The 141,023-nt window shown below is 43.2% G+C and overlaps 12 protein-coding genes across 18 annotated transcripts; 11 read left to right on the forward strand and 1 right to left on the reverse strand.

The window, feature by feature from the left end:
• The first annotated feature begins 14,849 nt into the window (after positions 1-14,849).
• On the forward strand, positions 14,850-21,901 carry LOC142945272 (extracellular serine/threonine protein kinase FAM20C-like). Its single transcript, XM_076086692.1, has 10 exons — positions 14,850-15,388; positions 15,682-15,860; positions 18,338-18,416; positions 18,618-18,710; positions 18,994-19,109; positions 19,679-19,859; positions 20,746-20,855; positions 21,118-21,199; positions 21,353-21,412; positions 21,652-21,901. The coding sequence occupies exons 1-10, from the start codon at positions 14,850-14,852 to the stop codon at positions 21,899-21,901; spliced, it is 1,689 nt and encodes a 562-aa protein (XP_075942807.1).
• Positions 21,902-22,388: 487 nt separating this feature from the next.
• On the forward strand, positions 22,389-33,706 carry LOC142943545 (autoimmune regulator-like). Of its 3 annotated transcripts, none has more exons than XM_076085113.1 (16): positions 22,389-22,912; positions 24,449-24,623; positions 25,927-26,154; positions 26,328-26,447; positions 26,561-26,694; positions 26,822-26,863; positions 26,981-27,020; positions 27,211-27,306; positions 27,447-27,569; positions 27,654-27,793; positions 29,552-29,620; positions 29,847-29,974; positions 31,591-31,711; positions 31,926-32,000; positions 32,764-32,907; positions 33,037-33,706. In XM_076085113.1, exons 1-16 carry the CDS (start codon positions 22,769-22,771, stop codon positions 33,121-33,123), a joined length of 1,866 nt encoding a protein of 621 aa, XP_075941228.1. In that variant the 5' UTR covers positions 22,389-22,768; the 3' UTR covers positions 33,124-33,706. The 3 variants fall into 3 exon arrangements, with proteins under 3 accessions (XP_075941228.1, XP_075941235.1, XP_075941244.1); XM_076085120.1 differs by having other exon boundaries at positions 31,594-31,711; XM_076085129.1 differs by having other exon boundaries at positions 25,957-26,154.
• A 540-nt stretch (positions 33,707-34,246) lies between these two features.
• LOC142943584 (autoimmune regulator-like) lies at positions 34,247-44,242 on the forward strand. 2 transcript variants are annotated; one of them, XM_076085185.1, is made up of 16 exons: positions 34,247-34,773; positions 36,063-36,237; positions 37,774-37,971; positions 38,146-38,265; positions 38,379-38,512; positions 38,640-38,681; positions 38,799-38,838; positions 39,029-39,124; positions 39,263-39,385; positions 39,470-39,609; positions 40,413-40,481; positions 40,591-40,718; positions 41,299-41,416; positions 41,631-41,705; positions 42,327-42,470; positions 43,512-44,242. In XM_076085185.1, the coding sequence occupies exons 1-16, from the start codon at positions 34,630-34,632 to the stop codon at positions 43,596-43,598; spliced, it is 1,833 nt and encodes a 610-aa protein (XP_075941300.1). In that variant the 5' UTR covers positions 34,247-34,629; the 3' UTR covers positions 43,599-44,242. The 2 variants fall into 2 exon arrangements, with proteins under 2 accessions (XP_075941300.1, XP_075941294.1); XM_076085179.1 differs by having other exon boundaries at positions 34,248-34,773; positions 37,744-37,971.
• A 664-nt stretch (positions 44,243-44,906) lies between these two features.
• LOC142943635 (uncharacterized) lies at positions 44,907-48,345 on the forward strand. Its single transcript, XM_076085252.1, has 4 exons — positions 44,907-44,975; positions 45,120-45,188; positions 46,266-46,559; positions 47,211-48,345. Exons 3-4 carry the CDS (start codon positions 46,425-46,427, stop codon positions 48,069-48,071), a joined length of 996 nt encoding a protein of 331 aa, XP_075941367.1. The 5' UTR covers positions 44,907-44,975; positions 45,120-45,188; positions 46,266-46,424; the 3' UTR covers positions 48,072-48,345.
• A 729-nt stretch (positions 48,346-49,074) lies between these two features.
• Positions 49,075-59,762, forward strand: LOC142945273 (GTPase IMAP family member 8-like). Its single transcript, XM_076086693.1, has 5 exons — positions 49,075-49,237; positions 51,012-52,003; positions 52,256-52,385; positions 56,339-56,401; positions 58,176-59,762. The coding sequence occupies exons 1-5, from the start codon at positions 49,174-49,176 to the stop codon at positions 59,168-59,170; spliced, it is 2,244 nt and encodes a 747-aa protein (XP_075942808.1). The 5' UTR covers positions 49,075-49,173; the 3' UTR covers positions 59,171-59,762.
• Positions 52,856-55,249, forward strand: LOC142943594 (uncharacterized). The gene is made up of 2 exons (XM_076085195.1): positions 52,856-53,461; positions 54,113-55,249. The coding sequence occupies exons 1-2, from the start codon at positions 53,132-53,134 to the stop codon at positions 54,971-54,973; spliced, it is 1,191 nt and encodes a 396-aa protein (XP_075941310.1). The 5' UTR covers positions 52,856-53,131; the 3' UTR covers positions 54,974-55,249.
• Positions 59,763-60,012: 250 nt separating the features above from the next.
• On the forward strand, positions 60,013-62,202 carry LOC142943611 (uncharacterized). Its single transcript, XM_076085213.1, has 2 exons — positions 60,013-60,625; positions 61,277-62,202. The coding sequence occupies exons 1-2, from the start codon at positions 60,296-60,298 to the stop codon at positions 62,135-62,137; spliced, it is 1,191 nt and encodes a 396-aa protein (XP_075941328.1). The 5' UTR covers positions 60,013-60,295; the 3' UTR covers positions 62,138-62,202.
• Positions 62,203-63,340: 1,138 nt separating this feature from the next.
• Positions 63,341-66,889, forward strand: LOC142943621 (GTPase IMAP family member 7-like). Its single transcript, XM_076085225.1, has 2 exons — positions 63,341-63,527; positions 65,303-66,889. The coding sequence occupies exons 1-2, from the start codon at positions 63,464-63,466 to the stop codon at positions 66,295-66,297; spliced, it is 1,059 nt and encodes a 352-aa protein (XP_075941340.1). The 5' UTR covers positions 63,341-63,463; the 3' UTR covers positions 66,298-66,889.
• A 235-nt stretch (positions 66,890-67,124) lies between these two features.
• LOC142943601 (uncharacterized) lies at positions 67,125-69,539 on the forward strand. Its single transcript, XM_076085208.1, has 2 exons — positions 67,125-67,750; positions 68,402-69,539. The coding sequence occupies exons 1-2, from the start codon at positions 67,421-67,423 to the stop codon at positions 69,260-69,262; spliced, it is 1,191 nt and encodes a 396-aa protein (XP_075941323.1). The 5' UTR covers positions 67,125-67,420; the 3' UTR covers positions 69,263-69,539.
• A 1,140-nt stretch (positions 69,540-70,679) lies between these two features.
• Positions 70,680-73,448, forward strand: LOC142943637 (GTPase IMAP family member 7-like). The gene is made up of 2 exons (XM_076085268.1): positions 70,680-70,699; positions 72,047-73,448. The coding sequence occupies exon 2, from the start codon at positions 72,061-72,063 to the stop codon at positions 73,039-73,041; it is 981 nt and encodes a 326-aa protein (XP_075941383.1). The 5' UTR covers positions 70,680-70,699; positions 72,047-72,060; the 3' UTR covers positions 73,042-73,448.
• Positions 73,449-74,186: 738 nt separating this feature from the next.
• ccdc97 (coiled-coil domain containing 97) lies at positions 74,187-77,096 on the reverse strand. The gene is made up of 7 exons (XM_076085240.1): positions 76,685-77,096; positions 76,411-76,587; positions 76,136-76,295; positions 75,882-75,970; positions 75,577-75,763; positions 75,354-75,477; positions 74,187-74,825 (listed from the first exon to the last, which is right to left on the reverse strand). Exons 1-7 carry the CDS (start codon positions 76,835-76,837, stop codon positions 74,675-74,677), a joined length of 1,041 nt encoding a protein of 346 aa, XP_075941355.1. The 5' UTR covers positions 76,838-77,096; the 3' UTR covers positions 74,187-74,674.
• Positions 77,097-78,214: 1,118 nt separating this feature from the next.
• On the forward strand, positions 78,215-110,656 carry LOC142943562 (myocardin-related transcription factor A-like). Of its 4 annotated transcripts, XM_076085143.1 has the most exons (21): positions 78,215-78,409; positions 78,861-78,943; positions 80,334-80,510; positions 91,592-91,657; positions 97,184-97,239; positions 97,712-97,787; positions 97,902-98,063; positions 100,263-100,429; positions 100,695-100,811; positions 101,349-101,417; positions 101,506-101,690; positions 101,825-102,011; positions 102,388-102,643; positions 102,784-102,938; positions 103,775-104,818; positions 105,081-105,272; positions 105,489-105,587; positions 106,756-106,905; positions 107,042-107,116; positions 107,412-107,460; positions 107,740-110,656. In XM_076085143.1, exons 3-21 carry the CDS (start codon positions 80,372-80,374, stop codon positions 108,297-108,299), a joined length of 3,804 nt encoding a protein of 1,267 aa, XP_075941258.1. In that variant the 5' UTR covers positions 78,215-78,409; positions 78,861-78,943; positions 80,334-80,371; the 3' UTR covers positions 108,300-110,656. The 4 variants fall into 4 exon arrangements, with proteins under 4 accessions (XP_075941258.1, XP_075941275.1, XP_075941282.1 ...); XM_076085160.1 differs by lacking the exon at positions 78,861-78,943 and having other exon boundaries at positions 100,752-100,811; XM_076085167.1 differs by lacking the exons at positions 78,215-78,409; positions 78,861-78,943 and having other exon boundaries at positions 80,174-80,510.
• Positions 110,657-141,023: the final 30,367 nt, after the last annotated feature.

The raw sequence follows: 141,023 nt of genomic DNA on the forward strand, positions 1-141,023 counted from the left end.
AAATCCCTCCATGAGTGCAGCAGGGTCTGGGTGGAGTTAATTAAGAGCCGCGACAGCTTTAGAGTAGGGAGTCAAGGTAAGGCGATGAAAAGTGGTGGGAATATTAAGTAGTAGATGGCACCAAGGGATGGATGATGAAAGAGAAGGGAAAGGGAAAGGGGGGGGGGGCACTTTTAAGGATTGATGCACATTGTTTTCACCTCTGCATGATGTATTCATATACCTGTGATGTCTTGCCACTGCACAGTGCCTCCTGCATCCATGGCTGGTAGGTGGCTGTCTTTGTCTATTAAGGCCCAAGGGTCTCTAAATAAGTTAGTGAACAAATCTAAAACAAGTCTTATTCCCGAAGGAATTCACCACCGCTAGCAGAATACTACTCTTTGTTGGGGAGGGGGATATTTTATATATATTTCTGAAAAGCCTTTGCCCCATTTTATGTCATATGTCGGTGCTTCAGCTTGCACTCTTTAAGTTATTTTAAAAAAAAATACACAACATTGAAATTGACATTACGCACTCACAGTCATTTTAACAATCCTGGATGCTGACTGCTTCTCCTTTGCCATTTTATACGTGCAGCCACTCAATAATGTGGTTTGATGAATTAACAACCTGCAACCTCCAACTCTTCCAACCTTCCGACATTCCATGCATGAGTTGTACTGTATGTTTGTTATATGCCTCGGTGCATCCATGTTTCTGAAAAATCCATCTCTGGTCTCTTTGATGGTTATTGTTCACTGTTGTGTGATATAAACGTGATATAACGTGATGTTAAATACAGATTTGTCCATTTCACAATTTCTATAAAGAACTGGCTCTCCCTATAGCGTAAAAAAAATATCCTTAGTGGAAAGTGCCTGTCCGGGTGTTCGAACCCATGTAAACAAATCATCTAATTTAACGTCCTGATGGAGAATTCACACTGCGAGGTGTTTTGAGCTAATTAAGCATCAGTGTTTCTGTGAACTTCCTGGTGGATTTTTAAGATTGAAGAGGTTTGATAAAACATTTAAAAACACAGGACTTCTTTTTGCAGTTCCGTCAAACTGATGCTAAATCAGGTCAAAATCATCTTGCTGTGCCTAATAGTGTCTTTGATGATGCCTCTCAGTCTGCTGTGTTGTTGATATTATTATGCCTGGTGTCTGTTCAGCTTGTTTCAGAGCTTCTTCTTTTTTTTTTGGCTTTTTGATAGTGGTGTGGCATTACTCTCTTTACAGTCTATTGGCAATGTTTTTCTTACATGACATCAGTTTTTTTCCACTGTATGCATTGGTATTTGTCTATTTTCATGTTGTAGTTTGTATAAATACTGTATGTCCACGTCTTGTATGGTGTTGTATTGTTCTGCATATTTGCTGTGTACAAACCTCAAATCTTTATTAAAGTCCTACTTTTCAGATCAAAAGAATGTCATTATTTTCACATGTATCTTATATCATGTCCGCTTCAGAAAAGAAGTGCAGTTGATTAAGTCTATAAGTGATTCTGTTAGCTCTCTTATTCAAGGACACACGCACACACTTGTGATTCAAGGGCAGCAGCTACAAAACTTGCTGTGAGAGCCTCCGACACCACCAGGCTCCACAAGAAAAATACTTGACAGAAAAAAAAACATACATTTCTTGTTCATTCTCTTCCCAGGCGAATTAAAGGCGAGAGTTTTAAAGAGGAAAGCCCAGAGCCATCTCCCTTGGGTGCAGCAGGTACAGATGTGAGTTAAGAGTAAATTTAGGATTTGGGATACCCAGTGACTCATCTGTTGTGTCTGAGAACTACACATCTAGATGTGTAAAAATGTGTTATATTTCAGTAGCCATGCGTTTTATAAAGGCATAATGGGTTCAAGACCTCACATTCAGTGAAAGTCTAAAATGGACAGCACACTACAACGAGAAAACATGAAGCACACGGTAGGCTACAGAGACAATATTCTGCATATAAACAGTGACAGTATGTGTATTTATTGTTTATGCAGTCATTCATTCAAGACATAGCCTAATAGAAACTGTCAGACAAAAACTATTTCAACAAATAGTTTGGCATTTTTTGAAAATACTCTTTTTCACTTTCTTGCTGAGAGCTTCAGTGAAAAGCCGGTTAGCTTAGCTTAGCCGGTTAGCTTAGCTTAGCACCTCAAGCGCATGTTCGGGCTGAGAGTCACCAGTTAAAACGGTCACTCATTAAACCGAAACACCTCTATGGCTGATATGTAAGCTATTAAATGTGGTGACTACCACTGAACAGATATAGAAAATGCTTGTCTGTGTAGCGCCCATTTTTGAAAACTGAATAAAGACAGTCTATGCCGTAGTAGCATCGAGTGACTTATATGCTCTTAATCTCTCGTTGATGTAACGTTACACGCTAGGTTTCTCCAGCAATACATGTATATATTGGGCCACTAAATACTGGGCCACTTGCTGATATATTCTACCCACTAGCACAAGGATCTGGAAAGTCAGTTTGTTTTGGTTGCGTTAGCAATCTTTAAGTGGGTAATGCCCTTGCACAGCTTGACAGGCTATTGCTCTCTGCTGTGCTTACGTTGCCAAACTTCAGGTGCCCAATTATGTACGTCATCATTGTTGACAAACAGCCTATATCCTCTCCGCGCATACTTATTTTAATCTTCGAACACAGCCAGGCTAGCTGTTTCCCTCTATTTCCAGTCTTTATGCTAAGCTAAGCTAACTGGCTGCTTTAGCCAAAGCCTTATATCTAAAGGAAAATATATGAGAATAGTATCAGACTTCTAACCTAAGTCATGGCAAGAAAGTGATTAGGGGTATTCCCCAACATGTTGGACTATCCCTTTAAAAAATGTTTGTCTTACATACCACCAAAACATATAAGCTTAGAAAACCTGCAGGTCTATTTTACTGAATCCTACAGGTACCTTATAGTATCCCTTCATGCCAGTAGTGCTCAATCTCCATGTCTCCGTTTTGTATATATTAAAAAAGACATTTTCAGTTCTCCCTCTGCAATTATTCTCCCCACCTCTCTATCATCCTTCATTCTCACCTCCCCCTCTCCGCCTCCCAGTGGACCCGGCGTCCTCTTTTGCTCTTTGTCGCCTGCTCTTTACTCAGTCCCTGCATTCCTCATGTCCCATTTTTTCTGCCAAAATCTCCTGCACCAGTCTACTGACAAAAACAAAAGAGAGACACAGTCGTATCCTCTTGACTTTTCAAGGTTGCTGTCACAAATTTGAACAGATATTTTGGGAAATTGGAGAGAGCAAGCATACAAGAGATTTGTAAAAACGCATGCAAAATGTATGAGTAGAGAGCAAATACATTTATATATACCTCTCCACCTCAAGACATAAATCATGCAAGACGTTTTTGATTTTCTCTTGGGCCTGTGGCTACAAACACAATATGATTTGACAAAACCATTACGTGGCTAATAGTGAAACGCAACGAACACGATGCCAGCAGCTAACAGATGCCAGGCTACTACAGCAATATCTGCAATCCCAAATTAGAATGAGTCAATCTGTTCAACCGTTCCAGTGGATAAGACGCAACTGAGCGTTGCTTGTTCATGCACTCCTCACTTTTGCTAACGGACTTACAACTTAAGTCCATCACCGGCTCTGCTGCTCGTGCACGAGAGTCACACTCAGCCCACTGGTGTCACACAATTTAGATCTTAACCTTGTCAAAATCCCCTTAATCTCGTTACCGGGTTGGTGAAGCCTGCTGTGTGTGAGAAACTGATGTGAGCGGAATTTTAACCCCTTGAATGCTGACATTACAAGTTTTACTGTCATGTTTTTATTGGGTGAAATATGAAACTGTCTCGTTTACATCTACATACATGTTGTGATGGATCTACCTGTTGAGGCTGAAGAGGTTAAAACTTGTTCCAATACAAAAGGCATTCAAGTTGCATGGCAGTAGAGCATCTTGTTGACATACCTGAACAGTGTTCACATTATGCAATATGCAACAGGCTTACATACGTTTTTGTTGTTTTTGCTTCATGTCTCCCACCTGCTATGGTGCTGTGGCTCTAACAGAATTGCCTGCCACCACTGGCTTGTAACTTCTCAAGGCAGCCTGTCGGGTGTTAATGCATTTCTCTGCGCTCTCGACGCTTCTCTGAGGCATCAAGCGGCACGGAGACGTGGGAGGAGACACAAATTCAATGTGTGATTCGTACGCATGAATTCAAATCTCTTCTCAGATTATTCTTTTCAGTTTTAGCGCCTCAAACAAAGATATAGGAATTGGCATCTTTGTATTTCTCACTGAACAGCCTGCAGCTCCGTTGGAGGACGCTCTGATCCCGGCTGTAGCAGGGGTTAAACCTCTCTGACCACCAGGCTGACCACCTTCAACACTTATCACGCACAGCCATGGGAGGATATTCCCTGCTGGATTATCAATCCCGATATAATCCATATTGTTCCATCTAGGAATGGACAGATTGTAATCCCATGTAATCCATGAATCGGGTGGACCATCAAACGGAGAGTTTGCCTCATACTAAATGATCTCTGGCAGTCCATTAGTCCACAGTTTATTATGTCGCTGAAAGGGCTGTCCTTGCTGTCCTTGATTGTTAAAGTGTGTGTTCAAGCTTCCTTGACGGTGGATTAGAGACCAGATGGGTTGGCTCTTCTCTGGGTATGGGGGATTTTATCACTCAAAGCTGTGTAAATGAAACTCACTGGGTTTTAAATGCTCAATAAGATATATGCTGCTTATTCATTGGAAATCAAATACTGGTATATTGAATCTTTTAAAAATGTACTCTTCCTGTGTACATGTACGGGATTCAATTCATACCGCAACGGCTTGAGTTACTGTACAATTTCTACAACACACAGTGATGTCACCGGGTACTGGAGGACACCTACGTAGCAGCAAAGTGAGGAGTGAAACCACTGGAGCTCAGCAGAAACAAGGCTTTCAGGGGGTGTTAACTTACTCCTTAAAGTTGTGGTCCTCAAGATTCTAGCCATTGTTGATTTGGTGACACCCGTGGTTACTGCTGGTTAACAACAAGTGTAAAAATCAATACTGAATCACATGCATCATCCCATCTCTTTTTCCACAAAGTTCATTTGAATCCTGCACAGGAATGGCGGACTCCGCCAGAGGTAAATACAAAATGTAAATACTTTGAATGTTCATTGTTAAAAATCTGACGGCTTGTAACTTTAATATTTGGTTTATTGGTTTTCACACCAAGCGGAGTCTCTTTGGCACTTTGCGGTCAATCCTTCTAAAAAATCCTTAAATCCACCCACTCATTACTTTCCCTTTTGAACCAGAGCAGGTAATCCACCTACTCAGCCTCCACATGGCGGTGTACCAGAATCGTTACACTTCATACACCCACACACACACCCACACACACACACACACACAGACACACACGGTCCAAAATCCCCACTGAGGCTCCATCTGGACAGGAACACGCTTTGCTCATCCTCCGTCTTTGTCTCCCACTTTGCATCTCATATCCCTCCCTTCCACCCTCGCTGATCCTCCCTGGTTTCATACAATATTCTTTCAATTGAAGGTAGGTGGCCTTGTGTAACTCCCTGGACAAGGCAAAGCTGTAATAAACAATAGCGTCAATGGTTTAGCTTCCTCTGAGGCCGCTTGTGTTAAAAATGTATACACTCATGGTACAGGAGAACTTTACCCCAAAGGGCATATTTGGTGATAAATAAACCAGAGGTTCTGGTTATTTGGTGTGATGTGGCTTTGTTTCACGGGATGATGCTGTATATTGGTAAAAAATAATATTCCAGCAGTCTTGACTCACCTGTGGCTGTGTAAGCCATGTTTCTCAATCAGTGTTTTGTTGGATTTTGGAAATAAAGCTTCAGTTCACACGTTTTCCCACGGTCCATGAGTGAACAGTCATGTTTTGGGTGACAATACTGCTGCATGAATAAATATTGTGAATGCATTTTCATTTCGTTAATAATCTTATTTTGTCATTAGAACTGAATTAGGTAGTGCATGCATCACCTGGAACCATTCCTGTTTTATATAACTAGTGTAGTGTAGGTTATAGTATGAACGTTCAAAGTGGTCTTTGTTATTATGACGACGTGGGACACATTAGGTTGCAAAAAGACTGAACAACTAACATATAATGTCATTATATTTATTCATCTATAATTTATTAAAGTTTATATTAAACAACAGCTATTCCCTCTACACTCATTTACACACTGACACATATGCAGTCTTTCTGATACAAATGTTGCATAGTGGCAACCTCATTCTGCATACTGTCAACCTGCTTCATCAAAACATTAGTTAGAATGTGTTTGATATGTTTAATAAGCAGACAACATCTGGATCCCTTATTTCCACACTAATCTCATCCTGACGTCTCCCTCCAAATCTCCCTCCTTCACTTTCTCTCGGTGTCTAATTACATCTCTGAAGCATTATCAACCTTTTCGTCTCTCACTTCTTCCAATTCCTCTGTGCTGGGTTGAAGAGATGCATGGTAATTATTGAAGCACAGTTCAGTTCAGAGAGGGCTTTGGCTATGTGTGTGTGTGTGTGTGTGTGTGTGTGTGTGCGTGTGTGTGTGTGTGGGTGTGCGCGTGCATGTGTAAGGCTGTGCAAACGCAGCATGCTTGGTTCTTGGTCATGGCTGTCCCTTTGTGTCTTCATTCATCTATGAATCGTAACAATCATAACAATCGTTGACACGCACACAAAGAATAAGGAGGAACAAAAAGGGAAGTTGAAACTATTAACAGCAAATCAAATCTGTTTGTTAGCCTGTCTTTATAAGTGCAGTGTCATTAGAACATAAAAATGAGCATGTATGCAGTAGACTGCCATCAAGCTGTTAGCTGTGTATGCAAACATCAGTGTACACGAGCAGCTAACGAGTTGTGCACTCTGTCACCCTCCAATCTTCCTGCTGCATTTCAACGTGCAGCATGTGTTCGTCTGGATAGACTTCAAAAAGGCACTCGTCTTTGTGTTTTGTCCTCCAAATATTTCCTGAGCGAGCACACACTCGTGTCCTCGGAGGGCTTTTCATGCAATCTGCTGGAAATCAATTTTCTGCTGGGGAGAAAGATACTCACACACACACACACACACACACCTACACACACCTACACACAATTTACAGTCTTGGATTTTTGCTGACAACCTTATCTTGAGAAAATCAAGGTCTCTCTCTCTCTCTCTCTCTCTCCATGTATCCCCTCAGCTCTCTCTCCTCTCCAGTATTTAAAAACGGCAGTCAGGAAAATAAACCAACACCCCACGTCTTCAGTCTGACTGCATGAGTAATGGATCCTCCAAATTCCCCACGCAATCACTGAATAAAACTCATCAATTAAGAACCACGAGCGTGTATCAGCAGCACGACGGTGGCGCAGCTCTCTGAGTCACTCCTGCTAATGTGTGTTTCTTTCTGTCTCTCTCCCTCCACACGTTGTAAAGTTGAAAAAGCTGTCATCACATTTCTGCGACGGTATTCAAGGTGAGGTGTAGTAAACAATCCCGGCTGACTGTTGTGTGAAGTAGAAAAGAGTCATTACCAGCGTGGGATGCTGTGTCCCAGTGTCACTATCCTCTGTGTCGTGCTGCTGTAAGCCATCCACCTCAAAGTCATACGTGCTGCTTCATCACGAGCCACCTGATGCTGATGTTTGTAAGCTGTGATGACCTCTGACCTCTCTGTGGAATTAATCTCAACACAACCCACAGCGCTCTGCTGGGAAACAAGCCCCCCAGGACCAGACTGTGTATCCGTCTTGACATTAAGTGACATTTGAGACAGAATGCAATAGAAGGAAACAGATGCAGCACTTGGAGCAGCTGTAATGGCACTAATCTAATACGGCAGGTTCAGTCAAGCATGGCACAGTTAGCATGTGAGCTGGTTAGCTGAGGCACACGGGCAGACTGACGCCATGACAAGCACCTGTAAAGATAAAACAGCACAGATCTAAGCGAAAGGTGCATTCACATTTAGTTTGTGATTGGGCATTATGAAGAGGATGAATTTAAAATCAGGCAAGAGCAATAAAACTGTCAGACAGTAATAGCAACAAAATACCAGGAATAAAATGATTAACAAGACAACAGCAGGAATACAAGAATATAGAGGGTATAAAACATTTCATGAAATTAAAGCACGGTATTTCAATAACACAGATAGATAGATACAATAGACTTTATTCATCCCGGAAGGGGAAATTTGTTCACTTCAGCAGCAAAAAATAAGCAATCAAAGTGACAGAGTAAAAAAAATATTATGTATAAAAAATGCACAATATATACAATAAAATAACAGATATAACAATAATATATGGGACAATACAATAAAAACTGTTTCAATATAACTTTTCAGAAGCAGTTTAATACGTCACAGCACTGCCGGCTGCCAACTAAATGTTTTCTACTGTGATTTAAGCTTTATTTGAAGAATGATCTGTTGTTTAAGTTCAGATGCATTAACAACAGAAAGTGTGTGTTACAAACTGGGGTGAAAGAGTTTGAGAGGTGCTAACAGACAGGTTATCATTCCCACAAGCCCCCCTTAATCAAAGTACCCCTTTAACCAAACATAGAACGTGTTGACTCACAAACAGTTGGGCTGTGATGAGGCTATATTATGACTCAGCTAATATACCAATCCTGAAAACTGGTCTAGGGTAATAGGGTCATTGTTTGCATTTTTACCATCAATGACCATTTAACTTGTGCACAGTGGAACTATCCAGCAGTAGTGTTGTGTAGGATGAAGGAGTGTAGGATGGGGGGCCTGTGTGATAGTCCTCTCTCAGCGGGCCTCTCCCTCCAGCAGCCTGGTGGGCGGAGTCAGGTCGTCAGGTAGATTCAGCTCACCTGGTCTGGCTGCAAGACTATGAAAGCTGCTGGTCAGTCTTTCCTTCTCTCCCCGCTGGCTTGGTTTTATCATGTTTCGTAAAACATGTTTTTTTTAAAAGTTTTTTTACTGTTGTGTAACTTTCATTCAGACTGACGGGGTCGAAAGTAAAAATGTCAACATACGTTAAAAGTCAAATAACACCAAATAATAACACCTGGTATTGATAGAACACACGCGTGTTGTGGTTGTGGCTGCTTATCAGCCACAACCATCCCACGTTGCTGTATCACACACTTACACACGCGCACAAGACGTATCTTGTCAAAATTGTAGGTAAATGAACAGTCTGAATGTAATTTGTGTGCTGTGTCTTAGTCCAAAGTCATGCTGGGGTTGTACTCTTTCATTCTTCTTCTTTCTATCTGCCCTTCTTTCCTAAATGCCCCACGCATGCACATATACAACACAGGTCCACAGCCGATGAATGATTGTCCCATGTGTGGAGACGCTTGATTAGATTATCCCACAAGCTGTCACCTTTTGAAATGTGTGACCGGAGAGAGAGAGATGTACACGAGGTTCTGAAAGATGGATGGAGTGAAGAAACGTATAGACCACGGGAAAGATTAAAATGACTCTACTAGGAATACAAGAGGGCTGGCTTGCAGAGGCAGATGTATATGATTTACTACTTGTATACGTGTTTTGTGAGTTATGCAGTGTGTGTGTTCACAGAGGAGTAACTATGTCACCCTAATATAAACTGTGTGTATCTTACACATTGTTTCTCTAACTGTAGTTTGTATTCCATGCAAGTTCTCTCCTCACAGTCTCCACATCTCTCTCTCCTCACCACCATTTGCAATTGTTCCTGTTTGCCGTTATTTGTTCCTCTCACCTGTTACGTTCCATCACTTCTGTCTAACCCTCTTTTCTTTCTCTTTCGTCTCCCACTTATTTCAATCCCAGACGCCCTCACTTCTCTCCTCCCTCTCTCTCTCCCGAGATGAAATATTCATGCCCATCTATACTGCGATAGCAGCAGCAGCAGCAGTAGGAGCCACAGGAGTCAATGCTTTCAAAGACTTCAGGCCTTTCAGAGAAAGAGAGAGAGAGAGAGGTTGTGGGGGAGGACTAGAGGAAGTGGGAGGAAAACGAGTGAGGAGGTGGAGGCGGAAGAGAGCAGGTGAGAGAAAGGAATGGAGAGATGAGCTGTGATGGAGTGAGAATGGAAGAGGAGGAGGAAGAGGGAGATGAGTGAAAGACCACTGAGCCCCTCCATCACATCAAACACCAGGCAACACGTGATGAAACGCTCCTTGTGCATTTCTCTCTTTCCCACACACACACACACCTACACATTTACACACAGACACACACACACACACACACACACACACACACACACCTGCAGACACCTACTGTAGGTTAAACACAAAGAGAAAGAAAACCACCGAGATACGGCGCCTCCAGCCCTTCAAACATCAGCCGACACATGATTAAACACGTCGCTCTCTTTGTATTCCACACTTGCACGCGCCAAAAAAGAACTAACACCCTTGGGTGCTCATAAGGCTGTTTAAGCAATTTTTACATCCAGGCACAAACGCGCACAAACGACATGTTCAGGATAGAACTCACACACACACACACACACACACACACACACACACACACACACTCGCTCTCTAAACAAGCGTAATGCATGCAGACACGCGCACATTAGAGCCTCCGAGGCTTTCGTCGGTCGACCCGCCACATGATCCGATAGGCCCTCTGCGGCTCGTTCGCCCTCTAATGTGGCAGATGTGATCTTAAATTCACTCTGCCTTTTATCCTGAGTTTGCACATCAGGGTCGCCGTCCGCCTGCTAGCTGGATGAAGCACCCGCACGCTCCAATTAGGCGCCAAAATTCTGGGTTGTTTCCAAGCAACCTACATTAAGCTGCAACTGCTGTGAGGGAAACAAGGCTTCAAAGCTTTTGAAGGATGTTTTTCGCTGTTTGAATGCAAGTGTCTGAGTATGTTTGATGTGTGTGTGTGTGTGTGTGTGTGTGTGTGTGTGTGTGTGTGTGTGTGTGATCAGAGCACTGAGATAGCAGATTAACTGGATGTACAGTAGGATTGTGCCTTCATTGATCCTTCCTGTTGTTGAGCAGCTGACCCCAAAGTGACGTCAGATCTCCCTCTGGAGGAAGAAACCGGTAAAGAGACGGCGACCATTACATAACGCTACAGTTCATCATACTGTATATCTCCCACTGATGCACTATGTGAGCTCTCATTATGCCAGTGCCCTATATGTAACCCTATGTCATCCTCTCAGGCATCAGTTGTCAGTATTACAGACCAACTGTTGATGCCTGTCACTTAGCTGAGGCCTCTTAAATGCTCTGCGCTGGCACTGCTCATCCTCCTCATAGTCAAAAGGTGACTGTGACATATTCCCTCCATTACCTTTTTATTTTGGGTCAATCCTCTCACAGCCCTGCTACTCACTAATTCTAATAAATTGCTGATGTCATGCATTTAGATTTATCCAAATTTGCTGTATTTTATTACCTCACTTGTGACATTCAACAGTTGTTTACGTGTAATGAAACTCTTTCTGAGGCTGCATACAATACCACAGCATATTGCCCCAGTTGTGAAAAACATCAGCCTGCTCTACTGGGACCTGCTGCAGCATACATAATGCATTCTCTCTTGAAGCGAAGCTAGCTAATTAACAGGAACATATAGTTGGTTAATTAGCAGTATGCCAAACAACCCTCAGAGGACAGACAGCACTGAATGTCAGAGAGAAGGATTTAAAGTCATAGCAGGAGGTATAACGGAGGATTTATGATAAAAGAGGCGAGGGAGAAAAGAAGAGGGGACAGGTTGTCTCAAAGAGATGAATATTTGATTTAATCTGTGCTCCTTTAGAATATAAATTCATTACTCTGCATGTTTCTCTGTGTGAACGTTAATGCGATCCAGCTCACTGCTTTTGAAATCAGCTACATTTTCATTGAGTAGAGTCGTTGAGACTATTAAAGGAATCCATTGTGCTCAATGAAAAAGAGTCTTAATGAATTTACAAAATGAACACAAACCACAGAGAGAGTCCTTTTCAAAAGTCAATACCAGAGGTAGAAATCATTTACCTGAGATCAGAGAAGGAGGCTACACAACACGAGACTCAAGGAGAACATGGGGACAAGAAAGGAATCGTTTGACATTTTGGGAAATACTTATTTGCTCTCTTACTGGGATTTACATCAGAAGATTGACACCACACTCATGTCTGTACTGTAAACATGAAGCTGCTATGAGCAACAAGTTGGCTTAGCTTAGCATAAAAACGAATAAAAACCAGAGGGAAACCACTAGCCTCTCATGGTATTTAGGCCTCTGTGCTAACCTTGTGCTCAAGTACATTTGCCCTTACAAGGAATTTGGCTTGATGATTGGTGCATAACAATAAACAATAGTTTAAGACATATTTTAAAAATAAAAATATGAAAATTTACAATAGAATCAACTCTGTCAATGAAGTTAACATGTTAAAATGAGTCAGTTATGAAAGTGTAATGTGTATATTTGAAGTGAGGAGTTGTGCAGGGATGTAAGAGAGTCAGTGGGGGTCCCGCACTAAATTAGCTCCTTTATTTGTGACATAATTGTAGCAGTTTGTAACCAAGTGAAACCAGATACAAGCCGTGTTTAGCTCCATGAAATTTGTTGAATCAATTGTTTTAGTGTTTGATTATATTTTGATGTGACTGCCTGCGGTGGTGAATTTGCAGCCAATCTACAAAAGTGCTGTTAGGTGAATTGTGTTTGCTTTGGACAGAGCCTGGCTTGCTGTCTTTATTCTAAGCTAAGCTAACCAGTTGCTAACAGTATAGCTTCATGTCAAACATCGTCTAACTCTTGGCTTGCTAAGAATATTTCCCAAAATGTCAAACTGTTGCTTTAAAAATAGGACGTTAAAGGTGAAATTTAAAGTTATTTGTTAGCATTTTTTTTTCCAGGGCTTTTTACCCCATTGACCCTACAGCTGTGCTGATATTACTCTTATGAGTCAGTGATACTGTGTCAGCCCTTTGCACACTGCTGTGTAGCACCAACATGATCACCCACCCTGCATTGATCCAGGCAGACTGTTTGGCACTGTATTGTGATTCCCTTCCTCTTAACTGTGGGTCACGTCGACACAGGTCACTGCAACCGCAACACGCCAGTCCTCCTACTGCTGTTTGGATTGCAGTGGCCGCACAATAAAGCTCTTCCTGGGAAAGAACAGGACAAAAAAAGGGGGTAGAAATGTCACCGAACTCTGAATATCTACCTCATTAACAGAGGCGAGAGGAGCAGAATAGAGAGGGGGAGAAGAAGAAAAGGCATTGAATGAGAGAGATGTAAGTAATTCCTCCAGCCTGATGGTCCACACGGACCAGTGAGTTGTTCAATAATGTATTGATTTTCTTAATGATCTTTTCTTTCTTTAGAGGATTTGATGAGGATTTTTTTTTCTTCTTTCTTTGCTTAATCTGTGCAGTGTGATGTGTGAATGTGTCTGTCTGACCATGTAAATAAATCAGTGGAGAGTTAAATCCTCTAAATGTTTGCTCCTGAGTGCGTGTGTGTGTGTGTGTGTGTGTGTGTTTGGTACAGGGTGGGGAGAGTTTAGCAGAGAATAACAGCCCACTAACACATAATATGATGTATGTGTAAAGTAAAGATGATAAAGTGAAGGGCAACTATACGAACAGCTGCTGTTATAGATTCATTACGGGGATCCATTCTTGTGGAGTTACCCCTAGAAATAGTCTACCTCCAGTTTACTGAGGAATAAAGGATGCAGAATTGAACTTGACACTTGTGTTCCTAAACGTCCCATGACGTCTCCATTAGCCTATGTTTAAACTGAGGGGGCATAGCAGGTGTTTAAGTGCTGCTGAATTTCTTTAAAAGTGGGATGTAATTGTGGCAGCGTGGGAGCTGCGTTTGAAGTTTTTGCCATGCTAGCAGCAAAGATCAGTGTCAGTCTGTTGGTTGGTCGGTCGGTCTAACGACCACTTTGGTCCACACTGAAATAACTCAACAACTGTAGGATTGACGGGAATATATCTCACCGACATTCATGGTCCCCAGAGGATGAATGTGACTGACTTTAACTTTTCATCTGATGCCAGCGTGATGTGCACATCGAGATGTATTCGATGGTTTGTCATGACATGTGGTAACTTGCTGGCATTAAGAGTGCCCTCTTGAATGAATGTAAAAAAGTTTGGTGATCCCTTAACTTTCATGTAGCGTCATTATGAAGTCATTTGTTTATGACCGAATACCTGAAAACTTGCGACATTCCCAACAGCCTCAGCTGTTATTTGTATTAAATAAATGTTAGCATGCTAAGGCCCTGTTCAGGCAATGAGCATTTTGCAGGTGGAAAACACGAGGCACCTGATCAAACAGAGCGTTTTTTTTGCAGCTTGCTGCGTCTTTTACAAAAAAATGTTTCTTGGCAACTGATAACAGGTGTTAGCTCAACAGAAACCAGGAACTTTTCAACACTCATGTAAAACGTGAGGCACTCAGCAAAACAAAAAGCTGCTATAACCTGCTCTGTCTGATCAGGGCCTCACTGAGTGTGCTAACATTATACATGCTAAATATGTTAGCACGTTAGCATGCTGAAGCAGTAAACTCAAGTTCAGTGTCACAGTGCTGCTAGCATGGCTCTGTTCCGCTTACCAAATGTGTCTGAAACCTCTTTTTAAAGGTGGCAAATCATCAATTGGAATTTACTTTTAAACTGCTGCCTTTGGGAGCAATTTTGTTACTTCAAAGTGGTATTTTTATTATTATTCTGTCCACTCCTGTATGTCTGTGTGAGTGGAATGCAATGACCAGAAAATGTTTCATCATGATCACGATTGAAGGGTTGGCAGGGCTTCATGGTCTGTTTGGATTTTAAATGTCTCTCTGTTGTTGCCTCTCTTTTCTCCAGCATGATAAAACAGAACCTGGGTCGATCCACTCGCTCCATCTATCTGGGTCTGGCGTGCCTGTCCCTTGCTCTCCACCTCCTTCTGGCATTTTTTTGTCTCTCTGTCCTCCAGACAGCCTGTGTCCTTCCCACCTCCTCCTCTTCCTCCATTCCAACTAGAACAGATACTCAGCACAGTCAGTCCATCTCCCACTCCTCCTCCTCTTCTTCAGCTGCCTCCTCCTCCTCACAAAAACTGCCAACGATCCCCCAGAGTGAAGAGCATCACAAACTGAATGCCAACACCTTCCACCATAAAAAGAACCACTCATTCAGTGATCCCACTGAGAGGGAAAAGGAAATGATTGGAGCTGGAAAAAGTCAAAAGGTCAAGGGTCGCCCTAAACTGGAGGAGCTGTTCAAGCACCCGCTGTACAACCTGCCGCGTCCGGAGCTGCAAGACGATGATTGGCTGCTGAGGGTGAAGACAAATGAACATGCGAGGGATAGAGGAAGTGAGGAAGAGGAGAGGGAAGACGCCATCGATGATGACAGTCAGTGGTAAGGGAAACTAGATCTATGTCCTCTAGATTATTAACATTACTTCTGAATGTACTTCACACGGATGAGGAGGATGAGGTACAATAAAATATTGTGGTCCTATAGTTTCATGAAAAAAATAACTGGGGATATTCATTTTGACATCTCTTATTTCACCCGTGCAGCTTATTTCATATCTCAAAGTCAACCTGAAACAAACTCTCTGGACTTCAGCTCGACTGAGCCTTTCATTGACCAGTTCTTTATTTATTTAAGTCTTTAGTTATTTATCACCACCTCTTCCTCTCCTGAAGGCAGAGTGACAGCGAGGAGGAAGGCTACGACAAAGCCTCTTGGACGAGGGATGTGGAGACCCACCCTCCCTGGCTACGGTTCCACCTGGGCATCTCTCGCCGGGAGCTGTACGACAGGAAGGATCCCAATCTGGCCCAGCTGACTCACTATTTGGCAACGCAACGTGTCCTCGGTGCTGGTGAGCAAATGGGAGGCGGCGGGAGATAACAGGTTAGGGGACAGAGAGAAGGAAAGACAGAGCCTGGGGAAGCCACCAGAAACAAAGGAGACACGTTAGAGGAGGGAGCATTAGAGGAGGGTGCGTTAGAGGAGGGAGCGTTAGAGGAGGGTGCGTTAGAGGAGGGTGCGTTAGAGGAGGGAGCGTTAGAGGAGGGTGCGTTAGAGGAGGGAGCATTAGAGGAGGGAGCGTTAGAGGAGGGAGCGTTAGAGGAGGGAGCGTTAGAGGAGGGAGCATTAGAGGAGGGAGCGTTAGAGGAGGGAGCATTAGAGGAGGGAGCGTTAGAGGAGGGAGCGTTAGAGGAGGGAGCGTTAGAGGAGGAAGCGTTAGAGGAGGGTGCACAGGGAAGAAGGTTAAGGATCACCAGGGATTTCAATACTCTCTTCCTAGAAATAGTCCCTGAAGTATCAGCCATACACAATTTCTTCTCACTGGCACACAACATACTGAAGACATGATTCTAGCCACAACCTGTAAAACCCACTCACATGAAAGCATTTGATTTAGGCGTTAACATATTAAAGATCTGGATCTGTATTCCGCACCATATTTAGGGGATGAAGGTGTTTACTGAGAGACCAGATATTAGTTAGAAGTGATGTCTAGTTTGCTAGATTTGAATATGCATGCCAGTTAAATTTCACAAACTGTTGCTTTTTTAAATTTTTACGTCTCATGTTTATCATAGTTTTACGTGTTATGTTGTCTAGTCAGGTTCAAGGCTGCACAGATAAAACACAGCACTTCACTCTGAAGCTCAACATTACTCAATACATCAACCTTTGACTTAGAAACTAATCTTCAAACCGGGAATTGTCCTTCAAGTGCTACGGTTTCATTTCAGTGCCATCATTCACATTCCTCTTGACAAAATTACAAAGTCACAAGAACGCTGCTTTCTCCTTTTGACTCGAATCCCTTCATGCAAACAATCTACTGTGTGAGAGCCCGAGGCAGCACAGTATTCACCAAAGTTCTCCGGCAAGCTGTGCCAAAGTTCATATTTAGAACAGTGGAGATTACATTTTTAGAAACACTCATTCAAAACAAAGTTACACAATGTGAGATGACAGATCTTTAGGTGCTCACATTGGTGCTTTTTTTCCAAAATACTTTTCCGGCACATTTACACAGAATGAACGACTGAACCCAGGAGGGTTCAGCGTGCTGTTTGATGACCCACAAATCCTTTTGAAGAAGGTGGAAAGGCAAACATAGAGGAGGCATGTATTGTGTGTGCGTGTGTGTGTGTGTGTGTGTGTCCCTCTAAAACGTCACAGAAGAAAAAGCTTGCAACGGTAAATATTTGTTGAGGCCGAGTTTGTGCTGTCGGTGTGGTGGATTGCAGTATGTTATACTGGACTAAACCAGGATTTTTATATAACTTAAAACATCAACATACATACTACAAAGTGAGGGCTAAGAAAAAAAGTGATTCATAAAAAACAGATCATCTATTTTTTGTATATATATAATCCTCCCACAAATTTACATTATCTCAACACTCACACACACGCAAACACACTGACCCGAGTACCACACACACACACAAACAAACAAACGCAGGCACAGGACTTTCCTTGCATCAACGCACACTCATTTTGTGTGTACTCCTCTCAGACACCCTGTCCCCGTCTTCAGCACGCCGCACAATAAATAATGCATTGAGATCTGTGCCACACGCTGCAGATTAAACACTAATCTCAGCTATAGGCTGATTTGTTTGGACTGCATCATCTCTAATGTTTAACTCTCGCCACAGTGTACATACCTTCTAAACATTGTAGTTCAGATGAATTCCCTTTCATCAGACTTATAAACAGGTATTGTGATTCAATAGGAGAGGATTTCAGTTCTATCTCAGGATTTCTATCTTTTGAATAATTTACTGGACTTGCTCCTACAAGCAAAGCGTGCCAACAACCAACGCAGTCTCTTCTTCGCAATGTCTGGGGCCGTAACATTCATTTCACCGCCCGGTTGTGTGATTTCATGCCCTTTTTTGGGGGGATGAAAGACCTCGGTGTCCAATTTAATTTTGAAATTTCCATTTAGTTGCCAAAAAAAGAGTTGAAATCATTTGAAAACTAGTTGATGATCCACTGACGTCCTCGTTTATGTGTTGGTAAACATTCACCAAAGAGACCATCCAGATGACAATTCATAGTTTTTTACATCAATGATGCATTATGGGGGCATACAACTGATTCGATCAATTTCGCTGAAAATTGTATCCAGGTCTTACTGCAGTGTTGTACCTCATGGAGGGACTGGTGGCAGTTGTTGGTTTAAGGCCACCATGTGGAGAAACAGGTGTACTGCACTGCATTGAGCGTGCAGTGCAGTCCTCATATGACCCAATGTGCAACAATCTATCATCTAATATTCCAGTGTGTGATGGTTCCACTATTAATATTCCCTTCATGCATATCTTTCAGTTCAGAAGACAGGAGGCACCCAGCTCAAACTGCTCATATCGTTCCCAAACTACGGACAAGTTCTGCTGAAACCCATGAGGTAAGAGGCCGCGGTCCTGATGCTGGCTGACTGAAAAACATGAACGACTGACAGTGTGTTTGTGTTGCTCCGGGTTCAGTTATGCTGCCTGCAGAATCACAACTCGAGGTCACATGAAACAACACAGCAGAGCATCACCCCACTGTTACACGTCACGTCCGCATACGGCCTCGTGAAATCCTGCTTCTTTTTGTCTCACAGACAATCCAGAGACGCAGAGACGGACGTAAACCTCTTCTACTTCTCCGACTTTGAAAGACACAACGCAGAGATCGCTGCCTTTCACCTCGACAGGTACAGAGCCTATATAACCACTCGACCCATCACTGGAATTACATCTTCATGAAGCTGCTTTCAGCTTGTAGCATTGAACAGCATAACAGGGCTTTACTGAAGGATGAAGTGATCAGATTTTGGAGGTTAAAGGTCATATCTCAAGAATTGATATGCTAAGTATGACACTTGAACACTAATAGCATAAATATGATGAAGTGAAGACATTTTGGAAGAAACTTGACTGGTTGGCGGAGGCAAACAACGTAAGGCACAAATTCTAGCTTGTGCGTTTCTTTTTCAGATTGTTGGGCTTCAACAGGATCCCTCCAGTAGTTGGCCGACTCATCAATGTCACCTCAGACGTCAGAGAGATTACCACTGACAAAAGGATGTCTCGGACCTTCTTCACTTCCCCTGGTATGTGTGAGCATTTTTTTTATTATTATGTATTTAGCTTTTAACCAGGTCCCATTGAGATCAAAGATCTCTTTTACAACGGAGACTTATTGGCCAAAAGAGCAGCAGTTTGAACAATCAACACAAGGACACGCAGGTTTGAGAACGTTAAAATTGATCAGATGACACATTTTGCACCCAGACATCCTGGACTCACAGATTTCACCACAGCTTTACACTCGTTCAGGGTTACTATAGGTCAGTCTGAAGGTTGCTCCATGATGGTGCAGAACATCTAAAAGCTTTCTTTACCAATTCAGTTCTGAGTTTGGAAACAAAACGTCCTGCGAATGAAGGTTGTAATTTCCTAAAAATTCAAATTTGAAAGAGAATACATATAGGTAGGAATTTTACCAAGAATAACTTTGTTAAGAAGAACATACCAGTGCCATACAGCAGGCTAATTCACTTTTGAGTATAAAACACAGCGGTGAGTGAGAGATCAACAGGTTGTGATGCATCGCAGAGGCCCCATGATACAAGATATCCAGCATGTGAAGACCACTAAACTCCGGCTCTCGTCCCTCCAGCGGGGAACGTGTGTTTCTACGGCCAGTGTGAGTACTACTGCTCATCGGAGCACCCGGTGTGCGGTCGTCCGCATGAGCTGGAGGTCTCCCTGGCTGCCATGCTGCCTGACCTCGCCCTAGCTCCCCGCAGGTCCTGGAGGTCACCGTGGAGACGCTCCTACAGCCGCATCAAGCTAGCACAGTGGGTCCACTAACATTTGATACTTTTATCTAAAGTTATCAGGTCATCACTGTGTCATAATGTTCACAGGACGTGTATTATAAAAGATTGATTTGAACAGAAAAAAAGCTCTTTGTCCACCTGCATTTATACATTTGGTCGTGGGCAGAATATTGGAAACACCTCCGTCTTAATATCTTGTTATGAATGTTATAAATTGTAATGTTTCTACTTTGTTGCTGTTGGATTTGACAGTTGAGATGATGTTGAATCGTGAGTCTTCACTGCCCCCCGGTGCTCCAAAGGAAGAAGTGCATTAAACATTAAAATTGTGGTTTACACACCGTCAGCGTAATTAATATAGATGTCAGCAATATTACTCATTATGCACATAATTATTACAAACAGTAAGAGGCCAGCAGTTTGTTACACACTCCTGTGCAGTGGAATGCTGTTGGAGGCCCATCTGCACATTATAATAACAATGTGAACTCGTTTGTTCTTGGAGCTCATGTGACACTATGGTTTTGAGGCCCTCGACCACAACAAAGTAATAGTGATATAAAAACTTCACTGTGCCAAATTTACATTATGGGTCAAACAAATGTTGTCGGCGGTTGCAGCATCTGTCCGAGGTGCTCACACTGATTTGATTTAATTGACTTGTCAACTGTCATAGTGTTATTGTGTTCATCCTAACTAAGATTAACTTGAGTCCGGTCTCACAAAGGTTAAATAAACTCCATAAAGTGGAAGTTTGGATAGTTAGCATGGGCGGCATTAGCCACCATGGCTAAGCAGATTTTAAAAAGGCAAAAAGTCCTGTTAAATGGTAAAAAGTTTAAACTAAAAATGTGTTTCCCATCAGTATCCATTGTCTTCTTCTAACCTGCCCTGCTGTTCTCAGGTGGGAGAAGGACCCGGCCTACTGTGACGCAGTGAAACAGAGGCCTCCTTACAACCACGGCACCAGACTGGTGGATTTCATAGACATGGCTGTGCTGGACTTCCTCATGGGTCAGTCTCTCCGTTTTCAACTTGACCCGGTAGTCGGTCGGTTTGCAACATACACGGGCTCACAGGCACTAACCGCTTTGTCCTCCTTTAACAGAGGGGTAAATGTGGGGTGAAAAAAAGGGAAAATAAATTAGTCAACAAGAATATTATCGCCCAGGTAATTGGACTCAGGCTGTTGTCATGAATTTTCATATGACATTATTAACTCTACAAAAATGTAGCCAAAAAAGCCTAAATTAAGGTAAATGTCTTTCATTCAAAGGCAACATGGACAGACATCACTATGAGACGTTTGAGAAATTTGGCAACGAGACTTTTCTGCTGCACCTGGATAACGGACGGGCGTGAGTATGAACATCCGCTACTGACTCACCTCAGCTCAGGCTGTTGATGATGTTATAGTGGAAACAACATGCGTATAATATAACGCATATCTGACAGCCAAATAATTTATATATTAATACCTTTTTTTTAAATGAAATAAATATGTTTTCCAGGTTTGGGCGTCACTCTCGGGATGAGCCGTCTATTCTTGTTCCTTTGCAACAGTGTTGCAGGTAAAACTAAACAAAAACATGTCTCATCACACTTGATGGGGGAAATAAATTGTAAGACACTTGAGTAGGCCTCATTCAAGAGCTGATAAAGTTGGAAAGTGTAGTACAGACATGATTTGACTGAGTACATATAGACACATAGACAAATTAAAAGGACCCAGAGAGGAGGAACACTCAATGCTCTGGCCACTGCGGTTGTCTATATTTATGTTGGTCTTGCTCTCCACCCACATTTGTAGGATCCGTCGCTCCACCTTACTCCGCTTGCGCCTCTTGTCCCTCCCTGGCTTCCGTCTGAGTGATGTCATGCGGGAGTCGCTGCTCCAGGATCCTCTGGCAGCCGTCGCCCCGCTCCTCTCCGAACCTCACCTCTCTGCTTTGGACCGACGCCTCGCATTCGTCCTGCAGGTGGTGGAGGCCTGTCAGCAACAACAACACGCAGATGTCATTTACAACGACTTGGAAGGATACGAGCCACAGCCTGGCTGAGGGGGGGGGGGGGGTTGACAAATAAACAATAAATGAGTGTCTTATACTGAAGTCTATTTCACTTATCAGATCATTTCATTTTGCAGGTTTTTGCAAAGATATCGCAAGCAGTATTTCACAAGAGGGATGCGACAACACAGAGAAAAGTTTTACACAATAAACATGTTTTTTTTTCTCTTGTCCCCTATCATCTGGGGGCCCTCAGAATGTAGTAGGGGCCCTACCACAGGATGAAAGTGAGTGAGATTAAAGGTTAACAACTGGATGACTTAGTGTGACTCCCTCCTGTTCTGATGAGCACCATATTCATTTGTTTGTTTGTAAATAAAAAAAGACCAAAACATATGAATAAAAGAGGATCAGGGAGGATTCAGTTAATAGTCTCTGCAGTGGAGGACGCCCCCTGCTGCCACTGGCCGGAACTGCGACTTGCCAACAAAATAAAAAATACTTTCACTTTCTAAACGTCACCGACGGAGGGGCGGAACAGGCCAGTCGGCCGAGGGCCGGATACCATTTGACGAAAGGAGGAACTGAGAAACCTAGGAAAGAGGCTCCGAATCGGACATGGAAGGACTTCCTATTATGTAAATCTGCTACTTCTTTGTGATTTCTGGCACAGAACGGGGAAGTTGTTGGTGCTCATTTTCAGTTCCGTTGTGTCCAAATCCTGTGGAGCAGGACATTTTACGCAAAGGGACTCGCTGCATGCTGAAACAGCGCAGGGAGCCTGTCCTAAGCACTTTATTTAGTGCCACCGTTTGGGGGAAACATCTACAAAACATCTGGAGCGGCTGTGGTCTCTCTGTGCCTGGTGTTTTGTTTTTCTTTTTTTGCAGAGGAGTGGGGTGGCTGCGCTGACCACCGATGGAACCGATGGACTGGCTGAAGAACGAGGAACTCCTGCGGTTTTTCCACTGTAAAAAAACCGAAATGTCCTGCATGGAGAACCCGCACACGTTTCTCAGCCAGCTCCGGGATCACGACCTGGTCCCAGAGGACCGATACAAGGTGAGGCGCTGAAGTGGAAACGTCATTACGCATTAGTTGTGACCCTCCCCGAGCACTCTCAACGGGTCCTGTTTGGATGAAACGCGCGCCAGCGTGAGGGGGGAAGGAACTGCACACACAGAAGAAAGAATAGAATATAATCGTACTTTATTCATCCCCAAGGGGAAATTTGGCTGTGGTAGCAGCAAACAGGGTTACACAATAGAATAAAAATATTAAGTGTGTAAAATGCACAATATATACAATGTAATAAAATAAAATAAAATAAAATAACCGAGCAGGACCTATTAGATTTAAGAAGATAAAGTAATAAAAATGCACAGTATATACACTAAGTAGAATCGTATTAAATTAACTAAGTAGGAAAAATAAAAAAACAGTAGTGCACAAGATCACCAGCAGCAGCAACAACAACAGTGTAGCAGTGTTATAGTCTTGTGTTTGATTTGGCCAGAGGTAATTTATTGTAGAGTCTAATAGCAGAGGGCAGGAATGTTTTCCTGTATCGGTCCTTGTGACAGCTGAGCTGAATCAGTCTGTTGGAGAAGGTGCTCCGCTGCGACATACGGGGATTTAATAACACTGTAGGGGGGAGACTGGGAGTGAAAAGTTACACTGGAGGCTTTTTATTTAGACCGACCCCCCCCAGCGACACACCACTGCCCACACAACTCACGCCACACTTTACAAACAAGACTATTGAGCAATATTTAACTTGAACTTAAAAACAGAGATACTAGAGCTGTTGGCTTACACATATGTTGTTACAGTCTGTAAATCATTTCAGGTCTTTCCCTGGCCCACACTGTTCCAAACATATATGACATTGATTTTCTTATATTCATATTACTACAGTGACAAAATAATCCATTTTATAACCATGTTTAAGTACTTCAATATAAATATTGATTGTCCAGTTCAGGGAAAAGGTTGCTACAGTGATTAAATTAATCTTGGATATTTATTTTGGGTAAACTAATTGATATATTAGTGGTTAAAAAGATCTTTAGGGTAATCGATAAGTGCGTGGTTAGATAGACTAATGGAAACAAATTGTTAGCTTATTTGATAGAACAATAATCATTAGGTGCAGCCCTAGTCTCTCGTCTGTGATAACCAAATGAGGAGACTAACAATAGGAAAATACACGTCTGGCCTCCCAAGGCTCAAATGCAAATGGAGTCTGAAGTGAATGATACACTCCACATCTCAGTGTTACCTTAAGTTGTCACGCCCTGTTCACACCATAATACAATGGAAGATACGTTTCTTTTCATTTATTTTGAACAGACCGTAGTGCAAATGTGAAAGACAGCAAAACCCCTGTTGCTGAGGACCGAGGTAGCATTTGCTACTTTGATTGTTACACTATTTTCTTTATAAAAGATTAGAAACATTTCTAACATCTCCCCTTCAGTATGAGCAGTGCTAACCAAGGTAAGGAGGGATTCATAAAAAAAGCTATTTAAGTGTATACGTTAGGGGACTGTCGAACTATTAAACCCTTATTTTCTCCATGCTTTTGTGTGTTCGCAGACGGTGAGTCGTATGAAGAGTAAAGACAACATAAAGAAAGGTCTCTATGGTATTCTGGACTGGTTGGAGAGAGAACGATCACAGAGCGTCAGAGAGTTCTGGAGCTGCGTCTTCAAGGAGACCATCCTGAACCAGTATCCCGCCCTGCGACTGCTGCGCAACAGCCTCATGGACGGTCAGTCTTTTTATGGTCACAGGGGCGTTAATCATTGGGATTCTGCTCACTACGTTTATGTTCCTTTTGCTTGTGAGTAATGTTTTTATTTGTACATGGTCCCTGATACAGAAAAATAAGGGTGCTCCGATTGATCGACCACCGATCGTCATCGGACGATATTTGCTCTAAATGGCAAATTGGTGGTCTCTTTAAGAACCGATCGAAAGAGCCAATCAGATGACAATTTCTCTATGTGCCGCTAAAATGGCTTCACCAGAGTTGTGTCTCTAAGGCCCCTTTTACACTGTTCAAGGTGCCGTCATTCCACCTCGCTACTCTGTATTAAAAGGGGTTTCTAAGTGACTCTAGATTGGAATATGTTTGCGCTCCTGCACACAAAAATAGTTGGTTAAGAATTGGATGATGGTTATAATAGTTAGCTAAAAGTAGATAAATGGTTGAAATATTTGGATTCGCTCCACTCAAAGTAGGCCTAGTATGAAGGCAAACCTGAGAGGATTGACCTAAACATTGACAACATTGGCTGAGGGGGCACAATGACGAAAAGGTTAAAGGTTGGGAAGCACTGGATTAGATAATAAGGCTGTGTTCAAAATTGCATACTAACGTAATACCTACTCAATCAGTATACTGCACTACTAAATGAATGATTAAGTATCCATTACCAGCAGACTGGTCACACTGAAGTAAACTCAAGCAATACGTTTTCTCTGCATCACATGACTATATCTTGATCTCTCATCTAGTGCTGGGCGGTATGACCAAAAATGTGTATCACGGTATTCTGTAAGATTCTGGCGGTTTCATGGTATATCACGGTCATTTTTTTCCCCGCGTTAACGCATTAATTAATTAACGCCGAAAATTAACACAAGAACCGGCCGGCCAGCGAGCGGTGGACAGCTGTTTGTGTGGCGTGTCTTCCGTCACTTCCTGTTTCCTTCACTTCCTGTTTCCTTCACCTACATTCCCCTGGGTCCTAAGTCCCTCCGTCTACAGCTTCTTATCACCCTCTATGTACCAACGTACATTTATAACAAATACCACACATATTACACGGTAATCAGCGTTGCATATGTGTCTGACCAAAATACCCAAAAAAAGCATCCGAGGACTGTAATCGTATACACTCTTCGTATTCCAACACATGTTTTCAGCTGAGGTGATGGAGTAAATTGCTAGTGTTGTCACCAGAGGCAATAACAGCGGCTCGACAAACTTTACAACATATCGTCTTTTGATCTACGTCGGATTTTTTAAAATACTTGATGTGTACTATATCCACGGGCATCAATTTCAGGGTCTTTCCATTTTGACAAACAACTACCAGAGCGGGCGGAAACGGAAGAGTCAGACGAAGGGAAAAGGAAGGAGCTTTCAGAAGGTGAGGAGGGAGAGGAGAAGCAAGAGAACTCAGTGAAAAAGAAGAGAAAGCTGAGAAGTAGGAGCGTGTGCGTCGATGAGGAGGAGCCGGCCGGTCCATCAGCTCAGTTGACTCCCAGGAAAAGGTCCAAGAAAATATGCTTCTGTAAGTCACCCCCCACTTATTTCTTACTTTTGTAAACATGACCGTGTGTTGAAAGTTTCACTGCTGAAAAAGTGCACCATTACTCTGTAAATTATGATTCTCTTCATGTCTCGGTGAAAAGAAGTGTCTCACTTGGAACAAAGAAGTCAAAGTATTTTTTCCCTGTGTTGCAGCCTCTCCCCTGAAGAAGGGAGGGGAGAACAACATTTGGAGCTGGCCCATGTATAAGTTCCAGCTGCCCGTGACCTGTGGAGACCAGGAGGGAACACTGAACAGAGGCAGACTGGCTAAAGGTATGAAAGACTCAATGACTGAAGTATCTGATTATGAAAAATAATCACTATAATCATTGTCTTGAGGATAAATGGTTTACAGAAACACTTGCCCCATCCTCTGAACGTTTCAGGGGAGAAGTGCATTGTGGTCGGAAAACAGTGGTTCACTCCCAATAAATTTGAGAAGTTAGCGGGGAGGAAGAGTATCAAGAACTGGAAGTTGAGCATTCGATGTATGGACACCACCCTGGGACAACTTATAAAGGTTTGTTGAAAAGTGAATTTGGAATATACACATCGACAAAGACTTGCATTTCTTCAACATGCGCCATGTTACCTGCTTTTGTTGTGAAAATCGTTTTATTTTCTGTTTTCTTTTTGCTTCACTGCAGGACGGTCACTTGACAGCAGCAAAGTACAAAGGAGGTAAAAAGGTAAGAACAGAAACTGGTGAAAATACATAAATAGATACATTCCGACTTTGTAGTGCATCTTGTTGCTGTTAGTGATCCTGATCTGAGCCATGTCCTTTTTCTTCTTCTTCCTGCTAGGCCAAGAAATCACTGTTCCCATCTGGTCATTCAACCACAGGTTTGTTGCATTTGTGCAAAACTGTGATTTTAGAAAACTATTACAAGATCCATCTCTCTAAAGTAATTAGCTTTAATCTAAGTCGGCATCTATGAAATTTAGAGTTTCAACATGATACATTTGAGAAAAAACAGGCAGAGTGAGCGTCTTCACTGCTGATGAAAAAGCAACAACCTCCTCCTTGTTTTAGTGTCTGACGAAGACGAAGGTGAAGAGGAGGACCCTGACCTGGACGAGGAAGACGAGGTTTCGTCAAGCAGCAAAGAAAGTTCCGCAGCTGTCACAGGTGCTCGTCTCTACAAAGTGATGTTCAGGGTTTAAACACATGTTTGCTTTTAATAGAAATGACCTTCGATGTGCATCCTATCCCAGCGTCACCATAGCAATGGTGATGGTAATCATACTTCCCTTTTGTGTCCATAACAGACGAGGAAGAAGAGGAATGGACTGAGCAGCAGCCAAAAACCAGCTATGACAGTGGCAGGAAGGTGTTCAGAGTCACATGTGGAGCTGTTCCGGGGACCTTACACAAGAAGCGATTCGCGTCAGGTCGCTATACCTCACTGCGCACGAAAAGCTAAATATGTGTCATGAAATGTGTACTAACCAGCTTACACTTGCTTTGACCACCAGGGTCTCGTGGGAAGAGTATTCGTACTGAGACGAGCTGGATGACCCCGGTGGAGTTCCTAGAGGTGGCACCACGTCAGACGAATGCCTCTTGGAGGAAAGACATCAAGTATGAAGGGGAACCGCTCAGTGTCCTCATAGAGGTAGACGCCATACGTTAAACTGTGCATGTTTCTGTGATGCAATCAGACTGAGTGAAAGTTGTAATCCTTAAGATTCAAAGTCCTGGTTGATATTTTGACAGCCGTGGGTCCCGTGGTAACAGCCAGTTCAGTTTAATACTACAGAAAACAATTTTTGACTTTGAAACAAAACTCGCAAAAGAAGCCTGCTCTAACAACAAAGCTTTTTGGAGCTACATCAACAGCAGGAGAGCCACCAGGGTCAATATTGCAGACCTCCGCAATACGGACGGACAATTCATTAGCCACGAAATGGGCAAGGCTGAAATCCTGAATCAGCAGTATGCAAATACATTCACATTCGAAGATGTGACCGCCATTCCTCAACCTGACCCGAAACTACTACACTCCGAGCTTAATCTTTCCATCACACAGGAATTGGTTCTGAAGAAGCTGCGCTCACTTCGAACTGACAAATCGGCAGGCCCAGACCAGATCCATCCCTGGGTCCTGAATGAGCTGGCAGATACCATAGCTCTCCCACTAAGCATTATATTTAGCACTAGCCTATCAAGAGGCAAGGTACCACAACAATGGAAACCAGCCACAGTGACACCAATCTACAAGAAGGGCGACAAATCCAACCCAGCCAACTATAGACCCGTCTCGCTGACATCGGTGGTATGCAAGGTCCTATAGCGTATTATGTCAGAGGCAATAGTCGAACACCTGAAAAACAACAACCTCCAATGCGACCAGCAACATGGATTTACGTCGGGGAAATCAACAGTGACTAATCTCCTAGAGGCACTTGACATGTGGACGGAGGCACTAAGCCACATTTTACCAGTAGATGTCATATTCCTGGACTATGCAAAGGCCTTCAACACAGTCCCGCACGAACGCCTCCTTGCACAGCTTTCCTCCTTCTGCATCCGAGATAATATTCTGCTATGGATCAGGAACTTTCTGACAAAGACAAGACAGCAAGTACCAGTTAACGGGAAGCTCTCAAACTGGACTGAAGTAACTAGCGGAGTCCCACAGGGTTCCGTCCTGGGCCCGCTACTGTTCACCCTCTTTGTCAGTGACATTCCCAGTCTCCTCAGCAACGTCATATCCATGTTCGCCGACGATACAAAAAGCAGAAGAGCAACTGGTGAATCTGTTTAAGGTGCAGCCAAACAGACTTGTGTTGTATTGATAAAGATCATGAATCCAGTGCAGGGATGGCGGACTCCGCCACTAACAATTAAAAAACAACCACATAGAGAGATGATTACAGAATGTAATTGCATCAAATGTCTACTGTAGAAAAAAGGCAGAGCATAAATAATATCACAAACTTTTAACTTTAATGTGACTTTTGTCATTCAGTCAGCTGCACACACTTTCAAGTTCACATGTTCACCAAATGTACTTTACTGTAAGCAAACTTCACCTCCAAAAGCTTTCCATGTGCAGAAAGAATGTCAGTCCTAGAAGTAAAGAGATGAAGTTGAAAGACAGAATAAAAATATCTCATAACAATAGACTGCAGAAGGAAATCTACCCCATCTTGGACTTAAATCAGCACAGGTCATAAAAAGTGACGTCATTTAATTTACAGAGCGGAGAAATGCTAGCGTCTGATTTAGAAACATGGCATTAACGATGCAGTTACATGTCAGACATGGCACCGTAGCCAGGGAGCTAAAGATTGAGCCACAGGATCTGTCAAGCCGAAAAGAGCTAAACTATGAAACAAAGAGGAAGACACTGTTGATTGGTTTATTTCAGGCAAACATCTTGGGGATCCACTCTCTGCTGTGTAATTGCAGACTGTGCAAACCAGAAGACGAAGACTTGGTAAGTTTGTTGATCAGTCAGTTTCAGACGAGCAGCGCTTCCTCATTTTACACATGTTCTGCATTAAACAATGCGACGCCCATAGCTGATGTTTCGGTGACGTTAAATAGTCCTGCGTCTCTCGCAAGGAGCTACAGCTACAAGTCTCTTCTCATAAACAAGAAACCTTTTTCTCTCAGATGTCTCTGATATATAATTGTGTAATCGGAAGTTGCTGTCTTGGCAGGAGAATGAGAAAAACGATGACGAGTGCTGCATCTGTAAAGAGGAAGAAGGGTTGGTGATGTGTGATCACTGCCCTCGCTCCTTCCACCAGAAATGTCACCTGCCTCATGTAGAAGACGCCATTTTATGGTGAGCTTTGATCAAACTAGGAGACAACGGAAACATAAAAAGTTAAAAACATATATATTTGCCTTCCTCTTCTCATTTGAAATGAAAGTAGCAGTGGTTGAATCAGGAAGAAGCATCTTTCAGTGTAGTTTAAATTTACTATCTTATTAAATGACAAACCAAGAACCTGTTACCTGTTCAGTGTACACAACTGCTCTGTAAAGACAGGTACTGATGCGATATCTCATTAGAAAGCTACGGTTCTTGTAATTCGATTTCTGGAAACCATTTCAAGATACAATCACAACAGCAGGTACAGTTAACGTCTCTGTCAAACAACCACTCCAAAAATAGCCGATAAAATATCGCCGTCACTCACCGATTAGGATTCATAACGTTTCCCTCATGCATGAAAGTCCAGCAAAAACGGTCTTGCTAGAGTGCTAAGGGTCCACACGATCCAATCCAGTAAAAGATTTAGTCCAAAACAAATTATTACGTCCATAAACACCCACGGGGGGCTGTTGCATCATTTCAAATTAGCCAGTAGATATTGATAATTTTCTATGTATTTTTAGTCATATCTCCCGTTAACATGTAAACATTGCCGGTCTCTGTGTCTCAAAATGGAGGCTGCATTCTGCCGGTTAGATTGACACCTCATTTGACCCAATGGGAGCTTCTAAAGTCCGGTCACATTCTGGAACAGCCAACGAGAGTCCACTTGGAAAGACAATGCCCGCCTCTCTTCTTTGGGTAATGCTCGAGCCAATTGCAACAGATCTTGTTCAAACTCATGCTTCGTTATAGCCAATGAAATTACGAAGAGAACGCTATGCAGATTCACGCAATGCATGTAGGGAAAGCCTTTTGGAACTCAAATCGAGTACTGTCAGTGAGGTACTTATGACTGATCTTGAACACCAAAGTGTAGTTAGTGAGAATTTTCAAGAATCTGTGAAAGTTGACAATGGTTAAATATGTTATAGTTAACCAAACATCGACATAAATAAACTATAGTTTGAATTTCGGACACGTAGTTTATCGTAGTCTATGCATTTTGACGTGGTTACTACGAGCCTTCAAATGCGCTTTTACGCGGACGTACTCTTAGTAAACCATGTGTAAAATATTCATTTTATGTCGTATTGTTATCAAATTTGAACTTGTACTAGGTACTATGACTTCATGCTATGGTACCATTGTGTTTTCCAGCTAATAAGTCCCAGCCATAGTTAACTGCAGGCATCTGTTGGCCAAAAAAAATCCAGGCGGAAATAAAAACCTTCTGTTTCAGTGTGTTGTAAACTCTATAGCTCAATGCCAGTAGCACTTACAGTGATTCTTCAGAGTGTTACCTTTCAATAGAGACTAAAACCATACATGTACTCCCAATGGTTCAATAAGGGCTGTCAGTTTACTTTGGGTACGCCTTGGATAGGTGTTTTAGGCAAATCTTACAGGAGTGATAAGTAATAAATTCCCACTTAAATACACATGTTACATGTTACGTCCTGTGTCAGTGGGATTAATTTAGTTATGGTGAAACAAAAATAAAGAGGGGTCAATATTCTGTTCAAGGTTGATAATTGTCAGATCTTAAATATGATTATTTAATTTGTGTGTGTGTGTGTGAGCAGGGACAATGGCCTGTGGATGTGTACATTCTGCATATTCAGAACAAGTCGAGGGTATTTGTACTCTGAGGAGCTGGAAAGAGAAGCAACCATGTTGTGCCAAATATCCAAACGCATACTGGTGAGTAAACTGTGTGACTCTGTCTTTATAGCAAAATGAAAAACAATGAACAAAGTAAAACATGTTTGTTCGTCTTTGTCCAGCTTTGTTGTCCCTGTTTTTATATATACCGGAGTCAGATTCTGTGTATGCGTAAACACTGACTCCCACGAAAGCTGAACCTGTCCATCTGTCACACCGCCGTCACTCATCCCTCTTTCCCTTACATCAACAGCAATGCCAGTATCTCCTTCTGTGTCTGTGCAGTGCTGATGAGGAACAAACATTTGCTGCGAACCCATGCCTCTATGTAAGTCTTTCTCTCTGCCGTTCCCATGCACTGGTTAGCTGCCTTGCTATTCGTGACAAATAGTGTCAATTAATTAGATGTGTAGCTGTCAAAGTGCACTTAACTATTAACAGGTTAGCAGAGGGCACACTGCCGGCTTTAGCTCCGTCTCCTCTAGAGATTTGAGATCTCGCCTATTTTTCCGCTTGAGGTTTACACTAAAAATGAAAAGTGAAAATTATCTTTTGACAGTATATATTGTTATCATATCAGCAACATTACTACAGTTTTGATTTATATAGCTGTAGGACATGTCACAGACATGCCACCCTTATTTACTTCCTGTTTCAAAATAAAAGCGTTCTAGCATCTTTCTGTGGACAGAATCCCTTCATTTGCTAACACAAGGCTTTTATTCTGAAACATTTGCAGGGCAGTATTCTGTAAAATGCGGTGACTTGCAAGGCTCTATGAATAGAGTACCAGCTTCTAAATGTGGATTGTTATAATTATTTACAAATGAGCAAACACTTTGGACTCCTTTTCTGTCTACAATAGATATAAATGATATGTATGATGAAGTGAAATAAAACACTCCATTATGAAAGGCAAACTCTATGCAAGAACAACGCACGCATGCTTCTCACACAGGCAGCGTAGTAGCCCGGGCGTCGCCCTGTATCTTCAGGTCTTTACTTATGCTAATCTGGAACTGATGTAAACAAATGACAAAGGTGTTGCACAGCGTTGAGTACCTCATTCATTTGCTGCTTGGCATCCTCAGTTGAATGGCTACTCCGGTGTGATCAAGACTCCGATGTGGCTGGGTCATATAGCAGACAAACTCCAGAAGAATCTCTACCAGACCATTGGAGAGTTTGTGACCGACGTCCAGCTCATTTTCTCCAACTGTGCTTCATACAACCGGGTAAGAGACAAGTGTCAGTAAAAGCCCTTTAGATGACATGCAGGGTCAGGAGTGTTCATCAGTTCAAAAGTTAAGATGAATCTTTCTGGACATTTTAAAGTGACAACTGTCTGTTATGTTCTCTTGCAGGACAATGCTGAATTCCTCGCCAGGGGCAACAGACTGAAGGAGTTATTTGACAGAGAATTTAAGAGCGTGCTCAACATCAGTGAATAGGCTGGTGACAGATCAGCAGTGTTCTGTTGTCAAACTCAGAAGCGGCTGGGAAAAGGTTAAGAATGTGCAAATATGCCAGTGGTACCTATCTTTTTAAACATAACCCTCCTATGTGGTTGAAATATCCCGAAAGAAATGATTTCTAATCAAGAGAATGTAAGGGACTTTTACTTGAATTATGACAACACATTTCAATCTATAATTCTACTACAATGCATTAAAAAAATAGATTCTTCCCACTATTTATTTTCATTACTCATAAAATAACCAAATGTTTGACATTTCAACACCTTCCATACGATCATGCAGCCCAGAGTGCTTTACAGAGCAAGATTAAAACAGCACAGATAACAAGTATTTCCCCTGTGTTGTTCTCAACATTCTTTTTATTGACATGTTTTTTAAATGTATTTTTTATTATGGTGTTACACCACGTGTGAGGAGGGTTTCAAACTGAATGTATTGTAAAAGTCAGTATTTGACTTTTAAAGTCCAATTAATTTGCACTTTCTCTTTCTGTCTCGATCTCTGATCTGTGGATTTCTGTTTTTGAAATAAAATAGTAGCTTGTGTACATCTTCAATGCCATGTCTTGTTTCCATAAACCTGCCTCTTAAAGGTGAAATGTATTTTTCAGAACATAACTACAACCATGAAGATGAAACCTAAAACAATAAATGAGTGTCTCATACTGAAGTCTATTTCACTTATCAGATCATTTCATTTTGCAAAGATATCGCAAGCAGTATTTCACAAGAGGGATGCGACAACACAGGAAAATCTCTTGTCCCCTATCATCTGGGGGCCCTCAGAATGTAGTAGGGGCCCTACTGATAAAGAATGCACAGGATGAAAGTGAGTAAGATTAAAGCATACAAATTGGATGTGTGTGGAAACTTAGTGTGACTCCCTCCTGTTCTGATGAGCACCATATTCATTTGTTTGTAAATAAAAAAAGACCAAAACACTTGAATAAAAGAGGATCAGGGAGGATTCAGTTAATATTGTCTCTGCAGTGGAGGACGCCCCCTGCTGCCACTGACCGGAACTGCGACTTTCCAACAAAATAAAATAATACTTTCACTTTCTAAACGTCACCGACCGATGGGCGGAACAGGCCAGTCGGCCGAGGGCCGGATACCATTTGACGAAAGGAGGAACCGAGAAAAAAACATCAGCGTAAATCTAGGAGAGAGGCTCCATATCGGACATGGAAGGACCTCCGCCTATTTTTTAAATCTGCTACTTGTTTGTGATTTCTGGCACAGAACGGGGAAGTTGTTGGTGCTCCTTTTCAGTTCCGCTGTGTCCAAATCCTGTGGAGCAGGACATTTTACGCAAAGGGACTCGCTGCATGGTGAAACAGCGCAGGGAGCCTGTCCTAAGCACTTTATTTAGTGCCACCGTTTTGGGGAAACATCTACGAAACATCTGGAGCGGCTGTGGTCTCCCTGGGCCTGGTGTTTTGTTGTTTGCAGAGGAGTGGGGTGGCTGCGCTGACCACCGATGGAACCGATGGACTGGCTGAAGAACGAGGAACTCCTGCGGTTTTTCCACTGTAAAAAAACCGAAATGTCCTGCATGGAGAACCCGCACACGTTTCTCAGCCAGCTCCGGGATCACGACCTGGTCCCAGAGGACCGATACAAGGTGAGGCGCTGAAGTGGAAACGTCATTACGCATTAGTTGTGACCCTCCCCGAGCACTCTCAACGGGTCCTGTTTGGATGAAACGCGCTCCAGCGTGAGGCGGGAAGGAACTGCACACACAGCGACATACGGGGATTTAATAACACTGTGGGGAGACTGGGAGTGAAAAGTTACACTGGAGGCTTTTTATTTATTTAGACCGACCCCCCCCCCAGCGACACACCACCGCCCACACAACTCACGCCACACTTTACAAACAAGACTATTGAACAATATTTATAAATATTGTTAAGCTGTTGTTTTACACATAAATCAGACTCTACTCTGTAACCCTCCCATCACCCACACTTCCTGTTAGAAGTTCCTGTCATTTCAGATTTTCTGTTTCCTTTACTGTCCGTGTTTGTGTGAGAAAGTGGCTCAAAGTAACGTTATATATTGTTGTTACAGTCTGTAAATCATTTCAGGTCTTTCTCTTGCCCCACACTGTTCCAAAAATACATGACATTTTCTTACAATCATATTACTACAGTGACAAAATATATCCATTGGAAACATTTCTAACATTGGTTTGTTACACCCCCCCCCCCCCTCCCCTTCAGTATGAGCAGTGCTAACCAATGTAAGGAGTGATTCATAAAAAAAGCTATTTAAGTGTATACGTTAGGCCAGGGGTCTTCAACGTTTTTCAGGCCAAGGACCCCCAAACTGATAGAGAGATGGAGCAGGGACCCCCGACTATTGTATAAAATTGTGTTTTTTATTAAACTGGGCCTAGTACCATGTATACCTCCTTATTGTGCATTCAAGCTATTCAAATAATACACAGGTTCATATATTCATGTTTTTATTTTAAACATGTGCAAGGTACAGTGAGTAGGGAGGCTGTGCCACTGCCATTTAGAAACATACCTTGTCAACTGATACCAACGCTAATATCAACATTGTCTGTCAATTGCATGATAATCATGTATACAAGCTATTCAAATTGAAGTTTTCAATTTAAACATAAATGTGGAAACCAAAATGAGTGATGGCCTATTAGTGCCACTGCCATGCATAAACATACCTGTTATCTTTCATACAATACTGAACTATTAAAATAATGGACAGATTCATGTTTAGAGGAAAAAAAGAAAAAGTTTTTATTTTTTTTTAAATTGTCTAATCAACCAAAAATGTCGCGGGCCCCCTGCAGTACCTCCGCGGACCACCTGTTGAAGACCTCTGCGTTAGGCGACTGTCGAACTGTTAAACCCTTATTTTCTCCATGCTTTTGTGTGTTCGTAGACGGTGAGTCGTATGAAGAGTAAAGACAACATAAAGAAAGGTCTCTATGATATTCTGGACTGGTTGGAGAGAGAACGATCACAGAGCGTCAGAGAGTTCTGGAGCTGCGTCTTCAAGGAGACCATCCTGAACCAGTATCCCGCCCTGCGACTGCTGCGCAACAGCCTCATGGACGGTCAGTCTTTTTATGGTCACTGGGGCGTTAATCATTGGGATTCTGCTCACTACGTTTATGTTCCTTTTGCTTTTGAGTAATGTTTTTATTTGTACATGGTCCCTGATACAGAAAAATAAGGGTGCTCCGATTGATCGACCACCGATTGTTATCGGATGATATTTGCTCTAAATGGCAAATTGGTGGTCTCTTTAAGAACCGATCGAAAGAGCCAATCAGATGACAATTTCTCTATGTGCCGCTAAAATGGCTTCACCAGAGTTGTGTCTCTAAGGCCCCTTTTACACTGTTCAAGGTGCCGTCATTCCACCTCGCTGCTCTGTATTAAAAGGGGCTTCTGAGTGACTCTAGATTGGAATATGTTGCACATGTTGCCTACCAATAAATAAACAGTTGTGAATTTGTGATACTCTCTCATCTCTTTCTTTTGATATTTCATAAACAGTGTTGTTAAGAATAGTTAAATAAATAAACCAGTAAGTACTGCAACACAATCAATAGAAGAATTCAAATAGACCCTCATTTAATCGTTATTAGCCGATCGGCTGCATAAATCCTGATCGGAGCCCCCTTAAAAGACAATATGCAGAAGTCATGAATTAGGGAGAGATAACAGGGGTAAAAGTTATCAATTGCTTTTCAATAATTATTATTATTATCTCCGACAGAAGATGTGTGAGTGCCTGCATGAGTGAGTGTGCATCCCTGCGTCTGTCCGCGGCTAATCTCGCATACTGCTACAACAAACGTCATTATATTTTGGGTCGCCAGTTATGGCTGCATGCTCAAGGACTTCTCGTGATTGAAGTGACTCACACTTTCTCAAAACACCCTTGCATTGCTTGTTTAATACTGCAATTGATCGCCTGCTGACTCTTCACTCACTACTCTGAACCGTCCCCCGGCCGGCAGGGACCGCGAGTGATGACACAGATGACTCAGAGCCTTTTGATTGGGCATCAACTTTACGTTAATGTGGGTATTGTCAAAAGACGAGACTTGAAGCCTAAATAAAGGCTTCAAGTCGCAGTTAAGACAGTGAGCCGGAGCTCAGACGTGCTCCTGCACAGAGCCGGTTCAGGCATTTGCATGGATTAAAAATAGTTAGTTAAGAATTGGATGACGGTTATAATAGTTAGCTAAAAGTGGATAAATGGTTGAAATATTTGGATTCACCCCACTCAAAGCAGGCCTATAATGAAAGCAAACCTGACAGGATTGACCTAAACATTGACAACATTGGCTGAGGGGGCACTGGATTAGATAATATGGCTGTGTTCAAAATCGCATACTAACGTAATACCTACTCAATCAGTATACTGCACACTGCACTACTAAATGAATGATTAAGTATCCATTACCAGCAGACTGTTCACACTGAAGTAAACTCAAGCAATACGTTTTCTCTGCATCACGTGACTATCTTGATCTCTCATCATATCTTCCACTGGAATTTGTCCACGATGTGTACTTGATGTGTACTATATCCACCGGCATCAATTTCAGGGTCTTTCCATTTTGACAAACAACTACCAGAGCGGGCGGAAACGGAAGAGTCAGACGAAGGGAAAAGGAAGGAGCTTTCAGAAGGTGAGGAGGGAGAGGAGAAGCAAGAGAACTCAGTGAAAAAGAAGAGAAAGCTGAGAAGTAGGAGCGTGTGCGTCGATGAGGAGGAGCCGGCCGGTCCATCAGCTCAGTTGACTCCCAGGAAAAGGTCCAAGAAAATATGCTTCTGTAAGTCTCCCCCCACTTATTTCTTACTTTTGTAAACATGACCGTGTGTTGAAAGTTTCACTGCTGAAAAAGTGCACCATTACTCTGTAAATTATGATTCTCTTCATGTCTCGGTGAAAAGAAGTTTCTCACTTGGAACAAAGAAGTCAAAGTATTTTTTTCCCTGTTTTGCAGCCTCTCCCCTGAAGAAGGGAGGGGAGAACAACATTTGGAGCTGGCCCATGTATAAGTTCCAGCTGCCCGTGACCTGTGGAGACCAGGAGGGAACACTGAACAGAGGCAGACTGGCTAAAGGTATGAAAGACTCAATGACTGAAGTATCTGATTATGAAAAATAATCACTATAATCATTGTCTTGAGGATAAATGGTTTACAGAAACACTTGCCCCATCCTCTGAACGTTTCAGGGGAGAAGTGCATTGTGGTCGGAAAACAGTGGTTCACTCCCAATGAATTTGAGAGGTTAGCGGGGAGGAAGAGTTACAAGAACTGGAAGTTGAGCATTCGATGTATGGACACCACCCTGGGACAACTTATAAAGGTTTGTTGAAAAGTGAATTTGGAATATACACATCGACAAAGACTTGCATTTCTTCAACATGCGCCATGTTACCTGCTTTTGTTGTGAAAATCGTTTTATTTTCTGTTTTCTTTTTGCTTCACTGCAGGACGGTCACTTGACAGCAGCAAAGTACAAAGGAGGTAAAAAGGTAAGAACAGAAACTGGTGAAAATACATAAATAGATACATTCCGACTTTGTAGTGCATCTTGTTGCTGTTAGTGATCCTGATCTGAGCCATGTCCTTTTTCTTCTTCTTCCTGCTAGGCCAAGAAATCACTGTTCCCATCTGGTCATTCAACCACAGGTTTGTTGCATTTGTGCAAAACTGTGATTTTAGAAAACTATTACAAGATCCATCTCTCTAACGTAATTAGCTTTAATCTAAGTCGGCATCTATGAAATTTAGAGTTTCAACATGATACATTTGAGAAAAAACAGGCAGAGTGAGCGTCTTCACTGCTGATGAAAAAGCAACAACCTCCTCCTTGTTTTAGTGTCTGACGAAGACGAAGGTGAAGAGGAGGACCCTGACCTGGACGAGGAAGACGAGGTTTCGTCAAGCAGCAAAGAAAGTTCCGCAGCTGTCACAGGTGCTCGTCTCTACAAAGTGATGTTCAGGGTTTAAACACGTTTGCTTTTAATAGAAATGACCTTCGATGTGCATCCTATCCCAGCGTCACCATAGCAATGGTGATGGTAATCGTACTTCCCTTGTGTGTCCATAACAGACGAGGAAGAAGAGGAACGGACTGAGCAGCAGCCAAAAACCAGCCATGACAGTGGCAGGAAGGTGTTCAGCGTCACATGTGGAGCTGAAGCGGGGACTTTACACGAAAAACGATTTGTGTCAGGTCGCTATACCTCACTGCGCACGAAAAGCTAAACATGTGTAATGAAATGTGTACTAACCAGCTTACACTTGCTTTGACCACCAGGGACTCGTGGGAAGAGTATTCGTACTGAGACGAGCTGGATGACCCCGGTGGAGTTCCTAGAGGTGGCACCACGTCAGACGAATGCCTCTTGGAGGAAAGACATCAAGTATGAAGGGGAACCGCTCAGTGTCCTCATAGAGGTAGACGCCATACGTTAAACTGTGCATGTTTCTGTGATGCAATCAGACAGAGTGAAAGTTGTAATCCTTAAGATTTCAGTCCTGGTTGATATTTTGACAGCCGTGGGTCCCGTTTAATACTACAGCAAACACCCTTTGAGCAGCTGCTGTGTCAGAAATACAACAGAAGAGCAACTGGTGAATCTGTTTAAGGTGCAGCCAAACAGACTTGTGTTGTATTGATAAAGATCATGAATCCAGTGCAGGGATGGCGGACTCCGCCACTAACAATTAAAAAACAACCACATAGAGAGATGATTACAGAATGTAATTGCATCAAATGTTTATTGTAGAAAAAAGGCAGAGCATAAATAATATCACAAACCTTTAACTTTAATGTGACTTTTGTCATTCAGTCAGCTGCACACACTTTCAAGATGAAGTTCACATGTTCACCAAATGTACTTTACTGTAAGCCAACGTCACCTCCAAAAGCTTTCCATGTGCAGAAAGAATGTCAGTCCTAGAAGTAAAGAGATGAAGTTGAAAGACAGAATAAAAATATCTCATAACAATAGACTGCAGAAGGAAATCTACCCCATCTTGGACTTAAATCAGAACAGGTCATAAAAAGTGAGGTCATTTAATTTACAGAGTGGAGAAATGCTAGCGTCTGATTTAGAAACATGGCATTAACGGTGCAGTTACATGTCAGACATGGCACCGTAGCCAGGGAGCTAAAGATTGAGCCACAGGATCTGTCAAGCCGAAAAGAGCTAAACTATGAAACAAAGAGGAAGACACTGTTGATTGGTCTATTTCAGGCAAACATCTTGGTGATCCACCTCCTGATGTGTGATTGCAGACTGTGCAAACCAGAAGGCGAAGAGCTGGTAAGTTTGTTGATCAGTCAGTTTCAGACGAGCAGCGTTAACAAGAAACCTCTTTCTCTCAGATGTCTCTGATATGTAATTGTGTAATCGGAAGTTGCTGTCTTGGCAGGAGAATGAGAAAAACGATGACGAGTGCTGCGTCTGTAAAGAGGAAGAAGAGTTGGTGATGTGTGATGACTGCCCTCGCTCCTTCCACCAGAAATGTCACCTGCCTCATGTAGAAGACGTCATTTTAGGGTGAGCTTTGATTAAACTAGGAGACAACGGAAACATTAAAACAAATATCTGTCGCTGTTTTTTTTTTTCATGTGAGAGGTGTTGTTTTTAGTGACGAGACCACAGAAGATTATTAACTGACTCTGCAATTCCGCTTATTTTGGGTCATTGTCATCAACCTCGTTATCAGCTGTTTTCAGTGAAAACTTCTGAACTAGCCGGTGAATATAGTGTAGCATTTTGTCGCTCTGCCCCCAAGTGACCAAACAAATTCAGTTTGTCCAGGTTCTAATTTATTGTAGCTGTGTGATTTTTCTTTTTTTTATTTGCCTTCCTCTTCTCATTTGAAATGAAAGTAGCAGCGGTTGAATCAGGAAGAAGCATCTTTCAGTGTAGTTTAAATTGACTATCTTATTAAATGACAAACCAAGTTAATTAATTCCCACTTAAATACGCATGTTACATGTTACGTCCTGTGTCAGTGGGATTAATTTGGTTACGGTGAAACAAAAATAAAGAGGGGTCAATATTCTGTTCAAGGTTGATAATTGTCAGATCTTAAATATGATTATTTAATTTGTGTGTGTGTGTGTGTGAGCAGGGACAATGGCCTGTGGATGTGTACATTCTGCATATTCAGAACAAGTCGAGGGTATTTGTACTCTGAGGAGCTGGAAAGAGAAGCAACCATGTTGTGCCAAATATCCCAACGCATACTGGTGAGTAAACTGTGTGACTCTGTCTTTATAGCAAAATGAAAAACAATAAACAAAGTAAAACATGTTTGTTCGTCTTTGTCCAGCTTTGTTGTCCCTGTTTTTATATATACCGGAGTCAGATTCTGTGTATGCGTAAACACTGACTCCCACGAAAGCTGAACCTGTCCATCTGTCACACCACCGTCACTCATCCCTCTTTCCCTTACATCAACAGCAATGCCAGTATCTCCTTCTGTGTCTGTGCAGTGCTGATGAGGAACAAACATTTGCTGCGAACCCATGCCTCTATGTAAGTCTTTCTCTCTGCCGTTCCCATGCACTGGTTAGCTGCCTTGCTATTCGTGACAAATAGTGTCAATTAATTAGATGTGTAGCTGTCAAAGTGCACTTAACTATTAACAGGTTAGCAGAGGGCACACTGCCGGCTTTAGCTCCGTCTCCTCTAGAGATTTGAGATCTCGCCTATTTTTCCGCTTGAGGTTCACAGTAAAAATGCACAGTGAAAATTATCTTTTGACAGTATATATTGTTATCATATCAGCAACATTACTACAGTTTTGATTTATATACCTGAAGGACATGTCACAGACATGCCACCCTTATTTTTAACTTCTTGTTTCAAAATAAAAGCCCTCTAGCGTCTTTCTGTGGCCATAATCCCGTCATTCGCTAACACAAGGCTTTTATTCTGAAACATTTGCAGGGCAGTGTTCTGGAAAATGCAGTGACTTGCTCTATGAATAGAGTACCAGCTTCTAAATGTGGATTGTTATAATTATTTACAAATGAGCACACACTTTGTAATCCTTCTTCCATCTTTACTTTTGCAAATCTGGAACTGATGTAAACAAATGACAAAGGTGTTGCACAGCGTTGAGTACCTCATTCATTTGCTGCTTGGCATCCTCAGTTGAATGGCTACTCCGGCGTGATCAAGACTCCGATGTGGCTGGGTCATATAGCAGACAAACTCCAGAAGAATCTCTACCAGACCATTGGAGAGTTTGTGACCGACGTCCAGCTCATTTTCTCCAACTGTGCTTCATACAACCGGGTAAGAGACAAGTGTCAGTAAAAGCCCTTTAGATCAGTGGTCCCCAACCACCGGGCCGCGGACCGGTACCGGGCCGTGGATCATTTGGTACCGGGCCGCACAGAAAGAATAAATATTATATTATTTCCGTTTTATTGATTATCAGAGTCTGAAAGAAGTTTTATTTTGAAAAATGACCGGATTCTCTTGCAATTTCATCCGCCTGTGCCTCTTGACACATGTCAAGACGCTTGTCTCGGTCACGTGATACGTTACCTCAAAAGTTAAGCCCACAAACTAGCGAAAATGAGTACATAACTGTTGGAGAGCTTCTTTGCAAAGGGTGAAAGGCCACTAAGGAGACAAAAAAATAGCCTTTAACTTCCAAGAAAAAGAAAGCTTCATTTAACAGACAATATCAGGAGTCTGATTAAACATCAGGAGTAATTCTGACGCGCCAAGCCCGCTCTGTATATGTGGCGACAAAGAAGATCAGCTGCTGGAGATTGTAAATGACAGTGGCCTTAAAAGTATGTTTGAGACAACAACTCTGCTGGTGTTTTGGATTAAAATCAAGGCTGAATATCCTGAGATCGCCACTAAAGCACTGAAAACCCTGCTTCCATTTCCAACATCCTCTTTGTGAAGCGGGATGTTCTGCAGTGACAGCAATCAAAACTAAATTACGGTGTCGACTGGACATAAGGAACACACTTCGAGTGTCATTGTCTCCCGTTACCCCCAGATGGGACAGTCTCGTTGCAGAGAAACAAGCTCAGGGCTCCCACTGATTCAGCGTTATTGTGAGTTGTATTTATTTATGCATTTTATATTTGTTTTCATGCCGATCCTATAATTTTATTTCGTCGTGTTTTTCCGCCACACCTTGAAGGCCAGTCCGTGAAAATATTGTCTTACATGAAACCGGTCCGTGGTGCAAAAAAGGTTGGGGATCTCTGCTTTAGATGACATGCAGGGTCAGGAGTGTTCATCAGTTCAAAAGTTAAGATGAATCTTTCTGGACATTTTAAAGTGACAACTGTCTGTTATGTTCTCTTGCAGGACAATGCTGAATTACTCGCCAGGGGCAACAGACTGAAGGAGTTATTTGACAGAGAATTTAAGAGCGTGTTCAACATCAGTGAATAGGCTGGTGACAGATCAGCAGTGTTCTGTTGTCAAACTCAGAAGCGGCTGGGAAAAGGTTAAGAATGTGTAAATATGCCTGTGGTACCTATCTTTTTAAACATAACCCTCCTATGTGGTTGAAATATCCCGAAAGAAATGATTTCTAATCAAGAGAATGTAAGGGACTTTTACTTGAATTATGACAACATGTTTCAATCTATAATTCCACTAAAATGCATAAAAAAAATAGATTCTTCCCACTATTTATTGTCATTACTCATAAAATAACCAAATGTTTAACATTTCAACACCTTCCATACGATCATGCAGCCCAGAGTGCTTTACAGAGCAAGATTAAAACAGCACAGATAACAAGTATTTTCCCTGTGTGTTGTTCTCAACATTCTTTTTAATGACATGTTTCTTTAATTTATTTTTTATTATGGTGTTACACCACGTGTGAGGAGGGTTTCAAACTGAATGTATTGTAAAAGTCAGTATTTGACTTTGCGTTTGTCTGAAGCATTTTTCATCTTGCAACATTGTCGCTGCACAGTACTTAAAGTGCAATTAATTTGCACTTTCTCTTTCTGTCTCGATCTCTGATATGTGGCTTGTGGATTTCTGTTTTTAAAATAAAAATAGTAGCTTGTGTACATCTTCAATGACATGTCTTGTTTCCATAAACCTGCCTCTTAAAGGTGAAATGTGAAGATGAAACCTAAACTTTAAATTCGTATTAGAAATACACATCTGCTGTTAAACTGACAGAGTGGCTCCTCTTTTATAAGTCATGACATGATGGAGGTTAAATCCTGATGATAATCTAATTCTAAAGCTTTTACTGTTTACTGCATTCGCCATAGTATGGTATCTGCGGCCAGCTGACGTCACTGGCACAGTTGCCAGCAGCAAATCTGTGCGGAGAGCTGCGCAGCCGCCCTGCGCATCCGTCGGCCGAGGTGGACAGCGCAGCCATTTCTCTTCCCCTCGTGAAAAACACACGGGGGATGTGGCGTCTGTCCGTCACGCACCTAACTAACCCGGCGCGCGCGTGGGGTAGTCATGACGTTAGCAGCGCACACCGGGGCTGAACACCATCACCGACCGAGACCCGCGAGCTGCAAACTTTCTCCCGATTCAACGCCTGCGCAGACAAAACGGCCTCTCTGCTGCTGTCTGTTCCCGTGTCGGCCATGGAGGGGAACCTGCAAGGAGGCTGCAGCGACGTCGCGACAATGCATGTGAAGACCGAAGCGGTCGACGAGAAGACATCTGCGCTGGTTGTGGGCAGCCGAGAGTCGCCTGCGCCCTGCGGAGATACCGCATGCAGAGGAGGAGGAGTGGATCCGACTGCAGAGCAGCTGGCTGGCACCACTACTACTCCCGTGTTGCTGTGTGAGTGCACACATCAGCTGGTTTATTATTAAATTATTTTATTTTGGGGGTTCATTTCTATCTAATATTGAGATCAGCATGCGCCATCTTTTTAAAACATCTTTTAACACGATGTGTACCACTTATATGTGTCCCCACTATCAGATCCTGTGAGTACAGACCGCTTCTTCACCACAACAGAGGATGGAAAAACGTACCTGAAGATCGCTCCAGGTGAGTGGATCTCACTGTTGTGATTGTTGCCACAATACAGAGTCTATAGATTCTGAATTTCTCACACATTGCCTTTGTTGTGTTAACAAACCTATAGATGCTGATAGAAAACCTTTTTTCAGTTTGGCTAAAACTTGTGGAAATAAAATTCAGTGGCAGTGAGTTTTTTATTTTTTAATTAGTTCTCAAGCTCTTAAATGATGGTTTTCAGATTCCAAAAACTTTCATAAATTGGAGCTTTCTGAAAGCGTATACACATTTTTCCATTGTATTTCATGTTAAAGCCTCTTGAAACTGGGTTTAAAATCTTTTTTAAAAATTCCACAACAATAAATATCCATGACCAAATAAACAACAGCAAAGTTTAAAATCAGCTTAAGCTGTTTTTTATTCACATGTTTTAATGCTCAAGGAACAACTCCCAACAACTGTCCTCTGTCTGCAAATGTTGCCTATCCTGATTGGAGCACAGGAGTATGTGACATCATCTTTTCCCGCCCACATCAGACCAGCGAGAAGAACAAAGGAAAAACAGAAAATCAGTTTCGAAACAATTGAAAACGGTTCTAACTTTGGCAGACATTAATGAATTAATAGAGCTAATAGAAAGATGCTGGTTGAGAAAATGTGTTCATGGGCCCTTTAAATATATTTCAGTAGACCGGGTTCATGCACATTTTTACCAATATTTTTCCAAGACTTTTCCAGGCCATTGAGACAAATGCGTTCTCTGAAACGTCTGTGTATACGTGGGAAATAAAAGGTCGGAGTCTTGACGTTACCCGACGCAGACAACAACATAACGTCAAATGACGTGACTGATCTTCCCAAACATTCCAGTCTAGTTTAACCAATATGCTGTAGATCTTAAAGAACCACATATCCTCTCTTATACAGGAAGTGTGAAGCTAATTTCCATGACTTTTCCAAAACCCTCTGGGTCTCCAGGCCTGGAATTTCTACTTTCAAAATCCATGACTTTTCCAGATTTTTCCTGACTGTACGAACCCTGACTATATCTCCTTCAAAACCGTTGACATATGAGGAATAATAAGTCGCCTGTGTCGTGTCCTCCAGCTTCAGCGATGCCACCCGCCCCCTCAGAGAAGACGCTCCCCTTCCGGCTCCGATTTCTCCTCCAAAGCCGTGTTGTGTCTGATCGAGGCCGTCGGGCGCCGCTGGGGCCTGTACGAGACTCGGGAGCGCTCGCAGCTCTTCCAGAGCGTCCAGGAGGAGATGGCCTCCAAGGGCCACTTGCTTCCTGTTGAGAAGATCCGCCGCAAGTGGAACAACCTCATCGTCACATACAAGAGGGTTAAAGACCGCAGCCGGGAGACGGGACACGCTAAAACGTCCTGGGAGTTCTTCGATGTGAGTGTTTCCTTCCAGAACTGTTTTGTTTTTTTCCACACAGGGAAAACCACCAGACACCTCTTATAGTTTCTGACCCAGCGACAAAGTTCCAACCCCCAAACCAAGTTCACCCACGTTGTTCGCTGTGTTGTTTTTGGCGGAGTTTGGGAGTTTTTATGAGTTAGCCAGGTATACTTCACCTGAAAGACAAAAGTATTTGACCGTTTGCTAAACCACCGTCCTACAACGGACGACTGTGGCTAAGTGGAGAGCGGGGCCGTCCTTCAATCAGAGGATTGACGGTTCGATCCCCGCCTTCGCTAGTCGCATGTCGATGTGTCCTTGAGCAAGGCAATTAACCACAGAATTGCTCCTGTAGCTGTGCCTACGGTGTATATAGATATCTATAGGATAGGATAGAATCTGAATTGTAAGTCGCTTTGGATAAAAGCGTCTGCTAAATGACTAATGTAATGTACAACGGCAGCAGCTGTGCAATCCTAGCTTAGTAGGCCTGTCCTGCCCGTCTTTAAAAAGTCGGATAGTGGAAACAGTGGAGCTCCAGGTGCGATGCTAATGCTGAGAGATCATCTGATCTGGCTGCTGCAAATAACTTTGGTTGTTTGTTTCCTCTCTCCATCTCTTTGTGTCGGTCTCCTCTCACTCTAGCTGATGGACGCAACACTCTGCGACACCGTTGGCACTCAGATCGTCCACAACAAGAGACACAAAGTTTCCGCGCTGCCCGCTCCTCTGGCAAAGATCGCCGCAAAACCGCAGTTCCCGCAGCCCACCACCATCATCCGCCCTAATGGGGACTTTGCTTCGACTGGTGGGGCGGAGTCAGCGGGTCACGGGGCCACCGGCAGTCAAGTCATCAGCAGCGCTCCTGTCATTAGCTCAATGACCACGGCGACCGTCAGCCCGACGAATGCTCCAGAGCTCAAGCCCCTGATCGTCCTCAACAGCGACGTTGTTGCAACCAGTATTCACTCAGCCACCATTGTGCCATCTCCATCTTTCATCTCCTCACCTTGCTTCACAGGGACAGGTTCTACTCCCCCTTCGCTTGGCCCGAAGAGCAACGCCGACCTCAACGCGTCGCGCTACGCAGGCCGCAAAGCTCCGTCGTTCTCGCCAGGCGCCGTACCCTTTCGCCTCGGCAGGGCGCCGCTGAGCAACAGTCACAATATCCTCGGCCTCTCCTCCTCCCCCTCTTTCCCGCCTACTTCCTCCTCTCTCACCTCCTCCACTTCCACCTCGTTGTCTGCGACATCCCTGTCGGGGAGCGAAGGACAGAACCGGAAAGGGGACGCCACGTCGTCCCAGGAGGTCCTGAAGCGGCAGGAGGAGCAGGCCTACCTGGATCGGGTGGCTCGCCGCAGGGTGGAGGCCAGAGAGAAGAGGCGCGAGAGGAGGGAGGTGCGGATGGCCGAGTCCCTCGGCAGGATAGCCACGGCCCTGGAGCTGCTCTCCTCCAAGCAGGACACAGTCATTGCCCTCCTGCAGAGACTGGCTGAGCGGAAGTGACGGAGGGGCAAAGCAGGATCTTATTAAAACTTCCTAATCCTCCGAACATGTAGTGACCCCCCCCCCCCCCCCCCTGAGTTCCATAATGCTACTGAAAAGGGTTCCACTCTCCTGATTATAGTGTAAATGAAACTTTATAAAAATCACACAAGCTGCTCTCTTTTCTACATTAAGCATAAAGTGAAATGGGGTGCTTTTGTAACATGCTTTATATTTTAGCGCATTACAGTTTTCTTCACTAACATCAAATAAAAACAACCTTCTTGAACCTTCAGTTGATTTCAGAAGTTTTGTCGTGCAGTGATAATGATAAATATAGGTTCACATTGTCTTAATTTAGAGTCAATACCGGGGCATCCTGATGGACATTGAAACTGTTTTTGGTCTCTGCAATAATTCCTCCTCTCCATACGGGCCAACAAGACGTGTCTCCCTAATGCTATTCCCATGTGTGATAACTGATTGGGGGCAAAAATGCATTAGAAGCTAGTATGAAGCTTTAGCAGTTTGTTTTTGAAAAATCAAGTGAATATCCTACCAAGTTATAGTCTTTAGTATAAAATCTCCCTCCCATTTAGGCTTCGGCTGAACTCTATAATGCATGATTGTGCAAACCGAGTACTGTGGATCTTGATTCCCATCTCTTCACTAGAAGGTGTGGCCAGTACAGGCAGGAGGAACAGTTACAACCAATGAACACGTAGCCATGTTGTTTATAGATAGACTTGAAAGACTGCGACTCTATCCTTAAGGCAGAAGGTCCTGTCTACCCGATACTCAACCTGCTGTGTATCTCTCGAAGGCTTTTCATGGACCTCTAGTCTCTAGTGGACATTTTGCCCACTAGATGGCACAGTTTATCGACCAACCGATTTTTGTTTTGTTGGAAGTTTTCCTACTTCAAGTTTTACTGTCGTACTTTGCTTTTGTAGGTAATTTAACAGTTTCCTGCCCTCATTACATTTCCTCATACTTTTACTTTCTTTCTCCTCGGCAGCGGCTGGAGAAAATTGGACCGACCTGAACTAAAGAAACCAACAACAGGCCCTCTTCTCAGACACAGTTTACCATAAAGCGCTGTGAAAGCTGACATTATACAGACATGTCGGTTGGCATTACGAGTGAGAGCAACCCTAACATGCCTGATGCAGAGCAGAAGGAGGAACGTAAGTATAGAAATTAAATATTAGTTGTCAAATCTTTTAGTTATTCTTTCTGTTTGCCCATAAAGAGAAGTGCCAAATGATTTGAAATGAACTGAACTCCATTTAAAAAGGATTTTACTTCAGTTCCGTGGGACAAGCCTTCACTCTGTTTCTCATCACAGGAGTTTTTAGTCACATGTCTGACTTTCCTAACAGCTCTCTGCATGTTGAGCAGCTGCAGGCAGGTCTGGATTAGACCGAGAGGTTAGCTGAGGTCTTTATTTCTGTCTTTCCAAGACTGAAGCAACTCCGAAGGCAAACTGAGTAAAAGACACGTCCTGTCACGTCTTGTCCTTAATTTCTTATCTCAATTACACTTCACAGCAAAAAAAGTCTTGTCATCTTATTTGCTCTTTGCTGGTATTATTTACTCTTGTGCTTTTATTTGTGTATGAAATAGCCAAGTAAATAATTGATACCATGAACACATGTCACTATGTGTGAACCCTTCTTTTCAAGTCACAGAGTGTTTTGCATTAATTGCATTTTAATCCCCTAGATTTGTATGAAGGACATAGGAACCGACATTCGAACACTTGACATGTTTATGTGTCATTTATGAAACATTTTATTTTATTTATGCAGTGGCGGGCTGTGTATTTTATAGGTGGGCCTTCATGTGAACTTTATTTGAACAGGATATCCCATTGAGATTTTGAATCTCTTTTAGAAGAGGGTCCTGGTCTATTTCCCCACATGAAAACATAGATAACAGACTTCAAACAAAAAGTTAAAAACAAGAAACTTTTTTATTTATTTTTTTAACAAATGTAAAGTTTGTTTCTGGTTGCATGTGCTGCAGTTTTGTGAAACAATTTTACATGGACACAATAAACCGTTGTACTTGCATAATGCAGCCTGTTGTAATGCGCACCAGTCATAGCAGCTATAAATGCTCGATGAAGGAAAAACCCATGAGTCACTTGGCCTTGGCCTTGGCATGGACTAGTCAAACAGATATACAGGACAGCTTTTAAAGATGAGTGAACTTCCACTGTTTCAATGGCTGGGTCAACCCTGCTGAGTTGCCTTTAGAGTTGATAAAGATAATAATTTCAGATATTTGTTATTTTTATTCTAAAATAAAGTTAAAATAAGTACATTTTTTTGTTAAGTAATTGTAATTTTATGGAAATTATCTGTGGGTGTAGGACCTTCGCATTCCATCTTTGTAGCCTGTCACACCACATTTTAGCATCCTTTAACACAAAAAGCAGTCGTTTTAATAACACGTAATGCTGACTGCTCTCCTAAATCTTCATGGTTTGATTTCTCAAACTTCACCACAAAAACAATTGCCAATATATCTTTGCCTTATCTTCATAAAACTCAGTCCAGCACTGCATGCATGGGACGTGCAAGTTAAAAACACCTCTGACACCGGCTGGACGGGTATTATTGAAAGGTTTTTTAATGAGGGCAATATGTGTGGGGATACAGTGATTTGACACTTAAAAATGAAAGTCGTTCAGGGCTGTAAAGTTGCTACTTCTGGCGCCCATGATTCACATAAAGATTGTTTGTAATATTTATATGACTATCACCCGATATATAGAGTTTTCAGATGTTGTCAAACACCCCACTACCTCTCAGTGTTAGCCTCAAAGATCCTGCGTTGGTCAGGCTAAAATATTCACCATAATACATGGACATCCAAGCAAATGTGAGAAATGAGAACGACCGCATTTAACTGTGCGTTGTGTAGTAAAATGTCTTCTGTCTGTTGAATTCACAGCGCCCCTGAGAATCATGCTTCTTGGGAAGAGCGGGGTCGGCAAGAGCTCAAGTGGCAACACCATCCTCGGGCGAGAGGCGTTTGTATCGGACATGAAGCTGCAGAGGGTCACTAAGTACTGTGAGAAGGAGAGCGGGACGGTCAACGACGTGTCTGTCGCTACGACCGGGGGAGCTCGAGATGTGCCCGTCTCTGTGATTGACACACCGGGCCTTTTTGAGACGTACCGCAACAAGGAGGTGGTAATGCGAGATATTCTGAAGTGCGTCAAACTCCAGGAACCAGGACCTCACGTCTTTGTGCTAGCACTCCCTGTAGGAAGGATGACGCAGGAAGATCAGGATACCAACAAACTGATCGAAGCAATGTTTGGCCCCAGAGTGTGGGACTACACCATCGTGCTGTTCACGCATGGGGATCGCTTGGGTGGGAAAACGATAAACGACGTCATCACAGAGAGCGATGACGACCTCCGCAACTTCATACGCAAGTGCAGCGGCTGCTTCCACGTCTTCAACAACAAGACCCCGGAGGACCAGAACCAGGTGACGAGCTTCGTGGCAAAGATCCAGGCCCTGGTGGCCCTGAATGGAGGGGGCCATTACCAATCGGCCCTGTATCCCAATCCGGAGAGGAAGATTAGGGAAAAACAGGAGAGCCTTCTGGCGGAGAGAAGCACTGAGATCAGTCGTAAGGAGGGACGGCTGCTGGAGCATTTCAAGGGGGAAGAGCTGGAGATGAAGAAGAAGGAGCTGTGGAGGAAAGAGGAGGAAAAATCAAGAGAGGACGCAGAGAATTACATCCGCATGTCCTCCTACATTCTGATATTCCTCCTCTTCCTGGGAGGAATAGGAGTGGTCGCTGTGGCTCTTCAGGTGCCAAGTGTGACCCTTCTGGTGGGAATTGTGATTGTCATTTTGATTTTCTTCAAGAAATCTATTTGTCGCCCGTCCATTTCAGGGAAAATACCATGGCTTTCTAAGAAAATGCAATAGGCGTAGGAATGGATTTGATTACAAATTCTAGAAACAGAAAAAAAACATGTTTTTGATTTTATGGATTTCTCCCTCTCCTGTGATTCAGACTCAATCTACTGTCTGTCATGTAACACAACTGTACAACTTGCTAGTAAAAATGTTATCATCAATAAGTCTAAGTTAAAAATGCAATGATTTCTTTCTGCAATTATTCGGTGTGTTTTGTCAAAGTGACTGTAAATGTGACGTGGTGCCCTCTGGTGGCAGCTTCATCAGAATGTCTTGCTGGCTGAGCTCCACAGTCAGCTGAACCTCATCGTGGTGATCCAGTATTGTAGTGGGAGTGTGCTCCACTTTGCTTGGTTTCTTTTTCCCTCTGTTGAGGGACAGCACAGAGGTAAGACGCTGCCTTGTGATCAACTGTCAATAGTTCTGGTGATACGATTGAAGTCTTCCAGTCATCAACGTGTATGTATAATAGCTACTGTATGACAATTTAGCTCAGCTCGGGGGTGTGAACGTCATAATACTGCCCACGTGAAATGAGACCGGGAATAGGTCGAATTAATTTGTGGAGGGATGCTGCTTGTTCAATAAATTTTAATCTCAAGATGTGTGTCCGCATGTGCTCTTTGTTAATAATTTCACTGACTACAGTCAAGTAAGGCTTTAACAGTATTAACGTTTTAATTCTAGTGACTCTGTTCTGTAACCTCGGTCTTATTTGTCAGCAGACAGTTGATGTGAGACCTTTATCTGCTAGTCGCCAGATATCAAACCTGAAATCTTGACTAAAACCGGAGATATTGGATCAACCAGCGATCCCGCTGGTTGATCCAATATCCAGTATACGTGGGAAATAAAAGGTCGGAGTCTTGACGTTACCCGACGCAGACAACAACATAACGTCAAATGACGTGACTGATCTTCCCAAACATTCCAGTCTAGTTTAACCAATATGCTGTAGATCTTAAAGAACCACATATCCTCTCTTATACAGGAAGTGTGAAGCTAATTTCCATGACTTTTCCAAAACCCTCTGGGTCTCCAGGCCTGGAATTTCTACTTTCAAAATCCATGACTTTTCCAGATTTTTCCTGACTGTACGAACCCTGACTATATCTCCTTCAAAACCGTTGACATATGAGGAATAATAAGTCGCCTGTGTCGTGTCCTCCAGCTTCAGCGATGCCACCCGCCCCCTCAGAGAAGACGCTCCCCTCCGGCTCCGATTTCTCCTCCAAAGCCGTGTTGTGTCTGATCGAGGCCGTCGGGCGCCGCTGGGGCCTGTACGAGACTCGGGAGCGCTCGCAGCTCTTCCAGAGCGTCCAGGAGGAGATGGCCTCCAAGGGCCACTTGCTTCCTGTTGAGAAGATCCGCCGCAAGTGGAACAACCTCATCGTCACATACAAGAGGGTTAAAGGCCGCAGCCGGGAGACGGGACACGCTAAAACGTCCTGGGAGTTCTTCGATGTGAGTGTTTCCTTCCAGAACTGTTTTGTTTTTTTCCACACAGGGAAAACCACCAGACACCTCTTATAGTTTCTGACCCAGCGACAAAGTTCCAACCCCCAAACCAAGTTCACCCACATTGTTCGCTGTGTTGTTTTTGGCGGAGTTCGGGAGTTTTTATGAGTTAGCCAGGTATACTTCACCTGAAAGACAAAAGTATTTGACCGTTTGCTAAACCACCGTCCTACAACGGACGACTGTGGCTAAGTGGAGAGCGGGGCCGTCCTTCAATCAGAGGATTGACGGTTCGATCCCCGCCTTCGCTAGTCGCATGTCGATGTGTCCTTGAGCAAGGCAATTAACCACAGAATTGCTCCTGTAGCTGTGCCTACGGTGTATATAGATATCTATAGGATAGGATAGAATCTGAATTGTAAGTCGCTTTGGATAAAAGCGTCTGCTAAATGACTAATGTAATGTACAACGGCAGCAGCTGTGCAATCCTAGCTTAGTAGGCCTGTCCTGCCCGTCTTTAAAAAGTCGGATAGTGGAAACAGTGGAGCTCCAGGTGCGATGCTAATGCTGAGAGATCATCTGATCTGGCTGCTGCAAATAACTTTGGTTGTTTGTTTCCTCTCTCCATCTCTTTGTGTCGGTCTCCTCTCACTCTAGCTGATGGACGCAACACTCTGCGACACCGTTGGCACTCAGATCGTCCACAACAAGAGACACAAAGTTTCCGCGCTGCCCGCTCCTCTGGCAAAGATCGCCGCAAAACCGCAGTTCCCGCAGCCCACCACCATCATCCGCCCTAATGGGGACTTTGCTTCGACTGGTGGGGCGGAGTCAGCGGGTCACGGGGCCACCGGCAGTCAAGTCATCAGCAGCGCTCCTGTCATTAGCTCAATGACCACGGCGACCGTCAGCCCGACGAATGCTCCAGAGCTCAAGCCCCTGATCGTCCTCAACAGCGACGTTGTTGCAACCAGTATTCACTCAGCCACCATTGTGCCATCTCCATCTTTCATCTCCTCACCTTGCTTCACAGGGACAGGTTCTACTCCCCCTTCGCTTGGCCCGAAGAGCAACGCCGACCTCAACGCGTCGCGCTACGCAGGCCGCAAAGCTCCGTCGTTCTCGCCAGGCGCCTTACCCTTTCGCCTCGGCAGGGCGCCGCTGAGCAACAGTCACAATATCCTCGGCCTCTCCTCCTCCCCCTCTTTCCCGCCTACTTCCTCCTCTCTCACCTCCTCCACTTCCACCTCGTTGTCTGCGACATCCCTGTCGGGGAGCGAAGGACAGAACCGGAAAGGGGACGCCACGTCGTCCCAGGAGGTCCTGAAGCGGCAGGAGGAGCAGGCCTACCTGGATCTGGTGGCTCGCCGCAGGGTGGAGGCCAGAGAGAAGAGGCGCGAGAGGAGGGAGGTGCGGATGGCCGAGTCCCTCGGCAGGATAGCCACGGCCCTGGAGCTGCTCTCCTCCAAGCAGGACACAGTCATTGCCCTCCTGCAGAGACTGGCTGAGCGGAAGTGACGGAGGGGCAAAGCAGGATCTTATTAAAACTTCCTAATCCTCCGAACATGTAGTGACCCCCCCCCCCCCCCCCCTCTGAGTTCCATAATGCTACTGAAAAGGGTTCCACTCTCCTGATTATAGTGTAAATGAAACTTTATAAAAATCACACAAGCTGCTCTCTTTTCTACATTAAGCATAAAGTGAAATGGGGTGCTTTTGTAACATGCTTTATATTTTAGCGCATTACAGTTTTCTTCACTAACATCAAATAAAAACAACCTTCTTGAACCTTCAGTTGATTTCAGAAGTTTTGTCGTGCAGTGATAATGATAAATATAGGTTCACATTGTCTTAATTTAGAGTCAATACCGGGGCATCCTGATGGACATTGAAACTGTTTTTGGTCTCTGCAATAATTCCTCCTCTCCATACGGGCCAACAAGACGTGTCTCCCTAATGCTATTCCCATGTGTGATAACTGATTGGGGGCAAAAATGCATTAGAAGCTAGTATGAAGCTTTAGCAGTTTGTTTTTGAAAAATCAAGTGAATATCCTACCAAGTTATAGTCTTTAGTATAAAATCTCCCTCCCATTTAGGCTTCGGCTGAACTCTATAATGCATGATTGTGCAAACCGAGTACTGTGGATCTTGATTCCCATCTCTTCACTAGAAGGTGTGGCCAGTACAGGCAGGAGGAACAGTTACAACCAATGAACACGTAGCCATGTTGTTTATAGATAGACTTGAGAGACTGCGACTCTATCCTTAAGGCAGAAGGTCCTGTCTACCCGATACTCAACCTGCTGTGGATCTCTCGAAGGCTTTTCATGGACCTCTAGTCTCTAGTGGACATTTTGCCCACTAGATGGCACAGTTTATCGACCAACCGATTTTTGTTTTGTTGGAAGTTTTCCTACAAAGTACAACTTATGAATTGAAATTGTTTTCCTGTCGTTGACCACGTGACCCTCAGCGTTCACCAACAAATTCAAGTTTATTCCATAGTCAACTGTATACACACACACACACACACACACAGCATGTGACTTTTATTTGGTTTCCATCAATAAACCAATAAAAAAGAAAGGTTTAATCATGTTAATGTACCATGAAAGCACTGTAGATGCAAGTTTTACTGTCGTACTTTGCTTTTGTAGGTCATTTAACAGTTTCCAGTTTTACAGGTTTTACAGAACCTCTAAAACTTTAGAGAGTTTAGTGTCCTGCCCTCATTACATTTCCTCATACTTTTACTTTCTTTCTCCTCGGGAGTGGCTGGAGAAAACTGGACCGACCTGAACTAAAGAAACCAACAACAGGCCCTCTTCTCAGACACTGTTTACCATAAAGCGCTGTGAAAGCTGACATTATACAAACATAATGTCGGTTGGCAGTACGAGTGAGAGCAGCCCTAACCTGCCTGATGCAGAGCAGAAGGAGGAACGTAAGTATAGAAATGAAATATTAGTTCTCAAATCTTTTAGTTATTCTTTCTGTTTGCCCATAAAGAGAAGTGCCAAATGATTTGAAATGAACTGAACTCCATTTAAAAAGGATTTTACTTCAGTTCCACGGGACAAGCCATCACTTTGTTTCTCATCACAGGAGTTTTTAGTCACATGTCTGACTTTCCTAACAGCTCTCTGCATGTTGAGCAGCTGCAGGCAGGTCTGGATTAGACCGAGAGGTTAGCTGAGGTCTTTATTTCTGTCTTTCCAAGACTGAAGCAACTCCGAAGGCAAACTGAGTAAAAGACACGTCCTGTCACGTCTTGTCCTTAATTTCTTATCTCAATTACACTTCACAGCAAAAAAAGTCTTGTCATCTTATTTGCTCTTTGCTGGTATTATTTACTCTTGTGCTTTTATTTGTGTATGAAATAGCCAAGTAAATAATTGATACCATGAACACATGTCACTATGTGTGAACCCTTCTTTTCAAGTCACAGAGTGTTTTGCATTAATTGCATTTTAATCCCCTAGATTTGTATGAAGGACATAGGAACCGACATTCGAACACTTGACATGTTTATGTGTCATTTATGAAACATTTTATTTTATTTATGCAGTGGCGGGCTGTGTATTTTATAGGTGGGCCTTCATGTGAACTTTATTTGAACAGGATATCCCATTGAGATTTTGAATCTCTTTTAGAAGAGGGTCCTGGTCTATTTCCCCACATGAAAACATAGATAACAGACTTCAAACAAAAAGTTAAAAACAAGAAACTTTTTTATTTATTTTTTTAACAAATGTAAAGTTTGTTTCTGGTTGCATGTGCTGCAGTTTTGTGAAACAATTTTACATGGACACAATAAACCGTTGTACTTGCATAATGCAGCCTGTTGTAATGCGCACCAGTCATAGCAGCTATAAATGCTCGATGAAGGAAAAACCCATGAGTCACTTGGCCTTGGCCTTGGCATGGACTGGTCAAACAGATATACAGGACAGCTTTTAAAGATGAGTGAACTTCCACTGTTTCAATGGCTGGGTCAACCCTGCTGAGTTGCCTTTAGAGTTGATAAAGATAATAATTTCAGATATTTGTTATTTTTATTCTAAAATAAAGTTAAAATAAGTACATTTTTTTGTTAAGTAATTGTAATTTTATGGAAATTATCTGTGGGTGTAGGACCTTCGCATTCCATCTTTGTAGCCTGTCACACCACATTTTAGCATCCTTTAACAAAAAAAGCAGTCGTTTTAATAACACGTAATGCTGACTGCTCTCCTAAATCTTCATGGTTTGATTTCTCAAACTTCACCACAAAAACAATTGCCAATATATCTTTGCCTTATCTTCATAAAACTCAGTCCAGCACTGCATGCATGGGACGTGCAAGTTAAAAACACCTCTGACACCGGCTGGACGGGTATTATTGAAAGGTTTTTTAATGAGGGCAATATGTGTGGGGATACAGTGATTTGACACTTAAAAATGAAAGTCGTTCAGGGCTGTAAAGTTGCTACTTCTGGCGCCCATGATTCACATAAAGATTGTTTGTAATATTTATATGACTATCACCCGATATATAGAGTTTTCAGATTTTGTCAAACACCCCACTACCTCTCAGTGTTAGCCTCAAAGATCCTGCGTTGGTCAGGCTAAAATATTCACCATAATACATGGACATCCAAGCAAATGTGAGAAATGAGAACGACCGCATTTAACTGTGCGTTGTGTAGTAAAATGTCTTCTGTCTGTTGAATTCACAGCGCCCCTGAGAATCATGCTTCTTGGGAAGAGCGGGGTCGGCAAGAGCTCAAGTGGCAACACCATCCTCGGGCGAGAGGCGTTTGTATCGGACATGAGGCTGAAGAGGGTCACTAAGTACTGTGAGAAGGAGAGCGGGACGGTCAACGACGTGTCTGTCGCTACGACCGGGGGAGCTCGAGATGTGCCCGTCTCTGTGATTGACACACCGGGCCTTTTTGAGACGTACCGCAACAAGGAGGTGGTAATGCGAGATATTCTGAAGTGCGTCAAACTCCAGGAACCAGGACCTCACGTCTTTGTGCTAGCACTCCCTGTAGGAAGGATGACGCAGGAAGATCAGGATACCAACAAACTGATCGAAGCAATGTTTGGCCCCAGAGTGTGGGACTACACCATCGTGCTGTTCACGCATGGGGATCGCTTGGGTGGGAAAACGATAAACGACGTCATCACAGAGAGCGATGACGACCTCCGCAACTTCATACGCAAGTGCAGCGGCTGCTTCCACGTCTTCAACAACAAGACCCCGGAGGACCAGAACCAGGTGACGAGCTTCGTGGCAAAGATCCAGGCCCTGGTGGCCCTGAATGGAGGGGGCCATTACCAATCGGCCCTGTATCCCAAACTGGAGAGGAAGATTAGGGAAAAACAGGAGAGCCTTCTGGCGGAGAGAAGCACTGAGATCAGTCGTAAGGAGGGACGGCTGCTGGAGCATTTCAAGGGGGAAGAGCTGGAGATGAAGAAGAAGGAGCTGTGGAGGAAAGAGGAGGAAAAATCAAGAGAGGACGCAGAGAATTACATCCGCATGTCCTCCTACATTCTGATATTCCTCCTCTTCCTGGGAGGAATAGGAGTGGTCGCTGTGGCTCTTCAGGTGCCAAGTGTGACCCTTCTGGTGGGAATTGTGATTGTCATTTTGATTTTCTTCAAGAAATCTATTTGTCGCCCGTCCATTTCAGGGAAAATACCATGGCTTTCTAAGAAAATGCAATAGGCGTAGGAATGGATTTGATTACAAATTCTAGAAACAGAAAAAAAACATGTTTTTGATTTTATGGATTTCTCCCTCTCCTGTGATTCAGACTCAATCTACTGTCTGTCATGTAACACAACTGTACAACTTGCTAGTAAAAATGTTATCATCAATAAGTCTAAGTTAAAAATGCAATGATTTCTTTCTGCAATTATTCGGTGTGTTTTGTCAAAGTGACTGTAAATGTGACGTGGTGCCCTCTGGTGGCAGCTTCATCAGAATGTCTTGCTGGCTGAGCTCCACAGTCAGCTGAACCTCATCGTGGTGATCCAGTATTGTAGTGGGAGTGTGCTCCACTTTGCTTGGTTTCTTTTTCCCTCTGTTGAGGGACAGCACAGAGGTAAGACGCTGCCTTGTGATCAACTGTCAATAGTTCTGGTGATACGATTGAAGTCTTCCAGTCATCAACGTGTATGTATAATAGCTACTGTATGACAATTTAGCTCAGCTCGGGGGTGTGAACGTCATAATACTGCCCACGTGAAATGAGACCGGGAATAGGTCGAATTAATTTGTGGAGGGATGCTGCTTGTTCAATAAATTTTAATCTCAAGATGTGTGTCCGCATGTGCTCTTTGTTAATAATTTCACTGACTACAGTCAAGTAAGGCTTTAACAGTATTAACGTTTTAATTCTAGTGACTCTGTTCTGTAACCTCGGTCTTATTTGTCAGCAGACAGTTGATGTGAGACCTTTATCTGCTAGTCGCCAGATATCAAACCTGAAATCTTGACTAAAACCGGAGATATTGGATCAACCAGCGATCCCGCTGGTTGATCCAATATCCAGTATACGTGGGAAATAAAAGGTCGGAGTCTTGACGTTACCCGACGCAGACAACAACATAACGTCAAATGACGTGACTGATCTTCCCAAACATTCCAGTCTAGTTTAACCAATATGCTGTAGATCTTAAAGAACCACATATCCTCTCTTATACAGGAAGTGTGAAGCTAATTTCCATGACTTTTCCAAAACCCTCTGGGTCTCCAGGCCTGGAATTTCTACTTTCAAAATCCATGACTTTTCCAGATTTTTCCTGACTGTACGAACCCTGACTATATCTCCTTCAAAACCGTTGACATATGAGGAATAATAAGTCGCCTGTGTCGTGTCCTCCAGCTTCAGCGATGCCACCCGCCCCCTCAGAGAAGACGCTCCCCTCCGGCTCCGATTTCTCCTCCAAAGCCGTGTTGTGTCTGATCGAGGCCGTCGGGCGCCGCTGGGGCCTGTACGAGACTCGGGAGCGCTCGCAGCTCTTCCAGAGCGTCCAGGAGGAGATGGCCTCCAAGGGCCACTTGCTTCCTGTTGAGAAGATCCGCCGCAAGTGGAACAACCTCATCGTCACATACAAGAGGGTTAAAGGCCGCAGCCGGGAGACGGGACACGCTAAAACGTCCTGGGAGTTCTTCGATGTGAGTGTTTCCTTCCAGAACTGTTTTGTTTTTTTCCACACAGGGAAAACCACCAGACACCTCTTATAGTTTCTGACCCAGCGACAAAGTTCCAACCCCCAAACCAAGTTCACCCACATTGTTCGCTGTGTTGTTTTTGGCGGAGTTCGGGAGTTTTTATGAGTTAGCCAGGTATACTTCACCTGAAAGACAAAAGTATTTGACCGTTTGCTAAACCACCGTCCTACAACGGACGACTGTGGCTAAGTGGAGAGCGGGGCCGTCCTTCAATCAGAGGATTGACGGTTCGATCCCCGCCTTCGCTAGTCGCATGTCGATGTGTCCTTGAGCAAGGCAATTAACCACAGAATTGCTCCTGTAGCTGTGCCTACGGTGTATATAGATATCTATAGGATAGGATAGAATCTGAATTGTAAGTCGCTTTGGATAAAAGCGTCTGCTAAATGACTAATGTAATGTACAACGGCAGCAGCTGTGCAATCCTAGCTTAGTAGGCCTGTCCTGCCCGTCTTTAAAAAGTCGGATAGTGGAAACAGTGGAGCTCCAGGTGCGATGCTAATGCTGAGAGATCATCTGATCTGGCTGCTGCAAATAACTTTGGTTGTTTGTTTCCTCTCTCCATCTCTTTGTGTCGGTCTCCTCTCACTCTAGCTGATGGACGCAACACTCTGCGACACCGTTGGCACTCAGATCGTCCACAACAAGAGACACAAAGTTTCCGCGCTGCCCGCTCCTCTGGCAAAGATCGCCGCAAAACCGCAGTTCCCGCAGCCCACCACCATCATCCGCCCTAATGGGGACTTTGCTTCGACTGGTGGGGCGGAGTCAGCGGGTCACGGGGCCACCGGCAGTCAAGTCATCAGCAGCGCTCCTGTCATTAGCTCAATGACCACGGCGACCGTCAGCCCGACGAATGCTCCAGAGCTCAAGCCCCTGATCGTCCTCAACAGCGACGTTGTTGCAACCAGTATTCACTCAGCCACCATTGTGCCATCTCCATCTTTCATCTCCTCACCTTGCTTCACAGGGACAGGTTCTACTCCCCCTTCGCTTGGCCCGAAGAGCAACGCCGACCTCAACGCGTCGCGCTACGCAGGCCGCAAAGCTCCGTCGTTCTCGCCAGGCGCCGTACCCTTTCGCCTCGGCAGGGCGCCGCTGAGCAACAGTCACAATATCCTCGGCCTCTCCTCCTCCCCCTCTTTCCCGCCTACTTCCTCCTCTCTCACCTCCTCCACTTCCACCTCGTTGTCTGCGACATCCCTGTCGGGGAGCGAAGGACAGAACCGGAAAGGGGACGCCACGTCGTCCCAGGAGGTCCTGAAGCGGCAGGAGGAGCAGGCCTACCTGGATCGGGTGGCTCGCCGCAGGGTGGAGGCCAGAGAGAAGAGGCGCGAGAGGAGGGAGGTGCGGATGGCCGAGTCCCTCGGCAGGATAGCCACGGCCCTGGAGCTGCTCTCCTCCAAGCAGGACACAGTCATTGCCCTCCTGCAGAGACTGGCTGAGCGGAAGTGACGGAGGGGCAAAGCAGGATCTTATTAAAACTTCCTAATCCTCCGAACATGTAGTGACCCCCCCCCCCCCCCCCCCCCCCCTCTGAGTTCCATAATGCTACTGAAAAGGGTTCCACTCTCCTGATTATAGTGTAAATGAAACTTTAGAAAAATCACACAAGCTGCTCTCTTTTCTACATTAAGCATAAAGTGAAATGGGGTGCTTTTGTAACATGCTTTATATTTTAGCGCATTACAGTTTTCTTCACTAACATCAAATAAAAACAACCTTCTTGAACCTTCAGTTGATTTCAGAAGTTTTGTCGTGCAGTGATAATGATAAATATAGGTTCACATTGTCTTAATTTAGAGTCAATACCGGGGCATCCTGATGGACATTGAAACAGTTTTTGGTCTCTGCAATAATTCCTCCTCTCCATACGGGCCAACAAGACGTGTCTCCCTAATGCTATTCCCATGTGTGATAACTGATTGGGGGCAAAAATGCATTAGAAGCTAGTATGAAGCTTTAGCAGTTTGTTTTTGAAAAATCAAGTGAATATCCTACCAAGTTATAGTCTTTAGTATAAAATCTCCCTCCCATTTAGGCTTCGGCTGAACTCTATAATGCATGATTGTGCAAACCGAGTACTGTGGATCTTGATTCCCATCTCTTCACTAGAAGGTGTGGCCAGTACAGGCAGGAGGAACAGTTACAACCAATGAACACGTAGCCATGTTGTTTATAGATAGACTTGAAAGACTGCGACTCTATCCTTAAGGCAGAAGGTCCTGTCTACCCGATACTCAACCTGCTGTGGATCTCTCGAAGGCTTTTCATGGACCTCTAGTCTCTAGTGGACATTTTGCCCACTAGATGGCACAGTTTATCGACCAACCTATTTTTGTTTTGTTGGAAGTTTTCCTACAAAGTACAACTTATATCACTATGAATTGAAATTGTTTTCCTGTCGTTGACCACGTGACCCTCAGCGTTCACCAACAAATTCAAGTTTATTCCATAGTCAACTGTATACACACACACACACACACACACAGCATGTGACTTTTATTTGGTTTCCATCAATAAACCAATAAAAAAGAAAGGTTTAATCATGTTAATGTACCATGAAAGCACTGTAGATGCAAGTTTTACTGTCGTACTTTGCTTTTGTAGGTAATTTAACAGTTTCCTGCCCTCATTACATTTCCTCATACTTTTACTTTCATTTCTCCTCGGCAGCGGCTGGAGAAAATTGGACCGACCTGAACTAAAGAAACCAACAACAGGCCCTCTTCTCAGACACAGTTTACCATAAAGCGCTGTGAAAGCTGACATTATACAGACATGTCGGTTGGCATTACGAGTGAGAGCAACCCTAACATGCCTGATGCAGAGCAGAAGGAGGAACGTAAGTATAGAAATTAAATATTAGTTGTCAAATCTTTTAGTTATTCTTTCTGTTTGCCCATAAAGAGAAGTGCCAAATGATTTGAAATGAACTGAACTCCATTTAAAAAGGATTTTACTTCAGTTCCGTGGGACAAGCCTTCACTCTGTTTCTCATCACAGGAGTTTTTAGTCACATGTCTGACTTTCCTAACAGCTCTCTGCATGTTGAGCAGCTGCAGGCAGGTCTGGATTAGACCGAGAGGTTAGCTGAGGTCTTTATTTCTGTCTTTCCAAGACTGAAGCAACTCCGAAGGCAAACTGAGTAAAAGACACGTCCTGTCACGTCTTGTCCTTAATTTCTTATCTCAATTACACTTCACAGCAAAAAAAAGTCTTGTCATCTTATTTGCTCTTTGCTGGTATTATTTACTCTTGTGCTTTTATTTGTGTATGAAATAGCCAAGTAAATAATTGATACCATGAACACATGTCACTATGTGTGAACCCTTCTTTTCAAGTCACAGAGTGTTTTGCATTAATTGCATTTTAATCCCCTAGATTTGTATGAAGGACATAGGAACCGACATTCGAACACTTGACATGTTTATGTGTCATTTATGAAACATTTTATTTTATTTATGCAGTGGCGGGCTGTGTATTTTATAGGTGGGCCTTCATGTGAACTTTATTTGAACAGGATATCCCATTGAGATTTTGAATCTCTTTTAGAAGAGGGTCCTGGTCTATTTCCCCACATGAAAACATAGATAACAGACTTCAAACAAAAAGTTAAAAACAAGAAACTTTTTTATTTATTTTTTTAACAAATGTAAAGTTTGTTTCTGGTTGCATGTGCTGCAGTTTTGTGAAACAATTTTACATGGACACAATAAACCGTTGTACTTGCATAATGCAGCCTGTTGTAATGCGCACCAGTCATAGCAGCTATAAATGCTCGATGAAGGAAAAACCCATGAGTCACTTGGCCTTGGCCTTGGCATGGACTAGTCAAACAGATATACAGGACAGCTTTTAAAGATGAGTGAACTTCCACTGTTTCAATGGCTGGGTCAACCCTGCTGAGTTGCCTTTAGAGTTGATAAAGATAATAATTTCAGATATTTGTTATTTTTATTCTAAAATAAAGTTAAAATAAGTACATTTTTTTGTTAAGTAATTGTAATTTTATGGAAATTATCTGTGGGTGTAGGACCTTCGCATTCCATCTTTGTAGCCTGTCACACCACATTTTAGCATCCTTTAACAAAAAAAGCAGTCGTTTTAATAACACGTAATGCTGACTGCTCTCCTAAATCTTCATGGTTTGATTTCTCAAACTTCACCACAAAAACAATTGCCAATATATCTTTGCCTTATCTTCATAAAACTCAGTCCAGCACTGCATGCATGGGACGTGCAAGTTAAAAACACCTCTGACACCGGCTGGACGGGTATTATTGAAAGGTTTTTTAATGAGGGCAATATGTGTGGGGATACAGTGATTTGACACTTAAAAATGAAAGTCGTTCAGGGCTGTAAAGTTGCTACTTCTGGCGCCCATGATTCACATAAAGATTGTTTGTAATATTTATATGACTATCGCCCGATATATAGAGTTTTCAGATTTTGTCAAACACCCCACTACCTCTCAGTGTTAGCCTCAAAGATCCTGCGTTGGTCAGGCTAAAATATTCACCATAATACATGGACATCCAAGCAAATGTGAGAAATGAGAACGACCGCATTTAACTGTGCGTTGTGTAGTAAAATGTCTTCTGTCTGTTGAATTCACAGCGCCCCTGAGAATCATGCTTCTTGGGAAGAGCGGGGTCGGCAAGAGCTCAAGTGGCAACACCATCCTCGGGCGAGAGGCGTTTGTATCGGACATGAGGCTGAAGAGGGTCACTCAGTACTGTGAGAAGGAGAGCGGGACGGTCAACGACGTGTCTGTCGCTACGACCGGGGGAGCTCGAGATGTGCCCGTCTCTGTGATTGACACACCGGGCCTTTTTGAGACGTACCGCAACAAGGAGGTGGTAATACGAGATATTCTGAAGTGCGTCAAACTCCAGGAACCAGGACCTCACGTCTTTGTGCTAGCACTCCCTGTAGGAAGGATGACGCAGGAAGATCAGGATACCAACAAACTGATCGAAGCAATGTTTGGCCCCAGAGTGTGGGACTACACCATCGTGCTGTTCACGCATGGGGATCGCTTGGGTGGGAAAACGATAAACGACGTCATCACAGAGAGCGATGACAACCTCCGCAACTTCATACGCAAGTGCAGCGGCGGCTTCCACGTCTTCAACAACAAGACCCCGGAGGACCAGAACCAGGTGACGAGCTTCGTGGCAAAGATCCAGGCCCTGGTGGCCCTGAATGGAGGGGGCCATTACCAATCGGCCCTGTATCCCAAACTGGAGAGGAAGATTAGGGAAAAACAGGAGAGCCTTCTGGCGGAGAGAAGCACTGAGATCAGTCGTAAGGAGGGACGGCTGCTGGAGCATTTCAAGGGGGAAGAGCTGGAGATGAAGAAGAAGGAGCTGTGGAGGAAAGAGGAGGAAAAATCAAGAGAGGACGCAGAGAATTACATCCGCATGTCCTCCTACATTCTGATATTCCTCCTCTTCCTGGGAGGAATAGGAGTGGTCGCTGTGGCTCTTCAGGTGCCAAGTGTGACCCTTCTGGTGGGAATTGTGATTGTCATTTTGATTTTCTTCAAGAAATCTATTTGTCGCCCGTCCATTTCAGGGAAAATACCATGGCTTTCTAAGAAAATGCAATAGGCGTAGGAATGGATTTGATTACAAATTCTAGAAACAGAAAAAAAACATGTTTTTGATTTTATGGATTTCTCCCTCTCCTGTGATTCAGACTCAATCTACTGTCTGTCATGTAACACAACTGTACAACTTGCTAGTAAAAATGTTATCATCAATAAGTCTAAGTTAAAAATGCAATGATTTCTTTCTGCAATTATTCGGTGTGTTTTGTCAAAGTGACTGTAAATGTGACGTGGTGCCCTCTGGTGGCAGCTTCATCAGAATGTCTTGCTGGCTGAGCTCCACAGTCAGCTGAACCTCATCGTGGTGATCCAGTATTGTAGTGGGAGTGTGCTCCACTTTGCTTGGTTTCTTTTTCCCTCTGTTGAGGGACAGCACAGAGGTAAGACGCTGCCTTGTGATCAACTGTCAATAGTTCTGGTGATACGATTGAAGTCTTCCAGTCATCAACGTGTATGTATAATAGCTACTGTATGACAATTTAGCTCAGCTCGGGGGTGTGAACGTCATAATACTGCCCACGTGAAATGAGACCGGGAATAGGTCGAATTAATTTGTGGAGGGATGCTGCTTGTTCAATAAATTTTAATCTCAAGATGTGTGTCCGCATGTGCTCTTTGTTAATAATTTCACTGACTACAGTCAAGTAAGGCTTTAACAGTATTAACATTTTAATTCTAGTGACTGTTCTGTAACCTCGGTCTTATTTGTCAGCAGACAGTTGATGTGAGACCTTTATCTGCTAGTCGCCAGATATCAAACCTGAAATCTTGACTAAAACCGGAGATATTGGATCAACCAGCGATCCCGCTGGTTGATCCAATATCCAGTATACGTGGGAAATAAAAGGTCGGAGTCTTGACGTTACCCGACGCAGACAACAACATAACGTCAAATGACGTGACTGATCTTCCCAAACATTCCAGTCTAGTTTAACCAATATGCTGTAGATCTTAAAGAACCACATATCCTCTCTTATACAGGAAGTGTGAAGCTAATTTCCATGACTTTTCCAAAACCCTCTGGGTCTCCAGGCCTGGAATTTCTACTTTCAAAATCCATGACTTTTCCAGATTTTTCCTGACTGTACGAACCCTGACTATATCTCCTTCAAAACCGTTGACATATGAGGAATAATAAGTCGCCTGTGTCGTGTCCTCCAGCTTCAGCGATGCCACCCGCCCCCTCAGAGAAGACGCTCCCCTCCGGCTCCGATTTCTCCTCCAAAGCCGTGTTGTGTCTGATCGAGGCCGTCGGGCGCCGCTGGGGCCTGTACGAGACTCGGGAGCGCTCGCAGCTCTTCCAGAGCGTCCAGGAGGAGATGGCCTCCAAGGGCCACTTGCTTCCTGTTGAGAAGATCCGCCGCAAGTGGAACAACCTCATCGTCACATACAAGAGGGTTAAAGGCCGCAGCCGGGAGACGGGACACGCTAAAACGTCCTGGGAGTTCTTCGATGTGAGTGTTTCCTTCCAGAACTGTTTTGTTTTTTTCCACACAGGGAAAACCACCAGACACCTCTTATAGTTTCTGACCCAGCGACAAAGTTCCAACCCCCAAACCAAGTTCACCCACATTGTTCGCTGTGTTGTTTTTGGCGGAGTTCGGGAGTTTTTATGAGTTAGCCAGGTATACTTCACCTGAAAGACAAAAGTATTTGACCGTTTGCTAAACCACCGTCCTACAACGGACGACTGTGGCTAAGTGGAGAGCGGGGCCGTCCTTCAATCAGAGGATTGACGGTTCGATCCCCGCCTTCGCTAGTCGCATGTCGATGTGTCCTTGAGCAAGGCAATTAACCACAGAATTGCTCCTGTAGCTGTGCCTACGGTGTATATAGATATCTATAGGATAGGATAGAATCTGAATTGTAAGTCGCTTTGGATAAAAGCGTCTGCTAAATGACTAATGTAATGTACAACGGCAGCAGCTGTGCAATCCTAGCTTAGTAGGCCTGTCCTGCCCGTCTTTAAAAAGTCGGATAGTGGAAACAGTGGAGCTCCAGGTGCGATGCTAATGCTGAGAGATCATCTGATCTGGCTGCTGCAAATAACTTTGGTTGTTTGTTTCCTCTCTCCATCTCTTTGTGTCGGTCTCCTCTCACTCTAGCTGATGGACGCAACACTCTGCGACACCGTTGGCACTCAGATCGTCCACAACAAGAGACACAAAGTTTCCGCGCTGCCCGCTCCTCTGGCAAAGATCGCCGCAAAACCGCAGTTCCCGCAGCCCACCACCATCATCCGCCCTAATGGGGACTTTGCTTCGACTGGTGGGGCGGAGTCAGCGGGTCACGGGGCCACCGGCAGTCAAGTCATCAGCAGCGCTCCTGTCATTAGCTCAATGACCACGGCGACCGTCAGCCCGACGAATGCTCCAGAGCTCAAGCCCCTGATCGTCCTCAACAGCGACGTTGTTGCAACCAGTATTCACTCAGCCACCATTGTGCCATCTCCATCTTTCATCTCCTCACCTTGCTTCACAGGGACAGGTTCTACTCCCCCTTCGCTTGGCCCGAAGAGCAACGCCGACCTCAACGCGTCGCGCTACGCAGGCCGCAAAGCTCCGTCGTTCTCGCCAGGCGCCTTACCCTTTCGCCTCGGCAGGGCGCCGCTGAGCAACAGTCACAATATCCTCGGCCTCTCCTCCTCCCCCTCTTTCCCGCCTACTTCCTCCTCTCTCACCTCCTCCACTTCCACCTCGTTGTCTGCGACATCCCTGTCGGGGAGCGAAGGACAGAACCGGAAAGGGGACGCCACGTCGTCCCAGGAGGTCCTGAAGCGGCAGGAGGAGCAGGCCTACCTGGATCGGGTGGCTCGCCGCAGGGTGGAGGCCAGAGAGAAGAGGCGCGAGAGGAGGGAGGTGCGGATGGCCGAGTCCCTCGGCAGGATAGCCACGGCCCTGGAGCTGCTCTCCTCCAAGCAGGACACAGTCATTGCCCTCCTGCAGAGACTGGCTGAGCGGAAGTGACGGAGGGGCAAAGCAGGATCTTATTAAAACTTCCTAATCCTCCGAACATGTAGTGACCCCCCCCCCCCCCCCCCCTCTGAGTTCCATAATGCTACTGAAAAGGGTTCCACTCTCCTGATTATAGTGTAAATGAAACTTTATAAAAATCACACAAGCTGCTCTCTTTTCTACATTAAGCATAAAGTGAAATGGGGTGCTTTTGTAACATGCTTTATATTTTAGCGCATTACAGTTTTCTTCACTAACATCAAATAAAAACAACCTTCTTGAACCTTCAGTTGATTTCAGAAGTTTTGTCGTGCAGTGATAATGATAAATATAGGTTCACATTGTCTTAATTTAGAGTCAATACCGGGGCATCCTGATGGACATTGAAACTGTTTTTGGTCTCTGCAATAATTCCTCCTCTCCATACGGGCCAACAAGACGTGTCTCCCTAATGCTATTCCCATGTGTGATAACTGATTGGGGGCAAAAATGCATTAGAAGCTAGTATGAAGCTTTAGCAGTTTGTTTTTGAAAAATCAAGTGAATATCCTACCAAGTTATAGTCTTTAGTATAAAATCTCCCTCCCATTTAGGCTTCGGCTGAACTCTATAATGCATGATTGTGCAAACCGAGTACTGTGGATCTTGATTCCCATCTCTTCACTAGAAGGTGTGGCCAGTACAGGCAGGAGGAACAGTTACAACCAATGAACACGTAGCCATGTTGTTTATAGATAGACTTGAGAGACTGCGACTCTATCCTTAAGGCAGAAGGTCCTGTCTACCCGATACTCAACCTGCTGTGTATCTCTCGAAGGCTTTTCATGGACCTCTAGTCTCTAGTGGACATTTTGCCCACTAGATGGCACAGTTTATCGACCAACCGATTTTTGTTTTGTTGGAAGTTTTCCTACAAAGTACAACTTATATCACTATGAATTGAAATTGTTTTCCTGTCGTTGACCACGTGACCCTCAGCGTTCACCAACAAATTCAAGTTTATTCCATAGTCAACTGTATACACACACACACACACACACACAGCATGTGACTTTTATTTGGTTTCCATCAATAAACCAATAAAAAAGAAAGGTTTAATCATGTTAATGTACCATGAAAGCACTGTAGATGCAAGTTTTACTGTCGTACTTTGCTTTTGTAGGTCATTTAACAGTTTCCAGTTTTACAGGTTTTACAGAACCTCTAAAACTTTAGAGAGTTTAGTGTCCTGCCCTCATTACATTTCCTCATACTTTTACTTTCTTTCTCCTCGGGAGTGGCTGGAGAAAACTGGACCGACCTGAACTAAAGAAACCAACAACAGGCCCTCTTCTCAGACACTGTTTACCATAAAGCGCTGTGAAAGCTGACATTATACAAACATAATGTCGGTTGGCAGTACGAGTGAGAGCAACCCTAACCTGCCTGATGCAGAGCAGAAGGAGGAACGTAAGTATAGAAATGAAATATTAGTTCTCAAATCTTTTAGTTATTCTTTCTGTTTGCCCATAAAGAGAAGTGCCAAATGATTTGAAATGAACTGAACTCCATTTAAAAAGGATTTTACTTCAGTTCCACGGGACAAGCCATCACTTTGTTTCTCATCACAGGAGTTTTTAGTCACATGTCTGACTTTCCTAACAGCTTTCTGCATGTTAAGCAGGTCTGGATTAGACCGAGAGGTTAGCTGAGCTTTTTATTTTTGTCTTTCCAAGACTGAAGCAACTCCGAAGGCAAACTGAGTAAAAGACACTTGCTGTCACGTCTTGTCCTTGATTTCTTATCTCAATTACACTTAACAGCAAAAAAGTCTTGTCATCTTATTTGCTCTTTGCTGGTATTATTAGGGCCCGAGCACCGACGTAGTCGGAGCGGAGGACCTATTGTTCTAATGTGTATTATTATTATTATTATCGCGTGTCTTTTTATTATCGTGTGTCTTTCGTCGCAAAAAGGAGGTGCTTGGGATACTGGAAAACTTTTGAAATTTGGCACGCAAACTAGAATTTGCGAAAATTGCAGTCTGATTGGAGTGTCCAGCTGCGAAGTATGAAATATTGTCTCGATAGCGTCCCCTATTGAGTAGCCCCCAACATTGGGTTTCACCTAGCTGTAAGAAATTTGGTAGGTATGTGGATCGTGATGGGACGTACAAAAAATCCTCTTGGAATTTTACTACAGCATGCATATCTGTGTTCACTGCATTCCATCTTTGTAGCCGGTCACACCACATTCTAGCATCCTTTAAAACAAAAAGCAGTCGTTTTAATAACACGTAATGCTGACTAATCTGACTGCTCTCCTAAATCTTCATGGTTTGATTTCTCAAACTTCACCACAAAACAATTGCCAATATATCTTTGCATTATCTTCATAGTACTCAGTCCAGCACTGCATGCATGGGACGTGCAAGTTAAAAACACCTCTGACACCCTCTGGTCCAGACATGCACCGGCTGGACGGGTATTATTGAAAGGTTTTTTAATGAGGGCAATATGTGTGGGGATACAGTGATTTGAGACTTAAAAATGAAAGTCGTTCAGGGCTGTAAAGTTGCTACTTCTGGCGCCCATGATTCACATAAAGATTATTTGTAATATTTATATGACTATCGCCCGATATATAGAGTTTTCAAACACCCCACTACCGCTCAGTGTTAACCTCAAAGATCCTGCGTTGGTCAGGCTAAAATGTTCACCATAATACATGGACATCCAAGCAAATGTGAGAAATGAGAACGACCGCATTTAACTGTGCGTTGTGTAGTAAAATGTCTTCTGTCTGTTGAATTCACAGCGCCCCTGAGAATCATGCTTCTTGGGAAGAGCGGGGTCGGCAAGAGCTCAAGTGGCAACACCATCCTCGGGCGAGAGGCGTTTGTATCGGACATGAGGCTGAAGAGGGTCACTCAGTACTGTGAGAAGGAGAGCGGGACGGTCAACGACGTGTCTGTCGCTACGACCGGGGGAGCTCGAGATGTGCCCGTCTCTGTGATTGACACACCGGGCCTTTTTGAGACGTACCGCAACAAGGAGGTGGTAATACGAGATATTCTGAAGTGCGTCAAACTCCAGGAACCAGGACCTCACGTCTTTGTGCTAGCACTCCCTGTAGGAAGGATGACGCAGGAAGATCAGGATACCAACAAACTGATCGAAGCAATGTTTGGCCCCAGAGTGTGGGACTACACCATCGTGCTGTTCACGCATGGGGATCGCTTGGGTGGGAAAACGATAAACGACGTCATCACAGAGAGCGATGACAACCTCCGCAACTTCATACGCAAGTGCAGCGGCGGCTTCCACGTCTTCAACAACAAGACCCCGGAGGACCAGAACCAGGTGACGAGCTTCGTGGCAAAGATCCAGGCCCTGGTGGCCCTGAATGGAGGGGGCCATTACCAATCGGCCCTGTATCCCAAACCGGAGAGGAAGATTAGGGAAAAACAGGAGAGCCTTCTGGCGGAGAGAAGCACTGAGATCAGTCGTAAGGAGGGACGGCTGCTGGAGCATTTCAAGGGGGAAGAGCTGGAGATGAAGAAGAAGGAGCTGTGGAGGAAAGAGGAGGAAAAATCAAGAGAGGACGCAGAGAATTACATCCGCATGTCCTCCTACATTCTGACATTCCTCCTCTTCCTGGGAGGAATAGGAGTGGTCGCTGTGGCTCTTCAGGTGCCAAGTGTGACCCTTCTGGTGGGAATTGTGATTGTCATTTTGATTTTCTTCAAGAAATCTATTTGTCGCCCGTCTATTTCAGGGAAAATACCATGGCTTTCTAAGAAAATGCAATAGGCGTAGGAATGGATTTGATTACAAATTCTAGAAACAGAAAAAAAACATGTTTTTGATTTTATGGATTTCTCCCTCTCCTGTGATTCAGACTCAATCTACTGTCATGTAACAACACTATAAAACGTGCTAGTAAAAATGTTATCAATAAGTCTAAGTTAAAAATGCAATGATTTCTTTCAGCAATTATTCAGTGTGTTTTGTCAAAGTGACTGTAAATGTGACGTGGTGCCCTCTGGTGGCAGCTTCATCAGAATGTCTTGCTGGCTGAGCTCCACAGTCAGCTGAACCTCATCGTGGTGATCCAGTATTGTAGTGGGAGTGTGCTCCACTTTGCTTGGTTTCTTTTTCCCTCTGTTGAGGGACAGCACAGAGGTAAGACGCTGCCTTGTGATCAACTGTCAATAGTTCTGGTGATAAGATTGAAGTCTTCCAGTCATCAACGTGTATGTATAATAGCTACTGTATGACAATTTAGCTCAGCTCGGGGGTGTGAACGTCATAATACTGCCCACGTGAAATGAGACCGGGAATAGGTCGAATTAATTTGTGGAGGGATGCTGCTTGTTCAATAAATTTTAATCTCAAGATGTGTGTCCGCATGTGCTCTTTGTTAATAATTTCACTGACTACAGTCAAGAAAGGCTTTAACAGTATTAACGTTTTAATTCTAGTGACTCTGTTCTGTAACCTCGGTCTTATTTGTCAGCAGACAGTTGATGTGAGACCTTTATCTGCTACCTCGTCGCCAGATATCAAACCTGAAATCTTGACTTAAACCGGAGATATTGGATCAACCAGCGATCCCACTGACAACCTCAACACTGCATTAATTGGTCATAATTATTATTGTCGGGCAGCTGCAAGGCAATGGTCGGCCATGCAGTCATGTCAGATCAGCTGTGCAGTTCTCCCAAAATCTGGCTAGACGAGGCTTTTTTAAAAACGTTTTTTAAAAGTGAAAGCAAAAATGAGTCCCTCTCAGGGTTCGGGGCCACTTGATGAATATGGACCCAGATGTAAACTTGAACTCTTAAATTCTCAAAACATGGCCTCGGTCATTGTGACAGAAGATGGTAGTACCGTGTACCAGCCATAGAATGAATGTAAATATGTAACCACATGATCAAAGAAGTACAAACCAGAAGTGTAGTTTGTGAAATAGCATTTTATTATCTATGAAGCTGAAAAGTCAGCCAGAAAACTTGACTTATCGGAGACATGACTACATTTGTGACTTCAAATGTGCTAGTCTCAGCTTTTGGAGACGCAGATCTCACACATTGACCTAAAAACTAAATATAAAAGAAGTACATTTATTTTTTTATGACAATGTATGTCAGCCAACACTTGATCTCTTGTAAGGTAATTGGGTCCTTGTTCCTTGTTCTAATGTTGCTTTTCATTTGATTTGTGCAAGACGTAAACAAGGTGAATAGTAAACCGTCAGTCATAGGGTAACTAAAGGGCTCTATATTTACATTTGCAAAAGACTCCGAAACAATATTTATAACCAGCTGTGTTTGCATTGGTTCAATGTGTAAAATGAAAAAACAAATAGAATACATATCCTTAATTTGTACATTTGTATTTACAGATCAATCAAAGCAGTGAGTTGTTACTTCTACTACAGACGCTATTCCGTCATATTTTCTCCTTCATCATCATCATTTTCCATCTCCTCTTCTTCCTCCTCCTCCTCTTCGTCATCTTCATCAAAGTATTTATCCTCCGCATCTCTGCTGACTATGTCCAAGTTGTCGTAGTCTGGGTTCTCGTCCACCTCACTGTAATGGACACACGAACACTTACGATGCACTCTTTCAAAGCAACACAAAGCGTATGGTGACATCCAGTCACTTTTTCTGTTGATCACTTTAACATTACTTCACTATTAGTTAGCAACTATGTTGCCCCTTTATTACTTTACTTGCAGGCTTCAGTGATCAGGACACCAGCATTTGCAATGTGTTTACATTTGAGAATTGGCATTAATAATAGAAAAATACTCACTGTTTAAGTACACATTTGATCTCAATGTTATAAACACCTAAATAGCTACAAATCTCAAGTTTTTCTGTGCCAACGTTATCTCTAGAAGGCATTCAGAGTTGTATTCAAAAGCTCTTGAAACGTCACTCAGCAGTTATTTACATAGATTATCAAATATCTCTCTGTTTCATTAGAATAAATCCTATTTTTTTCCCCTATTCAGTAGATATTTATATCTGTGATGACACACTGTTCCATGTCTGTGTAACACAAATGCAGCCTTTACATCGTATGAATGCCCATTAAGTGGTGGTGTGGCTGACCTGTAGTTGAAATCCTTGTCTTTGCCGTCTAGGAAGCGCTGGTGCATCTGACTGATGAACTCCTCCCTGAACAGGGCCTTCTCCTCTGGGGTGGGCTGCCATTGCTTCTGCTGGACAGTATAGCCTGCAGTAGAAATACAAAGAGAGAGAGAGACGCATGCTGACTGACAGAACCGCAAGAGCACAGAAACTACCTTTATTGTACAACTTCAGCCTCTCTCACCATCGTCCTCATCGTCCTCCTCCCGTGCTCCGTCCTCTCTCTCCTGCTCCTCCTGCAGGCGATTCTGGATGAGACGCTCCTGGTAGGAGCTGAGGAGGAGGTGTGCGAGCCCTCCTGTGCCTCCCGCTGGCGCCCCTGGTCCCCCCGGTGCATCGTCCTGCATGGCCTCCTGGGAGCGCTCCAGCACCTAAAACATATACGTCATTCAGAAGTTACTTTAAAACAAACAAACACAAACTGCCTAAACTGAACTGCATATTATGAAATGGAGCTATGACAGCTCTGGCACGGCATCAGGCTCTCACCTCCTCATCAGTCAGGTACTGGCCGATATATTGTTCATACAACAGCGGCTCCCTTATCCTCATCTGCTCCTCACTGAAATACTCACCCTCTAGAAAGAGAGGCAGGGCAGAGGAAGAGAGGGATGAGGCACAGTTGATAGGGAAAATGAGTCACCGGTCTTATTGAGTCTGGACAATTCTTGTACTAAAGAAGTCTTAACTGGCATGAATCAATATATTCTTTGTTTGTTTGTTGACAAAAATAAAGCCCGTACCCCTCTGCAGGGCCCTGAGGGCGGCGTAGCGCTGGTTTCGAACCCTCGTCCTGTTGGTGAGCGCCGCAGCCCGTCTCTCTATCACATCGCTGTAGTGAAGAACACGCGGATCTGAGAGGACGTGGGCAAACGCTGACAGGTTCTGGGGCTTGAGGCAGACCTAGATATAGAGGAGGTGGGTCAAAGTACTTTGATCAGCTGCTGCCCGGATCACACACACACACCAGTGTGTGGGTAAATAAACACATACACACATTGAGCTGTGTTACACGTACATGGTACCTCTCCAGGAACACCAGCGGTCTGCTCCTGTACTGATGCAGCAGCTCCTCTCTGCGCTCCTTCAGGGTCAGTTCAGCATCTCCTTTCTGCTGGCTCTTCACTCGGCTTCCACTCATGGCTATGGCGTCCACCATGGCATTCACGCAGATCGTCTCAGCCTGGCTCACGTACTGTGTGACAAGCAGACACACAATCAGCAAATGTTTTGCATTGTACACACAGCAGAGACAGCGGTTAAGTTGTGGCCGCTGATGATGGTGGTCTCACCTGTGTTTCTTGTCGCGGCTGCTGGGCCTCCGTGGGGCGTTTAAAGTCACATATCTGGGACAGTGTCACGGGTTCTTCCGGTGAATCACTCTCGTCTTCACTCTCACACGAACTCGGCTGTGTTTTAACTGGAGGATCGATTTCACCCCACATGATGAACGGTTAAGCTAGCGGTGAATTAGCTAATGTTTATGTCCGTTGTCAGAGTATCTTGATTTTAACTTTACTGTAACATTAACGTTAATGAATGTGTTGTCAGAACAACCGAAAATGGATGTCTCTCGATGTAGCGTGAACATTCCCACGTGAGAAAAAAAAATAGTGAATTACAGGTTTATTACACACGTTCGTTTCACTTGTTTAGCATTAGCTTTGTTTTGCCGCCATGTTGGTCCGTCTTAAATATTGGCCTCCAGTTCTGCGACCGAAAGAATGGTTCCCCCCTGGTCGCCGACGCGTCTGTGTTGTTGATTTTGTCGCACTCTCGCGGTTGCTTTTTGACCATAGCAAGAAGTGGAAGAATATTTATAATAGTTTCTTGAATATTGATTCCAAATATGTGAGATGTCATGACTCCAAATAAGGTTCAGATATTTTATGACTTCTTCTAACATTTCTCAACTGCATAAATTAATTACCACGCAGGATATCTGGAGCCAGGTAGTAATCCAACACACCAAGTGTGGGCAGAGTGGGAGAAATGGGGGTTTGGTTTGGGGCCCTCACAGCTCATTTTTTGACCATAAACACACATTTGATAAAATATCAAGATGATGCTCAGGGGGATTTCTCCCTCTCTCTTTAATTTGTTGAACCTTTCACCACCTGGCTCCTGGCTGCTGTATTGAAAAACACCAATATATTTTCATCTTTAGGCTATTTCATTTTTCTATCTACGATTTGTATTATATTTCTGCTTTATGTCTTGTGACGTCTGCTTTGGAAAGGTGCTATATAAATAAACTTAATTTACACTAATAGCCTACGAAGTCAAGTAATGTCAAAACTGTACATAATGGCAAATGTATTTATTTTATTTTATTTATATGTCTTTAATCCCATGGGCTCCCTAGTGTATCAGTGCTGACGCATGTTAGCAACCAAACAATGCTATATATTTGTATTTTAAGTAACAGACTCAACGTCGTAAGGGTGCATCCTCTTTTATCAGGACAGGTGAGTGTTACGTAAACCTTTCCATGTCGATCCAAGAGGAGGTGCCACTCCCACCGAAATACAAATGACTAACCCTTTATATCCGTGTGACCGCTTCACTTTCATCACGAGATGAGTGCTACGGACAGACAACCATGGACTGTATAGAATAAGCAGACGACTGACATATGAGACTGTCTGTCTGGTCGGTCGGTCGGTCTCGCGTCCACGGGGAATTTTGTCGCGGCGCGTGGGCTCTGCGCCCCCCGGAGGAAGTCTCTCGTGATGCTGCGTGACAACACCGGAGGTTAAGCGGTGTTTCTTTCAAAACAATTGTGAGCATTATCTCAAAGTTGCACTTCCTGTTATGGTAGACAATAAGAGTTGTATTTTGAAAGTTTTTTAACAGGAAATTATATTTTGTCCCACCCTGGTTGACTTCACAAAGTGTATCGCACAAACTTGTCAGCCTCCCCGGACTAGCCCAAAACTCCGCTAGTCTTTTGTTTTGTAATCCGTTTGAAGCAGGCAGTAACATGGGAACCATGCAGGAACAAAGATAGTGCCATGGTACGTATTCACAACACAAGTGACTGCACTGCGTGCGTAATGCAGCGCTGTTGCATGCTCGCTTTGCGTGTGGACCGCAGACTGTCAAGTCCTTGTTGACAGCTGCTGCTGCTGCTGGGCCTCGTTTTTACGTTAGTTATTGAACAACAAACTGTGGAAGACTGTCTTTATTATATTATCATTGACAGTTTAAATCAACAAAAAAAAAATGAAACTCGGTGTGTTCACTACTCTTTGTTAAAATGGTTAATCCCAAACTCTGGCTGTAGATCTGAGTAAAGCTATTCACTCAATGTCTTTCTTGCTTTACATTCTTCTGACGTCCGGTCTTTTAAAAACATACACAAGAATAAGACAAAAAATACTCTTTAAACTCAAGTATGCAACTACTACAAAATCAAATGTTACAGGGAGAACTTTTATTTGGAAATGTTTTTTATTGACTTTACAGTGTGAAGAGCGTGCACTCGATGCATTGTTTACATTCCAACACAAACACGCCGGGATATTCTGGAGCTACATTAAGCCAGTGAAGTGAGTCACAGTGCTGCTTTTGGTGGGACGAAAATAACAGCTGCACCGGTTTAATGATGCTGCCTCTTAAAGTGTTTTTTTTTTGTTTTTGTTTTTGGACAATTAGCTACATTTTGAAGCAACGTTGTAGGAAGACGATATTTCCTCGAGGTAATGAGCTGAGACGAGCTCTCTCTCAGGTCAAATCCAAAATTGGTAAAAAAAAGAAACTGTAACATGATCATGACTCTTTGCAGCCATTGTATTTATGAGCGTTGCTCTAATTTAGGTGCAAAATCTTCTTCTTTTCTTTTATTTGGGTGTCAGAGTTGTGTGTGATGACTCATTCTCTGTTCAAGTTCAAGTCGTCATTTTAACCGACAGAATCCAGGTTTGTCAGCTAAAAGTTGGAAGAGTTCCCTTTTTGAGAATGAGAAACTGAGAAAGAAATAATCTGCGTTTCTTTCCATAAATGAGTTATTGCCAAGGCGGAGTATTATCCAGCTCATAAATAATGGCATGTTGAAGTTTTTCGCGAGATATAGTGATGACAAAGTGTTCGGCTTTAGCTCAGTTTATCATCGTTTTTGGCAGCTTTCAGGAGCCAAACCCTGTTGTGTGTGTGTGTGTGTGTGTGTGTGTGTGTGTGTGTGTGTGTGTGTGTGTGTTTACAACCAACTGAACAAATGTTAGGGAGTACTTTATTTGACAAAACGCATGTGATCCTTTTTCCTGTCCCTAGATAAATAGAGATGACAAAAGATGTGATTGAACTCTTATACAAGCTGCGTAACATTACTACATCAACACACTTTGTATGGCACTAATAAAAGAGTCCTTCTCTTTTATTCACTCTTAATATCTATGCAGTGACCAACTCACACGCTGTTAGTAAATCATAGAGGGATATAGACATTAATCAGATACTGAGAAATATTATATAGAATATTGATTATCTTGGAAAGATAATTATATTTATAACTATCTTAACTTTGTTCAGTAAATTGGAGCTGTACACAGTGTTGTCCAACACACACTGTTTCCTATTTATAAGAGGAGAAGTGTGTATCTGGTCATCAGGGTTTACCTTTCCTCCCCGAGGTGCCAGAGGCCGATTATGTAATGTCAACGCTGGGTGTCCGTTACCTTCTGTTAAGTCTTCACTGTTAAGTACAGGCTCGTATATCTGAGAGAGAGAGAGAGAGAGAGAGAGAGAGAGAGAGAGAGAGAGAGAGAGAGAGAGAGAGAGAGAGAGAGAGAGAGAGAGAGAGAGAGAGAGAGAGAGAGAGAGAGAGAGAGAGAGAGAGAGAGAGAGAGAGAGAGAGAGAGAGAGAGAGAGAGAGAGAGAGAGAGAGAGAGAGAAAATATTCTGCATTAAGAGAGAGGCTTCATGCGTTTCTTCACTTCCTAGGTCAGTCTGCGAGCCTCACTCTGAATCCCCCGGTAACCATGGAGACCTATTTTGGGGAGCGACCAGACGCAGGTGTCTTCATCCTCAGCACTCAGAGTGAAGCCGTGGCCAATGAGCTGCAAGAGTTGTCCCTGCAGCCCGCCCCCAACCTGCTGCCAGTCAGACAGAGGAAGGATGGTAGGTGGCTTTTTTTGTTTGTTTTTTTTACACTCCAAATGAAACTGCTTCTAACTTCTTCAAAGCGCATTGTGAAATTACTAAGACTATTTTCTAATGAACTGTTTGAAGATGCAAAAGAAGTAAATGCTCCCAGAGGGGGGAAGAGGGTATTTTTCCAGCATCTGTAGAGCTGCTGCTAGCTGCTGCTAGAGTTTACATTTCAGACATACTGGGTCGCCCTTCCCATTACCTCATTATAAACAGCTAGTGCCGTCTTCCAAGTGCACCCAGTCTCAGGGGCGAGCTTGCTCACACACACACACACTCTCAAACTCGAGGAAAGGGACGTACACACGCTGTATTTCAGCGAAGTGCACTTGACTAAAGAGCAAAGTTGACCTTAAACTTGACCCAAACACTCAGACGTGTGTGTATACATGAAATGCATCACTTATTCTTAAAAGAACGCCCCCCCCCCCCCCCAACGGATGATACTCTGTTCTAGCTGTGTAGGCTGCAGACAACATTGTTGAAACTGGGTTCAGATGTAAGGACCCATGCCCATTTACACCTGGCATTAAAGGGACCCTGTGCAGTTTTCTGCCACTAGTAACACTATGCAGAAATGCCTTTTAAACATTAATATTGCAGACCATCATGTGTGAATTGAGCAGCCCTGTGTACGGATAGAGATTGCATGTTAATGATGTAAATAGGGTCCGATTGAACCCGCAGCCTCTCTCTTCCTGGGATCTCAGCCACACCCCCCAGAGGCAGTGTCCAGCCCAAATGACTTGCAACAGACCTGCTCTATAGTATATTTAATCTGCACAATAAAGACGGAGCCAGTGACAGCTGACAAGTAGAGTCGTTTAAAAACTCAATCCCTGCTAATCAGCACATCTAATGGGGGATATTTTCTTGTTACTCACTGACTGGCCTTACAAGGGCACAACAGCCAGACACTGTTTGTTAGTGTTGAAGCATATTGCAGTAAAGGGGTGTAATATGTACGGTATTCTCACACTTGTCTGGCACGATAGCTGTAACTCATATAGACATTTGTTCACAGTTGAATTGTCTCTAGCTGGAGGCAGTGAGCTGGTGTCTTGTTGTGGGTGCTTGGATTTGATGATGCAGTTATTGCAAAAGAATATTGGTATTTTATGTGCATTTAATATTGTGGCAATGTGTTCCGTTACTTGAAGATCTGAAGCGTGTATTTGTATAGAAATATCTTTCTGTTAGCGTAACATCACGGAGAACTACTTTTATTCTGTCATGACTCATGTGTAGTCTGGTTTGACTCATTTAACCCCATGTTAGGTGACTGTAAAAGAGGTATTTATAGCACTGTTTTCCACTGCTTTTTTCCATTCAGTGGAAGATCTTATGCATTAGCGTTTGACCAATTAAAGTAAACTCTGGAGCAGAAATAAATATTTAATTTACGCAGAGAGATCTGGAGAAACACAATAATAAGACAAAGGACACGGTGCCTTAAGTGTAAACCCTTTTTCCACTGAATGGATGAAGAAAGAAATCTTATCTTCCTCCCGCTCTCTTTTTCTTTTCCTCAGAAGGACACAGCGCGGGGATGTTTTGTTTTTGTCTGTCAGGAGTGCAATATGAATGTGTCTGCTACAGTAAGTAAACAGCTGACACAGTAATCTGATACATGTGGGCAAAGGACTGTACCAGTTAGACGGGCAAGCCCAGTGGAGCCCTCTATGTTAAAGTACGTGCATGTCTCCACCTTCTGGCCAATACAAGTACTGCAACCAGCGCTGCTCTCTGTGAGACAAACTCACGTGAACCCACGGTTCATGAACTGAACACCACCTGGACCCAAATTCTGTTGTAGTCTCCTTCAAATCCTGTGAATCAGCCCTGAATAACCCGTGTGTGTGTGTGTGCGTGTGTGTGTGTGTGTGTGTGTAAGGTGTGTGCAACCCTAGCCCCACTGTGCACAGATGACGAGGTTCTGGATTTAGCGATGAGGCCAGCTGGTCCTGCTATTTAGACCAGTTGGAGAGAGTACAGAGGTTAAGAGCAAAGAGAGATGTAATATCAGAGGAGGGTTGGTTGAAGTGAGAAACGGTAGTGGGGTATAGTGGGGGCAGGAGTACTCAGGAGGAAGAAAATAGAATATGAGGAAGAGTTCCTACGTGAGTTTGAGAAGCCTCTGTGTGCATGTAGCAACTTAAAGGAGCAGTGTGTAGCATTTAGGGGGATTTATTTGCAGAAATGGAATATAATATTCATAACTATGCTCCCATTAGTGTATAAAGACCTGAAACTAAGAATGGTTTATATCAACATAGGGAGGAGGTCTTCTTCACAGAGTCATGTTTCTACAGCAGCCCAGAGAGGACACACACACACACACACACACACACACACACACACACACACCCACACACACACACCAGGCTGTAGAGCCTTTCCCGGTTTTATGTCACCTGAAGGGCACCGTAGTTCTCGTCACGCTTTGGAAAGAGGTTTCATTTCGATGCAACCTCACCACTACATGCCACTGAATCCTGTTGAAGAAAAAGTACTAGTTTTGGACCCAACATGCAATTTTATGAAGAAATGATGCTTCACTCATATAGAAATTTAATGCATATTTAGAGCTGCTAAACACAGTAATTCAATTCCAATTTATTTAGTACAGCCCAAAATCACGAATAACAAATTTGCCTCAGAGGGCTTTACAATCTGTACGGCATACGACATCCTCAGTTCAAGGACCCTCACATCGGAGCAGGACAAACAGCAGAGGAGGGATCCCTCTACACAGGATGGACAGAAGTGCAAATGATGTCGTTGGTATGAACAACATAACACAGTTACAACACAGTCAATGCAGTACGGAGCCTTATTTTTAATTTAGCCTGCAAGAAAAGTGAGACGTGAGATCTTCTGACTTCCGTTTGACTGACACGTGGATCGATAGTTAATAACTACATTTCCATTTTGAGGTTTGAAAACAGAGAGACTCATTTAACGTGGATAGTGGGGAATAGAGTGGGTTGGAAAATGGGTATCAAGGAGTCAGCGGCTAAGTAACAACTATATATAGATGCTGTATATAACCTTAACATAGTGAATGAATAGTATGGCGATATACAAGATTACAAATAACTTTCTTAGAAGGACGGAGAATAGCGTCTTTATGTGGCGAGCGACAATGTGATTATGGGCGAGAGCATTGCGGTGACGTGCGAAACAACACCAGGGGGAGGAGGAGTTAATTTGACACTTGTTTACAGCTTTGTCTTGTTTTAGGAAGGGCACAGGTGATGAAACCGAAGATGAGGCTGATATGTAGCAATAAATACCTGTGGTGAATATGAAATTAACGTTTACAGCCGTAGTTAAGTTATAAAAGATTTAAATACACCAGGGCTGATTTGAATGCTTTATCCCTTTTCATAAAGTTATAGGTAACCGTTTGTGATCCATGATGCAGCTTTTCAGGACCCAAGTTTCTCTGAAAACCTTAAAAAAAAAAAATCCTTAATGAATCTTCAAAACTGCTTCTCAACAAGAACCAAATATGAGATCCATGGGCTTAATATAACGAACACACAGTATTCAGCTACCATTACGCGTTCGCTTAATGTCTTGAAGCTGGTGCAACTATTCCTCCGTGTTCTCGGAGCCTTTCTTTCATTTCCTGTATTACAGAGCGGGGGGGCGTCGGGGCTCTCTCTGAAGTATTGAGTCAGGTTTTTAATGAACACACTCACTGACACATTCGCTTACAGCAGCTACTTTTGGCAATGACCGTTGACCTCTAGTCTCATCATTTCCTCTCCGTGACATAACAGGGAATCCTTTTAATAGATCCATGGACTACCTCTGACGGACACTTAGTCCGAATCTCTGTGGGTCAAAGAGGTCAAGCAGAAAATACTTCTGAATATAAACTTTATTTTTTTCACAGGGTCTGGTTTGCACGGGGTTTTTGAGTACGTACATCTGTACTATTCTTGTGAACACGATGTCTCAGGCTTTTTTTTTAGCAACCAAAAGTGACATGAGAGGGTGGAGCTAAGCACAACCAAACGCTGAATAAGACATTCTTAGGCAACTTAAATGGTTGGAATTAACTCTCATGAAGTGAAACCACAGTGTAAAAGGGTTAAAGTTCTAAGATGAAAACACAGACTCCTCCCTGACCGACGTCCTAACGCATCCCCTTTATGCTCTATTTGACTCTAAATGGACCATATTTGACTAAATAAACATCATGCTGTTTGGAAGAAGACTTAAAACTAGCGATTGAGACCATAAACTCATTGTTTACAATGTTTACTGAGGTAATACATCAAGTGAGATGTAGTCATTTTCCCATAGACTTCTATATAATCTGACTTCTTTTTGCAACCAGAGGAGTCGCCCCCTGCTGGCCAGTAGAAAGAATTCAAGTTTCAGACACTTCTGCATCGGTTGCCGCCTGTTTAGCAGTTGTAGAGAAATTTAATTACTTCCACAGATATTAGCAAAATACCTCCTTCCCCTCCACATGGCCTCAGCATATCTACCTCTCCAAACCACTACTTTGAGACTAATATCCCCCCCCACTGACGGAGCAGGATCGAGCTCTGTGTGTGGGAGAGAGAGAGAGAGAGAGAGAGAGAGACTGAGATTTACAGTCCACTTGGAGCCCTGAGCATTTTGTTGGCTTTTATGATATGAGTACACTCTTTATAGGGACTGAGTCAGATACAAAAAATCTCTAAAATACTCTTAATGTTACATAAATTATACAGATATCGTCAGAGTTGAACACATTGTCTCACACACACACACATGTAGATCCACTCATTCTGAGTGCAAACACACAGCTACACTCATGCACACGGGATAATCCCTGCCCGTGTTTTGGTCGGGGGGCCTTATCTGAAGTAATGGCGGCTCAGAGCCCTGACTCGTTTTCTCCTCTCTTGTCACACTGAGGCGTTATTTGCCGGGGGACACCACATCTTGCGTCTAAACAACCCTCTGATACAAAAATACAACCGCAGACGCATCATCCTGCGTATTTAACGCGTACGGTGCACCCATAGACACAGACGGTCCCTCATGCCTGCAATCACTTCTTTGTTTGTGTGAGGCACTGCCGCCTCTACCTAATTTGTTTCATCAACATAATATGAACATGACAGGCGGCGTCGCTTCATCGTAACGCTAACCGACAGATGAGAAGGGAGCGCTTTGTTTTTTTCGTCACCTTGAACGAAGCCCCCCCCCCCCCCCCCCCCTTTCACCTTTTTTACATCATGTCACATTATCTGATGTCACCTGGGACAGAGCCTTAATAATGGTGATGAATGAAACTGTCAATGGACGGGAACAGGTGTTTTATACTGACAAGCAGGCAGGGAGAGGAGAAGCTGGAAGAGCGAGATAAATGTGTGTGTCAAATTCAAGCTGCTGCTGTGCTGCCGACTTAGCCTGTTGACCCTTATGTTCTTTTACATTTGCGTCACAATGCTAAGAGCATTACTGTTCTGTAAGAGTGGGGGATTTAAAGCGGTTATACTTCCACCATCTGTAATGCTCCTTGTTTTTGGTTCTTCTACGTTTAGACGACCGGTTGTGTGTCTCTGCTGATTTCAGACGACCTGGCAATCTTTGGTGCTGTACTCGACATGTTCCTGAGTTTGAGTTTGAGTCCTTCAAACATGGTTAGCAGGAAACAGGAGAGCACAAAAGTCAGGCAGGCGGGCAGAAAGACAAACGAACGAGTAGGAAGCAGACGGAAAAGATGCAGAGTGGAAGCAGGTGTTGCGGTGTTTGTTTGTGTGTGTGTGTGTGTGTGTGTGTGTATGTGTAATGATTTTAGGCCTGAACGCACGACGCCAGAGAGGTTCTCACACAGGTGCATCTCATCGACACCACACTGAGCTCAGATCAGAAGTGCTAAGTGAGAGGAATTTGGCGAGGAGGAAAGGGGGTTTGTGTGTGTGTGTGTGTGTGTGTGTGTGTGTGTGTGTGTGTGTGTGTGTGTGTGTGTGTGTGTGTGTGTGTGTGTGTGTGTGTGTGTGTGTGTGTGTGTGTGTGTGTGTGTGTGTGTGTGTGTGTGTGTGTGTGTGTGTGTGTGTGTGTGTGTTCGCGTGCGACCTGTGCCTGTCTGTGTCCGTCAGCGGCTGAATGACTGAGTACAGCAGCAGCTGGGACAGGCTGCTTGATCACGGATTCAACGACATTTGACACACGCGTCTTACTCAGTCCTGTAGCTGCAGCAAACACAGCAGAAGCTCTTCTAAAGCCGTGCAGTAGCTCTCATACAGTATCTTTTTATATATATATATATGCTTTTTTTTTATTTCAACACCACAATACATTCAAGGAGGACTTTGTTGTAGAGGACACTAATCTAATCCAATCAAGGAGCTTTTTCAAAACACTTTTGATGAGCAGGAGAAATCCCTTCTGATGGTCTGTGATTTCAGAAGCTTTGCACAACCCTTCTTCTCATAATACGTTACTTTGCTTTCAACAAAATTCCGTCACAGCAACATTACAATCGTCAAGAGGATTACGTTTTTGCGGATGTAAAGACTTGTGACAGCAGCCTAAATCCGAACACCTGGATTCAGCTGTAGCCCACTTCCTGCTTTTTGTTTTCTTTGCGCCCGAGTGTCATTCTGAGTAATCTTCCAGTTTGAGCGCCATGCTGGAACACCTGCCTGGCGTCCGCGTCGACCCTGCCCCAATCAGCAGGGACATGGAGGAGAGAGCCCTGCGGTTTGAGTTAGAGCGCCAGGCCTGTCAGACTCTCAGACAAGGTGGGATACCTGTTGTGTGTGTGTGTGTGTGTGTGTGTGTGTGTCGTGCTTTATGAAGGCAAACTTCCCACACATGCGATGGTTTAAAAAAATGTACGTAGCTTGATGGGTGAATGCTTTCACTTCAGCTGCAGTTCAGTAATTGGCCAAAAGGTCCACTCGGGCGATATATTTGCAGGTTACTGTCGATATAAAAAAAACAGCACATTACAGAAGTGCAGAGGCCTTTCCTCCGAGTGTCATCCAGGTTTATTTTCTGGATCTCAGGTGTTAAGTGGATCAAGTACTCTACAAGTGGCTGGGTTACAGTTGGGACTCAGCCAGCCTGGGCACAGCACACTTTGCCTTGAGCACATGAACTCGGCAACCTGTTGACTGTAGCGGCATGGGCCTCGCACCAAAGGAGCTGCACCGAGAGCAGGATGGACCGATTTAGGAACGGACAAACTCCTGCGACCTAAAAGACACTTTTAGAGATGTCTAAAAGTGTAATGACATGGATTGAGCCAACCCCTAAAAATAAGATTCAAGGGTGTTGTTTTTTTTAAACTGACATTATTGTGAAACAGGAGCATGTTGAACAGGATTCTGATTATGTATTGCACAGTGTGATTTCCCGGGGACTCTGGCAAGGCACATTTTTAAACACAGACACATGGGCGTCATTACAATTAGTGGGAATAATGAGATCAATTTACAGCTCTTTAATAAGCTGAGACTTATTATTTATATATTATTATAGTGTCCACGCTCCTCTGAAATGTCTCTCCTCCTGTGTGTGAGTGTTGGCAATTTACAGTACAGTTCTTTTAATTCAGCTGGCCGTCCGGAGAGATTGGGTTCCAAGCAGTTACAACATGGACACAAATAGAAAACTGAGCGAGAGGGAGAGAGAGAGAGAGAGAGGAGGACCACCGGTTAGAGATGAAAACATGTACGAAGAACAGGAAGTGCCGTTCTGAATTATGAAGACAAATTGACAGAAACACAATAATTCTAGTACAGAAACAGGCAGATAAAGAAGTACATTTAACTTGTGTAGCACTCAGTAATGATTTTAATAACAGACAACAAATCTACAAATGTCAGAAGAAGTTTAACAAACTCCAGTAGAAATGTGCTTGAAATCCATTTGAAGCAGTGTTTTGAAAGATGACGCTGATAGTTGTAGTAGTAGACAGTTGTCTTACTAAATACATTTGATTTTTAGTTTCGGGAAAAGCGGCTGCAGGTTGGCCAGAGATCATTTGGAGAAACTCCGTTTCAACTTGCTTTGAAATCTCACAAATGACAAACGTTGGCATTCAAGCATTAATTGTAATTTTGAATTCAGAGTTCACGTTCTTTTTCATACGGTGTTTACGTTGTTTACGTTGCTCCCTGTACAAGGCCCTCGTGTGTGATTATTGGAATTGATCTTGTCTGCATTAGGCTGTTGTTGAGCGAGGGTGCACTCACCGTTATGCGGTGGCATTTGAGCAATGAGCGCACTTTCCCAGAACAGAGTCTGTATCAGCACATCGCATCACTTGCCTGTCACCTCCTGGCACAAATCATCTGCCTCGAAAACAAGTGTTTTTTGTGTTTATGTGCGTGTGTGTGCGTGCGTGGGCGGGCTCGTTTCATAATTGTGTGTATATATTCACACTACGCAGACGGTAAGCTGAGGTATTAAGATGTGTGTTTATTTCTGCATGTTTAATACGCCGCCCTGTGTATGCTTGCACACGTTTTGCACGCTTGTAATGTGTGTGTGTGTGTGTGTGTGTGTGTAAGTGTTTGTCTCGTTAGTCGGGCCTTGCTTGCCTGCAGGAACCAGTTCATTTTTTTCCCGCTGCCAAGGTGAGAAACTGCACCATCCTGCGTCAGCCTCGTGCTCGTCAAAGAAATCAAAGGAAGATGAGTGTTTTTATTCTCCATCTCACGCTACTGTAGAGCACACAGGGGGGACTGTCTGCAGATTCTACCTGCAATAAGCAACAGTGACAGAACCTACTTTCCATATTACCAAACAGAGCTTTTTCTAACTGTGTGGAAAAACATAGAATGTAGAATTTGGAGCGTACAGCTACGTGGACTTGAGATAACTGAAAAAGGGGAACAAGAGCGGCAGATGCATGAGAAAGATTAGCGCGCTCGTCTGAAGTTGTTTGAGCATGTGCAAGTTAAGGGGAATTAATGACGGAGCAGACCAACACAGAAGAAGAAAGTCATGTTTTGATGTATGGGGGTTAATGTCTCTTTGTGTAGAGATGGAAAGAGGTTCAAGACAAAGACTTTTGGATGCAGTTCACAGCATAAAGGCACAACAATACAGCCGTTCCTCCACATTCATGTTATGATCGGTTTAATGTAACTGACCGATCAGTTATCCTTCATCGCGCGTAGTGTCGAACCCACAGAATTATCGCTCAACTTCACTGTTTAGTTTCACTCAAACCACTTCCTATATTGTTTTTGGCTGCAGAGTGGAGCTGTTATCTACCCAAAAAAAAGCCCCATTTGCTGCTGAAAAAGCCATTGTACGAACACCGAACACAGTGCAGCATTTAGCAGCTTCAGAGCCAGACTTTTCCACAACAGAGACCAAAACAGAGCTAAAAGGGGAGTCAATGTTGGACTTCCATCAGCAGCTGGCCAGAAACACGACTCCAAATCAAAACTAACGTTGCTCCCAAGTGGCCAAAAAGGAATTTAGAACAGCAGATGATATCATATGGAAGCACTGGTGTTATGTATGTGTTTTATATGTTGCTTTATAAAAGTGTTGTTCATATGTCCTCTGAGTTGTATGATTACAGCAGTTTGGTGAGTTATTTGCTAAATGTACCGAAGGCACTTTTCTGGCCCGCGATCCTCCTTTTTTTTTAGATGCATATCATGTACAAATCATATGCAATAATTAGTTTGCTGGTTTTATGAACTTAACCTGACTGCTGATCAAGTGGCCCCATGCGGGGTCACAGCCCGTGTTGCAGGAACGCTGTGCTGAGGAAAGTTGAGCTACAGCTTGAATGTCATTGAGGTGATTGGCGTCAGCACACGAGTGTCAGCAGTAAATTTTGACTTTATGGATTTGTCCTTTCACAAATCAGCTCTGATCAGAGGGAATGACGCAGCGATGAGGGTTTAGTGTACGTTCCCGACAAAAGAGGAGAGAATTTCACACGTAACTGTGCATGTTGAGGGAATGAGGATCTGGTATGCAATTATATTATATTGACAGAATTCAGTTTGTATTCAAAGTACTATCTTATTACTGGTAGTTGCCTCAACATGTGACCCACGTTGCAACACCTCAGCCACAGCTCTGCACTGCAAAGGTGTGAGCTAATACTGTCACTGCAGATGGTCAGGGTGTGGGCTAAAAGAGGCTTCTGCTTTTTTTTTTTTTTATTTAATGCTGAATTCATGACCCAGATATGCAGCAGCTTCCGATCTGCAGAAGATCATTTCCTGACGATTTTATATTTTCATTTGGGAAGTTCGCTCCTCAAACTTTTTGCTGACTTTTAATTTATTTTCGCCTGAGAGCATGCAAGGTTGGCTCAGAACGTGGTGAGTCAGAGCGAGTTTGATAGCTCCTCTGAGCGCGTGAACGCGGAGCCGTGACCCCAAAATGCAAATGCCAGTTAGCTCGAGGAGTTTTAATGATAGTTCCGTGTCGGTATCTGAGCCTCCGGGGCACCTGAATGGAAAGACTGAATCACACATGTATGGGAAATAATTGAAAATAAAAAAACATCTGGATGAATGAATTCACAGTCAACATGTGCATGTAGATCTCTTTCCTCGTATCGATCTTGGTCACACAGTCTTCTGTGGTGATGAGATGTGACACATGCAGCAGTGTGTGTGTGTGTGTGTGTGTGCGCTGCTATGTAACCAAATGCGTGAAACAGGAAACTGTTGGTGCGTCTGCGCCGTGGTTTCTTGGTGTGTTCATGTTTTTGTGTTTTCTTTTCCCCCGTAGTGTGTCACATAGCCTTTGATTGTCTTCTCACACACGACCACAGATAACTAATTCTGCTTATCAGCAGCTAACAGGGTAATAAGAACCTCTGTAGACAGCCTTAGATGTCACAATTATTACTTGTATTCAGATACAGAAAACCTTTCTTTAATGTTTTTTGTACTTGCACCTAGGTTGTGAGTAATATTGCTACCTTTGTGGCTTTCTGTGGCTGGGAACTGAGATAGAAATGATGTTCGGTATGTTCGGTTTGATCACGCTCTCTCGTTCTGCAGTGACTGACTTGTGCGTCTTCTGCTTCCTGTCTCTATGTTGGTGTTCAGTTCTCCAGCTGAAGCTACAGCAGAGAAGGTCCAGGGAGGAGTTGGTCAACCAGGGGATCATGGCACGTAAGTAAATGAAAGCAAAGTGTTTTAGGAAACAATGTTGGTCCATTCGAAAAGTCATTGTTTCCATTTTTGACTATTGTGTGTTCACAATGTCGGCCTTTTAGGATTATTTAACACTTCTAATGTGACCGTCACTTTTTTTTTTTTCTAATTAGTAATCTATTGATTGGTCATGTAAAATGTTCTCAGTCAGTGTGATAATGAAGTAACAATTATTTTCATTGCTGATCATTCTGGCGATTATTAATTCAATGAACCATTCTGTCGATAAAATGTCACTAATTAGTAAAAAATAAATGTCTGCAATTTCCCACCGTTCAAATAGCTTCTTTCATTCAACCTACAGTCCAATCCCCGAGGCTATCCAACGTATAATAAAAAAACAAACCATCAAATCCTCACGTTTAAGAATCCTGAGCAACATTTTTGCCCGAAAAACTAATTAGGCATTATTGCATATGTTGCAGATACATTTTCTGTTGATAAACTAATTGATTAGAATGATACAGAATTGAACTTAAACAAGTAGTATATAGAACATATGTGGCAACAAGATGGAAAAAAAGTATAATGCAATACAATTCTCCAAAATGACAATAAGTCCCATCACTATAAAGAGTTTCAACAAAACTGAAAATGTACTCCTACTTTAGGTAGCATGTACTGCTGGGCTGTCGTATTAAACTGCATTCGTATTACCTGGGTGTACCGATGAAAACTATCAACTGAGTGTCTGTCCGTTTCATGAAGTTTATTTTGTTTCATGCGGAGTCTTTTTCATTCACTCTCTGCCTGAGAGAAGCTGCCGTGTTGCTTTAGCGTTAGCCTCATTACTTGCCACACAGCAGTTCTCTGAAGTCATTTCGATTGCGGTCAGGACGGTGCCATCGTCTCCCAGCAGACTGCAGTTTCAGTCTTCAAAGAAAGGCGAATCAAGTTCACACTTCAAGCGTCATCAAGAGCATCCGTTTACCGCTCTCTGTCTGATTGAGAGATTTCCCCGTACGCCATCAAACTCCAAATGCTTGGATGCTTTCGACTGTTGGTGCTTATTATTATATATTATATGCATATTATATGCTTATGCTAATAGAAAAAATGCCTCCGCAGTGTTAAGAATACTGTCATTATCATCAAATGCCACAAGAAGAACATCCCATTCCGATGTTGTTAATAATTATTAGGAACATACATTTCGGTACTAGAGAATAACCTAAGTGGCCTGCCTATTATAATCCCATTTAGTCTCAAGCACACTGGCGCAGCTTATTTTCGAAAATATACAGAAATATTCATCTTCCGACTGTGACAGTTCATTTCATTGTAGTCTCACACGTTTTCACAAAGGAAGTGTGTGTAGCGCTCGGCTAGTATTTCTTATTTTTGTGCATCCACCTTTCTGCTGCAGGAATATATATTCTGTTCTGCTTCACAGACACACACACACACACACTACTTCCCTTTTACTAGATAAAGCTGATAATACAATACGTAGTTCTTATCTTTGTGGACAGACAGCATTAATAATGAGCAGGGCTCCGACCTCATCTGGTGGAGAGCTACTTTAAAATGAAAAGATTGCCAGCAGACATTCGCCATTGTTAAGAATGAGGGGACAAACGGGGCTGTTGAGTGTCTTAATTGTCTGTGAGTAGTGAGCATAAACTGTACATGCAGTCGGGTGAGAGAGAGAGAGACAGTCTAGCTGTGATCAGGCCAAGTGTGACCAGAGGAGACGGCTCTTGTCTGTCTTCACTTGTGTTTCTTTGTAGAAACCGACCGGGACGCAGATCAAAATGTTTTGTTCACATGGTCTCATCCAATTAGCCTCTCTACGCTCCTTAACCAATGGCTTGCTGCTTGATTAGGTGCTTGTTTTGTCTCCTTCAGTGTTCAGGGGGAATTACAGTACGTCTCAACAAGCCCTGCTGTTAGCATTTGTAATGTGAACGCAGCGGAGATTCTTATGTGGGGGACGGGAGGGCGATGTTGTTGTGTTGTCACTGACCACAGATTAGCCGTGGTGTGTGGTAGGGTGTGTTCATTTGACTCAGTGCTATAATAGGCCCACAGTGTGAAACCCTGCCTCGCATGTTATTTATACACTTCTCAGATGTGAAAAAATGTTTCTCAGCTAAACCTTCATGCGCCGGTGAAGCCCTTTTCCAAATATCTGTTAGCAAGAGCAATACAAAGAGCAGAATACTGGATTTACACTTACTGGTGGAGCTAGAGAAAAGTTCTCTTGTCTGAGATGAGACTCTGTGGTCGATATATGTACTGACAGCAACACACTTGACATGTTTGTTGAAGACAGCAGTGAGATTTAGGCTATTAAAGCTATTTCAAGAAGTATAAAATATGACGCACACTGTTTAAGTAATATACAGAGGGGAGCTACTTGAGCAACAAGCCAGTCGGTTAACGCATAAGAAAAAAACAAAGCCCTGGTTGGCAGCGGACTGACCATCAAAACACAGCCACCGCCAGAGGAAGCTACTCCATGTGCTCAAAGTTTAAAGACCGGGAACGCTGGTTAGCTTTAGCAGGGTGGCAAGAAGCCACGACGCAGCCACTCATGCTCATGATGGGGTCTTTTCTCTCTGACCTCACCCCACCACTCTCTATTTCCTCCTCTTCTTTTGCCCTTCGGTCTGTTGCTCCATTTTTCTTCCAGCTGCCTCTCTTCATTCATCCCTTATCCCCCCCGTTTTCCCTACATTCGGCTTTTCTGATGCTCCCGTCTTCTTCCTATCCATTTCGACCGCTTTCATCCCTCCAAGGTCTAATTTTGTGCTCATCCATCCGTCGTTCCCTCCATCCCACCCCTCGTTTTTCCCGTGTAGCGGACTGACAGGCAGGCTCAATCCCCCTGGTGGATGGGTGAGAGGTCTAAGAGGGTCGATGTCCCCAGGGGTGTGCAAGAGTGAGTGTGTACCAGCAGCAGTTTGACAATGCTCAGCGACGTGATCTCAGGCTTGAGCAGGTACCAGCAGTCTCGCCCAGGGTCGCTAATTTAGTCACACGGCTCGTGTGTGTGTGTGTGTGTGTGTGTGTGTGTGTGTGTGTGTGTGTGTGTGTGTGTGTGTGTGTGTGTGTGTGTGTGTGTGTGTGTGTGTGTGTGTGTGTGTGTGTGTGTGTGTGTGTGTGTGTGTGTGTGTGTGTGTGTGTGTGCCTGCGTACAGTGCAGTCAGAAAGTATGAGGACAGCAACACATTGGAGTTGAAATTAACTGACTTGGCCAGTCACAATTGCACCACTGTTTGTTTGGCCATTAAAAACGTATTTGTTGACTTGTCTGCATGTTTGAGATACAAACAAGACAACACTTTTGTCTATAGAGTTGTGGAACTGTGATACAAAAGGCCACGAATCACACACTGCCCACCCAATATGGATGTGGACGCCCCCATTAACCTCTCAGTCTTTGGTTAGTTTCAATTCCAGCGTGCCGACGGAGAGCCAAATCGGCAAAACACATTTCACCGTACACAGCAGCGTGTTGGTCCTTCATTGTGTTTGCGTTGCACTCTGAGAAAGTTAGCTTGCTTTAGTTGTTTATCTGCATGCATAAAACACGATAAGCAAAAAAGGTTGGACGTACATGTTATAACTTGGTGATATACATCACCTTCAAGAAGGGTGTCAAAGTACACCACCTTTAACCATTTTAGCTACATCCATTGTATAGCAAGCTTCACAAGTGCTATTTGGTACATTATGCTGCTTAAGAGTGATTAGGCCTGTCAGAGGCTTGGATGGCATTCAAAGCAAGAACAGCGAGGCGACTAAAGACATTTCTTACATTCATGAGACGTCTAAGAGCATCGATGGTATACTGATGATTTAAGGGTTGATCAATGATTTTTTTTTTTTTTTCCTACGTCGACATTTGCCGATTTTAACAAATTTACTCTCAGAATTAAGACGTTCTCAAGATAATCTATAGAATTTGTGGAGCGGCATGGTCACCTGCTGAGCCCCGCTAGTTTGCCATTTCTTTTACACGGACATGACATCCCACATCTCTCTTTTCCATATGCCTGCTCAGCAAAAAACGGTGTGGTCCATCAGATTAGTTCACCTTTTTTCTTTGAAAGCTTCTTTCTCAACTATGTTAAACCGTCTCCTTTGCGAGATATCTTGCATCAGCTGCTGTACTGGACCCATCTCGTGCTGCCTTGCTTTGTATTCGGAGCCTTTAGCAAAAGTTGTCAATATCCGGGGCTAGAGAGAGCTGCCTTTTTAGTGCTGGGCAACGATTAAAATATTTAATCGTGATTAATCGCATGGATTTTTTTGCGATTAATCGCATTGTTATGGCAAAGTTCAATAATGAATTCAAAAGTAGTGTATTGCGCACTTTTATTACTGCTATATGAACAAAAGGGCAATAACATTTGGTTCACGAGATGCAGGTAGCATGTTTTATACTTAATGTGAATATAATTCATACTTTGTTGGCATCTTATTCTGAAAACCGGATGTTCGTCTGAAGAAACCGGATGTTGTCTCACGTTAATCTTTCCGCTAACTTTCAAAGTCCTTCGCTCGCTCCCGATCTGTGCCGTTTAAATGTGTTTACTGTGAATTTCAGCATATAGGTGCACTAACATTACTGACTATAGGATGTTTGCTGGCTTTTATCCCACTGTTCTTGTAATCCTCTTGTTGTTATGTATATGTATGTCTCTTGTCTTTCAATTACAAAAAAAAAAAAAAAAATTATAATAAATTTAAAAAAATGCGTTAACACGCGATAAAATAATTGTCGGCCTTAATTAATGAATGCGTTAACGCGTTAACTTGCCCAGCACTAATATATATATATATATATATATTCTTACATGCAATATAACATGATTTAATATATTTGAGGTTTAGATTCTTGTTTTAGAAGCGACATCATAAAGCCTGTACTGATATGCTACATTTAACTCAGCATTGTGGTGTCATCACAACCCTTTAGGCTGTTAGGTGTCTGGCACCACTAATCCCTGGGTTTTTGCATAATCATAGGCCTGCAGCAAGTCTTGCTTGAGTCATTTGGGAATGCTGAACAGATTCCATAAATTTCACCGCTGTAAAGAGACTCGCTGGACTGGAACCCTCGGAGTCCGTCCCATTACACCTCTCCCTCTACCTGCTAGTGGAACCACTGCCCAGGCTATTGTGCATTTTCTTCTGTCATAGAATGTAAATGTGTGAGTCTGTACAGCGAGAACAAGCATTTACTACGCTGGCATGGCACTCAAAATGAGAGAAAGGGAAAGCTTTGGCAATGTAAGAGCAATATCCCTCACCATCAGTTTAACCTGTTCAAACTGAACTGGAGCTGAACTGTAGAAGCAAAGAGACATTCAAAGCCATTTGGCTCTCCATTCCCCTCAATGGCATGAATGTACACACTGCCATGTTAATGTCCTCTCTCTCTCTCTCTCTCTCTCTCTCTCTCTCTCTCTCTCTTTCTCTCTTTCTCTCTCTTTCGCCCCGCTTTTGCTCTGATCTCACTCTTTATTCTTCAAGCCCTGAAAAGTTCAGCTTCCTTCCACGAACAGAGACGGAGCTTGGAACGAGCTCGGGTGAGTATCTCATCCTCGAATCTATCGGTAGACTCAAAACGTGCCTGTTTCAAGCAGACATTCAATCTCTAGGCTTTGTACCATCTGACATCATAACAGCATCGCTTGAATAATAATGTAAATACAGAAGGGCTGGAAATGACAAGTATGCGCTGAGATAAAGACCATCTGCACAGACAAATATGCTTTTTATATTGTAAAGTGCGATGTGCATTGAAAGTTAGTAAGATAAATAGAAACAAATATTGGTGTCAATGATGGGTTGCTTGAGAACAGTTGGTAACTACTGCTCTAAATGGTGTATCATGTACAGTTGGTGATGATTGCAAAAGAGGAAATCTGGGTTTGACCTTGAGAAGTAATGGACAGATGAAATGTTGGTGAGAGAATGAGTTATGGGGAAAATTATAAGCAGGTGGTATAAATCCAAATGTGAGTGATTGTCTCAATGTTTTCCTCCGTCTTTCTCCAGACTGAGGACTATCTCAAGAGGAAGATCAGGGCTCGACCGGAGCGATCCGAGCTGATCAGGATGCACATCCTGGAGGGTGAGTGCCGCACACGGCCTCCTGTCTGTCTGACAGGCAAATAACTCAGAAGGCTCCCAAAACACACTGGCAAAAAACAAAATGTACATCGTTTTGTTTCTGCCGCGCTTCCAGAGACGTTAGCGGAGCCGTCGCTTCAGGCCAGGCAGCTGCAGCTGAAGAGAGCTCGCATTGCCGATGATTTGAACGATAAGATCTCCCACCGGCCGGGGCCCATGGAGCTGATCCACAAAAACATCCTGCCTGTTCACTGCAGCATTAAGCAGGCCATCATAGGTAAGCCAGGCCAGGTGTCCGATGGATTATATTTGTCATTTAGTAAAGCTGTACTGTAGTAGTGGAGGCTGGTTTCAGGCTGGGGGTGTAACTAGTCAACATTTCCAGACATGTTGGTTTAATACAACTTTATGAGCCTTTAATGTAATTGTGGCTTTACATTTCTCAGCCTGTTTTGTTGTTTTTCTGCTCCCTAGAGGCCACGAAATACTGAAAACACCTTTAAACACAATATGCCCCGCGTATATGTGGAGGAGGGAGGTGTAATATCAATGTGAAAGTGTAATATATCACAACACACCCACAGTTTAATTCTCCTGACAGGATGCCCCTCCTGGCCCCCCTCCTCCAGCTATCATGAACATACTGATTCTCCCTCGCCACGCACACACACACACACACACAGATACCTGGCAATACACACTTGAAACAAATGCACGTTCCCATCTAATATGTAGACAACAACGAGGTTACACACACTCCCCCACCTGACTAATCATGCTTCAAACAGCCACAGATGTTAAACTAGGATAGAGTAAATGATGTATGCCCTGACATCTCTGCTTGACAGACAGGAACACCCTTCCCTCTCTGCTGTCAGTCTTAGATGGCCGCATTACCTGTTAATAAAAACTCATTGTCTTTTATTAGGAAAATGACACACTAATTGAAGAGTTAGGACTCTAAATGAATGAATGGGATTTTAATCAGTCGCAATTTGGGCATATGACAGATGTAATGACCCCAATTTCACCCCTTTTCCGTTATAACAGCAACAATAAAAGAAGCTGTTAAACTGTTATCGTACATCTCCGGTCCAGTGCTGTCAGACATTAGATGATGAGATCAGAGTCGGTGGGTCCAGCTGCTTGATTGATGTGTGGAGGAAAGAACTCTGAGATTTAATAACGTTCAGCGTCGGTGGATTATCCATCGCTGTCACAGCCGCACAGTAAACACAATTGCATTGCCGGCAATTATTGTGGGAGAACTGGGAACACAAGAGTTACACACGGTTGACATGCAAAGATGCAAACATACGAGGTGCGACGCAGACACACACACACCCACACACACACACACACACACACAGGCAGGCGGCAGTAAGGAACTCATCACATTATTGGATCAAAGGGTGTTGAATCAGCCCCATGTTGTCTTTTCATCATCGCCCGCTGATGTTAGATTAATGACCAGCGATGTATTTTACATCGCTATCTGCTTCACCCCATAGCAGCTCCTGTAATTAAATAACACACATCCACCAGCAAAAAGGAAAGTCTCTGTCTTAGAGCTTAGCAGCTACATTTTCCTCCTTAAATCCCCGTAAAGCCTCAATAGTCGGCATAATAATGAAATGATTATGTGATATCCCCGAGGGGAATATTAGCAGGACCACGACTTGGATTCATTCCTGTGCTGGAGGACGTTTCAACCTGATGCTCACTCTGGCTAATACAGAGACATTTTGTCCTTTTGGTTTTCACGTTTTTGCACAGTTAGTTTAAAAAAATAATAATTTATGATTGATTTATAAATATGTTTTATATAATTTGGCTACTTTCATTTTTGTAAAGAGAATATCATTAGTAGGAGCCCTCACACAAACCGTTAATGCATTCAGAGCATGAATTGCGTAACTGATCCTCCAGAATTCTCAGCATACCGTCATTCACTCAAGAGAGACGCCATCTGTCACATGAAAACCAGTAGGACTGAGGTGGCCGTGCTTACTTGGCTGCACTGGAAGTGAACTTGGATGAATGGAAACTATTACTGGGCTAAAGGACAGAAGAAGCACTTTTTTTTGTTCAGTGAAGATATCACCTAAAACTGTCTTTTATGGGCACGATGTGCAGACAGAGAGGACAATCATTTAGGTTTCTCTGCAGCAGCCATCACATAAATGCACTAGTTGACAGTTCTGGAGCAGACATCTGAGAAGAAACTTGTGTGTGTTTCTTTGTCGAATTTTACAGGCCTTGGCTTGCACATGCCGTGATGTGTTTGCTGATACTTGTAGAGGACATGCCGGTGATAATTATGACTTAAATGATGCTAACAGGGTGTTAGTTCAGTGGCACAGTGCAGTTTGGATTGTAAGGATGAAACCACTGGCTCAACACCTGTAAATACTAGTAGCATTTATGACTTCATCTGCCTTGATAGCAACACTTTCCTCCCTTCTCTGCCTCTCAGAGACGCGGTTTCCAAAGGCTTCAGGTGAAAACTTGTCATGTGACGACGACAGCAATTACAGTCTGTCTCCAGAAGAGCCGGTGAGCCTGGAGTCTCCTCTGGGTCTGCTGCCTCTGCCCTCTCCACCAGAGACGCTGGCTGGCAGCAGCGTCCCATCTCCCACACAGGTAGGATCACTCCCGACTCTGTGTGACTTACATGTTGTGTGTCATGGATGCAAGATTGTAATATCCAGTATAATAGCAAACTCTTGTGTAGCATGAAGCTTCCCTATGTCATGTCATGGGAATTTTGATATTTCTCAAATAGGCTATATATCGTGGCGATATTTAGGCCTGGCTGATGTATTGGTCTAGCTCTCGGTGAGGCCATGGTGCAGCCATCGGGGATTCGTTTTGCTCATTTTAAGTACATTTCCATCTTATCAATTAGGTCTCTCCTACTGCTCTTGCTTTCCCACCAAACTCTGGATCCTCCCCCGCATTCAAGTTGACCAATGGGACGGCGGCATCATCCGCCCAGAGGACAGCAGCGACTTCACAGATCAAGGTAAGTGACATCTGTCCACAAGGCCAATCAAACAATCAATATTAATATACTAATATAGAAGCCATGTAAACTATGCTTGATGCTCTGATATTAAGCTGCTCTAATCAATATTTTTAGCTTAACAATGGATCAAATGACTTTGTGTAATAAGTCAGCGGCCACTTGTAGTGATGTACAGTGCATTAAGGATGATCGCCCGTCTCTGTAGTTCCCATCAGCTCTACGGACCGTTGTAGCGTCTTTCAGCTCATTGTTTGGGTTTTACGGTCAACCTGTTTCCGGCAGCAGCAAACAACAATAAAACCTCTTAAATCTCACTTTATGCTACCTACGCAACACCAAACGCAAGACAGACAAAGTTAGTGACCAGCTGGTGGACATATTGTAGCATTTCGCAGCTAAAGAGTCAGATATTTCCCTCGGGAGTTTAGTAGAGACCAAAACAGAGCTTCGAGGAAAGTGCCTACCAGACATTACATTGATTGATGTTGTATAAAAGTTTACAGTAGACACTTGCATCCCTTCTCTTTTTTTCAGTCCCAGCCTAAACCAAACTTTGACCGCTCTGCACAAAGACACAAGAAACCTAAGGACAACAAGCCAAAGGTAGATTTAAGCCCAAGAGGAAACAAATGAGTCATAGGAGCAGCAATAAATGGGTTATTTGCTATACTGTTAATGTGTTGCCTTCCAGATTAAAAAGTTAAAGTACCATCAGTACATCCCTCCTGACCAGAAGGGAGATAAAGAGCCTCCTCCCCATCTGGACTCATCTTATGCCAAAATCCTCCAGCAGCAGCAGCTCTTCTTGCAGCTCCAGATCCTCAGTCAGCAGCAGCAGCACTATAACTACCATGCCATCCTGCCTGCACCACCCAAGTATGTTTTTTATGTGTGTGTGTGTGTGTGTGTGTGTGTGTGTGGATGCTCAAGCTTGTAGTGTGCAGTAACACCTGGGGTGGGTGGCGGCTGGTATCTTGTGTAAAGACCCTCTCTGACTTTCTCTCCAACAGACCTCACACAGATCAGCAGCCATCTTCCTCTTCCTCCTCCATTTCCACGACTACTTCCTCCCCTCCTCGACCTGTCGCTGCCCCTTCAAAAGCTCCCTCTCACCAGGGCGGACACATCCGTCAGAATTCTGCTGCTTTGCGTGGGACAAGGCCCGTCTCTTTACCTCCGAACCTGGATGAAATGAAGGTTAGCTGCACAGCAACATACCGATCCAAGAGAAAACAGCTTGGTTAGTTTATGATCCATATCTTACGTGTCATTCTCCCGGTACAGTGAGAGCAACAGCTCTCTCTGCTGTCTATAAGCTACGAGTCAATGGAGCAACGGGTGTTGACATATGTCAAAGATTCTCTGTTGACAAAATGTTGTCCCAGATAGGTGGCCAGCCAACTCAGAGCTGCCAAAGAATGGTGCAGTGATGGATTAGTCTGTCTTTTTGTTTTTCTTTCTTCTTTTCCCTTAAATCCATTTAAATTTTCCTCGGCTCTTTATCCCCATCTCTTTGCTTTTCTTCGCTCTCGTCCGTCAGTCTTAATTTCTCTGTTAATCTGTCTTATGTCAGGTCGCGGAACTGAAGTCCGAGTTGAAGCTGCGCAGCTTGCCAGTCTCCGGAACAAAAAACGACCTCATCGAGAGGCTGAGGACCTACCAGGAGCTGAATGGAGGCAGTGACACTACCTCCTCTCCAACAGCAGGGGGTACCACAGGGCCAGGGGCCGAGGGAGCAGGAAAATGCTCCAAAACTGCTGCGGCAACCCCCAACAACACATCACAACGCCAGCAACAGTTTCAGTGCCATCAGACATCCTCTCTGACCGGTTAGTCAAACAGAAAATATATCTGTACTTCTTCAATCACCTCTCTTCATAAAATTCTGTATTCAAGTGTTAAAAGATCAGGAAGACGTAAGAAAACCGTGTCGATAATTGATTATCTTTGTATCTTACCCTCTGTATAGCTGATGCAGGTAGCTCTGCAGCCACTCCTCAGCAGCTCATGACCTGTGGAGGCACCGCGTCCCCCCCGACCGCCTCACTCACACACTCCGACTGCTCGCCGGGCGCCATGAGCCCAGAAGATAGCAGCTTTAACAGCGACCCCTTGGAGGAAATGGTCAGAATGTTTTTGTTGTTGTAACACATTGACATAACCTCAGTGAGGGTCGTGACGGCGTTATCAGCTATAACAGCCGTATGAACTCATGGCAGAGCGGTGGCCATATGCCAGCCTCGAGACTCGTGTGCCCTAAAAGCATGTGCGGCCGTCCCGGCGAAGTAAACAAAGCACAGAAAAGCTCAAATAACAACACACGAAGGGAGAGTGACTTAATTCGCTGTTCGCTTTTATAATAAAGCTCTGAATTTCAACTTTTGCACCTTTTACGATATATAACTACTAAATTACGAGACACCGTTAATTTGTAATGAAATGTATCTTTAAGTATATTTGAGATAATGATGGACTTTTTTATCATTTACTTTGAGTATACTTAAATAGTTTTACCTAATATCTGTTGGACAACTATTAATATACATTTATTGTACTGCAGATACTTGTTTAATATACTTTTTTAACAATCCTATCTGAAATAGTGATTTAACATTTGGTCAAATTTTAAGACTGCCTATATTAAGTACGAGGGTGTATTTAAATATGAATAATTATAACTTAATGGTGTCTCAAAATAGCACAGTCAAGATTTGTAAAACTTTTTAGTTTACAAAAAACCTGCAAGACGAATGACATTCCCGTCAGCCACAGCTGTACTTTGTTTAGTGCTAATTGGCTAATCTAATAAAAGGCTAACATGCCAAACTAAGATGGTGAATATGGTAAACATTATACCATAAAAACATTAGCATTAAGCTCAGGCAAGCTTAGGCTGTACACTCTTGGTTTTCATCCCATGGTATGTTTACCTGTTTTCATTTTTCTCTCTTTCTGTCTAGATGAGTTCACATATCACCCAGGTGAGCCTTCCGCCATGTTCAGCTGCTCAGCTTGCAACCAGCATTAAAGAGCAGCTGAAGTGTTCCGGGCTAGCTCCATCTCGGTTCTCTTTGAAGCAGGCCTCTCTGCAGAAACACTGCCTGGTCCCATCGACGGCCCTCGCCACGACAGCCACTGCTCCAGTGGTGAGTGTGGACAAGGACAGGATGCTGCAGGAGAAAGACAAGCAGATCGAGGAGTTGACCAGGATGCTGAGGCAGAAACAGAGGCTGGTGGAGGTGCTGAGGATGCAGCTGGAGCACGGGAACCGAGGAGGACCGGAGCCGCTGGTTCTCGTAAGAGTTAAACAAGAACCTCCTGATGGACCCAGTGTCCCTCTCTCTTTTGGCCATCCACCATTCTCCCCTCCTCCACCACCATCCGTTTGTGAGATGGATGTTATCAAGGTTACTGTCAAACAGGAAGCGATCGAGGCAGAGGAAGTTGCGTGCGGGACAACGATGCAATTACGAAAAATTCATGGAATACCGTGGTCTTTGGCTCGGACTCAGGAGGGACACGAGCAGGTTCAGCTCCAAATCAAACCGGAGCAGATGAGCACACAGACAAAACAACAACAACACGTATCTCTGCAGCAAACCGCTCTGCAGCTGGCCCAGCAACAGGCCATACAGAAACTTTTGCTGCAGCAACAACGCAGCTTTCAGAACGAGCAGACGGTCATTCAGAACCGCAGTCAGACGCCGGAAAGCCTGCAAAAACTTTCTCAGCAGAGAAAGAAGAAGTCTCACAAACAGCATCTCAAACAACTACAGCTGCAGCAGCAACTGTTGCAGTCACAGCAGCAGCACCAGCAGCAGTCAAAGCAACATCACCAGCAGATGCAGCTAAAGCAACAGATTCTGCTGAAGCAGCAGAAGTCATTTTTACAGCAGCAGCAGACTAAACAACTGCAACAAATCCAGATACAGACAAAGATCCAGCTGAAGCAACAACAGGTGCTGATACAGCAGAAACAACAGGCGCAACAGCAGCCGCCACAGGTCAGGAGTGGGTTTCATAATATCATTTACGCCACATTGACTCTGAGAAAGTTCTGCCATTTAGGATGCTCCTGACGGTCTCTTGATCTGGTCAGATTTTAGAATATTATAGAATTGAACAAGCGCAGCTGGACAGCATTGAATTTGTTGAATCACAAGATCAAGATAAGCCGAATTGTTGGCACGCCGATAAGAAATATAAAGCAAAAGTGTACACAAACGCCGATGCTCTCTCTAAAAGTTCTCCTGGGTTTTTGTGCAGGTGTCTCAAGCGTCCTTCAACCAGCAGTCAGTCCCTTCTTTCCCACTGGACCTCCTCAAGAGCAACTCCACCCCGACTCTGGTCACAGACAGCAACGGCAACCACTTCCTGGTGGCGCTGACCAGTCACATCACTGAGAACCAAGGGACCGATGCACCTGGGAGCAAAGCAACCAATCAGATCGCACTGCAGGTACATGACTCATCTGTGTGCATGATGTTAGAGGAGTACAATCACAGGTTAATCAATTAACAAAGAAGAGCGACACAATATCCAAGAATAATGTTTACGTAATGATAAAAACACAATAATGGTACATCTGGTGATGTTTGAATGCTGATGTACTCTTTTTATTATAATAATAAGCTCTTGTACTAATACTAACTACACTGTTTCTTTTTCCAATAGCGACTACAGTCTACTCCAGCCAGGCTCCCTGACCACAGCCCTGTTAATCAAACCAAACAGAGTATGCACAAAGCATTTTTCAAACAACAAGAGACAAAGGTGAGGTTTAAAGAAAGACACTGATGATCTGAATTATCTGGCATGAAAGTAACTGAAGTAGCATCGTACAACAGGAAAACCTTTGAAAGATGTAAAATGTGCGTATATTATGGCTTGGATTTTCAGATTTTCACTACACTATTATGGTGGAAAAAATAATTAATTATAACAATATTGCGATACCGATAGAACATTGTAATTGTCTCTTTTGTGTGCGAATGAATTACACTCAAAGTGTTATAGTGTAGGCAGGTGGAGAGAGTCTGTAAATTGTATTAAAATGTGGTTTAAGAGCCGCTGGATTGTTTACACAATATCATCATATGTGTCGGGTATTAACATGTTTTTTTTTAAAATATCACGGTTATCATCATGTATTTGGGTGGTAGCATAAATCTCATTGATCAATACCTCAAAACGGAAACTATGTATTTGGCTTGCTCTGACGAGGGGCAGGCGAGAAATGTGTGTGTGTTGCCTTTTCTTCTATTTAGGTGAACTGGCCTTTTAAAAAGTTCTGCCACCACAAATAGTCACTCAACAGCAGATGTGAGCCCTTACATTGTCTCTTTTATTTTACACATTTCATGGACCCTCATCATACTACATGCACACTTCATTCTCAAACTCGGAGCTCCCCCCCCCCCCCCCCCCCCGTCACTGAAGCAATGGCAGAACAGTCTGCTAATGTTAATACTTCGTAAAGAGTGAGAGTGAGAGAAAACTGCTCCACTGATTCCAGTAGCAGTGGAAATTAATGGCGTACGCCATTCGAGACAGTGACGGAAGTCTCTGATAAGAGTGTCTTGACACTAGCCCGATGCTGATTATTATTGCTCGGCTAATTACTCCAACGACATCGTCCGTTACTATGATGTATGTTCTTAATGGAGGACGGACAAAAACTCCATCGCAGCTTGGCTAATTGAGATGTACGGTATCTCTCGGCGAGTGCAGGTGTGCTGGAAAATGTCAAGATTTGGTGGAAGACTGTGTTTTCAGCAGGTATCAGCAGTCTTGTAGCCCTCTTATCACACTCTTAATAGAGATTACTGATGATTTCAATTGGCAGCGGAACTAGTTAGTGAAATAACTAGTACCGCTGCCTCTGCATACTGTTTTCCCTGTAAGGAGAACTCATCTTTCCCCTCTTTGTGATGACTTGAAGCCACAGAACGGGGCACTTGAGGTCTCTGTAGAGCAGCCTCAGCAGGACGTTGTTCTGTGTTTGTCAGCACCTCCCGGTCCGCAGCCTTCCTTCAAGGACCAGGAGACCGCCCCCTCAGAGAAAAACACCTCTTCACCATCCTCTCAAACTGTGAGTAATCTCCAGATGGGGACTCGTGTCATCCAGTCAACATTGTAAAACTTTCCTGATCACTTTGGATGTGAAAGAATCTAACTTCCCCCCCGCGCCCCATATCTGGCTTCCCCTTCATTCCCCTCTCCTCCAGGAGCGGTGTCCCAGTCTGGATGCCTTGTTTACTCCAGCTTCCAACGAGACAGCTGCCTCATCGCCTGATGACAAAGTATGACACACTGCATGTCTGATGGTGCCTATTGTGCAAGAATGAATGAAATGTTCACAATCTCAAATGTGTGATTCGAACACCTCGGGGGTGTTTCTTAGGTTTTGCTAACCTACATTACGCTACATAAGCTGTGTCGCTCTGCATTTCGGTTTCAGATGTCGTTTCGCATCATTTCACATTTCACTTCAAGTGCTCGAGTCACATAGTAATGTGCTATGTGAACTTTACACACAGTTTTGAAGGTTAATGTGTTGTTTCCTCTGTGTGTGTGTGTGTGTGTGTGTGTCCTCAGGATACAGAGCATGAAGAGAATTTTATTGACATCATTTTGCAGACAGGAGGTAAGATGCAATAATATTCTCCGATCTGTCGTTAATATTTAGTTTCTATGCCTTTGTGCTGTTATCCGTCCGGTCTATTCTCATGAAGGTGATATCTCAGGAACGCCTCTGTGACCTCTGAAAACATGTGTTCACAGAATTCACCTTCTAATTATGACGATTTCACGCAAATCTCTAATGATGGATGGAGGATAATGATATTTTGGACAGACATGGGTGTGAACTGCAACTTGACCGGACGGCGGTGATTCTGGTTTAATTCTGTGTCTTTCTCTTCAGAAATGTCGACAGCTTTCCACCCGGCGCCAGACCCTTCTCTGGACCGTCTGAATCCACACTCCTCTTCCTCTTCTCCTCACCGTTCCCCATTCCAGCTGATGCTATCCCCCACCATACCTCTGTTTTGTGACACCCAACAGTCGGCCTCCTCGATGCAGTCTGATCTCCAGACTCTGGCCGACACCGTGGACGAGGAACGGCACCTCGGCAGCGCTGAGAGTGGGCGCCTGGAGGACTTTCTCGAGAGCACCACCGGTAAGCCTCTGCTGGGGGTGGAGCCTGGAGGCCTGTTGACTTTGATTGATGACCTCCACAGTGAAATGCTGTGCACCCCCAGCATCCTGGACCATCCCTTGTCTCCCATGGATACCTTCGACCTGGATACAGAGGAGGAGCATGGGTTGGACGGTATGGATTGGTTGGACCTCACCATGGGAGGAGAGAGGGGAGAGGAAACCACCACGCTGGCCCCACTTGGCCCCCAAACACCCACTAGTGTCTTTTCCACGGACTTCCTGGACAGCTCCGACCTGCCGATACACTGGGACTCCTGCCTATAGCCTACAGCAGTCAGGAAACAAATACGGGGCTCAGTTGCACTCACTCACACAGTCACACACAATCACCAAAAACATGTAATTTATTGCTGAGGCGTCAGTATCTGATTAGAGCACTCTTTCTGAGTCTTCTCACACACTGGTGTATTGAATCTTTAAGCGCTTTGACCTTTATTTATTTAATTTACACGCTGGTGTATTGATTTGTGCGCAGACACTTACTAGGCAGGTCCTATATCTGTTCTTGCTGCTTTAGCAACAGTTTTGTCAACACAAAGAGGGACTGCTGTGGATTTTGATCCGATTATTGATGAGACACTTTTAACTGAGCCGTGAACCCGCTGCTGACATATAAACGAATCTCATCTGTTCTTGTCACCGTGTTACAGGGAAGGCATCAGTTTGACCTTGGTCTAAGCGGGAGTGCAAATCCTTAGTGGCCTTGTGTAGTAATGATAATCAATAGTTTACCACTACAGCCAATCAATAACCAATAAGTTTAGGTGAAAGACAATGATTGTCTAGCAACATCATCCAGACGAGCTGCACTCTGATGCTATAAATTCAGAAGATGTTGTGATTCTGAATCTCATGTTTTTCGTATCAGTTTCTGCAGCATTGTGACAGTTACAGTGTCCACGTTTTAGACATAATGTTGGTTCTTGTGCAGGCTACTGCATTAAATGCGTTACTATCGTTTCATCCTATTTGCTATTAATGAAAAGGACATTACATACATAACACAAGGAACTCCTATTTTGTGTTGATTTTGGTGGCCCCTGTGGACAAAAGGGATAGTGTTCAAAATGTACCAGTGTCAAGATTCGAATAATGCTTTCCTCAAGACAGCCAATCAAGCTGCAGCACGGGCGACCACAACCAGGAAGTGCTAAAATGAGACTAATGACAATTGTTTTGTAGTTTATAATCTATCAAGGTAGGAAAAAATACTTTTTTCAACCAATTATTTTTGGTTTAGCTGCGTTCAGAGCAGGAGTGACGTTACCTGCATTCTATTCAGAATAAACATTTTAAACCGCATACATTTAAAAAAAAAAAATGACATTTCAGATTCCTGCAGATATTGATAACAAAATATTGTTCAATGTTAAATATTAGATTGATGTTTAATATTTGTCCACATTCAAAATGTTTTTTAAAAGAATTGCACTTATTTTGTTACCTGAAATAATGCGACTGTATAGATGAATGAATGTCTCTGGTTTGAAGTCTTCTGAATGTAAATATGGGAGTAATGTCACTGCATCTTAGATGAACTACACAGCTCGATCAGAGCTCTACACTTTGTGCCCGCAAGGCTTCGTGTCTACATGAAGCATGTACAGTAACCGTAGTGTAGTTTCACTCCCTTTCCATTTGCACTTGTTTTTGTTTTCTGCATGTGTACACACACGTTATTATAGGAACAGATAACTCCTGCAGTTTAATAGATTCTTCACAAATGCCTTCTTCATACGGATTTTTATAGTTATTTAGTTGTTGCTCTCCGTGGTGATATGTGGCTATCCTGTACTGTATCAGTACTTTTGCCAATGGGGATCTCTTTGAGATATTACAATGCTGTAATATACAAGTTTAGACACTTACATTGTTATGAGATGCAGTTATTTGTCTTTTTATTTTTCATTTTTTTCTCTGTGGAACACTCTGGTAAAACAGCTTTGTGTTTACTGTGACTAATTCTGACAAAATGTCTGTATTGTGAATCCAAAACCTCTCTTGAGAAAACCTCGGAGACGTACTGCAAAAACAAACAAGTTTGTTTTTGATTCACGCCATTTTTGTTACCACATACAAACTACAAACCATTAAGAGATCCTTTCGTAATGCGTTTTTTGAAACTGTGAACTTCAGCCTATTGAAGGCTTAGCCTAAACCTAGGCCTAATAAAATAAGTTACTATTGTGCAACAAAACTCTTTATCTGTTATGTAGTACAAATGCAACAAAAAGCGATGTATTGTCTTGATTTTGTTAATATAAATAACGTTTGAAGGGCGTATCCTGTATATAGTCGGGCATCGTATGCCAGACCTCGGCTAAATACTGCAAACTCGGATATATTCTATAGTTATAATTACGTGCGTGATTCACTCACTTCTTATGTGGGTTTTTGTTCCTTTGAAGGAATTTTCAGTGCCTTGCATGATGTAGCAAATACAACTCTGACTGACTTATGTGGACTTTCAAATAAGAAGAACGTCTGTTTTCTGCTGTATTCTTCCTGTCAGTGTCGAGCCACTCCATGTCAATGATCGTTTGAGCTTTTTGTGTACTTTTAATTGTATTTTTTTTTTCTAAAACAAAAGGGGATTTGTTAATACAAGATAATTAAGCCTGTTGTGGTAAGATTATTTCATAATTATAAACGGTACAGGATAATTTGGCGGGTTAACCTGCCATCCCCTCTCTCCATCTCCTAGTTGTAGAGAAGGTGCCGGGGCAGAGGGTTGTTCTGTTCAGCATGTTAGTCTAGTCTGTCTGACTTATTGATCCTTTATCTGACTGAAGTTTGTGCAAGTTAGTGTTTCCACATTTGAATAGTGACACACACACACATCCTTTCCAGAACAGGATATGGGTGGACATGTGAGGGAGGTGGATGATTGGCTGACAGCAAAACTCGAGCTACTAATGGAGGGGAGCAGAGGATACCAGACTAACATCTATTCCACAGTGGGCATCCCAGGCCTCCCACGGACAAAAGAGAGTGTGTGTGTGTGTGTGTGAATAAATAGCTCCCAAATCAGCAGTTTTGCGCAATCATGCACAACCACGTGCTATAATAAGATAGTGTGTTGAAAGCCCCCAAATATCGTGATTTCGTTGGAAAGCAGACTTGTAGATGTTGGTCTTGCTGATTGAATCGGAGTGAATCGTAAAAAAAGCTGAAAACAAACCGCTGACTCCTCTTCTGCAGATGTTTATAAGAGTCTTTCTTTTTTTATTCCGAGCCAAACAAATTGCAAACCTCTGATCTGCTGTGTCCTGTCAACCCACTTTCTTTTGCATGCATAGCTTGTCATGAGCCAGAAGTGGAGGGCTACACAGAAGTCCACGCACACACAAATTCATCAACACACACACACCTCTAAATCCGATCCTATAATGTCGGACTGGGCTTAGAGGAAGTTTTGCCGTTGGGCAGCCTGAAGTAACTCTGCAGATGCTTTGATGCATCTCAGCACAGCAGTGGGGGGTCTGCTTGTGATGTGGAAGTTTGTTAGTGTTTGCACACACACACACACAGAAACACGTGCATGCACCAACACACACAAAGAGTAAACATGGATTTATTCAACACAGTAGTGCACAAATACATACGTATTTACGCAACTGCTGCAGGGGAAGAGCCAAGGTGGGAACCGATCAGCTATCGTCTGACAATGATGTAGCTTTTTATTGGTTTGAAATGAGCTTGTAAACTGACTACTTAAGTCGTACACGTCGTCTCTCAACACCAACTCCAGTCTCGAATCTCAAATTTAAACATTACATTAATAACTGGTTAATTGGTTACAGTTAGAAAGAGGCCGCAGTCATTGGTTAAAAGAAGAAACCCGACCTACAAACATTGTGCTCCTAACCACCTCCTTTGCCCCAAACGATCATAATCATAATTTCTATATCTGCTCGAGTGCTTGAACGTATCATATGTTGTTTTGGGGGATTTGTTGAAAGGACTGACGCTCTCCACCTGATTTTCAAGTCCACCTGAAATCTACATTTTCCGTGGTTGGTGATGACTAAGCCAACCAAACTACTGATGTGAAAGCCCCGACAGTCTCAAGCCAAAAAGCTCTGAGACCGAGTGTGGAGCTTCTGTAGTTTTAGATGAGATGTGACAGTCCTTTGAAAGCTCAGGTTCTTCCAGACCAAACGTCATGACATCTCCACGGGGGGATGAGAGAGTGAAATGAATTACCAAGAGGGGTGAAAAAATGTCTGCCTGCTGAAGCAGCTTCCTTTCACACAGTGCAACATGTATTCTTAGAAAGATCCTCGAGGTCAGAGCAGTCTCACTCCCGACGACCGATAATCTGCACTGCTCTAATGGAAACCTGCTGCGACGACATGTTCAAACCAACACACAGGAACGCTGTCAGCAGCTGTCAGATACACATGCAAATAAATAAAACATGGCTGCCAGCTCAAAGAGACACAGATAAACGACAAGAGACGTGTATTCTGGTACTCATTGCTTTAGTTATTGATAATGGTCAGACTTACAAAATGACGATAGCGGTATTGCAGCGACATCAGGATTTAGCTCCACATGCCCCACATTAAAGGGAACAATGCACTGTGGTCGTAGAGAAGAATAGCTCATTGATTGTATTTGAATGAATCAGTTATTAAATGGGCCTGGTCTCCACCCACCTGTCTCACTTCTAGTTCTACAGAGCCACAGGGATACAATCACAACATATGGAGATTACATGAAAGTGACACCTGCATTGAGGGAATAAACGGCAGACAGTAAAAACTGCAGATGTAAAATAAAACTGCAGAGGTAATAAAAACGAAATGAAATTTATAATTTCTGGCTACTGATGTTCCCACACCTCTCATCCACATCGATGAATCTGACGTTCCCCTAAACTCTAAGGAGTATTTTAGCATCTTGTGTTTTCGACTCGTAGTTTTGTTGTTTTGATTCACTGTCACCGATCTCACAAGGAAACTCTTTTCAGTGAAAACGTTTTAACCACTCACTGCACTCTCTGCCCATCACCAATGAGCAGACAGGCAACTAAATGAGCAACTAGCTGGTGATTATAGCCAAACATTTAGCAGCCAAACAGCCAGATATCCCCCCCCAGGAGTTGGTGGAGACCAAAACTGAGCTAAAAAAGAGCTTCGCCAGGTGGAAACAAACCAAATGACTGCTAATGTTGTTCTGTGTCTGCTGGATGTGTAGTTTAACATCTTTGCTAGATCAACTCATCTTACAGCTTGTTGCTCTGTGGCAAACCAAATCAATTAACGCAGGTCTGACTTTATAAAATAAGAAACTTGTCATTTATTTATAATTGGGGATGTACATCCATTTCTGTGATGTTTATTAAAAAAAAACATGGTGAATCTTACCTTTGTGTTTGGTGCATCTTCTTTCAACTATCTACTTTTTTTCTCTGGCATAAAGGACATTTTTATTTTAATAAGATTAGTACATGTTAATGTATCTATTTGCTAGCAGAACAGAGAATAGCTTATTATGACATCACCCTCAGGGAAGATAGATGCAAACACACAGATGCAAAAAACGACAAAGCCTATTGTGACACATCTACCTTAACGCAACACGGAGGAACTGACTGAAACACATAATGAAGCCGGAGGAAAAGCTGACATCACGTCAATTCAACACGCAAAAGGGAACAAAGAAAACGCAGCTTAGACAAGTGAAACAGCGAGAGATAAGTGAGTAAGAAGAGGGGAATGATTTGAGAGAGAGGGAGTGCGTGTGATGTGTGCATGTGTGTTTGTGCATGTGTGTAGGAACATGTCAGTTCCACCTGGACCAGAGTTTGGTGTTTGACGGTGAAAAAGTATGTGAGCAAGAGAAAGTCAGAGAAAGAGAGAAGGCAGAGAGGTGAAGAGCAAAAGAGTGGAGAACGGAAATAGCTCTATCCTATTATCATCACCTCTTCCTGTCGCACCTCTAATTACTGCAGCCACATCGCTCCACACAGCACACAATGAGGACGTATGTGTCTAATGTAGATGTTTTTGACTGAAAGTATATTCATGTACAGAATTTTTTTGCACCTCTACAAGACAGTTTCCGCATGTTGAGACACTGTGTTTCAAAGCCTGTAATTCTCTTTGTGTTCTTGTCACCGTGTGTGTGTGTGTGTGTGTGTGTGTGTGTGTTTGTGTGGAGATTATACCTCTCCTGTTAACCACCTGGAGAGAGGCAGCCTGGTGAGAGAAGCTTAAAGAGAATTTAATCCTTTCCTTAATGTGACAGCAGCATTTTCTGCGAAACTACCATCATTACTAAACTGTTGAGCCTTAGTGTGTGTGTGTGTGTGTGTGTGTGTGTGTGTGTGCGAGCGCTAAAGCATCTCATGTACATACACACACATGCACACATACACATGCACCCTTGAAAGCAGACATTTTTGCAGGAGGATACAGTAAGTGTGACTTCATGTGTCGTCTTAAGCGCACTGTGAGCAGCCGATGTAGGTCAGGCGTGTTGCAAACTGAGTCCCTGACTGTTCTCTGACTTATGCTAGAAACCAAATGCTACCATGGGGATTATTCAGAGACAGTGGCAAGCCTCCCACACACACACACACACACACACACACAAATGTGCACACCATCACACGGACAAATAAAGGTCCTTTTGAATCTAGGTCAGCCAAGTGGTGAAGACAATACTGACCTTTACCGCACACGACACGACTCGACTTCACAAAGACTACAGGTATGAAGAAGAAACACGTGAAGGTGGAAAAACACATCAACATTAGGTCCACTTAGGTCTTTTATGTCTACGTTCACTCCCAAATGTATGAGATTCACTGTCCTCTGTGTTGTCTCCACGACCTTGCCATCAATCTTTCTTTCTCTCTGTCTCCATGTGTAAACTGCAGAGGCAGCGTCATATGGCCCCTGACAGCTTCCATACTTTCTCCCTCTGCTCAACAAAACGGCTGAACTCCCGCCAAAGAGAGAGAGAGAGAGAGAGAGAGAGAGAGAGAGAGAGCGAGAGAGAAGAGACACACACACACAGAGAGAGAGACAGGCGTCCAGGGTTCCCATCTGTTTATGGTGATGCAGTTTTTCTTGTCAGGGTCTCTGTCAGGTTTACATGTTTGATCTCATAAGTCGGTGCGTCCATCTGCCTGTGTTTATGTCAATCTGTCTTTTGGCTGAGGAGTCAGCGGCTTCAGCGTCTCTCAGTGTTGAAAATCACTCGTGCATCACATGACTACGTCATACATGACAAGACAACAAGCCGTCCTGTCCTTGTCCTGTCAAACCAGAGGCACTTACAAACTACAAACTAAACTACAAACTAAGCCACAACAGAAAGTCTTCCCTACAAACATTCTTGTTTACCCTCTGGTTTGATTCTATAATCAATGGACCTGACTGGTTTCAGACCAAATGCACAAGTGCGAATAGTTAGCGTGCGGTAAATTTCTGTAGGCAGCGGGACAAGATTTTGGTATCGGAAGTGTTTTGGTTTCCGTTTGGAGGCTTTGGTTGAATGCAGGTAATCAGTCTTTCAACTTGGTATCCTCTCTGATTGCTCTACTGCTCAAGACCTCTTTTAACCTAAAGAAAGCGAGTCTTATGCGGCGTAGACTTGCTATTCCATATGTTTTGGTAATGATCTCCTTCTTCAGAGCTTGCAGCTATGCAAGCTATAAGTCCACGCTGTATAACTGACATTGTCAAGTTATTCTGCCTTTTTTCACAAGTTATTTGTTTCTTTTTTTACCTCTAGTTGAACTTTTGGCCGCAAAACCTACAGAGAAAATCAACACAGGGCTCGACACCATGACTTGCGCGACTGCCCGAGAGAGCACAGCCGTTCTCTCCTGGAATAATGGCCTTGCTGTGTGCACTGCGGTGTGAAAGCCCTGAGTCAGAATATAGCATTCTCAAGCACTATGTGAGCCTGCAATGTGGCCGGTTTGACAGCAAGTTTGGGACTCTGCTATCAAATTTCGATTCCTCAATTGTGATTCTCCCCGACGTTCCGGACAATGGAAGCAAAGAAAATCAGGCAATCAATAATGCAAATTGGGGAACAAAACAGTCACAGATCAGATATGCAGTGCAACCATTTGTGGGACGCTCTTCTTTTTTAAGAAAGCTCCACTTTGAAGATTCATGATGATAAGAAAATGTGTATTTTTGTACAGAAATCCTGCCTGGAGCATGTTTAAAGTTTTTAATAAATTGTTTGCAACCCCAAACTTTTTTAGATTATGCAGATATGGAGTCCTCCTGCTCCCCCTCTCCATCGTATCGGTGTTAGAGGCACTGTATTCTCTTCTCCCTATCAGTCATGACAGGTTGGAGTCATAAGATGAATGACTCTGATCCAGGTGTTGCCTGACCTGCCTTCATTTCAGTGGCCCACAAAAATACAAGACGCAGGCGGAGGAGAGGGGAGGAACGAAAAGGAAAATACTACAATGGGAAATGTTGTGGATGCATTAGCCTTCATAATGTGCTATCTTAATATCTTGCTGTCTGCCTTCCTTTCTCCAGCAGCAGATATCGTCACTGGTCCCACAGATAAACACTGCCCGGAACGAACGCAGAAGCCAAACCACATTATGATGAGAGTTTCTGTTTCACCCTCAGTCTTGCCCACACTCTCTGAAAACCCCCTCCGGCATAATCAATGAGTCAGTTATTTCCCCCCCTGTATTCTCAGTCGAGCATATTAAGAGGCATTTGTGATATTCCCAAGGAGCGAAGATCAAGGCTAAGAGCTTATCCACCTCCTGTTCGGCAACCACACATTTCCCGTGACAGCCGGTGGAAGGTAGAGTTTAAATCGTATTATTCTGCCTCTGATCTCTTCTTTCTCCTGCGGGCCGAAGTTTCATGTCCTACCTACAGTGCAGCCAGTTGTATAACTGCTATGCTTGCTACTAGTAAAGCTGTTTCTGCTCCTGTGTGGGTTTTTTTTTCATGGCCAACAGACATGCATTTAAAGCTGCATGTAAAAATGTGTTGTGTTGTGTGGGTATTAGTGCACTAATTGGGTGGAGGAGCATGTAAATAATGGATTTTTGCCAATTCTTCTTGTGGAAGTCTTCTTATGATGTGTTTTTTGCTTCTTATTTTGTGTGTGCGTTGATTCTTTATACGTCCATACTCACCCATATATGGGGAAGGGTTGAGGAAAAGGTTGAGTAGCAAGGGAATGAGGGCAGCCTCACACACATACACACAAATGTACAATCTTCATCTCTTGTCTGTCTGTTCAGTAATTCCAACATCTAGGGTCAAACCCTCACCCTCATCCTCCGCTCGCTCCCTTAGCCATATTACATTTAAGACATCCTCTCCATCTCCTCCGCCTGTCTCGCTCCCTCTGACTCCACATTTTAAACCTGTTTGTGGGCCACAGAGGATTCTGTGACAGGGGGTGTTGCTTAAAAGATTAGAGGCTGTGACTGAAAGCACACAACGCACACTTTCGCCACTTGCTTGTTCTCAGCTCTGAACTTTCACACAAACTCTGATCTCACTCACTTTGCCGGGAGGCGAAATGTATCACACAATCTGTCCGATGTAAGCGCCTGTGTAATAATGCCCAAAAGCGGTTTTACAGTCAAAGGGATGATTAAAGAACTGTAGTGGAACAGAGATTTGTATCACTGTCCATCTTGCAGAGTGCAGGCATTCATGCTGAAATCTTTCATCTGATCTGTGGTGAGAGTTTTGTTCCGTGACTCTTCCATTTAAAACAGTACCGCACCCATTTATCATTGCACTCCCCAAACACTGGATGGACAGTTTTGAAAAAAAAACAAAAAAACAATTGATGTACTAAAATCAAAGATAACATCTTATTCATTCCACACATTTGTCTTCCATGTCACAGCCTGGTGCCTGCAGGGCTGTTCTCCACCCATCCACTAGATGCCCTCAGAACTTCTCACCTGACCCATCCACCGGACGCTCTCATTCACCTGCGCACATGTTTCCACTTCCTCAGCCTTGTCAGTATATAACTGACCCATTTCCGCCCATTCCCGGACAGATTTTCGGTGACGCTTATGCCTTTGTGTCTATTGGAACCGGAGCGTTATCCCGTACCATGCTTTTGTTTTTTGACCTGCTGCCTGTTTGCTGGCCTCTGGTTTGTTTGTTTGGACTTCCTTCCTGTTACCACCCTGTAGGCCTTTTCCTGACCATTGCCTCAAGTCATTCATCCTACTGTACCTGCTTGCCCTGTTTTATGTAGCCTGTTTCTCTGCATCTGTACAATATTTCCCTCTCCAAAAGCTGCGGACACCACTGGATTGTCTCTCTCAATTGTATTCACCTTCATTTATATCTCAGTCACTATTCATCTCGTTACCCTCTATATGCTCTCTTATTGTCTCTCCTATTTCCTGTTACCAACCTTTACTGTCTCATTCCCCTTCTTTCACACTCTTTACATCCTGCATCTATTTCTGTTTTCTGAAAACTCACAAGTTCACAGCTAACACCCGGGGGAGTCCAACACTTCAACAAGTCACTGAGAGGATTTCATTAAGAGGTGAAATAATATGGAAAATAAAGAAATGGGTACAGGTTGCCGTGATTGGAGAGAGAAGAGAGAAAAATGACATTACTCTTCTTAGGCTACATCTTTTCCCCTTGTTACAAGAAACTGTGAAGACGTACGCACACACACACACACACACACGGATCAAAGCTTCTCCCTGCACAAACCACAGGTGGTTTTGTGTGAGATGATACTTAAAATTTACACTCTGACAAATTTCCAAAACACTTGTTCTCATTACTGGATGTGGATGACAGCTCGGAAAGCTTTGGAAGTCTTCTTTAAAGTCAGCATCAGTTCTGCAACAGTCAGACTACAAATTATTCTTTTCTTTTCCACTACTTGTTTTTTTTTGTTTTTTTTTGTAGCACAACTGTAGAAGATCACAGCTGATGTTAACAGATAGGGCCGCCTCAAAAGCCTATTCAAATCCTTTTGTTGGAGATAAGACAGGAGCAGTTGGTTAGAGAGGGGACAGAGCGTCAGCAGGGCCAGTGTCGTGGCACATGTTCATGTCAGAGGGAGCGCGGTGAAATCACCTCTCAGGAAATGAGTTATTGTTGAGAGAGGATCGTCTAATTAGAGAAACTGTGAGGGCCTTCTGTGCGTATACAGAGATCTTGTGTGTACACACACACACACACACCCATCAATAGTAATTGACCTTTTTGTGCTTTGTCAGCCTTTCTTTAACACAATGCATGTCTGTGCTGAAGTCCTAATATGAATGAATAACCAGGTCAGTGAGTGCTGCATATATCATTGTCATGAAATTCAAGGACACAGAGAGTAAAACAATGTGGTTATAGACTCAATGTGTACAATGTGTACACTATGCTTATTGTCCATGGGTTTTCATTTATTGAAATGTCTCTTACATTCAATGACAGTAGCTTCTTAACATGAGCAGAATTTGTGCATGATGTTCACAGTCAATGGCTCATATAGGGTTCAAAGCCTGTCTCCTGGAAGTTACATTTATATACAACAGAAGATATGTTCTAAAATGGAAGGAAAACGTAATGCAGACTGGATTACGTTATCTATTACCATACTGAGGGAATGTTGTCAATAATGATGTCTGACAAGTCTAAATATGTTTAAAATGAACGTATTAGAAAAATGTTCAACGACGTATTTCATTTATTTTCCGCCAAAATATCCAATCTTTTGATACAATGTTTGTGTACGATGAGCTGGCAGGCTTTAGGAGTCACAGGTGAATATCCCTAAAACGTTTTATTTATCCAAAAATGTAAGATATAGAATATATAGAGAATTCACAAAATATGCAACAAAGTCCTGGACCCATGAAAGAGGTCAACTAAACCGTGTTAACTCAACATAAACTGAATAAAACTGAACAGACTAAACCCAACAAACTGAATCAAAATGGGGAACTAATGGCCGATCAAACCATTTGTGAAACAAAGACAACCACTACCACCTACACTACAAATAATAAAAACATGACAGTTAGTCTATCAGAATACATATTTCATTAATACAGTCTAAAGAAATAAATACAATCTCCTAACTAGAAATCCCAATCCCCCCATTATATGCCAACCACTTGGTACATTCTGACTGGTCACTTCCTGGATTTGAGAGTTGTGCTCAACTTTTGCTCCAGCCTGTCAAGATGTCCCTCCAGCAGCAACAAGCTGCAGCACCTTCGGCACTGGTAAATGGAAATATGTAAGGCTAACCTAAAGACAAGCTGAAGTGTGACTGCACAAAAGTTGACTAAATGTGCAAACACTATGAGTATGATGTGTGAAACAAAAGCTCTGTGTCACCACTTCACTGTTTGCTGATCTATGAGGAATGTGATGTGCATGAGGTCAAAAGAAGAAGAAAATCAACTTTTAAGTGTACACTACATAACACTTAAGGTGTATGCTGGAGGGTTACTGACACCGAAAGCAGCGGTGTAGCAGCAGGGGCGGCCATCACGAGGGACTGCAGCGTTATTTAACCTTTGTGTGGTTATGTTTAGGCACCAGCAGCATTTGGTTAAGTTTAGGGAAAGATGGTTTTGGTTTAATACAGAGAAAGTTTGCAGGGACTTGAAGCACGAGGCACAAAGTGTTTTTTTTGTTTCTTGTTTACATTTAACTGAAAGCAAAATGATCTTCTCACGTCAGCTCTTTCCAGCCAATTAAGTTTCATTTTAGTAAAAATGGTTACTCTGGGCTTTTATACAAACTTCTTCTTTGCTACATGCATAACGTGTCCTTATCTGGTGGTTGCTGCGATATACACAATAAGGCTACTCCAATGACAAGACCAAATCCAATAATGAAGTGATTCCACTAATAAGTATTAGCCAAAGCATAATATAACTTAGCAATGTGGCTCCATTGTTGTTCAAACACAAGACTAAGAGTCTACAGCCGCGCTAGTTTGAGTACTTATTCACAGCAGTGATATGAGAATGGATGCTAAACACACACTCGGTTGAGGAGGATGGAGATGGCATTAGTTCGGCAAGTATATGCTGATTAACTCAAGTATAATTAGACAAATACAATTTTGACCTGATGTGGAATGTTGTGACAGTTAATCTTTGAGGGGACGTGAAGTTTCGAACCAAATGAGATGGAATTCCATCCAGAAGTTGTTGAGACATTTCACCTTAAACCACAAACGTAATCCTCATGGAGCCACGTCACCAGTGTGTCTAAAAACACACGAGGGAGCCACGTTGTTGCACTAGGTGACATGTTTCCTTATTACGGTCAACATGTTGCGCTGCAGTTTGGTTTGAGTTAATCCCACTTATACTGTCCTGCGGTCGTAAATACTCACTGCTGCATCATTCTCCAACAAATACACTATTTATTTAGACTTTAGACTAAACTATTTAGAATTACATCTTCAGCAGGAACCAGATGGACTAATGCATTGTTGGTTTGGTCTTTTCATGGGATTTGTTGGTAATAACAAAACTATAGAATATTTTCCGCCTTATCCTTTAAGACAAAATGTGCTGACCGTACATACTGCTATAATCTTTCTCTCAGTGCGATGTTCATATACTTTAGCCCCAATTTTGCCTCAAGCAAAGTAGAGAAAAGTTTACTTTTTTTTTTATGTCATGTTGAGTCAAATTCAGGGCCACTGATGGGTATGGCTGATCCTATTTCAAAGATGTTTAGCATTGTGTCTGTTTTCGTTCTGCTGAACGCAACATAATTGTTAATCGCAGTAATGACGATGGGACTCTCGACTATGAGAGCAGTGTTTACCTCTTCAGCCCAGGAGGTACAATAGGGACACCGGAAAGCCCCAGTGCTGTCTGTATAGTTTGCCTGCGCAGAATTGATTCCTACATGCGTCAGCAGAGAGGGGGATGTGTGCCAGGCACAGTGTCGGGCCTGCCGCTGATACCTACAGCGGAGTGTGTGAATGCAGAGCTGGCAGTGATGCTGCGAATTAGCACGCAACAGCGTTTTGTTTTCTTTGGAGAAGGTGCGGGGTCCCATGTGACCGACTGCAGTACGTCTCAGACGGTTTTGATTTTGAGAATCAATATGAATGATAAGAGAAGATTATTTGGTTGATCACCATTTTGGATTGTCACCAGTTGTCACGGCGCTCGTCGCTGCAGTAAAACAAATATTTTATCAGGTGGTAGTTTCTGCTTTCGATATGGTGCCTTGCTGTTTGAAGTAACTGACAGTTTTGCCTCAAATGCGTTTTTTTCTCACTCTCTCTCTCTCTCTCTCTCTCTCACTCTCTCTCTCACTCTCTCTCTCACTCTCACTCTCACTCTCTCTCACTCTCTCTCACACTCTCTCTCTCACACTCTCTCACTCTCTCACTCTCTCTCTCTCTCACTCTCTCTATCTCTCTCACTCTCTCACACACTCTCTCTCTCTCTCTCACTCTCACACTCTCTCTCTCTCTCTCTCTCTCTTTCCTCTATCCTTCTGCTTGTTATCCTGATTACCACCACAGCTTCAAAATATTGCAATTACTGGCGTGGAAAACCACTGCCGTCATGCTCTAAATTAGGGAGGTTTGTGCCTACAAGGAAGGAAATGAAAGGGGATGAATAAATGTTTCCACACATTTTCACCTCTTTTTGATTCTTATGAAAGTACATGTGACGGATCGCCATGAAACGCGTTAAACCAATATGTTTCGGTTTGCTACCGTTTAGACTTGCTGGTTGTAGAGATATGCTGTGCTTACAGGAGGCAGTTGTTATCGACGAATGGCTGAGTGTTCTCAGAATACCCTCAGTTTGTGTTGTTGCTCTGTCGACGGCATGTATTTAAAATGTCCTGACAGGAAAGTAAGTGACCAGCCCCTCTACCCTTGTACGTATTCCTAACATAATATCACATTTTAGTGGAGCCTGTCAAACAGGAGCCTGCCTTTCTGCTCCTTTCATAGCACACGCTCCTCCGCAGTGTTTGTTTTGTCATGTTATTAAGACGCCATGTTGTGTTATGGCTGTTTACTGACATCTGGTAATTGGCTCGTACACAGGGATGCTGTTATCCTAAAAGTATGTGGGTAAATCGAGGATGGGATGGTGACGTTGAAAAATGGAGATAATGATGTTTCAAAAATGTTAACACACAGCGTCTCAGGCTGCGCAGACTGTATCGGGTGTGTTTTGCCCAGCTGCTTCGTATTTTTCCTCCTCATCTTTCTGATGCCTCCTCTCACATAATCTTCTTCCACTCAGCAGTTGCTGCTGCGCTGAGTGACTCTTTAATGCCGGCGTATAATTCAGGGTTTAACTTTAAGGGGCTGTAGATGGTCAGAAGTTCATCTGTCTTCAGCAGTTATGTATGTAGCAAGTGAAAGTAGTGACTCTAGCAAACAGCAACACTCGGTGGCCACTTTATTGGGTGCGACTGTACAATCCGCCAGAAGGTCTGTTTCACTGAACCATCTGAGAAGCCGTCAATGGAAAGTGTTTGGAAGGGGGCAGGTGATTGGATGAACCATCTGTCAATCAAGTATTACCTAAAACCTGACGTGATGGATTTCTGTGTGATGTGTGACCTCGCGCTTGTTGCATGATCTTATGACTTGGTGAGAATCCAGCTGATTGAATTAATACCTCCGACAGTGTCAACTGTCAAACTGAACATTAAAGTAGCTTCATGGCAAAACAGTATTGGATTGCATTAGACTGTGCAGGTGTAACAATAAAGTGGCCTCTGAATGTAAACTGCTAGTACTCACTGGTGCTTTGAAGTTAACGCAGCATCTGATGCAGTGATCTTGCAAGTAGTTGCAGGTAGATCAAGTGCAATATCTGAGGCCACATTCAGTTTGATTATCAATATGGTGAGTTTTGATAATGAGGCTCACATTTATTTGTAGAATTTCAACACGGCTGTGAGTTTCATCTTTGCTGTCGTGACACAACTGTTCTCATATAGTTTCAACATTACTGCACCTTCAGTTAAACGTGACCCTTATTCACCACTTCATCTCTGTATAGGGGAGATGCTCAATGATTGCATGAAGGTCACTTTAAGTCATACATGTTGCAACCGTTTTTTTTTTTCCCGATACAGTTTTTAAAGGAAGATTGCAGTCCTGGCTGTGAAGGAAAATTACATTACTGGTTGTTTGTTGCAGTTAACATTCTCTCGTTTTCTAATAGTTAAGTGGAACAAGAGAAGATCATAACAGCAAGGAATTCCAGAAAAAACCCCCCGGAGATCCCTCCCATCAGCATAATCTTGTGCTCATATACCAGTGATGAGAGAGACTGTCCTACTTACAACAATTTCTAATTGGCTGCTTCTTAATTCTTTGCTTCATGTGTCTCGTGTCGTGCAGCAACCGGGACTAAAAACGTTCCCACACAACAGACGCAGAGCAAAATGCAAATGCCATGCGGCTGAATCGATGCACCTTGACAGAAAGCCAAGCAGTAAAGCAGAACACACGTGTGTGTGTGTGTGTGTGTGTATGTGCACAGACACACGCACACATTTCTCCTGCATATGCCAATGCGGCATACGGGCTGAGAAAATGCTGACACAGCGAGTGGTAGGGGGGGGGAGGGGGGTGATAATGAGGCAGTGGGGCTGGGTGTGGAGCTTTGAGAAAATACCCATCAAGGCTATTAGCATGGGCGTGACCTCATTGGCTGCTGTGGTTGATAAGCTGAGCGTGCACTAATCACGGCTCTCTGCCACAGCTCGGAGGAGAGCAGGACGAAACAGCCGCGCGTGGTTCAAACCAGAGCACGTTCACGTGCTAGCATCAACACGTTAGCATGGCGACAGCGTGCTTCTCAAGGAAAGACTAAGCGTGAAAAAGTTATGTGATGCGAGTTGATTTATTCGGGATTTTAGCAAAACATTTGTCAATTCAGTGTAATTAGAAACAAACAGAGATGGTAACACTTTCTTTGAAGCCCATACCCATAATGCATTACAGTAGTATAATGCATTCTGTTCATAGCACCGTATAATTATAGTTATAAGTACTTCAATATTATAAATAATAAATAATCCGAAGTGTACAATAATTCTCAACAATAAAAACTCGTTAAGCCTTTTACATATTTTATGTTTTGTAAGCTCAAGGTCTATCTATACCTTACATACATGCATACTTAGTTCCCATAGTTTGCATAGATTTAATATTGTTTCACTTTACTTAAAGCAAACAATGACCAGTAACTATAATCACATTATACAAAAGATTATAATGTATTATAAAAATAATATATTCTAATACTTTACCTTCATTTTATGAAATGCTTTATGATGTATAATGATTATTGTTATAAAGCATTATGAATATGAGTGCTTATGAGCTATGATTACAGAGTGCAAATAAGCAGATTATAATGCATTATAGACATGGGCTTCATAGAAAGTGTTGCCAAAAAGATCTTTAAATTGCTCAAGCTCAAGTTTCACATTTGAGATTTTGGCACTAGTGAAGGTTTGTCATTTTTTTGTATGAAAGTGACAGCTATTGGCCCGTTCCAAACCGGCACTAGTAAAGATTAATTTATTATAAAGAACAGTTTATGATTACAATTCAGCACTACCTTACTGGTACTAAGGCTGACATTAATTAAGTAATAGTTTCTGGGGTATCTTATTAGGAGCTAAAAGGAAGTGAGAAGATAAGTCGGTGAGTCATTGTGATTTATCCTCCGGTGATCATAAAGCTCTGTGCCAAATGTAATGCCAATCCAAAGACTAAAGACCTCACTCAGTTTTTAATTCACACACTCACCAATATCATCATCCCATGAGCCAACACTCTATCGTGGCCAAAAACATGAAGGATTGCAAGGAAAAAATAGGAAGAACTGCTTCACATGTTAGAAACGTAAGAGAGTGTGTTTGGTGTGTTAGAGACTAGTGGGACAGAGCGAGAGAGAAGAGTGAGGTAAAACCCAGACAGTCTATATTTAGCAGAGGAGGTATTATTTTCTGTCTGGGGAGGAAAGACACATGGCTTGCCAAACTGAGCTTTCTCAGTAAACCTATCCAAAGTGCACAATTGACCCTTTGCTAAGCCCCGTCCCCCCGCTGCTACTCCGTCGTGCTGTCAGAGCTACCGTGGAGCCCACACTGTCGACAATTATGCGTTTGAAGGATATATCGAGGTCGTCAAACTTAAAAGTGAAAACGGGTTAAAAAGATAAAGATGGAAAGCAAAGCTACAGATCACAGTGTAAAAGTTAACCACCACATCACCTGGCGACCGAGACAGAAGACTATATATATGAAATGAAGTAACAACACTGTCCCTGTAAAGCCGGGTAGGTCTTTATTCATTGTTAGAATCAGTGAGTACACACTCAGTATAACTTCAGCTAGCATAGCCGACAATATCTCCTTCCAACCTCTCCGGATAAAGAGTATCACTTTTACACGACGTTTAGCTATGACTAGCTCAACATCCACATAACCAGCCTGAAAATGAAGAAAATCTGAAACGATTGCATGAAAGTCCATCGAGCAGAGCCGGACAGTTGTCGGAGCTTGCCGATACTACGCTATGATTGGCCAGTCTGCATTTGAGGGCGGAGCTTAGACAAGGGTCAATTGCTCAGGCATGCAAATTAAAATCTACACACAGATGTTTGTGTGTGTGTGTGTGTGTGTGTGTGTGTGTGTGGGCTCCTCTCTGCTAGCTCATGGCTGGAGCTCATCACGTTACGATGATGAATATTCAGGAGCTGACCTTATCAGTCTGTGATTTATTGCTGACTCCAGTACATTTATATTATCATCCCCTCCAATCTTCCAGATCTGGCTGGTACCTCTGTATCTTTTCAGCCTCATTTAATGAGGGATTCCTAGACTGCACATAAACGCCATGATAGAAGAGGATTGCAGAAGGTGTGCGTGTGTGTGTGTGTGTGTGTGTGTAAAACATAAACATTCACACATAAATTCACTCCCACTGAGAGAAGCATGTTCGCATGCAGCTCCTCTTTAGAGATTTTATTGTGAGCAAATGTGATGCCCGATCTCGGCAGGACGACACCGATCTCCATCAATCACGGGGAAAGAAAAAGATCTTTGCTTAGCTTGAAATGAGTGTGGAAGCCTCTGTGCTCGTGGTGGAAAGAAACGAGCGCTGAATTGAACAGTCGTGTCACAGTCCAACATCTTGTTGACCCGTCCAACCACTAAAAAAAACCCATCCTCCATCTGTGGTCATATAACTCCTCTTTCGCTGGAATGGACTAGAGTCATAACTCCTGAGGGAACTAGAGGTCTTTGTCACTTGAAGATAAAAATGTGCATTTGTCGAAAGGAATGATGCTGTCATTTCTCTCAGGAGGACAGTATCCATGGTGGTTATAGGTTTAGGAAATTAAATAGTTTGGTTGAGTTCTTGAAAACATCCTTATACTTTAAGTTAGTGTTGACCTTTCAATATTTAACCAAGACCACAATCTTTCCCAAACCCTAATGAAGTGTCTTGAGTTGCCTACACACAACCATAGAAATATGAATAATTCTATAGGGATATGAGCGATAGGGCAAACAAATGAAATACATTACTAATACATCTTTTGCAGCTACATTCAGCAATGTATTTCCTTATTATATTGTTAGAAACCTAATCGCATTACGAAAATATTTGCCGTCGCAAAGTAGTTGCATGAAACCTAATCAGCAGCTGTTTGCTATAGAGCATCCTGACACTATGTACGAGTGTTCGTCCGCGCGCTATCTCAGAGTCAGAGGTACTGTAAACACGGTTTAGCAGCATCACTGGATCCGGAAACATCTTGGATCCATCGAACCGTGGTTTTTCCTCCTGTCGCGTGTGTTACTGCTAAATGAGCGAAATCTGGAAGTCAGGTAAAAGTTGCAATGGTGTCGTTAGCATTGATCAGGGACCGCTGTATCGTCAAAGGCTGGGTGGCACCACCCATTACTCCACACAGTCAGCCGGGATAATCAATGGTCAGCCGCAGCCTGATGTTGCATAACACAGGAGCGAGAGAGAGAGAGATGACCCGTACTGTAGGAAGCCCTCAGTGTTGCCACAGGAGAGTTTGTTCTGTATCAGTGTCTCAAAGTTACTCCTGTGTTGGCTGATGAGGCATTGAGTGACAACTGATCCTCATTAACTCTGCTATATTTGTATTTCTGCTTCGAAATGTGAGCACCCAGGGAGCACCGAGAGAGAGCGAGCGCCGTAAGCCATTACAACCACATTGCTGACAACTTGAATGTAGCGAGCCTGTTGACTTTTTACAAACTGACTTGTGATCCAGCGAGGAAAAAAATCAACAAAACCTGCTGGCTTTTTCACTGTCTCCAAAAAGTCAGCAGAGAGTTGCCACACTAGGAATTAAAAGCTGCAATTGTGAAACTTTATGCCTCCAGGCAGGAAGCGTATTGTTAGTCCTGACGCTCGGTTCCTTTAGTTCACAGCACTCGCCTCTCATCTCGATGAGCTGTCTACCTGGAAACATGTAGCCTGAGGTAAGCTGGGGAAGCTCTTGGTGAATCTCAAAGAAAAAACAACAACAACAATTACAATTGGAACAGATGGCTTGTCTGCTCCAATTCAACGTTAATGTCTTTTATCTTTTTTTTATTCAGGGATTTTATTCCATTTATTTATAGGCCACATAAATAACAAATACAATAGACGAGAAAACATTCAAGTAAAATAAAGTTTTATGAAATATTTAGGTCAAAATATTGAAAAGATCGCATAAACACCATGAAGACAATAGTTTCATGGTTCTAAACGTTGCATCTCAGAAATCCCCATCGTCTCGTCTGCCCTTTATGTCGTCTTGGTTTCCATGGCGATGACTCCTTACTTGAGGGCCACCAATCACGTCCCGGCATGAAGGGCAGAGGCAGAGGCCCCCCCCGCGTCTTCAGGTTGAGTCAGAAACAGAAGAAGAAAACCGAACATGACGACAGACTCGACTCTCTGACCCCGACGTTGGATGATGCGTCGGCCAAGTGGGGCCAAAGAGAATAATCATCAAGAAATATATATAAATAAGTAGGAAATGTTAGCATGGCTGAGACGGCAAAAGAGAGCTAACGGCGGAAGAGGAAAGGGTAATGAACCGCACATTAAGTAGACCTTGAAATAACCTACAGTAGCTGGAGCTCAAAATAACCTATACGCACTGTGACATATGTCACTACTGCCGCTATAAACAAATGTTAGAGACAGACCCTGTATTTGTTGTGACAAACGGAGGCATCAAACTATATTATCATAATTGCACGAGAGAGCAAATCGATAGAGCTTGGAGAATTGTGTCAGCCTGTGAGGTGAACTTTCAATTCTCTATAAGGTTCTCAGTTTCTTGCATCTACTTCCTCCTGCATACTTTCGGACTGATGACGTAAAATCAATGCCGGGATGAAGCCTGGTATTTTCACTCATTTTAGAAACGCACACTTTTTATTGACAGACAGATGCACAAATGAGCTAGACCAGACATGGTTATTATTAATTTTAATAAGAACAGGTATTGTGTGAATTTAGGTCATTTTTGCCTCTTTCGAAAAACAATTTCAGTACAAAGAAATTCAATTAATACATTTTCACTCGTGATTTCCCTTCGATCCTCTATTTCTTCCAGCTCTAATCTTCTCCGTGATTGTCAATGTGCCTCCGCTCATCACCACACACGTCCAATGATCTTTACTGTCTGCGTTACTCGGATACTGTTCTTGGCAACGTTCGCGGCGCGGCTCTATAGACGCCAATGTTGCTCGGTGCAGGCTGAAATATCTCAACAACCGTCGGTGGAATCGCCTTGATATTTTGAGCACACATTCATGTTTCCCAGATGATGAATCCTAATGACTTTTTGATGAAGCCTTGACTGTCCCTCAAGCACCACCTGCAGGTTTTTTATTGTTTTGAGTGTAAAGTCTCGGGCAGCTATCGTAATGGATTACCATGTAGGTTGGTTAGGAAGTCTTATCGCTTTGGAGATCCCTGAGCTTTTCTTCTAGCGTCAACATTTCTGGTTGTGCACTAATTTGGTTTATGATACTTGCAAAACTAATAACATCCGTGTCTGTATTTAATTGTAATTATGAAATATTATCATAACACACTAAATCAAGATGATGAACCAGGCAAACATTACACCTGCTAAACAGCATGTTAGAGTCGTCATTGTTCTAAGCTCTGGAGGATCATTTCCCTATCTTGTACGGCCATGAAGATGCTTGACATTAATTCTCATCACTTTCTCTGTTTGCAAACCAACAGCAATATAGTTCTACACTTGCATTTTGATGTCTCCCTGTTGATGCTTTTGAGTGTGCAATCAATCCCACATTGTTTCAAATTGCAGACGATAGAGGCAACAAAGGAGATAATGTGAAAGAAAAGCCACAGTGGGAGAGAAGCCCCGAGATGCTCCTTCGGTGCACCGTTTTGAATCGCATAAATTGAGGCGATTGAATTGAAGTTCTTTGCATCAATACCTTCAGCAGTGGGGTCCTTAATCGTTGTTGTTTTTTTGTGAAAACTAAAGGAGGGACCACTCATCAAACCAGCCAATCGTCGGTGCACTGACCCATTCACACACGCCAACCTCGTTATGTTGGCTGTAAAGCAGGCTGAAGAAAACGCTGCGGCGAGAGCCCGGGAAATGAGATGGCTTTTTAAAATCCATCAGAATATCAAGTAGCGCTCTGCTTCGCCCACAATTGCAAATCTTTAGAAATAAATATTTAAAAAAAAACAACAACTTTGAATCTCCTAAACTGGAGCAAGCTTTTATTGGCGGGAAGAAAAAAAAAAACACCCTCAGGGAAACAGTTTGCAATGCTGTGTGGATAAACGGAAACAAAATCAGTGAGACGCACAAATGTGTAACAGCTGCAAGTCGCAAAGAGGACTTCTACTGTAAATATCAGCAGGGGGGGGGGGGGGGGGGGGGGGTGCACTTCTGTTTCCTGAAGGTGTGGTAGAGATAATGCAGAGACAACAGGAATAGATAGAGGAAAGAGAGATTGATAGAGAGTCGGATTCAAGAAGCATTTAATTGCTAATTAATAGGATAATGTTTGGGCTGCAACAAAGTGTAAAGCCTTATGGGACCTCTACAGTGCTCCTTATGGCACTGCCTTTAAACTGCCTTTGGAACACTAATTAATTCACACCCTGCTGCTAATTAATTCGCCACCGCTAATTAAACTGAAAGGCACCTTCTTTTCACCCAGTCCTCTCGGTCCCTCAGCTCCTCTCCTCTTTACGGTTTCTCCATCTTTCTGTTTTTTCGCCTCCGCCGATTCAGCGACTCGCCCCGACAAGCTGAGCGCTCGCTCTCCCCACAGTGTCTTCACGGCTGACAGCTGATGCTATTATTGCGTCGTAGGCCCCCAGCTGAAAGTGAGGCATCTTGCTATTTGTACCTTTTTTTTTTTTTTTAAATGGTTTCACCAACAGGGGGATTGTTAACAGGATGTCAAATATAATCACTCTCTAAATTCCAACATCACACTCAGCTGATAGGATTCAACCTCTTGTCTCCTACACGGTCGATCAACGGCTGCAAACGTTGCAAACGGCTCCCGGAACAACGCGATACTTGTTGTTTTTCCGTACCGATGAATAATACCGCTAATCTCTGTCCTTAAAAACAGAAGGAAAATGTCTTCCGATGACTCACGACTTTCAGCAATCCATAATGTGTTTTACTTTCATGCCTGTAATCATTTTGTCAGGCGTCATCTCTGCATATCTCGCTTTGGATTATCTCGAAGCGGTGCACTGTGGTTGAGCTGTAAGGAAGAGAGGAAGGCCTCCCACAGGAGAGCCCTGAATGCGCGGCTGCTGATTTGTTGGCGTGTCAATGCGTTGACTGATGGGAAGACGACAGCTGTGCGGGGATGCTGTATGATTCTGGCCTCGCTTGGTCGAGCTCGGTGCTATAGTTTAGTTCCCTGTGTGCGGACGCCGGCCTCCTGACCCCTCCTCAATAACTCTGTCATGGAAATGTGTTACATGTCAATTTGAGGCCCTATGAATACCCCCACCCCACCCCCCACCCCACACACACACACACACACACACACACACACACACACACACACACACACACTACCTCCATCTACCTATCTTTCTATCATTTATAATAATTGAAATGACCTCATTATATCTTCAATTTAGTCAACTTATTGACACATAATGAGCAGCCGCAGAGCCCCTCACCGAGCACACACACGCGTACAGTGGCCTGGGGTTATCTTCACCCGGGTTAACAGCTGGCTGAGGAGTTTTCCCCACGGAGACATTGACCCATGGCTAACTTGTCGTCTTAGGTCAAGTGATTCATAGACAAACTGTTTTTCAGCAAAGTAGGCATTTCATGTTTTTCACAAAGCAAGCAGATCATTGCTTCTAAATGCTTTGTTGCCCTGGTGTGTGCTAACTGCTGGCATTAGAAACCATTTGAATGAACATGCCTTCTCATCTTGTGCTGAGGGGCATTTATAGGAGAATTACACTTTTTTTTTTTTATCAACATAGGATCGATGTTCCAGAGACTCCAGCTGGGCACAGCTGACACATTTATTCTAATACTGTACAAAGCACTGCCTTGAGGTTCTTGCACTTTTAGCTTTATTCCATTTCATGCAATTTTATAGTTCTACTCAGTCTTTGAATTACGGGCTAACCAGGGGGGGAATCAATAAAAGTTAGATTTTTTTTAGTGTCTTGAAAAAATGGATAAATCAGTCAGCCAGTATATTAGAGGATTTATTTAATGCTGCAGTTACTGAAATCCTTTAAGAAATAGTTCAAATCAAATGAACCTTAAATGTCCATTGTCTGTATTGTTTCATGGTTCAGCAATACATTCACACTTAATAGTTACTTTGCAGTAATGCATAATGAGTACTTTTACTTTTGATACTTACATTAGTTTACTTCAGTACTCTTACTTGAGTTTTGATTGTAAAACCTTTATTTGTAACATAGTATCGCTACGTTTCCTCGGGTAAAGCACCTAGATACTTATTCTTCCACTGGTTTTATAACCCATGATGTAATTCTACACTTGTGACCAACTGAAGCATTCACTCTGACTTAACTCCACACAACCTTCATTCATTTATTTTGAGTGAAACTTTCTCTCGGTGAATACGCATTAACAGTCCTTCGTCAACGCAGACGACTATGTGTCCAAACATACGTTTCACTCAAATATCAGGTCCTCTGCACTGAAATGAATGCACTTTGAAAATGGATAGATCCAATAATTGAGTTCAAAATAACCTTTAGCTAACCAAAATGCACAAATAACTCTCTCTTTGACCCCAAGCAACACTCATAAAACACACCGCTGCCATAGATTGTTCACCCAGGTAATGGGAAAGTGTTTTACAGCTCAGATCTTCAGTTTGAAGTTCAAACTAAATGATCTTCCAGAGGATCAGTGTAGTGCTTCCCTGTGCTTTAAATATCCATCCACCGACATCAATAACAATTATGACGATGATTATGATGATAAAGGATTGTGCTGCAGTTCTCTCGGGCTATGATGTGATTAAATTACCAACGACAAAGATAATGAAAGTCATACACTATTGATTACGGCTGAGATAAACCTTTACGGTGCTGGTGTAGAATTTAAGGCCTCACTCTTAAGGAGAGTGTGTGTGTGTGTGTGCGCATATGTCTGTTTCACTCTGTCTGTGGTATCAGTACAGACAGTACAATGACCTTGTAAGAGTCATTAAGGATGGTTTAGCTGAAGGGGTTAACTGGATGCAAACAGAGACCGAGAGTGTTTGTGAGTGCGTGTGCTTGTGCGTAACAGCAGATCCACACCGCGTATATAAACATTCACAGCATCAACACCTTCACATGCGCCGTATAGAAATATCATGCGGTGCGAGTGTCTCTGCGTGTGAGCGTGAACACCGAGGGAAGGCATGTGTGATCGCATAACGAGATCTGGTATTAAAAGATGTGTTGAGCACATCTTACCGAGTCTCATGCAACCTTAACAGGCATGTTTTATTGTAAACCTTTTCATCTGCTGCAGTGCTCTGTACTAGCTCGTAAAAGCGGGTTGCCATGCAGCTTTTGGTTGCCTGAACGTATAGAGGCTATATGCTGGCTATTTTTTAGTCGCCTTATATTTTTGCGTAATTAAAACTCAATGCAGTTATCCGTCAGCTCAATCATGAAAATGTGACATGAAAGAATGAAAGCTTTAATGCAGTAACTGAACATAATTCTTTGTAGTTTATGTTCCGTCTGCTACTTTACAGAATTAAAATCTTAAGTGTGAACATTGTCAGTTAACGTGTCAACAAAATACCAGTCGAGCAGCTGTCCGTTCTCTCCCTTTCAATTAGTGGTTTTCAGCCCAACTTTAAAGAAATAATAATATTTCTTTTATTGGTGTAATTCATCCTGAGTTGTATTTGTTCATTCTGATCCTTTCGTGGAAAGTATACTAAGCAGTATGTTTGCATTGGTCGCAGGTTAAACAATGATAAGACTTTAATCAGCGTATTCTTTTCATCTTTGGAGATCTTTTCAGATTCTCATGACTAACCATCCCAGTCTGCTCAAACACTCCTTTAGTCCACGTCATCTTGAATGCAATGAATTTCGAATGACTCGTCTGATGGAAATTTCATTTCATTGTTTGCTCTCTTTGTGACATGTGTGTGTGTGTGTGTGTGTGTGTGTGTGTGTGTGCACTGAAATCCACTGGGAGATGTCTGGAAAGAGAGTCTGCCTGAAACATCTGCTTTAGGCCCCCTACGAGGGACAGATGTGGCCTGTGTCCATTGTTTTTCAAGTAAGATTAAGTAAATTAGGCGTTTTTAAGCTTCATTTATACTTCTGCATTAAGGGGTTACACCATCCCTACGGCAGCTACGTGCGTAGGTCTCAGCCTTCGCCCACCACTTTGGTCGAGCCTGAAATATCTCAGCAATTGGATGGATTGGTAAAACATTTCGTTAAGATCCATCCCACTAACTTCAATGACTCTTACCACAATGAAGATTACAGTTCTGGGTTTTGGGGAAATGTCTATTGGTTACCATGGAATTTGCTGCAGGTATTCATGACCCCATCGGGATGAACTATCCGATGAGCAAATACCTGCAAAACCATCGGTATTCCCATCAGCCTCAGCTGTAGTGCTATATGACAAATGCATGCTAACTATCTATAATGCATCTATTCATTCGACAGCAATCCGTCCTCTCTGCATAAACCCTGCTCTAATCAGGAGCTTTGATGCCTCAGCAATTACTGCTAGAATAATGGAACCTGATATGTTGTTGTCCCAGTTCTGTGTAAATGGACTTGGGCATGTAATCTTGCACAACCCCAGGTGTGTGGCCACTGGGGTCAGATTGAAATGTCTCGGGACATTAAAGACGGTGGCGACGGTGCCTAAGTGGATATTATGGCCGTCCTTCAATGAGAGGATCGGCGGTTCGATCCCCGACTCCGCTAGTCGCATGTCGATGTGTCCTTGAGCAAGACACTTAACCCCTAAATTGCTGCCGTGGCTGTGCCTACGGTGTGATAGAACTGAATTGTAAGTCGCTTTGGATAAAAGTGTCTGCTAAATGGCTGTAATGTAAGTTAAATTGTAGACACTCAGTGAAGATTCAGTGTCACGGCCATGCACTGAGCAATACAGTCTTAAAATGTCTCACTTTAATTGTTTATTAACTTATGAAAGGGAGAAGGCCCATGTTTGAGATGTAATTTCATCATTTCAATTGATTTGCAATTGTGCAGCTTGAGGAAGTAACTAATGTGTCTCTCAGTAATATTTATTTAGATTGATATTGTGCAGAGTCAGTGACTGTAAATCTAATCTAATAGTGGAGTACTTCTATTTTCCCTTCCAGGAATAAGGATACTCTCCGTAGCTACAGAACCTCATTTTGATTGAGATTGTTTGCGGTTTGCTGAGACAGATTTTGTGATGAACCCATTTCAGAAGAGCTTTGCAAGTTTGAAAGGTATAACGAGGTCACTGCAGCGAGCTTTGATGATGCCGAATAAAACATTTCTGTCGTTGTTCCTATAGCTTCTGTGCAAAGTGAGCTCTGAAGGCTAACGAGTTTGGAATGTGAACGAGGAAAGGAGACTACACCATGTAGGAGTTTAGTTCAGTTAGACCCGAGGTGGCTTTACTCTAAAACGTCTTCTCTTTTTAAAGCTTACTTACTATCTGTGAGTAAAAGAGGGAAAAAGAAGGTGCAGCTTGTTGTCAACATCAGGGAATCACTGGGACTACAAAATCACTTGTGCTTCTAATAAATCTCTGATGCTTACAATGTGCTGCCACCCTGGACTCTTATCTCGTGGAGTGTCCTGGGTAAATGCTCCTTTTTAAGACAATAAAAAAAGAAATCTCCTGGTAGAGTAGCTGGATGTGTTAGACCGGAGGAGTTATAGTTGTGCTCTCGCACCACTTTGTGGAGACTACAAGTGGTCTTTATCATTTCTGAACAATAAGAAACAGCTGTGCATCTGCTGCTCACTGACATGAGATGCATGGAGCCCAAAATGGCTAATTACACACATATGGTGACTAAATCAGGACAGTCCAACTGGATTTTGAATGGCGGACTTCTCTAAATAAATATTTGAATGGATACAATAAATAATTTTGCCTGATTTTTTAATATTTCAGTGTTCAGAAATCAACCATTAAACATTCTCATAGTTTCAGTCTTCTCCAAGAAAAAAATAAATAAGAGGATTCAGTAACTCAGGCGTTGCCATAAACCTCCTCGACTCAACTTTCCCTTTGAAGAATAAAGAATCAAATGAAAGAGGAAGGCCCGACTTTGATACTGCCATCTCAGCATGAACATTTTAGATTAGATCAGGAAAAATATCCTCCCAGAGGCAATTTGCTTTCCAATATATGTTGTTTCTACACGCTGTAAGATATATGGGGTTTTCTCCAGTTTTACAGCCCTTCACGAAAAAAAGCTAAAGGTGCTCCTGGGCTCTTGGTGGCATGCAGGTAATGGACTGCACACGTTGGAGTGCGTTTCTGTAAGTGCGATAAGATGATAAATATAGAGTCGGATAAACAGCTCCAGGGAAGAAGCACTGTGAGATGTATGGTGATGTCATCATCAGCGGTACTGGACCAAATATGAGTCATCTGCAAAGTTTAGCAGCCTCGGTGATGAAACCATCAGCCTTAAAATAGGCTAATCCACTGAAATCCACAAATTCAAACCGCTCGCACACACATAAGCACAGGCACGTACTTAAACCTAAGTGGCGCCTGCATAGATCATTTTAGATGAACCAGAGATAAATAATGGAATACTTACTACATGTGCTAATACATGTGTGAATTATTGACCTTAAGCTGTAAAGCTATCAAACATGTTAATTCAACGGCTTTATACTGGCATGTATGCGCGTGCATGCACACATCACAGAGCTGCAATAAAAGCCTACTGGATTTTACAAATCCGCTTTGTGTCACAAAACTTTAGAAGAAGAAGAGAGAGGGAGGGAACGAGTGAGGGCAAGTTAGTGTCTCTGCATTAGCAAGGTCTCCTTACTGCAACTCTATCCAACTCTCACTTTCTCTTTGGATTTTTTTTATAATTTTCTCCATTTATTTCTCCTAAACATGTCCTGACATCATGGATTATTCAGTGAGCCTTCCCAGCACAGGCCTGGAGCCCAGAGCGTCAGGGGGCCCCCCCTGTGTCAGAGCGTCTGTGTGAAGCTGACATTATAGTTTCATCAACATTAACATTTCTTGTTGGAAAGTCAATCAAACAATGCAAAAAAAAAGACCTTAAAATGAATACAAAGACAAGCAAATTGACTCCAGAGAGACAGAAAACGACTACGAAGAGATGCAAAACGGACTCAAAACCACTGCAAAAACATGCAAAATGACATTCTGAGATCCAAAACTATGACAAAGAGATGCAAACCGTTTACATACAAAGAGACGCAAAATTAGATTCAAAAAGATTATAAAGAGGTACAAAATGACTACAGATACTCCCAAAATGATTACAAATGGACACAAATTGACACAGAAAGTGTTTTTCGTCTGGGGGTCTTGCTCTTGTTCAGCTCAGAGAAATTTCGGGGACTTTTACATGTCTGTTCCCAGGGGCCCACTGTCTCATGGAAATTTGTGCACGTCCTCTTTTTTATTTTTTTATTTGCTCTTTCCTTCAGCTCCTTTCCTGCCTTGTTGTTCCACCGCCTCCACTCTTCTTTGCTCACCTTTGGGTAACCTTTCTCTCGTTCGCACAGTACCTTTCTACATCCCTCCTCTTCCTGAGGACAGATCTCATCTCTGACCGGCTGATTGGGTTACTGCGGCTGTCCCTGTTGACACACACACGTACACACGTTGGATGGCTTTGCAGGGGACTGAGACTGAAATGCAGACGGACAGCGAATAATGACATGGACCTCCCACAGATGCACATGTCGGATAATCTTCTATTGGCGACTGCTGGCTGACTGCTCAACTATAGTCATCTGGCCTTGTTGCTCCTTGGTGCTCTGGTTAGCTGATTGGTAGCTCTCTGCTAGCAGACTCTTGCTGATCTCTGAATTACTTTCATCCATCCATCATCTATACCCGCTTATCCTGTGCAGGGTTGCATGGGGATAGAGCTATACCAGCAACACACACACACACAAACACACACACACACACACACACACACACACACACACACACACACACACACACACAGGGCCAGCACTTATACACAGATGACTATTTAAATTTTAGAATGGCAGACACCAGAGAAGTGACGCATGAGTCGAGTGCTGCAGATGATGGCAAGGAGCAACTTTCTTCGGGAGCGAGATGGATAATGACTGATAACCCTCATTACGCTGTGTCGTCAGGTTCAGATGACAGTTTGGCTGATAGACTGAGTGTGTTCTTGGCCATCATTAAACTAAATGGCTGTTTGGATGGCTGTCTGACAGTGCTGGATAGGCTGGTTAACAAATGGATAACAAGGATCATCAATACTTTAAATACATTAGCAGCGGTCATTGATCCGCCCATGGAAGGGCGTGTGTGGTAGTGTTTCTCAGCGGAGTGAAATACAAAGGAACACGGGGAAAAGAGAGGATGTGGAAACAGACGTATATATAGACACTAGATGTACAGAGTGCTCCAAAGTAATGCATTCCAATAGTAAACTACGACAGGAAATTTAAGAAAGCCTATAGATTGTTTTCTTATATCCGACTGACCCACATTGTCTGACAGAGAGGTTAGAGCGGGGGTTTCCTTTCACAGCGGGTCTGACACGAGGAACAGGCAGGGTGAGATCTTTGTGTGCTTTCTTTTGATGGAAGAAGAGGGAAAGCTGAGAGGGTTACAGACAAAGAGGGATCGCAGTACAAAAAGTGCCACAGATGGGAATTTGACCCAGCTGGCCCTGATTGCGGGGGGGGGGGGGGGTAATTTGCACATTCAACTTTTATTTTTAAGAGAGCTGCAATGATGAGAGCTGCGTGGCAGCTTTAAACCTCCAGTGAGACAGCGTTACTCTCCATAACCTTTTTATTTTTATCTTTGACCTTTGAGATAATATTAGACACAAGTCTGTACTTGGCTGAAATTTCAAGTTTGATTTCAATGCATTGCTTTGGTCTTTGCAGTGTAGAATACAAGTGTCATGGTCAGAGAAATAGTAGCAATAAAATAAAGCTACAGAGACACACACACACACACACACATACACAGGACACAAACGCACCTTATTATGGCGTAGGGCATAACAATAAATTCATTGCCGTTAAACCCTGTCTTCATCCTCCTCGGCAACACGGTATCTTTTGTTTGTGGGTGTTTGTGCTTAGGTGTGTGTGAAAGTATTAATTTGTGTGTGTGTGTGCCAGCTTCGAATCAATTGCAGGTATATGATGTCTGACCCTTGCAGTCAAGGACAAGGTTGTGGGAGGGCATTGGCTTGGGACGGAGCTGAAAATAGACTCTACTGTACATAAGAAGGGGACGTAGTGACCGCGACGGCCCCTATTGGGTTGTGGACTGCCGTTGCAATCTTCGATTTTGCCATCTTGACCTTTTGGCTGTTGCCATGTTGTTTTTTTGCCATTGCCTTCTTGGCTTTTTGCAACCAGAACTGACACGAGAGGGTGGAGGTACGAACAATCGATCGCAGAATAAGACATTTTTAGGCAACCAAAATGTTAAATAGAAATAGGGTAATTTTGTCATTGACTACAATCGGACATCTTTTTGCAACGAAATAATGCAACTCTAACATTGACTTTCAGCCCACAGGTTGCCACCTGGTGCTGAACAGTGTAGTCAATCAAAATCAAAGAAACACTCCTACAACCACAAACATCCATTAACTCTACAGATATCATCAAACTACAACTTAATCACTTTATTTTCTGTCTTTTCTCTTTTGTTTTTGGTTTGTATCGACTTCATTGCTTTTAGACTTTCACTTTCTCCTAAATGACTCTGTTTTGTTTTCAAGGCCTTTCCATTATTTTGGATTCCTTCATCCTTCCTCTTTTACTCACTTCTGTATTCTCTCATGGCCTTGTCTGAGTTACACTCACATAACTCAATCCGTTTTCTTCGTGCTGATCTCCACCCTGAACTAATCTATACTGAGTGACAGTCAGAAGTGATGAGCAGCCATGGCGTGCGGAAGGAAGGGACACAGAGCGAGACAAAAAGAGTGGGAGTGACAGGCGTGGCGTGGCACCACACCTAGACTGTAATTTGAGAGACAATGGGAGACAGTTAGATGAGAGCGCGGGAAGATAACGTGAGAGATTGGGACAGACTGAGGGAAGGGCAATATGAAGGTAAAGAGGGGATGTGGTTTGAAGTGGCAGCGGAGGCAGCAGGTGACTGAGATGAAGAGATTGAGGTCGGCTTTGAGGAAATATAACATGCTCATCCTCCTTAAGTTTCTTTAAGATGTAATGAAT

This window comes from Anarhichas minor, unplaced genomic scaffold, assembly GCF_050575085.1.
Source record: "Anarhichas minor isolate MPS153535 unplaced genomic scaffold, ASM5057508v1 ptg000007l, whole genome shotgun sequence".
Taxonomy (NCBI): domain Eukaryota; kingdom Metazoa; phylum Chordata; class Actinopteri; order Perciformes; family Anarhichadidae; genus Anarhichas; species Anarhichas minor.

Bases quoted from the DNA above. Each gene is read 5' to 3' on its own strand.
- LOC142945272 (XM_076086692.1), top strand. From the start codon at position 14,850: ATGATAAAACAGAACCTGGGTCGATCCACTCGCTCCATCTATCTGGGT. The intron at 15,389-15,681 runs GTAAGGGAAACT...CCTCTCCTGAAG, and splicing joins ATCGATGATGACAGTCAGTG to GCAGAGTGACAGCGAGGAGG. The intron at 21,200-21,352 runs GTGAGTATGAAC...TATGTTTTCCAG, and splicing joins CACCTGGATAACGGACGGGC to GTTTGGGCGTCACTCTCGGG.
- LOC142943545 (XM_076085113.1), top strand. From the start codon at position 22,769: ATGGAACCGATGGACTGGCTGAAGAACGAGGAACTCCTGCGGTTTTTC. The intron at 26,864-26,980 runs GTAAGAACAGAA...TCTTCCTGCTAG, and splicing joins AGTACAAAGGAGGTAAAAAG to GCCAAGAAATCACTGTTCCC. The intron at 29,975-31,590 runs GTGAGCTTTGAT...TGTGTGTGTGAG, and splicing joins GTAGAAGACGCCATTTTATG to CAGGGACAATGGCCTGTGGA.
- LOC142943584 (XM_076085179.1), top strand. From the start codon at position 34,630: ATGGAACCGATGGACTGGCTGAAGAACGAGGAACTCCTGCGGTTTTTC. The intron at 38,266-38,378 runs GTATGAAAGACT...TGAACGTTTCAG, and splicing joins CAGAGGCAGACTGGCTAAAG to GGGAGAAGTGCATTGTGGTC. The intron at 39,610-40,412 runs GTAGACGCCATA...GGTCTATTTCAG, and splicing joins CGCTCAGTGTCCTCATAGAG to GCAAACATCTTGGTGATCCA.
- LOC142943635 (XM_076085252.1), top strand. From the start codon at position 46,425: ATGGCCTCCAAGGGCCACTTGCTTCCTGTTGAGAAGATCCGCCGCAAG. The intron at 46,560-47,210 runs GTGAGTGTTTCC...CTCTCACTCTAG, and splicing joins CGTCCTGGGAGTTCTTCGAT to CTGATGGACGCAACACTCTG.
- LOC142945273 (XM_076086693.1), top strand. From the start codon at position 49,174: ATGTCGGTTGGCATTACGAGTGAGAGCAACCCTAACATGCCTGATGCA. The intron at 49,238-51,011 runs GTAAGTATAGAA...TTGAATTCACAG, and splicing joins TGCAGAGCAGAAGGAGGAAC to CGCCCCTGAGAATCATGCTT. The intron at 56,402-58,175 runs GTAAGTATAGAA...TTGAATTCACAG, and splicing joins TGCAGAGCAGAAGGAGGAAC to CGCCCCTGAGAATCATGCTT.
- LOC142943594 (XM_076085195.1), top strand. From the start codon at position 53,132: ATGAGGAATAATAAGTCGCCTGTGTCGTGTCCTCCAGCTTCAGCGATG. The intron at 53,462-54,112 runs GTGAGTGTTTCC...CTCTCACTCTAG, and splicing joins CGTCCTGGGAGTTCTTCGAT to CTGATGGACGCAACACTCTG.
- LOC142943611 (XM_076085213.1), top strand. From the start codon at position 60,296: ATGAGGAATAATAAGTCGCCTGTGTCGTGTCCTCCAGCTTCAGCGATG. The intron at 60,626-61,276 runs GTGAGTGTTTCC...CTCTCACTCTAG, and splicing joins CGTCCTGGGAGTTCTTCGAT to CTGATGGACGCAACACTCTG.
- LOC142943621 (XM_076085225.1), top strand. From the start codon at position 63,464: ATGTCGGTTGGCATTACGAGTGAGAGCAACCCTAACATGCCTGATGCA. The intron at 63,528-65,302 runs GTAAGTATAGAA...TTGAATTCACAG, and splicing joins TGCAGAGCAGAAGGAGGAAC to CGCCCCTGAGAATCATGCTT.
- LOC142943601 (XM_076085208.1), top strand. From the start codon at position 67,421: ATGAGGAATAATAAGTCGCCTGTGTCGTGTCCTCCAGCTTCAGCGATG. The intron at 67,751-68,401 runs GTGAGTGTTTCC...CTCTCACTCTAG, and splicing joins CGTCCTGGGAGTTCTTCGAT to CTGATGGACGCAACACTCTG.
- LOC142943637 (XM_076085268.1), top strand. From the start codon at position 72,061: ATGCTTCTTGGGAAGAGCGGGGTCGGCAAGAGCTCAAGTGGCAACACC.
- ccdc97 (XM_076085240.1), bottom strand. From the start codon at position 76,837: ATGTGGGGTGAAATCGATCCTCCAGTTAAAACACAGCCGAGTTCGTGT. The intron at 76,296-76,410 runs GTACGTGTAACA...CTCTATATCTAG, and splicing joins TGTTCCTGGAGAGGTACCAT to GTCTGCCTCAAGCCCCAGAA. The intron at 75,971-76,135 runs GTACGGGCTTTA...CTCTCTTTCTAG, and splicing joins CCTCAGGGCCCTGCAGAGGG to AGGGTGAGTATTTCAGTGAG.
- LOC142943562 (XM_076085143.1), top strand. From the start codon at position 80,372: ATGGAGACCTATTTTGGGGAGCGACCAGACGCAGGTGTCTTCATCCTC. The intron at 98,064-100,262 runs GTAAGCCAGGCC...TCTGCCTCTCAG, and splicing joins CATTAAGCAGGCCATCATAG to AGACGCGGTTTCCAAAGGCT. The intron at 101,418-101,505 runs GTAGATTTAAGC...GTTGCCTTCCAG, and splicing joins CTAAGGACAACAAGCCAAAG to ATTAAAAAGTTAAAGTACCA.